Source organism: Vulpes vulpes, chromosome 15, assembly GCF_048418805.1.
Source record: "Vulpes vulpes isolate BD-2025 chromosome 15, VulVul3, whole genome shotgun sequence".
NCBI lineage: Eukaryota > Metazoa > Chordata > Mammalia > Carnivora > Canidae > Vulpes > Vulpes vulpes.
In genome coordinates this window covers 4,230,223-4,346,602 of record NC_132794.1, presented here as the reverse complement: position 1 = coordinate 4,346,602, position 116,380 = coordinate 4,230,223, and the positions used below count along the sequence as shown (strand labels likewise).

At 52.4% G+C, this 116,380-nt stretch overlaps 2 protein-coding genes across 3 annotated transcripts; both read left to right on the top strand.

Moving 5' to 3' along the window:
• The first annotated feature begins 31,538 nt into the window (after positions 1–31,538).
• On the top strand, positions 31,539–64,150 carry FAM3B (FAM3 metabolism regulating signaling molecule B). 2 transcript variants are annotated; one of them, XM_025983362.2, is made up of 8 exons: positions 31,539–31,706; positions 37,757–37,900; positions 46,146–46,269; positions 54,598–54,656; positions 55,798–55,848; positions 56,705–56,792; positions 58,363–58,495; positions 64,027–64,150. In XM_025983362.2, the coding sequence occupies exons 1-8, from the start codon at positions 31,688–31,690 to the stop codon at positions 64,114–64,116; spliced, it is 708 nt and encodes a 235-aa protein (XP_025839147.1). In that variant the 5' UTR covers positions 31,539–31,687; the 3' UTR covers positions 64,117–64,150. The 2 variants fall into 2 exon arrangements, with proteins under 2 accessions (XP_025839147.1, XP_025839149.1); XM_025983364.2 differs by lacking the exon at positions 37,757–37,900.
• A 3,934-nt stretch (positions 64,151–68,084) lies between these two features.
• On the top strand, positions 68,085–102,324 carry MX2 (MX dynamin like GTPase 2). Its single transcript, XM_072740033.1, has 15 exons — positions 68,085–68,452; positions 69,735–69,812; positions 79,192–79,512; positions 80,113–80,305; positions 81,979–82,113; positions 84,222–84,376; positions 84,548–84,686; positions 88,866–89,064; positions 92,227–92,305; positions 96,466–96,588; positions 96,871–97,012; positions 97,881–98,039; positions 98,491–98,567; positions 99,821–100,075; positions 101,271–102,324. The coding sequence occupies exons 3-15, from the start codon at positions 79,264–79,266 to the stop codon at positions 101,499–101,501; spliced, it is 2,136 nt and encodes a 711-aa protein (XP_072596134.1). The 5' UTR covers positions 68,085–68,452; positions 69,735–69,812; positions 79,192–79,263; the 3' UTR covers positions 101,502–102,324.
• The last annotated feature ends 14,056 nt before the right edge of the window (positions 102,325–116,380 follow it).

Sequence of the window (116,380 nt, the reverse complement as noted above, 5' to 3'; positions counted from 1 at the left end):
ATTCTAAAAACTATAACTATTTCAGTTTGTTTCCTCTTTCACCAGAGAGAGATTTTTTTGTAAGATTTTATTTATTTGTTCGTGAGAGAGGCAGAGACATGGGCAGAGGGAGAAGCAGGCTCCCTGCGGGGAGCCCGATGCGGGACTCGATCCCAGGACCCCGGGGTCACGACCTGAGCCGAAGGCAGATGCTCAGCCGCTGAGCCACCCGGGCATCCCATCATCTGTGTGTTTCTGTAGAGCTCATCACATGTCCGCTTTAGAACCAGCGCTGTTCTATGGCTTTGTCCGTACGTGTTGTATTATCGATTACACATTCGTGAGGAATCACCCACTAACAAATAAGGAGAAGTAGGCCTCTTCATAGCATGTAAAAAGCCTTTTGGCTTAGGTGTTATCTAAGTTCTATCTAATGTCTCCTTGACTACTTCTAAGACCCCAGAGCTTATTTCCTGGCTGCGGCGGCCTGCTGGGATATGTCCATCCCCTGTATTTTCGCCCTTTCCAGATCACCCAGAGTGGAGTTTTTCTGATGACGCATTCAACAAATCTTTTATTTATTTATTTTTTTCTTTTCTAAGTAAAGGACTTGAACCAGTTGCATTCATTCCCACGACAAGATGACCTTGTTTCCACCCTGTGTGTCCTGTGGGCTCATGCCCACGTTTGTACAGGTTGTTTCTTTCACTGTGTGACGTTTGCTTTACCTTTTTTGTGTGCACTTCTTCTTTTTTTTTTTTTTTTAGATTTATTTATTTATTTATTGGGGCAGGGGCAGGTGCAGAGGGGGAGAGAGAAAATCTCAAATAGACTCGCAGCTGAGTGCTGAGCTCCATCCCACAACCACAACCCTGAGATCATGACCTGAGCCGAAACCAAGAGTCGGATGCTCACCCCACTGAGCCACCCAGGTTCCCCTTGTTGTATTTCTTTTTTTCCAGGGAGCCTCTTCCTTTTTGTTGCCCTTATAATTACAGCTTTATAGAATGGCAGAGGGGAAGTCCCTTGGTCTTACATTTGTCCCAGCCTATGGGAGCCTCCCCAAGGTGAGCATTTCCTCCCCGCCCTCCCTCTCAGCCATCACCTCACTTAGTGACCTCAGTGCCTCGATGAATACGTGTGCCTCTCTTGCTTGGTTTGCAGCCCCATTTGATTTCTTTTGGCTCTCAACCACTACAGACGAGAATCACTGGATTCATTCTACCTCGTATTTGCCTTCCTGCTTCCCTCTGTGGTTCTGGTGTGTTGTATTGTTCCAACATCACCCAGGATATAGAAACACTGTATTCCCTTCCAGCTCGCTGGCACCTGCACTCTGCGTGTCACCATCTTGTTTGCCAGCCTCCCCACCTACCTCTGGATTGGGGAAAAAGCTACTTTCTGGTAATTTCCTCAAAAAGGGCTTACGGGAACAGTATCTCTTGAGTCCTTGCTTCTTAAAAACCATTTTGTGGCCTTTAAACTTAAAATTTGCTTGTATAAAAGCTTCATTTTGCTTTCTCTCTCTTTCTCTCGCACCTTATGGCATGGCATCCTGCCTTCTGGCTTTGAACGTTGCTTTGGGGGAAACTGACACCAGCGCTCTATCCCCTTCCTATCTGATATGACTTGACCTTTTTTTTCCCTAGCTGTCCTGAAGACTCTTTGTAATTTTTTTAAAGATTTTACTATTTTCATTTATTTATTCTGGAGAGATCGAGACAGAGAGCCCATGTGAGACAGTAACGCAAGCAGGGGACAGGGAGGGTAGAGGAAGAGAGAGAAGCAGGCTCCCCACTGAGCAGGGAGCTTGATGCAGGGCTGGATCCCAGGACCCCAAGATCATGCCCTGAGCCAAAGGCAGACGCTTCACTGACAAGCCACCCAGGTGCCCCAAAGACTCTTATCTCTAAAGCCTTATAACTAGGACATGTCTCATGCTGACCATTTGGGGTCAAGAAACGTTAAATGGTTCTCTGATCCACTGCATTAGCCCCTCCCTGCTCTTAATGTGAACTTCAATTATGCCTGTGTTAACTCCACCTGGCTTGTCTTCTATAGCCATCATTTTACAATACTTTAAAAGTATTGCTTTATTTCCATAAATTCTTTACTGACCTCATTTTTACCTGTCTTGTTATTTACTATATTTTCGTGAGCATCTCTTTTCCCTGGTGCATCGTCTGGTGGCTTTGTGTTTTTCTTCTGTGTCTTTCATGAGTTCAGTCAGTTAGAATTTTATCTCCTCTTATTTTGCCATCCTTCCCACCTCTATGCATTTCTCCGTTATGGGCCTCCTTCACTAGACGAATTGCTTCAATGAATTGTCTTTTTTTTTTTTTTTTTTTCCATTTGCAATGAAATGCACACTCAAGTTTGTGCATCTGCTCTCTGAATACCTTTTTCTGGAGAGTGTTCTTCATTAGATGGTAAGCTCGGCCACGCTATTCCACATGTTATTTCTTATAACATCTGCTCATCAGTTCTGCTTGATTTCTTTTTTAAGCCACTCACTCACTCACCAGGAAGCTGGGGACCAGCCGCCTGCAGGACGTTCCAAGGGAAAGAGCACACAGGTTTCACATAACCCCCTGGCTTTCGTGGTTCTGATATTTCCTCTTTCTCTGCTGCCAGAGAGGCAGACTGTTCTCTGGAAATATGGAGCATATGTGTGCTAACTCTTCTGATTCTCTGAGGAAGGCCACCTGCCTCATTTACGCTTCTCTTCTTTTCCAGGAAAAGAAGAAACAGGACTTTTACACTTCAGGGTGAGTGCCTCATCAGTGGACACGGACTTCCTTCTGGTGCCTTCTAAGGCTGGATGCTGCTGGAACCAAGGACCTTGAGCTGTCCTTCATCCCTGCATTTCTTCCCAGGACCTCTGCCCTCACTCAGCTGCTTTTGGCAGCTCCTGTGCATTCTTTGAAGTCTGCGGCTTATCTCTCCCTCCTAGTTTCCCTAAAAATGTGGAGTTCAGAGCTTTGTGGTTCATTTTGTTTTTCTTTGTTTTGCTTTGTTTGTTTGTTTTCACTTTTCTTATTTCACTTCCGTGATTCTAGGACAGGATTACATGCCCCACTCATACTGGGAGTCTGCCTTCAGCTTTTATTGTGTATATGTTTATATAATTTCAAGGTTTTTGGGTTTTGGGGGTTTTTTTGTTGCTTTTGTTTTTCTTTTGTTGCTACGGAAATATTGTAGTTTGGTTATATTTGGTTTTTTTCTCTCTAAAGATTTTATTTGGCAGAGAGAGAGAGAGAGAGAGAGAGAGAGAGAGCGCACAGGCAGGAGGAGCAGAAGGGGGAAGGAGAAGCAGACTCCCTGCCAAGCAGGGAGCCTATGTGGAGCTCCATTCTGGGACTCTGGGATCATGACCTGAGAGCCAAGGCAGATGCTTAATTGACTGAGCCACCCATGTGTCCCTGTTAGTTTGGTTATTTAAATATTTTTAAACTCTTTTATTGAAACTTGGATAGAGACTTACTACAAACATATACATTGTTGTGTTTTTCAAGGTGGAAAAAAGTGGAGATGGTCCAAGTGTCCAGAAGTAAAGGAATAAACTAACTGCCACATATCTATAGGGTGGAATACAAGGTAACTTTTAAAAACCTGTTTTAGGGGCTCCTGGATGGATCAGTCAGTGAACTATCTATCTCTTGATTTCCACTCAGGTCGTGATCCTGGAATCGAGCCCTGAGTCATGGCTCAGAGTCTGCTTGAGACTCCCTCCCTCTGCCCCTCCTCTACTCGCATGCACCCTCTCTAAAAATAAATAAATATATATTTTTTAATAATTTTAAGGTCAGAAAGTGATTAAGAGAAAAAGGATACGAATTGTCTATGTAGTAAGATCACCATTTTAAATGTACACACACACACACCCCAAACACTCGAAAGAAATGCACTAAAAAGTTGAAGTTATCTGTGAAAGAATTCTAGGTGATTTAAACTGTCCTTTTGCAAATTATGTATTTCCTAAATATATTTTTATAACCTGAAGATACCATTAAAAAACAAATTTGGAAACCTTGCCCATTATTTTCTTGCTGTGCCTCTCCCTTGATCCTGCTCTTACTTCCTTCTCTGTCTTGGTGGATGGCAGCGCCACACATCCACACCCTGGGCGGGAAACCAAGTCATTCTCACCTCTTCCCACTCCCTGGTTCCCCATCCTCAATGGGTCATCAATCATTTTAGTTCTATCTTCTAGGGACCTCATGTTGTACCCCCTTCACAAGAGTTGTTCTCATGATCTGTCTTCTAGGCTCTTGAGTTGCCTCCCTTATTCATCTCCTGGCTGTCTGCCTCTCCCACCTTGAAACCACCTTCTCTCTGGGTTGAATCAGTCCCAGCCTAAACATTTCCCCTGGCCTGCTGTAGCTACAGGAAGAAAATCCAAATTCAAGCACTCAAGGCCAGCCTCAGTCTGATCCAAATCTACCTCTCCCATGACACACCAGTCACGCTCCAGTCTCTAGGTACCCTGCAAGCTGGCACCATACCTGGAGTCAAGAATGATCATCAGATTATGTAATAACAGACTCCAGACAACCAGGACCAATGCTGGCTGGACCGGCTGCTATGGGCTGGCTGGAGTGCACGAAGCAGGGAGCACCCAGTTGCGGACAGAACCAGTTCTAATCCGTGCTAGGCTACGGTGACTTGTCCTAGCCTCGTAAGCGTGGAATAGAAACCCCAGGTTCCTGCGTGGCAACCATTAAAATACCCAATTCCTGTTTTGATTGTTTGAGTAGGGTTAGGGTCAGGAAATCCTCCTTGGAGCCCTCTGACAGCTTCGTGACATAGTTGGCACAGACAGCGTCCCTGTGTTCTAGGAAACGGCCTGTCCGCTCCATCAGCGTTTGGATACTTTTCCATGAGGATTTCCAAATTCATACTCCTCTCAGCAGCGGGATGAGACAGGTTTCCTGACTTACATTAATATTATTTTTTAAACCCTGGCTAGTTTTAGAGCCATCTGCCTGTTTGTAAGATTAATTATTTTTCTTCTGTGTCTCATGTATTTTGCAAACAGTTGCTTCATTTCCTGGGTCCGTTTTTTATTTGTTCTGCTGGAAGAGCCCTGCTGCTTTCGTGGGTCGGCTGAACTCTGCATATGTGAGGAAGAAACGTGCAAGGAGTTCACACCCACGGCCCCACAGGCCAGCCACTGAAAGAGCAGAGCTCTCTGCAGAGCGTCTGCGAGTCAGTATCTTGTTTATTGACTGCGCTCCACGTGTAGAGACGTAAGCAGACTGCAGCAGAGGAGAAAGAGGGTAAAAGTCCCAGCTGGGTGAGGGAGCCAGGACACTCCAGTCCTGGGCTGCTGGCCCCTTGGGACAAGAAATGGAACCAGAGCAGTCGTTTTCTTCTTCTTCTGTTTTTTTTTTTTTTAAGATTTTATTTATTCATGAGAGATTCAGAGACATACATAGGCAGAGACACAGGTAGAGGGAGAAGCAGGTTCCCTGTGGGAAGCCTGATGCAGGACTCGATCCCAGGACCCTGGGGTCACGCCCTGAGCCGAAGGCAGCCTCAACCGCTGAGCCACCCGGGCATCCTCAGAGCAGTCATTTTCAAGCCTGTCGGCACTCACTCACCTGCCCCATGCACATTCCCATAATGCCCCAGACTCTGTTACCCCCAAGACTGTAAATATTCTTTGCACAGAATTGTCTGGGTCAGGGCTTCTCTGAGTTTAAGGTAACATGAATCACACTGGAACCTTGTGAAAATGCACATTTAGATTCTTGGAGGGTTGGGTGGGCGAGGCCTTTCCAACAAGCTCACAGTGATCCAGGGCTGCTCCATGGGTCTCACCCCGTAAGTAGCAAGGTCTGGGTTACATCCTCACCCCCAACGGCACCTTCAGGAAACACACTACTGCCTCTCATCCTCAGACCCCAACCAGGCTGCACCCTTGGGTGGAAGGCCGTCTCAGCAGGACCTGAGATTGGGTGAAGACCAAACGCTGTCCCCCTGAGGATGTTGGTTAGCTTGGCCGGTGTCCTAGCCTGACTGTTACCTAGTGGGAAACAGGCCATGGGAACCTACCATCAAGCCAGGCTTGGGGAAGATAAGGACTCTGTTCCAGACCAGTGAATGCATGCTTGTCCGTATTTCTCTATGGTTTTTACAAGCTCATTAAAACGTTTTGAATTCCCAGACGGTATAAATCTTCAGTGTATGAGGGGTGTGTGTTGAGATCCATTCCAGTACCACGCACTTGGCAAAAACACCTCAGTTTCACTCTTGGAGAGCTGCTGTGACCCTCCCCATGAATCCACTTACTACTCCAGCCCCTTCCATGCCTCCAATGCTCACCCACGCACCCATCTGTGGGCCTAGTAGGGAGCAACTTTTGAACTCACCTAACCCTCCAGAAGGCCGAAGGCCACAAGCCTGGGCTACCTGCCATGGGTGGGGCAGCCTGTCTCACAATTCCTGACATGGTCAGCCATGCCTCACCTGTCCATAAGGCCTTCATTTCCCTCACCCTTTAAAACTGGCTCCCATGCCAGGCCTCAGGCCGGCTCTTCTAGGCTTCCACGGAGCAGCTGTATGAGTGGAAGAGGACAGGGCCCCTCTGACAACGCCTCCCTATAAAACGGGGATACAACACCCAAGTCACATGGCAGCTCAGGTTTATAAGACTTGGCTTTTTTGCTCACCTCTGTCTTGGCACGTAGCTTGCTGCCCCATGGATGGCAGTTCCTTGGGAGATATCCTTTCACTGAATAGATGGATGGATGGATGGATGGATGGACAGATGGAGATATCCTTTCACTGAATGGATGGATGGATGGATGGATGGATGGATGGATGGATGGGTGGATGGACGGACAGACAGATGGAGGGATGGAGGGATGGATGAATTAAAGCATTCGCTAAGCAAAACTTGTAGAAGAAGTAGGAAATGTTAATACAGGCAGTTTCTAATGTCTGTGAAAGAGAAGAGAGTGTATCCAAGAGACAAAACTGCCCCCTGGCATTGTGGCATGAGGAAAATGAAGACACCCCTCTTGGTCCTTTGCTGGGGAACCTCCAAATAATTTTTCCAGAAGCAGGTAAATATAAAATGTATCAAGTCATCAGAGGAAGAGGAAGAAGGAAGAGGTCACTCTTGCAGTTATGAAAATAAACCTGCTGCGTCTCTACCTTATTTGCTTATTCATTTATTCGGTCCTTAAACAAATATTTAGGAAGTGGGGGCTCTGATCCCGGTCCTGTCCGAGGCCCTGGTGACTCAGCTGTGAATGGGTCAAAGACCTTATCCTCATGGAGCTTGCAGTGGCGGGCAAGGGTTACACTCCAGGTAATAAGCAAGTTCACAATGAAGTGCCTAAAACACCACCAGGAAGTGCTCAGCTCTGTGGGGGATGGGAGAGGGTCAGCAGAGGGGAGAGGGTCAAAGGGCTATCCATCCATCTGTCCATCCATCCATCCATCCATCCATCCATCAGTCTGTCCGTCCATGCATCCATCCATATATTCAGTGGAAGGATATCTCCCAAGGAACTGCCATCCGTGGGGCATCAAGCTACATGCTGGGGCAGAGGTGAACAAAAAAGCCAAGTCTCATAAACCTGAGCTGCCACATGACATGGGGGCAGGAAGGGTGCCAGTTGGATATTGGATTGACATCACGGGGCCACCATCCTGTTTGTGCAAATCCCCACAGGCTGCCCTTCTGTGGCTCCCCCTGCCTTTCAAAGCTAACCTTGACATCTATGCTCCTGCCAGCTCTCACCTGTGGGGATGTCTGGGGATGGAGTGGGAGGCCGGCTGCAGGCCTGCCCCCTGCTCCCCAGCAGCTCTGCAGTGGCTCTTGCCGCCACTGCCACGTTGTGCCCTGATGGCCCTGGCAAGGCGGGGTCAGCCCCTCCCATGCTCCCTGACCCACCAGGGGGCAGCCCCCTTCACACACCTGGAAGAAGTGGCCTCACCTGCCTGTCATTTGCAAGGTGTCTGGGAGGGAGATGTGAGAGGAACAGGTAGTCTGTGATAGCAACAGGCTTGCTCACCCAGTTCACTGATTGTGACGGTCATTAAGGCTCCTCTCCCTTGGCTGTCCCCACCCACGGCCCTCCCATCCAGGAAGGCCCACCTTAGGTACACCCTAGGTACACCCTCTCATCCAGCCTCCCACTGTCTCTCTCACCTGGTGGAGCTCTGCTGCAAAGAACCCAGCCACCTTGGGTCCTTGTCTGGGAGGTTCCAACACCGCCCACCATCACATCCCTTCCACACTGACCTCTGGTTCTGATCTCATGTTGTCTGGATGCAGATGGTGAATTGCTGTTTTCAATAAATCTGCTTTCAGGGGACACCACACCGGTGCCCTGGCCATATCCTCAAACATTCACACAGCGATCTTGTGAAAACCAGCATCCCACTTCAGGTGGGGTGAGGGGTCTGCAAGTCTGATGAGCTCCCAGGTGGTGCAGGACCTGGGATGACCCAGAGTATCAAATGCTGTCTCTCCTCCCATCCTCATTGTCAAATTCAGTGGCTCTCAACCACTGAAGTTGGGGAGCTGTTTTGCCTCCCAGGAGACATCTGTGGTGGTCACAATGGGGGTGTTGCCACTGGCCTGCCAGTAGATGGAGATCAGCGGTGCTGCTAACTGTCCCACCCTGTCCAGGACAGCCCCACGGCAGAGGATTATCTGGCCCCAAACATCAATAATGCCCAGATTGAAAAACCCTACAAAAAAAAAAAAAAGGAAAGGAAAGGAAAGGAAAACCCTACATACCAACTCAGTAAGATCTAATTTTGCTCATACAGCGGAGTTACCTACATGTTCTTCTAAAAACCTCACTTCCGGGGATCCCTGGGTGGCGCAGTGGTTTGGCGCCTGCCTTTGGCCCAGGGCGTGATCCTGGAGACCCTGGATCGAGTCCCACGTCGGGCTCCCAGTGCATGGAGCCTGCTTCTCCCTCTGCCTGTGTCTCTGCCTCTCTCTCTCTCTCTCTGTGTGGCTATCATAAAAAAAAAAAAAAAAAATTTAAAAACCTCACTTCCTGGAGTCTCTCCCGGGCAATGACTTGGGCACCTCGGGGATGAGACCTTGGTTCTGTACTTTCCAGATGTGCTTGGGGTTCATCGTGCAGCCCCAGCTGAGAAGCAGGCCTCCCCCCAGCACTATGTTGGTGTAAGTCGCAGGCTGGGGAGAGGGTTGGTATTGGGGAACATTTCGCACCCCCTGCAGTTGCACGGCATATGCTTTAACCCACAGCAGCTGCCAGGGTGCGGAGCAGCCTGCAGACAGCCCGCTTTTTGTGCTCTGCTCCACCAGGACCTGGGAAAATCCCAGGCCTCCATGTGCGCATTTGGGGGTTCAGCTTCCGCCTGAGGTTGGGGGAGCCGACGGTGCTCCGCTGCTCCCTCCCCCTTAGACGGGTCAGCATTTCACTTGTCTGCGTTGGCTTCCCCCCCTACAGGGGGCTTTCACTTCATTTTTGTGAAAACTGGGGAGGTGGGGTGGCGGTGAATGGTTAATAACGGTAACCGTCCTGTGATTGCGCAGGTGACAAAATGAAGGGCTGGCTAGAGAAAAAGCGGAGCCAGGATTGGGACCTAGAATTTATGCATTTGAATCATGTGACGTCTCTGCTCTAGCCCATTTTCCATAGAATTCGTTTGTTCATCATTCATGCTTTCGTTCATTCAAGTGCATTAAGAATTGCAACGCGCCAAGGATCGTTTTAGCAGGCGGATACACGAGTCTGGGAGAGTTCTTGCCCACGGGCCACTCACGGACCTGGACTGGTGGGTGGCGAGCTGAGGGGACCACGTCATTATAATGCTGTGTGACAGATGCCCAAACGATAGGCCGAGTCCCACCAGCTGTGGGACATGGAGCAGCCCACGCACTTCTCAGATCCTCGGCGGCCCCATCTGTGACATGGGAGCAGCTCTACTCTGTGCACCGCTGTGCTCATAAAATGAAGTCATCGAAGTAACAGGCGCATCAATAATGAAACATTTAATCATCCACTCACCACCTTGTTAAGACACTGGACAGAGAGGCTAGCAGTGACCAAAAGATCATGAGTCAGTGAAAAAGTGAAAACTACTTTTGTTTTTCCCTTTAGAAAGAAAGCAGATGGGACACCCGGGTGGCTCAGTGGTGGAGCGTCTGCCTTCCGCTCAGGGAGTGACCCCGGGGTCCTGGGATAGAGTCCCACATCGGGCTCCCCGCAGGGAGCCTGCTTCTCCTCTGTCTGTGTCTCTGCCTCTCTCTCTCTCTGCATCTCTCAGGAATAAATAAATAAAATCTTAAAAAAAAAAAAAGTGGCAGAGATTTTTATTTAAGGGATTTTGAAAATTCTCCTGTAACCTCTAAAAAAGGTGTGTGTGGATTTAACTACTTGCCACCGTGCTGATCGCTGCTTCACTTTATAAAGGAAAAGCAGCTTTTTGCTCATGTCTAAAAGGAGGTTTCCAATGTCAGGTTCCTTGGCGTGATGGCTACGAGGCAACGTGACCAAGGGAGTCTTTGCTTTGCATTCATCAGCCATTCTGACTTTTGTTCTGTGTGATGAGTCAAGAACAAATGAATGGTCTTGTTTCTCCCACAAAACTGCTTTCCTCCAGCCACACCCCGTGCTGATCAAACACACCTTATGCGTCAACACTCATGACTAGCTAGGGTGACTGAAGGTGTGACATCAACCCTCCTCTTGATCCCTGTGGCCTGAACTCAAATCGCAATTTCCTGGTAGGAGCCAAAAGCTTCCCGCAACAAATGTTCCAAAAATACTAGCTTAGTGTATCTCCCAGTTGAACCCAAGGTGGGACCCTTGAAAGTCAGGCCTTCGCAGAGAGAAGATTTATACCTAACACGTGGGTGTGACAACATCACCTCTGACAAGTCGCATGACGCGGCTCTCAATGTCTTCCTTCATCTGAAACCTAAAGGGTTCGGAGAGCGGACTCCCCCAACTCCCTCCTGGAAGGTGCGTGGCCCTGGGTATGGATATCGTGGGCTGAAGGCTTGGGTCTTCTCAACAGCCCTGTTGGAGCCCTAACCCCAGGGCGAGGGCATCTGGAGGTGGGGCCTTTGGGAGATAACTAGGTGTAGCTGAGGTCATGAGGGTTGGAGCCCTTCTGGGAAGAGGAAGACAGAGCAGTGTTCCCTCTCTCCCTCTCCCTCTCCCTCTCCCTCACACACACACACACACACACACACACACACACACACACAGAAAGGTCAGGTGAGCCCACAGCAAGGGCAGCTGTCTGCAAACCTGGAAGAGAGAGACCTCCCCAAGCACCTAATCCGCAGGCACTTTGATCTTGGACCTCTAAGCCTCGAGGACTGTGAAGATGAACTGGGACCGTTTACCCCACCCAGTCTGTGGCATTTTGTATTTTGTTACAGCCTGAGCTGGCTGATACAACCTCTTTGAGGGAGAAAATGCTCTGAGGGAGCTGAATAACGTGAAGCCTGGACTTTTCTCCAGTTCCTCACTGTAACAGGCCTTCATTCAGCGCACATGCCAGGGCTGAGTGCTTGCTGGGTCCCCCCACCCCCACCCCAGGGCTGGGCCCGCGGGACAGAGAAAACACAGGCCCCGCTTACCAGGGCCCCGCAGGACCGCAGGTGCATCTGCAGGCAAAGATGTCATTAACCCGCTTCATTCATTAACCCGCTTCAGGCCAACTCTTCAGAAGTCCTGCGGGGCAGGGCAGGAGAACGGACTCAGCATTTCCACAGGAATATTTTAATATGGGGATTCATTCTAAAGGCCTTCCTGGGGGGTCCTCACACTTTCAAAAAATGAATCACGATTACAAGGGGCCGAGGGGGGCAGAGAGGAAGCCAGACGCTGGCTTGCAGGAGCGGGAGCAGGTGTGCCCCAGGGGAGAGGGGAGAGCTGGAGCCTGGGCAGGAGAGTTGACACCTGACCCCACAGGGGGCCCTCCCCTAAGGCCTGTCCTTTCCTGCAAGCCCCGGTCCGCCTCCGGAACCGCCCTGTGGGGCCTCCTGCAGGGGCAGCTCGCGGAGCAGGGTCAGCACCCGCCTCCGGAAAGCCTAAGGCAGTTTGCGGGGTGCCCTGTGGCAGGGCCTCCTCGGGAAGGCGGCTGAGGCCTCCTGGTGCCTAGCCCGGGAGGTGGTGATGTGATGGGGCCCCGGGACTCGGGACTCGGGGCAGAGGGGCGGGGAGATGGTGGGGTCCCCGGGGCACGGTGGGAGGGGCGGGGAGATGGTGGGGTCCCCGGGGCACGGTGGGAGGGGCGGGGAGATGGTGGGGTCCCGGGGGCACGGTGGGAGGGGCGGGGAGATGGTGGGGTCCCCGGGGCACGGTGGGAGGGGCGGGGAGATGGTGGGGTCCCGGGGGCACGGTGGGAGGGGGGGGGAGATGGTGGGGTCCCCGGGGCACGGTGGGAGGGGCGGGGGATGGTGGGGTCCCGGGGGCACCGTGGGAGGGGCGGGGAGATGGTGGGGTCCCCGGGGCACGGTGGGAGGGGCGGGGAGATGGTGGGGTCCCGGGGGCACCGTGGGAGGGGCGGGGAGATGGTGGGGTCCCCGGGGCACGGTGGGAGGGGGGGGGAGATGGTGGGGTCCCCGGGGCACGGTGGGAGGGGCGGGGGATGGTGGGGTCCCGGGGGCACCGTGGGAGGGGCGGGGAGATGGTGGGGTCCCCGGGGCACGGTGGGAGGGGCGGGGAGATGGTGGGGTCCCGGGGGCACCGTGGGAGGGGCGGGGAGATGGTGGGGTCCCCGGGGCACGGTGGGAGGGGGGGGGAGATGGTGGGGTCCCCGGGGCACGGTGGGAGGGGCGGGGAGATGGTGGGGTCCCCGGGGCACGGTGGGAGGGGCGGGGGATGGTGGGGTCCCGGGGGCACCGTGGGAGGGGCGGGGAGATGGTGGGGTCCCCGGGGCACGGTGGGAGGGGCGGGGAGATGGTGGGGTCCCCGGGGCACGGTGGGAGGGGCGGGGAGATGGTGGGGTCCCGGGGGCACCGTGGGAGGGGCGGGGAGATGGTGGGGTCCCGGGGGCACCGTGGGAGGGGCGGGGAGATGGTGGGGTCCCCGGGGCACGGTGGGAGGGGCGGGGGATGGTGGGGTCCCGGGGGCACCGTGGGAGGGGCGGGGAGATGGTGGGGTCCCCGGGGCACGGTGGGAGGGGCGGGGAGATGGTGGGGTCCCCGGGGCACGGTGGGAGGGGCGGGGAGATGGTGGGGTCCCGGGGGCACCGTGGGAGGGGCGGGGAGATGGTGGGGTCCCGGGGGCACCGTGGGAGGGGCGGGGAGATGGTGGGGTCCCCGGGGCACGGTGGGAGGGGCGGGGAGATGGTGGGGTCCCGGGGGCACCGTGGGAGGGGCGGGGAGATGGTGGGGTCCCCGGGGCACGGTGGGAGGGGCGGGGAGATGGTGGGGTCCCCGGGGCACGGTGGGAGGGGCGGGGAGATGGTGGGGTCCCGGGGGCACGGTGGGAGGGGGGGGGAGATGGTGGGGTCCCCGGGGCACGGTGGGAGGGGCGGGGAGATGGTGGGGTCCCCGGGGCACGGTGGGAGGGGCGGGGAGATGGTGGGGTCCCGGGGGCACCGTGGGAGGGGCGGGGAGATGGTGGGGTCCCCGGGGCACGGTGGGAGGGGCGGGGAGATGGTGGGGTCCCGGGGGCACCGTGGGAGGGGCGGGGAGATGGTGGGGTCCCCGGGGCACGGTGGGAGGGGCGGGGAGATGGTGGGGTCCCCGGGGCACGGTGGGAGGGGCGGGGAGATGGTGGGGTCCCGGGGCACGGTGGGAGGGGGGGGGAGATGGTGGGGTCCCCGGGGCACGGTGGGAGGGGCGGGGGATGGTGGGGTCCCGGGGGCACCGTGGGAGGGGCGGGGAGATGGTGGGGTCCCCGGGGCACGGTGGGAGGGGCGGGGAGATGGTGGGGTCCCGGGGGCACGGTGGGAGGGGCGGGGAGATGGTGGGGTCCCCGGGGCACGGTGGGAGGGGCGGGGAGATGGTGGGGTCCCCGGGGCACGGTGGGAGGGGCGGGGAGATGGTGGGGTCCCGGGGCACGGTGGGAGGGGGGGGGAGATGGTGGGGTCCCCGGGGCACGGTGGGAGGGGCGGGGGATGGTGGGGTCCCGGGGGCACCGTGGGAGGGGCGGGGAGATGGTGGGGTCCCCGGGGCACGGTGGGAGGGGCGGGGAGATGGTGGGGTCCCCGGGGCACGGTGGGAGGGGCGGGGAGATGGTGGGGTCCCGGGGGCACCGTGGGAGGGGCGGGGAGATGGTGGGGTCCCGGGGGCACCGTGGGAGGGGCGGGGAGATGGTGGGGTCCCCGGGGCACGGTGGGAGGGGCGGGGAGATGGTGGGGTCCCGGGGGCACCGTGGGAGGGGCGGGGAGATGGTGGGGTCCCCGGGGCACGGTGGGAGGGGCGGGGAGATGGTGGGGTCCCCGGGGCACGGTGGGAGGGGCGGGGAGATGGTGGGGTCCCGGGGCACGGTGGGAGGGGGGGGGAGATGGTGGGGTCCCCGGGGCACGGTGGGAGGGGCGGGGGATGGTGGGGTCCCGGGGGCACCGTGGGAGGGGCGGGGAGATGGTGGGGTCCCCGGGGCACGGTGGGAGGGGCGGGGAGATGGTGGGGTCCCCGGGGCACGGTGGGAGGGGCGGGGAGATGGTGGGGTCCCGGGGGCACCGTGGGAGGGGCGGGGAGATGGTGGGGTCCCGGGGGCACCGTGGGAGGGGCGGGGAGATGGTGGGGTCCCCGGGGCACGGTGGGAGGGGCGGGGAGATGGTGGGGTCCCCGGGGCACGGTGGGAGGGGCGGGGAGATGGTGGGGTCCCGGGGCACGGTGGGAGGGGGGGGGAGATGGTGGGGTCCCCGGGGCACGGTGGGAGGGGCGGGGGATGGTGGGGTCCCGGGGGCACCGTGGGAGGGGCGGGGAGATGGTGGGGTCCCCGGGGCACGGTGGGAGGGGCGGGGAGATGGTGGGGTCCCGGGGGCACCGTGGGAGGGGCGGGGAGATGGTGGGGTCCCCGGGGCACGGTGGGAGGGGCGGGGGATGGTGGGGTCCCCGGGGCACGGTGGGAGGGGGGGGGAGATGGTGGGGTCCCCGGGGCACGGTGGGAGGGGCGGGGGATGGTGGGGTCCCGGGGGCACCGTGGGAGGGGCGGGGAGATGGTGGGGTCCCCGGGGCACGGTGGGAGGGGCGGGGAGATGGTGGGGTCCCGGGGGCACCGTGGGAGGGGCGGGGAGATGGTGGGGTCCCCGGGGCACGGTGGGAGGGGCGGGGAGATGGTGGGGTCCCGGGGGCACGGTGGGAGGGGCGGGGAGATGGTGGGGTCCCCGGGGCACGGTGGGAGGGGCGGGGAGATGGTGGGGTCCCCGGGGCACGGTGGGAGGGGCGGGGAGATGGTGGGGTCCCGGGGCACGGTGGGAGGGGGGGGGAGATGGTGGGGTCCCCGGGGCACGGTGGGAGGGGCGGGGGATGGTGTGGTCCCGGGGGCACCGTGGGAGGGGCGGGGAGATGGTGGGGTCCCCGGGGCACGGTGGGAGGGGCGGGGAGATGGTGGGGTCCCGGGGGCACCGTGGGAGGGGCGGGGAGATGGTGGGGTCCCCGGGGCACGGTGGGAGGGGGGGGAGATGGTGGGGTCCCCGGGGCACGGTGGGAGGGGCGGGGGATGGTGGGGTCCCGGGGGCACCGTGGGAGGGGCGGGGAGATGGTGGGGTCCCCGGGGCACGGTGGGAGGGGCGGGGAGATGGTGGGGTCCCGGGGGCACCGTGGGAGGGGCGGGGAGATGGTGGGGTCCCGGGGGCACCGTGGGAGGGGCGGGGAGATGGTGGGGTCCCCGGGGCACGGTGGGAGGGGCGGGGAGATGGTGGGGTCCCGGGGGCACCGTGGGAGGGGCGGGGAGATGGTGGGGTCCCCGGGGCACGGGGTGCAGAGGGGCGGGAGATGGTGGGGTCCCGGGTGCACAGTGGGAGGGTGCCTGGGCGGGGCAGGAGCGCGGTGGTGGGGTCCCCGGGTGGGGCGGGGAGGGGACGGGGGTGGGGGACGGAGAGGGCGCCCCCAGCGGCGGGCGGGGGTCGGCGCGTGCGCAGTGGGCGGGATGGCGCGGGCAGGACGGCGCGCACGGAGCCCCGCGGGCGGAGAGGAGCGGCGGCGGCTGGGTGAGGGGGGCCGGGCCGGGGCGGGGCGGGGCGGGGCGGGGCGGGGGCCCCGGGATGGGGGGGGACCCGGGATGGGGGACCCGCCCGATGTCGCGGGGACCCGCACCTCACGTCGGGGACGGGCGACCCGGGCCGGCCTGTTCTCAGCCGCCTGGGGGCGCTGGCCCTGACCCGGGCCCGGGCTGCCCCCCACGTGCCCCGACCCCACGCGGGCAGCAGGGACAAGCCCGGGGGGGGGGGCGGGGGGTCAGGCCCGGCCACCTCGGCTTCCCCCTGACAGCGGGCACCGTCGTGGGGACTGGACGCTCGGTCCGGGGGGGGGGGGGGCGGGGGTGACGTCATCGGGGCCGCGGGGCGGGCGGGGGTCCTGTTGGGGGGTCGTGTTGGGCAGGACCCCGTGTTGGGCAGGACCCCTATGTTGGGGGGTGGTCGTGTTGGGGGAGGTCTGTTGGGCAGGACCCCCGTGTTGGGCAGGACCCCTGTGTTGGGCGGACCCCCGTGTCGGGCAGGACCCCCGTGTCGGGCAGGCCCCGTGTCGGGCAGGCAGGTCCTGCTGGGCGGGTGGTGCAGCGCCCCGAGGGCAGTGACTTCCTTTCACTCCTTTCAGCACAAGGGCCTGCACTGCTCCGAGGACCCCCAAAAGGAAGTGCTTGAAATGACCCGCGTTTCAAGGCCCGGGAACCCGCCCCAGGCAGGGTGGTCGTCAGGAGGCCCAGCGAGCGACCGGGAGGTGCGGGAGAGAGCGAGGTGCTGCGGGTGCCAGTGGGGTCCCGGCCAGGGCAGCCCTGCACAGCTCGGAGCCGCCTTCATGCGGCAGCAGGTCCAACTTGGAAATCACTGAGTTTCACAAATAGTCTGTTTTCTTGCATTTAGCATTTGGGGACAGTTAATGCGTGTGTGGTTGAGATGGTTTGTTTTGTTTTCTTTCCCAAGGGACTTGCCTTTAAGAAACATCCTTTCTCGGGGAGCCTGGGTGGCTCGGTCAGCTAAGCATCTGGTTCTTGATTTTTGCTCAGGTCATGATCTCCTGGCGGTGAGATAGGGCCCTGGGTCATCCAGTCTGTGAGTGGAGCCCCCTGCTTAGGGTTCTCTCCCCGTCTCTCTCTGACTCCCTGCCCCTTCTTCCCCTGCTCAGGCACTCTCTCACTCTCAAAAAAAAAAAAAAAAGAAAAAAAAGAAAGAAAGAAAGAAAGAAAGAAAGAAAGAAAGAAAGAAAGAAAGAAAGAAAGAAAGAAAGAAAATAAAGAAAAAGAAAGATCTTTTCTCGTTGGAATATCCGAGGACAGGTATCATACAGTGTCTGTGATAGTCCCTTACTTAACTTTTTTCTAAATCAAAGCTGAAATTCAGCTAGTTTTTCTCGTGATTGCTTATGACAGTGAGAGACCAAATGACCCATTAAAATAATAGTAGTGACTGTGGATAGGGTGCTTTTTTTTTTTTTTTTACATCCAGCAGTGTTCTGGTACCTTGTCTGTATCTTCTCACCTCTGACGTGGGTGTTGTGGGCCCCCCTCCCCCCTCATTAGCTCACACCCAGCTGCGGAGAGACAGAACCCGGGGATCAGAGTCCATCTGATCCAATCTCCATGCTCTTCGTCTTGAGAGTTTTAGCCACCGCAGCCAGCAAAAGTTGTTTCATAAAAAGTGAAAAGCAGCAGCAAAGGGATTGAGTTTGGGTGTTGGTTTGCTCGTTTTTATTTCTCAGAGATCTTGTATTCCGGGTGAGGTGCAAGTAAACAGATCACACAGGGGATAAAGGTGAGGAGGAAGAGACACGCGGGGGTCACACAGAGTCTAGGAGGTCATTGGGAGTGTGTGCGCACTCTCCCCTGGGCCCTCAAAGACCCTGGTGACCTCTCAGTTTGTATGCACCTTCAGGAAAGGACGCATGGCCCTCCAGGAAGGTGGGACGCCTGACTACAGGGCCGGGGTGCTGAGACCCGGGTTCTAGCTTGGTGCTGTGGGCTACTAAGTTATCCTATTTGTACTTTGGCTGTCACGCCGAGCAAGTGGGGCGACCATGGATCCGGGATTGAGCTCAAGGGAGCGTGCGGCATCATCCATCTCCCGCACCAACTACTTAATATTGGTTTATGTTACTGGTTTATATTGCACTTGTGGCCAAAACCTCTTTCCCAGTCTCCACATGGACCCTCTCTTCTGACAAATATGCTCCAACCTACCCTTGGAGCTGTTCTCACACTTTTGTGTCACTTGAGTGCATGAAAATCGGGTGTCTTTTCTCCCCACAAATGATTCATTCCCTGCATGAGGGCCTCTTCCAGGAGATGCGTGAATTCTGCTACAGTTCTTCCCTGTCCCAGGATGCTGACCATGACCAACATGATGATGCACAAAACGTGTAAGAAGCATTTTGTACGATGGGATATAAAACTCTGCAGTCACAAGTAGGAGAAACACACTTCAAAAAGTTGGACTCTTCCTCACACCGTAAGTGTCCATTTCAGGGTGGATTTGTGTAGTGAAGCGTGTGACTCAACTCTTGGTTTCTGCGGGAAACACCTTTTCAAATGAAAACCCCAAAGTCAACATGGATTATCTGCACAAAAGGATCTGGCGCCTTTGAGATACTTGCAGAGAAACAGTCTGCAAGTAACAACTTGACAAGCAGAAAAGATGAAACCAGTTCAGAAGCTTAGACGTACTGCCCTGGACCCTCACCCACCAGTCCTACCCAAGAGCAATGACTGGTCATGAACAAGTGGCTGTATGGTCAGCATGAGACCTTCATGTGTGCGTTACATCTGGCCCACCCGGGTCGCTCCCAGAATAAAAGGGGCACAACCCAGAATGGCAGCTGAAAGAAGGGCAGACGGCCCCTCAATCTATATGCTCCTTTCACCTCTCCCAGCTGCTTCTGACCCCATTCAGATTCAGAGATTTCTAAACTGAAATCTGCCAACCCAGAGTTCACAGTCCCTGGATTTCTCCTCTCAACCTCTTGGAGACAAGGAAGCTTCTGACAAAGTTATGGCTTAGAAAAGGGTTGAAAGTTTTCACCCAAGAGTTGCCCTCTCCAACCTCAGGCTTCCTTTCCCTCCAGGAAAGCCTCATGTCCTGCTTGTCATCACCTCCAGCATCCCTGACCCCCCCCAGCATCACCAGTGCCTTTCCGTATGACCCCTGGCACAAGAGCCTTTGGGGCCTTGCTGCGCACGCTCTGCTCCTCTTGGTTGCGGAGGGTTTTCCACTGGCATGCTCCTGAGTGCAGGTCAGTCCTCCCTAGGGATCTGTGTTGTTATGAAAAGCTGCTTTGCTTTTCATAAATTTGCACTGGAAGGTGAGCTGCCTAAGTCCTGGGTCTTTGTCAGTTTTGTTCTCTGATGTATCTCTGGGGTTTAAATAGTGCCTGGTATCTAGGAGGTGCTTAATAAATGTTTTGTGAATTGAATTGAATTGAACTTAGACTTGCATCTTCCCTGGAGCTCCTCTGTCTGGGTTTCTGGCCCTGTGAAAGATGATGAACACTTCCTCCCCCAAGGTTGGAAGAGCTTGGCAGGGTAAGCCCTTCCACTATCCTGTGGCCTTCCTAGGGGGCCTCCCAGGATGTGGAGAGCCTTTACTTTTCTTGTAGTTGGTCAGCTGGCCACGATTCTGAACAACTTCACCACCAACTCAGCAGAGTCTCTGGCTGCCTCAGAGCCTTATAGGACAAAGTGCAGAGTCCATAAGTAATGCAGTGTCTCAGCTTCAGGCTGTCTGTGCTAGAACACTCCAGATATTAGTTCATTTAATCTTAGCAGTCCTAAAAATGTTGTAATACCATTTAATTAGCACTCCCCCCAAATGAAATACATAGGTGGAAATCTAACAAAATATGTACAAGATCTATATGAGGAAAACTACAAAGTGCTGTTGAACAAAATCAAAGAAACACTAAATAAATGGGAGAGATATTCCACGTTCATGGATAGGAAGATTCAATGTTGTCAAGATGCTAGTTCTTCCCAACTTGGTCTGTAGTTTCAGTGCCATCCCGGATCAAAATCCCAACAAGTTATTTTGTGGATCTTGACAAACTGATTCTAAAGTTTATATGGAGAGGAGGAAGACCCAGAATCGCCAGCACAGTATTGGAGGAGAACAAAGTTACCAGACGAGGATTACCCAACTTGAAAACTTAAATATAAAATTATAGTGATTAAGACAGCATGGTATTGGTGTCAGAATAGACAAACAGGGGCAGCCTGGGTGGTTCAGTGGTTTAGTGCTGCCTTCAGCCCAGGGCGTGATCCTGGAGACCCGGGATGGAGTCCCATGTCGGGCTCCCTGCATGGAGCCTGCTTCTCTCTCTGCCCGTGTCTCTGCCTCTCTCTCTCTCTGTCTCTCATGAATAAATAAATAAAATCTTAAAAAAAAAAGAATAGACAAACAGATCAATGGAACAGAATAAAAAGCTCAGTAATAGACCCACATAGCTCTAGTTAACTGATCTTTGACAGGGGAGCAAAGGCAGTACAATGGAACAAAGACAGCCTTTTCAACAGATGGTCTTGGAAGACTAGAACATCCACATGCGAAAAACGAATCTAGAAACAGACCTTATACCTTTTACCAAAATTGAGTCAGAACTGATCCCAGACATAAGTGTAAAATGCAAAACTATAAAACCCCTAGAAGATAACCTACATGACGTTGGGTATGGTGATGACTTTTTAAATACAACATGAAAGGCGTGGTCCTGAAAGAAATCATTGATGAGCTGGGCTTCATTTAAAGTTAAAAATGGAAAAAAATTTAAAAAATAAATAAAAATAAAGTTAAAAATGTCTGCTCTTCAAAGTGTCAAGAGAATGAGAAGACAAGCCACAGTCCAGGAGAAAATACTTGCAAAAGATACATCTGGTAGGGATCTGTTAGCCAAAATGCACAAAGAACTCTTAAAACTCAACAAGAAGAAAACAAACAACTAATTTAAAAATGGACCAACGGCTTTAACAGACACTTCACCAACGAAGATATACAGATGTCAGATAAGCGGATGAAAAGATATTCCACATCATATGTCACAAGAGAAATGGGAGTTAAAAACAATGACACCACTGCACATCTATTAGAATAGGCAAGATCCAGAACACTGACAACCCCGGATGCTGGTGAGGTTGTGGAGCGAGAAGAACTCTCAGTCACTGTTGGTTGGGAATGCAAAAATGGTACAGCCACTTTGGCTGGTTTGGGGCATTTCTCACAAAACTAACTCATTCTAACTGTTGTTACATATGATCCAGCAAGCACGCTCCTTGGTATTACCCAAAGTTGTTAAAAGCTTACGTCCACATGAACACCTGCACATAGATGTTTATGAGGCTTTAAAGATAATAGTCAAAGCTTGGAAGAAACCAAGCTGTTCCTCTGTAGGTGAAGAGACGAATGGGTGCATCCAAACCATGGGTTACTCAGTACTGAAGGAAATGAGCCATCAAGTTGTAAAAAATGTGGAGGAGAGTTAAATGCATATTGTTAAGGGCTATTAACTGTATGATTACAGCTGTATGACATTCTGGAAAAGCCCAAACCATGGAGACACTACAGAGATCAGTGGTTGCCAGGGGCTCGGGTGAGGGAGGGATGAAGAAGCAGAGCACAGAGGATTTTTAGGGCAGTGAAATTACTCTGTAGGACACTATAATGGTGGAAACCTGTGGTTGCACATCTATCTAAAGGCATAGAATTTACAACCTCATGAATAAATTCTAGTGTAAACTGTGGACTCTGGGTGATTATGACATGTCAGTGAAGATTTATGCATTTGTAAAAAATGTGCCCTCTGGTGGGTGATGTTGATGGAGAGGCTCTGCGTGGGGTAGGGCAGGGGGTCAATGGCTATCCTCTGCTCCCCCTTCATTTTTTTGCTATGAATCTAAAACTACTCTAAAAAAAAAAGTGGTTAATTAAAATAAAAAGACACCTAGTATCTACTCTGGCTCTAAGACATTGAGGTGTGGTTGCAATCATCATCTGCTGTGAATGTCCATTCATGGCCCGAGTGTTGTAAGAAGAAAACCAAGGTGTGCCTTTATCACCTTTAGTTGGATGGCTCCTTTCCTGTTTCTGACCCTCCTTCCTTCCCTCCCGTTGATGGGCTGTGTCCCTTGGGCAACACTCAGTGTGTAAACCAGACTCCTGACACTTCCCCTTGCAGTCTGCCTCCCCTCCCAACCTGTGTCTCCTTCAGTGGAATCATCGGTTCTCACATTAGTTCATGTACGCACGTGTTCACCAGAGATGTGTTGAGAAAGCCTTTGGCGTCGGGCTCCGTGCAAAGGCACTGGGGCCCGGCAGTGTGCAGGGTGACGCCCTGCCTTGGTAGAGCCTATATTCTCCTGAAGGAGGCAGACATAAACAGCTCCTTAGACGCGGAGGGGGGCCTGATTGGTGCTAAGGGCATGAAGAAGAGTAATAGGGGGAGAGGGGTGAGGCTCTAGGTTTATTCTCCTAGTGTCCAGGGAAGGCCTCTCTGGAGAGTCCCCTTCGTGTGCAGGCGTAGATGTCGTGAAGGAGGCCTCATTATCCTCAGCTACCAGTCAGAGGGGTAAAATCATCTTCCCCTTATCTTTTGTATCCCCTGCTTGCTGTGCATTACAGTCGACAGACTCCTGTTGAAAATGCATTACTCCCTGGTTACCATAATACGCCTCTCACATCCCAGCCGCCTTTTGCCCCCTACTCCCAACTGAGCTCACCATCTGCCTTTGCTCCCCAAAGAGGCACCTCTGGGGTGGGAGTATACCAGGAAACCGCATTTTATCCAAGGGCAATTGTTACCCCCAAATGAGCTCTGAAGAGTAGGACAGTAGACCCTCCATGCAAAAAAATTGGGAGCTCAACTCCATCAGGGTAGACACTAACTTCACATGAACAGCTCATGTTGAATTATAGCCTGTTTTTAATTGGCTGGGTCATCCATGAGTTTTCAAACCTTGACTGTATATATATTTTTATAGATGGCCCCAGAGTGGTAATGACTCAGGCCCTGGCGAAGGCAAACACAGATATTTTCAGGACTAAATTACTTTCACTGGCCTCAAGACATTTCTATATATATATATATAATATATATATTTATATATATATTATATATATATATATATAATTTTTCCCCCAAATGCAATGCCCCGTGCATAGCCAGTCGAGAAGAAAAAAAAAAAAAAAAACCTCCATGATCTAGAGTCAGGAAAATAACTTGCAAAGATTTCAGACAAATTGTAATTGGCAGATTCAACTGTCAACAGACTAATTATGGTTAGCAAAATAAAAGCAGGCTTTAGGATATCCTTAGGAAACAGAAAATTGTGAAAAACAATATAGCAGCTTTGTAAAAGAACCAAATTGAATTTCTAGAAATAAAAACGTGTACAGTAACAACAACAAATTCAAATGAACAGGTTCAACATCAAATCAGATAGCGCTGAATATGTAATTAGTGAACTGGAGGGTAAAGTCAGAAAAGGCTCAATACGGTGCAGCACAGAGGAACACAAAGTTGGAAAATAAAGGGTAAGTGGCACTGAGACAGAATGATAGAGGTCTGACACCTGCGGAAGGAGAAGAAGGGAAGTTGGTTTCCAGAGATTTCCAGGCATTTCAACACATTTAGTCTCTAGCTGTGCGATAAATAGGAAAAACACTCGGCTTAGTTGTGAAGAAGCCAAATCTAGTTCTATAAAAGAACATTTTAAAAGTCTTAGCATTTTATGTGCTATGGATTTTTGAGACGGAGAATTAAAGTTAGCAGCCAGGTCATTCTGCAGATCCGAGTAGAGAGAACTTGGGGGTCGTGACTATAGAATATGGCCTTTGGGAGGCCTCAGTTGTCCTGTTGCTGTGATTTCAGCGAGCAGAACATCTGCTTGGACTCACGTGGACCCCTAGCTCGCTGACTGATGGCCTTTGTGACAGTTTGGTGCTTCACCTCACCATCTGTAAGAGGGTTAAGGTGCCTTCCCTTGGGGCACCTGGGTGCTCAGTCGGTGAGGCATCTGCCTTCTGCTCAGGTCATGATCCTGGGGTCCTGGGATCGAGCTCTGTGCCAGGCTCCAGCTCACCAGGGAGCCCATTTCTCCCTCTGTCCCTCCCCCTGCTCATGTTCTCGCTCTCTCTCTCTCTCGCTGTCTCTCTCTCAAGTAAAATTTAATATATATGGCTTCCCTTTAGGCTGTTGTGAGAGCAGGAAAAGATCTCTCTGTAGGGCCTCCAGAACAGTGTGTCCCATGCTGAGGCTCTGGGGCCGTGAGCCGTGACGGCGGAACCCCAAGTTAGCGTGTAAGGTGAAGACGCAAAGATCCCTAAGAAATACCTGAGCAGGAGATGAGGCAGAGAAAACAGAATTTAAAGTCCAGACATCAAAACAAGTACACACGGGCCTTTGTATGATGAGGGGGCAGTTGAGTCAATGCTGGGAAACGATCCTTCCACAAATAGCGAGCCACTGGCTAGCCAGCTGGAAGAAAACAAGTTTGGATCACCATGGAAATCTAGTATCAAGGGACCCAGGGTTTTAATCAAGAACTGAGAAACTAGGAGGAAGGGAACTGAGGCCTTTCCGAGCAAGATGAAACTCAAAAGCTGCAAAAAGAAAAATCACATAATTTTTTTAATCGTGCAAGGGGGAAACAGCCACGCTCAAAAATGGGGAGAATTTTTATTACCTATGATAAGGGACTAATTAATACAGAATTGTAAGAGCTGTCATATGCAATTTAGAACTGTGTAGCGATGTGTATAGTAGCAGGTGTCCATTAGTGTGAAAGGGGGGGTCTTACACCACATGTAGGTATGTAAGAGCGCCCCCTCCATCCTCCACTCCTTGTTATTCTGGTTGCTTTGCATTTGAGTGTATCTTTTTTTATTATTAATTTATTTATTTATTCATGAGTGATAGAGAGAGAGAGGCAGAGACACAGGCAGAGGGAGAAGCAGGTTCCATGCAGGGAGCCTGACATGGGACTCGATCCTGGGTCTCCAGGATCACACCCTGAGCTGCAGGCGGTGCTAAACCGCTGCACCACCGGGGCTGCCCATTTGAGTGATCTTAAGGGGAGATCCATTTTAAATGGCAGTGCTTTCCCAAGTAAACAAGTAAGGTGAAAATCAATAAGAATAAAAATTATCTTAGGGAAGCCTGGGTGGCTCAGTGGTTGAGCACCTGCCTTTGGCTCAGGGCGTGATCCCAGGGTCCTGGGATCAAGTCCCACATCCAGCTCTCCACCCAGAAAGCCCTTAAGATGAAACAAGCATGTGCAAGTGTTGCTGGAGGCACATCACTGAGTGCCACAGCCATTCAGGTCTGTTTTGGCAAACTGTTTTTTTTTTTTTTTTTTAAGATTTTATTTATTTGAGAGAAAGAGAGAGACCATAGAGGAAGTGAGGGAGAAGCAGACTCCCCACTGAGGAGAGCCTGACTCAGGGCTAGGTCCCAGGACCCTGAGATCATGACCCGAGCCGAAGGCAGACAACACTCCACCAACTGAGCCACCCAGGTGCCCTTGTTTTGGCAAATTGTTATCAAAATTATAGATAATACAAGCTCAGCAGTTCTACTTCTAGGAATTTGTTTTATTTATTTATTTTTTTTTTAGGGTCAGCGTGGCTTGAACTGACAACCCCAAGACCATGTGCTCCACCGACTGAGCCAGCCAGGCGCCCCCACACTGACGAGTAGTAGTAGTAGTAGTAGTAGTGGTAGTAGTAGTAGTAGTAGTGTTATTCATTTCACATAAGTGAAACATTCTATGTGAAAGATTTTTGTCACAGTGTTAGTCCTAACAAGAAGTGGAAAAAGAATCAAGTGTCTATAGTAAGGAGCCAGCTTGAAAGAATATGGAAGAGCTCTGGCTACACAAATGACAGACTCTCCGAGATATCTTGACGAGCCAGATGTGGGGCAGGGTGAGAGTATGCACTGGTTTGTTAAACGTGTGTGTGTGACAGGGGGATAGATTCTTATTCGGTTGGGTATTGTACAAAGAAGTTCTGGAAGGACATCCAAGAAATGAATAATTCTGGTTTTCTAACAGGTAAAGAGGATATGGGGATAGGAGGTGATTATGACCATTTACTTTTTAATACATTTTTTAAAAAATTGGACTATATATATATATAAACCTACAAAAATATGCCCAAGCCATCACTTTAATGAAAGAGGCCTGCTTTGCCCTCTGCCTGTGTCTCTGCCTCTCTCTCTCTGTATGTCTGTCATGAATAAATAAAATCTTTCAAAAATAAACAAATAAAAAACAATAAAAAAATAAAAGTGTTGAATTTAAGCAGATGTTCACTCTGCTTAACCATAACCAATCCCCTCTTCATTAAAAAAAAAAAAAAAGAGGCAATTAAAATAACACTAGGACTTTCTCCCCCATGCTACAGATTAGCACAGATCAAGGAGTTGGATGATGTGGTGCGTTAGGAAGGGTGTGGACACATGGGCATTCTCCGGTGCTGCTGGCGGGCATGTAAACTGCTGTCACTTCTCTGGAGATACCCATTAAATCCAGAATTCACACACTCTCTGATTCACTTCCAGGCGTCTATTTTAAATCCGCCTCAGTATTTATTGCCCAGGTGGATGCATGAAGGTGTGTATTCGTTGCAGCATCGTTAATAGTGCAAAAGGCTCAAAATGACCCAAGCTGCCCTCCACACCTATTTTAAAGATATGTTCAAACCAAAAAAAAAAAAAAAAAAAAGAAAGAAAAGAAAAGAAATCCTGGGTGTGTTTATGTACGAAGCTTTCTAAGATGTTACAGCACAAAAGGTAGATTGTGAAACACCACGCACAATCTGTCTTTTGTGTAAAAGGGCTGAGGGAAATACATTCAGGTCTGCACACGCAGAGGCTGGCTCTGAGGGCTGGGAACTGCTAGTAGTGACAGTGGCTGTCCCTGGGGAGGGGACCCTCGGTGCCGGGTGAGGGGAAGAGCTGGGAAGATGAGCTGGTGGCCCAGGGACCCACGAGGGAATTGAGGGGGGACTACGTAGTGTCAGTTTCACGTGTGCGCCCTAGAGATTCAGCGGTTCCACGCATTGCTGGGAGTTAGACGGCGCTGCCCACCGCCAGGTACCGGCCGCCGCCCTGCAGAGGTAGCAAACTGTACCTTTCATCCCGGTGACTTACTTATTTTACACGTAGACGTTTGTGCCTCTTCATCCCCTCCACCTATTTCCCCCCTCCTCCACCCCCCCACCCCTCTGGCGCCCAGCAGTTTGTTCTCTGTATTTATGAGTGCTTCTGTTTTTGTTTGTTTTGTTGTTGTTGTTGTTGTTGTTTTTAGATTCCACATAGACGTGAAATCATATGGGATTTGTTTTTCTCTAACTTAACTTCACTGAGCATAAATATTCTCTAGGTCCATGTTGTCCCAGATGGCAAGATTTCAATCTTTTTTTATAGCTGAGGGTATTCCATTGTACACACACACACACACACACACACACACACACACACACACACATCTTCTTTATCCGCTCCTCTACCCATCAACACTATGTAGCCTCCATATCTCGTAGTGCTTGTTTATTTAAAAGATTTGTTAAACTAATGTGACTTTATAGTTTGCTCAGGTAAATGCAGCCTTTTTTTTTTTTTTTTGCTTTCTATGTTTCCTTCTAGCCTTCGTATATGCATAAATGTGCACTTCTATTCCCACTTCTTCACTTAATGTGCATTTCATATATGTTTCCCATGTATATTACGAGTAATATATAATTTTTTAAAGATTTATTTCTTTTGGAGGGGGAGACAGTGCATGAGAGCACAAGCGGAGGGACAGGGCAGAAGGGGGGAGAGAGAGAATCTTTAAGCAGACTCCCCGCCCAGCAGGAAGCCCAACGCAGGGCTCAGTCCCAGGACCCTGAGATCATGACCTGAGCCACAGTCCAGATCGGCCGCTCAATCAACTAAGCCACCCAGGCGTCCCTGTGATATGTAATCTCAATAACAATAATTTTAAGTTCCTGAGTAGAGTTCCAAGAGTTTAAATAGTAATTTATTTAAATAATCATTCTGCCTTTTATTAACTTTGTGATTACTTTACATTTTTCAGTTAATATACATGGCACTTCCTCTTTAAAAAAGAAAAAATATTCCTTAGTATAGATCAGAAATGGAAAGTTTGTCTTTTTTTTTTTTTTTTAATGGAGCTGCTAGGGAGAATTCGAGTAGCCATGTTTGTTATAAACCTGCTGAGAATGGGGAATAGAGTCGGGATGCAGGTGATAAGAGCAAGATCAAAACAAACCCTAACTTAACCAAGAAAGTGAAAGCCTTATACACTAAAAACTGTAAAACATTGCTGAAAGAAATTAAGGAAATAACCAATAAATGCAAAGACATTTGGTGCTTGCAGATTGGGAGGTTTAGTGTCATTACAGCTATTATTAATACCATCCAAAACAATCTACAGATTCAATGCAAGCCCTATCGAACTCTTGATGATTTTTCTTTTTTTTTTGCAAAAATAGAAAAACCCAACCTAAAATTCCTGTGGAATCTTAAGGGACTCTGAATAGCCAAAACAATCTTGAAAAAGAAAAAAATTAAAAGGTTCACCCTTTCTGATTTTGAAACTTATAAAGCTACAGTAATCAAGTGGTACTGGCATAAAGACAGATTCTGTATAGATCAATGGAATATACTAGAGAGCCCAAAAAGAAATCCTTGGATATATGGTCAAATGACCTTTAACATGGGTGCTAAGCCCATTCAATGGGGAAAGGGCAGTCTCTTCAACAAATGGTGTTGGGAGGACGGGACATTCACATTGAAAGACTGTAGTTAGGTCCTTCCTAATACCATCTACAAAAAGTAATTCAAAATGGGTTAAGGACCTTAATATAGGTCCTAAAACTGTAAGATTTCTACAGGAAACATAGGAGAAAAACTTCATAACATTGGATTTGGTAATGATTTCTTGGATAGGACACCAAAAGCACTAGCAACAACAACAAAAATAGATCAATGAGACTATGTCAGACTCAAAAACTGTGCTTCGTAGGACACAATCAACAGAGTGAAAAGGCAACCTATGGAATCAAGAAATATATTTGCAAACAATACTGATATTTCAGTATTGTTTAATCTGATAAGAAATTAACATCCAGAATATTTAAAGAACCCATACAACTCAGCAAGAACAATGAAACCAGACTACAAAAAATGCAAAGAACTTGCACAGACATTTCTCCAAAGACGATACACGGATGGCCAACAAGCGCAAGCGATGCTCAACATCACTACGCATTAGAGAAATGCAAATCAAACTACAGTGAGATTAGGGTGACTCTATTTGAAAATTTAAAAAGCAAAACAAAACGTGTTGGTGGTGAGGATGTGGGGAAATTGGAATACTTGTACGTTGTTATTGGGGCAGCCAATACTCGTACTGTAATGGAGCAGCCACTGTGGGGAAACTGCATGGTGTTTCCTTAACAACTTAAAAATAGAATCACCAAATGACCCAGCAATCTCATTTCTGTGTATGTACCCAACATAATTGAAAATGGAGTCCGGAAGAGATGCACATCCATGTTCACAGCAGCATTATTCACAGTAGTCAAGAGGTGGAAATAACCAAGTGTTCCTCAACAAATTAATGGAGAAACAAAATGTGGAATACGCATATAATGGAATATTATTCATCCTTTAAAAAGGATGAAACCCTGTCACATACTACAACATGGATGCACCCTGAGGGCTTTATACTGAGTGAAATAAGCTAGTCATAAAAAGACAAATGGTATATGTTCTACTTGGGTGAAGTTCTTACCTTTTCTTTTTTTGAATATTTTATTTATTTATTAGAGAGAGAGCAAATGAGCAAGCGAGAGAGCACAAACAGGGGCAGAGGGAGAGGAAGACTCGATCCCAGGCCTCTGGGATCATGACCTCAGTCGAAGGCAGACGCTTCACCAACTGAGCCACCGCAGGTGCCCCTTGGCTGAAGTTTCTAAAGTAGTTGAACTGATAGGAGCAAAGTAGGATGGTGGTTTCCAAGAGCTGAGGGTGGGGGAAGGTGAGTTGATATTAATGTGGACAGAGTTTCAGTTTTGTAAGACAAGGCCTTAAGACCTGTTGCACCACAATGTGAACGTACTTGACACTACTGAACTCTGCACTTGAATGTACATTTTTAAATTTCGAAATGACAGTAAATTTTATGTTATGCATTTTTTTGGGACCACAATTAAAAAGAAAATGAAACAGAACAGGACATAAAAAAGCTCAGTCTCCAAAATCAGGTGAGCCAGACACAAGTGAGACTCTTGGTCAATGAGACCAAGACCTACTTTAATGGACTGATGCACTTGCTGTGATGGAAGTGTTAAGAACAGCTGGAGAATGGCTCTGAGTGTTGCTGTGGAGCAGCCCAGAGGTGGCATCCAAACTGAAATGTGCCATGCTCAGGCACATGTCTTGGGGACTGTGGGGACCTTGTCTTCTGAGCCCCCTGACTGGGGAGACAGTCGGGGGAGGACTGACCTGGGAGGGTAAAGCCAAGCCATCCACAGGACATGTGTCCCCAGGCTCCCTGGATGGGGCCACACAGGAGCTCCTTAGGAGGCAAAGACAGTGGTGAACCAGGGTCATGGTCAAGTCCTTTGTGCCACCCCGCAGGGTGGTGAGCATCCTGAGATGAGGTAAGACCTCTGGGCTTTTCAGGGAAGGAGAAACAGGAACAGAGCAGAACTGCGGAGCCCGCGGGCTCTGGGAGTGGGGGTGGGTCTTTTGCAGAGCCCTGCCCACCTGGAACACTCTTCTGCAGAAGTGACCAACTGCCCTTGGAGCCTTAACTCGCCCTTGGCCGACGGAGGCCACTATGACTACAGTGTGTTCCAAAGAGCACCTGGTGGGTGTCTGGAAAGTAGGTCTGCAGGGAGAGCAGCTGGGGCAGCTTCCGGGAAGTGGTCTTCAAACACCTGCCAGACTCCCACCCTGGTACCTCGGCCTCTGTGTGGACCAAAGGACCTGCAGGTCTGCGACCCTGACCGTGGGGCTGCAGGCACTGTCCTTGGTTTCCCTCAAATGGGCCCCCGAAGTAAAGGAGGAAGCAAGAGGTGGAGGACCGTGTGGAGCTGTGCAACCCACAGCGGGCAGCAGGACTGCTCTGGAGGAAGCAGGAGCCTTCTGACGCTGGCCCCGGGGCCGGCCGCCAACTCGGAACCTGCGAGGACTGGGCTCAGGGCCTGCTTCTCTTCGTAGCCATTTCCCCTCGGGAGGCATTGCACTGGCGGCTGGGGCTGCGAACCGTTAAGGGACACGGGGTCCTCCCCCCGGGGGACAGACCCTGTCCCTACTCCGGGCCCCCTGTCGGCGGAGCGGAGGCAGCATCCCTCCTGGGCCGCAGGCTGGTGGAGCTCCTGGGCGCCGCCCCGCGCACCTGCCGGCCCGCACCTGCCGGATCTGCAGGCGCCTGCCCGGCCAGCCCCCGCCCGGCCCCAGCCGGCCTGCGCTTCCGTGAGGCCCCTCTGCCCGCCCTCTGCACCTCTTGTGCGCTTCGAGGGCGCGTCCCGGTCGCCCGCGGCCCCTGCGAGGCCCTGTGCGGTCGCCGGCGAGCTGCGCCCGAAGATGCGCCCCTGGACTGCAGGTGAGTGCGACCTCCGCGGCGGGAGCGGTGCAGAGCCGGCGCCCTGGCCCTCCCCGGGACCCCCCCGCCGCGACCCCCGCGGGTCTCCCCGCAGCCCCGGGAGCAGAATCGCGGGCTCCAGTCCTGCAGGGCCGGTTCGCTGGGTCCCCCGCGTGCAGGGTCCGGAGCCGGAGGCTTTGCCTGCAGAGTAGGTGTGGGGAGGGCAGGTGCGGCTGGAGCAGGTGCACGGGGAGCAGGGGGGCTGTGCCTGCCGGGATGCCCGGGCCCGGCACCCCTCCACGGGGCTGCTTCGTGGGCTCCACCTGGCGCTGCACTGGCCAGACCAGCCTAGGAAGTTAGGAAAAGCCAGGGACACTGAGGCAGCCTTTTTAAGTGGCCCGGGGATGTGAGTGGCTGGCAAGTGGGGACGGATTCATGTGGACTGCTCCATTGACACCCACTGTAAAAGATGTGCCTGCATCCCTTTCGTGAGGCCGCTTTTAAGTTTTTTTTCCCCCAAGTATCAAATTACTTGAGCCTGCACAAGGCTTGGGGGGAAAAAAAAGGAAAAAGGGAAGAAAAAACAAAATGCTCATCCCACCAGCCATGTGGTCTCTCCAAGCCGCTGGTCCTGACCTCCGCGTCTGCCGGCCTTGCTTTACAGGGTGCTCTGGGGTTCCCCGGTGGACCTGCCCACCTTTGCCTTCCTGGTTCGGTTTGCTGTTTGCTTCCTATAATCTGAGGAATCCGGATTCCTTCTGGAGCAAGGGAGCATATCTTGTGCAAAAATGGGAAGTTCAGAAATGGTGAATTCTCTGTGGTGGCCACCTCCCCCTCCCAGGAGGGCAGCTGGTCTGCCGGGTAGGTGGTGGACTAAACCGCCTTTCGTTGGGGCACACTCCAGAAAGCTCTAAGCGCCACCCTCGCGGCTCCGTTCCCAAAGTTTGGGAAGACAAGAGTTTAAGGTTTTTCTTTATCGTGTGAAATAGTCATGTTCTCTGCAAAACTTTATGAATGGCACTGTTTTTGGTAACTCGTGTGGATTGTAGGATAAATGGGTGGAAATAGGTCTTTTTGGCAGGGGAGAAAACATCTCTCTTGGGGCACTGACTTTCATAGCTATTTTGGAAGATTTTTTTTCATTCTTCCTTTTAAAACAAAAAAAGAATTATTCAAGAAAGATACACAGAGAGAGGTAGAGGCACAGGCAGAGGGAGAAGCAGGTTCCCTGCAGGGGAGCCCAATGTGGGACTCAATCCCCAGACCTGGGATCATGCCCTGAGCCTAAAGCAGATGCTCAACCACTGAGCCATCCAGGTGCCCCTCATTATTTCCATATTACATTCTTTTTTTTTTTTTAAGATTTTATTTGTTTATTTATTTGACAGAACACAAGCAGCGGGAGCAGGAGAGGCAGGCTCCTCGCTGAGCAGGGACCCCAAGATCATGGCCCATGCCAAAGGCAGATGCTTAACCAATGGGGCCACCCTGGCACCCCTCTATTTTATATTCTTTTTTTACATATAATTTTATTTATTCATGAGAGACACACAGAGGGAGAGGCAGAGACACAGGGAGAGAGAGAAGCAGGCTCCATGCAGGGGGCCCGATGCGGGACTCGATCCTGAGACTCCAGGATCTGGGCCGAAGGCAAATGCCCAACCGCTGAGCCACCCAGGCGTCCCTCTATTTTATATTCTTTTTTTTTTTTAATTTTTATTTATTTATGATAGTCACAGAGAGAGAGAGAGAGAGGCAGAGATACAGGCAGAGGGAGAAGCAGGCTCCAAGCACCGGGAGCCCGACGTGGGATTTGATCCGGGGTCTCCAGGATCGCGCCCTGGGCCAAAGGCAAGCGCCAAACCGCTGCGCCACCCAGGGATCCCTCTATTTTATATTCTTGAAAACGTTTTGCTGGTTACTTCCTACCCACACCTCTTTCTCACATAGCCCTTGTGAGTCGTTCATGGGCCATGTGGTCCTTTCACATAAAGCTTTGACCTAACACCAGATTTGTGTTCATCTGGACGTGTGTGGTTAGGGGAGAGTCACCTGCAGAAACTCGGAACCATGTTCCTTTGGATTTTGTGAGCTCGGGATTCGGCAACATTCTTAGAAGCAGCATTTTCCTGGGTCAGTCAGGCCCTGGGTCTGTCCCAGGTAGAAAGTCCACAGGAGGGACGTTCCGACCGAATGGGTGGAGTAAGTTAAGCCACCGCCACCTGTGGGGCAGCTGCCTGGTAGCGGTCATCCTGACCCCTCCAAAGTAGGGCGTTGGTGTGTGAAACTTCCCAGGCAGGCCACCTTCCAAACCTGTGGCGTTCAGGCGTGACGTTTCCCTTTCCCAGCCTTTCTGCCGTGAAGCCTCAGCCAGCAGGAGGACAGTGACAGCAGTGCCTACTGAGGCCAAAGCAGCCGAGTCTCGAGGAGGACGAGTAGGGCTCATCCACCCTCAGCCCTCTCGTACCCCTGCCGCCCCCCCAGGATAAGAGGTGCAGGAGGTCCAGGGCAAGGGGATTTGGGTTCATGTTGGCGAGGCCGCTGGTGACGGCTTCCTCACCCTGCTTCATGCTGAAGGAGATCCCACCAAAGAAAATGTGTTCTTGAGGGGTTCGGAGTTACCTTCTTCAGGGTCCCCGGGGCTGGAGGGGTAGATAGTGCCCTGGGATCCCCCTACCTGTAGCCTGGCTTAGCGCAAGTTGGTCTTAGGACTGCTGTCTCCTCCAGCATAAGTTCCCCTGGCACCTGGGCTACTTCTGCGACCGTAAGGCCTGCGCACTGGCTGCCGGTCTAGCTGGCCGCTGGCATGGGCCCCCAAACTCTCCTGGTGGACTGGTCCCAGTCCATGCCGCCTGGCCTCTCCTTCCGCCTCGAGGTGGCTCTAGTTCTAGGTCTTGGCTTTTCTGGGCCAACGGCAGAAACCAGCTCTCCCCAGGCCTAACGTCACCTGCTCACCCCTCACCTAAAGCACCGATGCTTTCCGCTTTCCCGGGAGGCGTCCGGGATTGGGAGCTTATTGCTTGCAAGGCAGGCCAGCTGTGGTTTATAGCTGTGCCCGTGAGGGCGCGTTCATCGTGACCCTCCGTCACTTCCATTCGTGTGTCCTTGTTCAGCTGGGGACAGAGTCACGTCTCCCTTCCGTGTAGCTGTCTCTACACATTTGGAAGGTAGCATCATGTTCTGTTTCAGTGTCCTCCGAGCTAAACAGCACCTCTGCTCAGAGACCTCACCCGAGACGTGGCGACCAGAAGATCCTGCAAATGCGTCTCTGGTTTGCCCATTGTCTTCCTTAAATATGACACTTGGTTAAAAGAGTCCAGCTGCGATCTGACACACACAGGACACAAAGGCCTATTGTTGCCCTTGAACCAATCGATACTGACTCCGTTTCCAGCAGGCACACCGCACTGCTTGCTCCGTGTGCCTCTGAAAGAATTTTCTGGAACCTCTGTGACCCATGCACTGTCTTGGTGTGCGGGCACAGCCCCGGAGGGGGAAGACCCTTGGTGTGCAGTGCCAACAAGACATGGGAAGGGCTGATGAGGGGCTGTGTGGCAGGCTGCGCCGAGGCTGGGGGAGCCCTGGAGGGACAGAGAGAAGGCCGGAGGCCACGGAGGAGCACGCCCTGCAGGCGGAGGGACAGACTCACACCAAGGTCCCTGGCAGGACAGGGCCGAGGCTCGCGGATCAGTGTGACCAGCGCAGAGCCAACAGGAGTTGTGGGGACGGAGTCAGCCAAGCCCGTGGCTCTCAGTTTGTTTCCTGTGGCTCGTTTCCCCAGCGTGGAGGTGTCCCTTCAGCCCCGCAAACTGCAGCGGCCACCCTGTCCTTACAGAAGCCACCCCTGCGTGACCTTCTAACAGGCTCGGGGGCCGCACGGTTTGGAATAATGGAGGAACCTAACGGACGTTGGCGTGCACGCTTGGAAAAGACCAGCTCGTCCCATGAAACTGAAATGTGCCATCCGAGGGGACATCCCCTGTGGACGGTCCACGGATCCGGAGCGCCGGCCATACGAGGAAGCCTCTGGGTGGAAGACTGGGAGGGCCCCAGCCTCGGAGACACACACACACACACACACAAACACACACACGTGCATTTGCTATCAGGAGGAGGCCCAGCATCGGGCTTCGGGAGTCCAGAGTTCTTCGGTGATTGCATAGCCACCTCAGGCTCCCCGTCGTCTCCTTCCTGGAGGTCAGAGGCCGGGTGGAGCCCTCAAGCCCTCCAATCCTCTCCCTTAAAGCCACCTGGGGACACTCCTTGACCTCTGTCCTGTGAGCGTCAGCTCAGGTGTGGCCGAAAGGGGCCTCTGGAGAATAACAGCAGATAGTCCTACCAGGAGATACCAAGGGCTGTAGGCGGTCTGTGCCAGGAGATGGGACAAAGTCCAGATACGACCTTTATCACATCCCCTGTGGCGAGTCCACACACTGTAGAACGCAGCAGGGTGTGGGGTTGTTACTCCCCCCCCCCCCCCGCCCAACCCCCCCCCCTCAAGAGGGAAGTAGTGATGGTGGTGGCCTGGGAAGGGGAGCAGTAGAGATGAAGAAAAGCCTGTGGAGGTGAGATTTATGGTGGAGGTGACCCCGACGAGACTGGCCGGCGGGTCCCATCAGCGCCGGGAGGGCAAGTGTGAAATGAAGGAAGGTTTCCAGGTGTCTGGCACCTGACCCCGACCATCCACTGAGATGGTCCAGATGTGGGCCACGGGCAGATCTGGTGGGGCGGGGGGGAGGGGAGAATGAAGGGTTTTCCTCTGGGACGGGCGAAGTGTGAGGCCCCAACCTCCCGGGGCGCAGACGGCAGGTTGGCAGTTGGGCAGCCCTGTTGGGAGCTCAGAGGATTGTCTGGGTGGACTAATCCTGGGGTCCAGAGGAGAGGCCCAGGCTGTGCCCTGGGAGGGAATGCCAGCAGAGAGGGCCGGGGGTGCCCGCAAAGTGGGAGCGCCTTCAGGAGCGTGGGTGTCATCCAGGGGGGACACACACGGGGGGTGCCTGTCATCCGGGGACTGAGGACTTTGGAGGCCTTGACCAGCACAGCGGCCCTGAGCCAGGGGGTGCGAGGTGAGCCCCGGGGGCCGTGGGAGGGGATGGCTATTTCCAGGCACTTAGCCTGAGCCTGTGCAGAAGTGAGGCAGCCGCAGGTGCAGGTGGTTGTGGGGTCAGGTGGGAGGTCCCTCCCCAGCCCTCCCTTCTCTTTCCTACCCCTGTCCTTTGCTAGGCCTCCTGTGACCTAGGAGCGGGTAATGTCTTTTCCTTAAATATTGGGAAGAAGAAAGGCACCTGGCGACTCACTCGGCAAAGTGTCTGCCTTCGGCTTAGGTCATGATCCCAGAGTCCTGGAATCGAGCCCCACGCCAGGCTCTTCCTCTCTCTCTGCCGCTCCCCCTGCTTATGCTTCCTGTCTCTCTCTGTCAAATAAATAAATAAAATCTTTAAAAAAAAAAAAAAAATTGGGAGGAACATACCAGAGCCAATCAACCAGAAAGATTGCCTCCAGGCATCTTCTGCTGCAAAACTTAGGTTTCCCTGTATGCTTGTCTGTGATGATAATGACAGGTTTGGTGCTTTTCCCAAAGTTACAGCGACCCTTTGCATATTCACAGGACGCCAGGTGCTGTTCTCAGCATACACAGAACAATCCCTGCCCTCTGGAATTGTCGGTCTGCCTCCAAAAGCCTCCTCCAATCTGATTGTCTCACAAAGGAATGAGCCACTTTTGTCTTTTTAGGCCCCCGTCAGGCTTGTTGGGTCATGAGGCCACTAACGAGTCACTGGTGTTAGCACTGGAGGAAGCTCTGAAACCCAGACCAGCAGCACGAATAAAAACTTGGTGCAGAAAACATTCAAACCTCGTTTCTATTATCTGTTGCCGTGACCTCAAGAGTCTCAGCACCGCCAGCCAAGTCTCAGGGCCTCGTTGCCCACCCCCCCCCAGGCCCCTACCCACCTGCCACTTCCCAGGGAGGACCTGGTCCCCACAGCGCCCTGCAGGCGCTGACGCAGGAAGTGGGGTCAGGGTGGCCCCCGTGCCCTGGGCCTCCACAGTTGCCCCGTGTCTGTCCCCAGGTACTTTGAAGGCCGCGTTCTTCTTCTTTGCCTCCATAAGCGCCTGGTATTCCGGGTACCTGCTGGCAGAGCTCATTCCAGAGGTGTCCCTGACCAGAGCTGTCTACGGCTTCCGGAGCATCGCTGAGAAGCCCCTCCTCAAGGGTGAGTACCAGTCCCAGGGGTGGGGTGGGGTGGGGGGTGCCGACTAACACTTCTGCGGCTCAGCTGCAGTGCGAGGAGGGGGTCCTGGCCTCAGCTCTGCCCCAGCTGGCCACGTGGTGGTGGTGGTGGTGGTGGTGCTGGTGATGATCAGGGCAGTGAGGAGGAGCTGGGAGGGAGGGGGAGGAGAAAGGGGAAGGGGAGGAGGAGGGGAGGGGAAGGAGGGGTGGGGAAGGAGGGGGAGGACAAACGGGGAGGGGAGAGGAGGAGGGGAGGGGGAGAGGGAAGGGAGGAGAAAGGGGAGGAGGAAGGAGGGGGTAGTGAAAGGGGGAGAGGAGGAGGGTGGGGAAGGGGAGGAGGAAGGGGGAGAGGAGGAGGGTGGGGAAGGGGAGGAGGAAGGGGGAGAGGAGGAGGGTGGGGAAGGGGAGGAGGAAGGGGGAGAGGAGGAGGGTGGGGAAGGGGAGGAGGAAGGGGGAAAGGAAGAGGAAGGGGGAGGGGAAGAGGGTGGGGAAGGGGAGGAGGATGGGGAAGGGGAGGGGAAGGAGAAGAAGGGAAGGAGGAGGAGAAGAGAGGGGAGGTAATACCTGCCCCTTCCGTTCCCACACCCTTCCAAGGTAAATACCCCTGCTCATCCCTCTGTGAGACCCCAAGGCAAATTATGATGTTAGGAAGACAAATTTAGGGCAACCCGGGTGGCTCAGCAGTTTAGCGCCACCTTCAGCCCAGGGCCTGATCCTGGAGACCAAGGATCGAGTCCCATGTCGGGCTCCCTGCATGGAGCCTGCTTCTCCCTCTGCCTGTGTCTCTGCCTCTCTCTGTGTCTCTCATGAATAAATAAATAAAATCTTTTTTTAAAAAAAAAAAAAAAGGAAAACAAATGTCGATGTATTAAATAAAAATAGGCATTCAGAATAATGCAACTGAAATTGGAAATAAAATGAAATCTCAAAATCTCCATTAGAATCTCCTTTGCAAAAGCAGGCCTGACACTCAAGTAGTAATGTGTACCCTCTTATGAAATCTCATTGTGAATACGTAAGCTGGCAAATTTTTTAATACAGAGATAAATTATAGAAAAATAACTTGCACGGGGATCCCTGGGTGGCGCAGCGGTTTGGTGCCTGCCTTTGGCCCAGGGCACGATCCTGGAGACCCGGGATCGAATCCCACGTCGGGCTCCCGGTGCATGGAGCCTGCTTCTCCCTCTGCCTGTGTCTCTGCCTCTCTCTCTCTCTCTCTCTCTCTCTGTGTGACTATCATAAATAAATAAAAATTTTAAAAAAAAGAAAAATAACTTGCACAGATATAAAGAACTGAGTGATGACCTAAAAAATTTATAAAAGCTGGGGACACTCGGCTGGTGCAGTCGGTGGAGCGTGTGACTCTTGATCTTGTGGTTGTGAGCCTGAGCCCCACGTTGGGTGTAGAGATCACCTAAAGAGAAAAATCTTAAAAGAAAATAATAATAACATAAAATATTTTTTTTTAATTTTGTAGAAACAATTTCTTTTCAGGTTAATTACCTTTTAGGACACCCCCCCCCCCAAACCCAACAAGTTTCCAGGAATCGACTATGACTGCCTGGATTTTTAAAATTAACTGTTTATTTACAGAGAGCTCACATGAGGGGGGCTGGGCAGAGGCAGAGAGAATCTCAAGCAGACTCTCTGCTGCGCAGGAAGCCCGAAGAAGGGCTCAATCTCATGACCCAGCCACCATGACCTGGGTGGAAACCAAGAGTCTGACACTGAACCTGCTGTTCCACCCAGGGGCCTGTTGGTGTTTGTATTTTTCATGGTTTCCATGGTGAATATGCTTGCGTTTGGGGAGTTGGGTGGACCGGGAGGAGGCCCAGTGCCAAGGCGGAGCTGTGCATGGGACGGGTGTGGGGGACAAGGCTTTCTTGCTTTCTCTATTGTCCCATGAAATGCACAGTCTGCCCAGGACTCCTAGGAGCTGCCTCTGTCGTCTGAGAAGGGGCTCATTCGTCCCCCCCAGGGTGGGCCAGGGAGGCCCGGTCACCTTCCCCTGGGACTGGAGCGCTGTATGGTTACCGGAAACCCAAAGGTGGCAGGAGCGGGGTGGAGGGGTGGCTGCGGCTGGCATGAGGGCTGTGTCCTGGCTCCACTTTGGAGGGAGCCAGGGTTTCCTGGGCGTCTGGTGGGCTCGGAGTTTGGGGGTTGAGCCTAGTGAGTGATTGGTGGTCCTGCGCTTATGTCGAGAAGAGTAAAGGGGGCTGCGTCGCCCTTGGCACTCTGTGGGCTCTGGGGAGGGCTCATTTCATGCCGTTGTCAGCACCCCCAGAGAGTGGCCCCCATGCAAGCACAAGGCCTCTTTGGCCAGACGCTGCCTGCACAGCCCTTAGCGGGTGCCTGGCCCCCCATAGACACCTGCATTCCTCTGCCCATGGAGCACAGGGTACACCTGGCCTTGGACAGGGCTCGAGAAAGAGCGTAGGTCATACTGTTGGCTCAGCAGCGTGACCCTGACGCCTCCCTGGGAGTGTTTGTCCTAAATGTCCTCAGTGACCCCTGGCGTCTGGTCCGATCTGAAGCAAGGGAAGGAGCATGTTGACATGTGAGATTAGTGTTGGGCACAAAAGAAAGGGGCCGAGGAGCCAGAGGCCAGCACGGAGCACTCCCCCACCCCTCCCGTGGCCGAGGCCACCTGGACTGAGCCCACCTGCGCTTTGCCCTGACACCTGCCCCCTACCCCTTGGACTTTCGCCTTAATCCTTGGGTTGCTTTTCTGCTTCATAAACTATTCTCTTAAAGTGACTCAACCCGCTGTGCGGCTGCAGAGGCCCTGTGACGCTGGCTTTGGGCTTTCCCAAGGTAATTCTTACCCCGCGGGTCCGTGCCCTCCTGGGTTCATACCGCTGCTGGCCTGTGGAGCTGGGGACGTGTGGGGCGTTCGGCAAGTACTTCTGCAGTGCGTGTCTATGAGATGGGAAGTGTGCACCTGCGAGGGGTGAGTCTGGTTGGAAGCCACGTACGCCCCCACCCGCAGCTCGCGACCCTAGACCTCGAAGGTCGGTTTCAGGGGAGAGTACGTGAAGCAGAATCCTGTTGAAATGTTCGCCCGTGGGCCTCGGCAGTGCGGTCATCGAGTCATTCTCTTAGAAGCCCTCGTGCGATGGAGCCAAGCCAACCCGATCTGCCTTCCTAGACTCTCAGCCAAGACCGAAGGAGCTAACAACCACTAAGTGGCTGCTGTTGCGGCAAAAAGCTGGAAAAACGACTTTCAATTCTAATTCTGCCACTAGCTAGTTGTCATGGCCTCCGACAATGACCCAGAAGGGACACGGCACACGTCTCTATGTCAGAGGCTCTTTCTAGTTCCAGATTGGCCCCTGCCTTGCACGGTGCGAGGTCCTCCAAAACCACGGTGGCCGGTAGGGCCTGAGCTCCCCACCTGGCTCCCGTGTCCGTGCCCCCACAGTGAGGGCCCAGAAGCAGGAATCGGGGGGGAACGTGGGGACGGGCCCACGAGGGTGACAGTGCTGCGCCCGCCCCGTCTCTCCGCGGGGTTTGGCATCCTTCCGCGTTGGTACCGCCGAGCCTGATGGAGCGGAGCGCTGGCAATCTGTGCCACCTCACAGCCCTCGGGGCACCCAAGAGATCATTGTCGCTCCTCATCAGGGAGACCAGCACTCTTTGGGTGCCTTCTGGGCTTTTATTTCTGTGGACTGGACTTTAATCTCATTGGGAACAATGAGGCGAGTTGACATGGCTGAAATGTGGTCAGACGCACACCCAGGGAGCACCTTTCCTGTTTGCCTGGCAGAAACGGCAGGATCACATTTCGGGAGTCACCTTCCTCGTCTAAAGGGGTGAGCGTTGTCATGGTTCCCAAATCAGGAAGTATTTCAAAGAGACAGATTCCTGGACCCCGCTCCAGGAAATTAAAAAATCTATGGGTTCGAGCTGGCGCCTAAGAACCTATATTTGTTTTAGCGAATGCAAGGATAAGAAATAAGGCAAGACTTCCCTCAGCAAGAAAATGGTTTCTAAGACCGAAATCCGCAGCACGAGGCCGCTCTGTTGGAGCCACGGTGCCGATCGGGGCTCAGGGTCTTACTTACACCAACAGGCAGGTGTCTCAGGAGACGGGTAAGCAGGACCCTGAGGAGCAGGCCTCTTCCTCCTGCCTGGGCATCAGCTCCCGCATCATCACGTGGGCTTTCCCATTCGGTCTTTGGGGAAAGAATTTCAAAAAAAATGCAGAGGACCTAGAGGCAACGCAGTATCTGGTATTTAACAGATGTTTTTTGAGTAAATATCTGTGTAATAAGAATCCCGTGGGGGATCCCTGGGTGGCGCAGCGGTTTGGCGCCTGCCTTTGGCCCAGGGCGCGATCCTGGAGACCCGGGATCGAATCCCACGTCGGGCTCACGGTGCATGGAGCCTGCTTCTCCCTCTGCCTGTGTCTCTGCCTCTCTCTCTCTCTCTCTCTCCCTCTCTCTCTGTGACTATCATAAATAAATAAAAATTAAAAAAAAAAAAAGAATCCCGTGGAATTAGGGAGTGAATCTACTGGGGTATATGATGGGCAAGAGGCAGGGTTTGGAAAGAGCTCTGTCTCGTGAGATGTGTCTACCCCGCCACGGCCCCATCCTAAAGAAGGAAAGACAGAGAGAGGCAGAGACACAGAGGGAGAAGCAGGCTCCTTGCAGGGAGCCCGATGCGGGACTCGATCCCAGGACCCCGGGGTCATGCCCTGGGCTGAAGGCAGACGCTCATCCACTGAGCCACCCAGGTGCCCCCGATCTTCTTTCTTTGATCCCATAATAACATTTTGTGCTTCCAGGGAATGGTTAGAAGGTTAAAAAAGCCTTTTTGAGATGCCACGCAGACTCCCCAACCATTCTCAGGCACTTCAAGAAAATACCTCCTCCGTGTCATCCCTGGTCACGAGAGCCACCTTCTCCTTGGAGAATCTGATGAGAATCAAGCACCTCCCTTCTAGAAAGTGCACCTGTGCCTGTGCCTATCCACAGGAAGGGCACCCACATTTCCCCAGGACCTCTGAGCGGCAGGGCCACAGGTTCGGAAGACCTGCCCTCGGCACTCCTGGGAAGGCACAGGGTCCTGCTTCCAGCCCACCACAAGCACCCAGGGGAGCCGGCTGCTGTGTGGACAGCAAGGCCCTTGCCTGGTTGTGCCACTGACCATCCCCCCTGCCCGGGATGAGGGGTGATGGGAGATCATCCATAGGGACCCCCAGGGATAGGCACCCTGGGAAACTCCAGCGTCAGGCCTTGGGGTGAACATCCTGGGCAAGAAGGCCAAAAGGGCAGCAGAGATGGGCAGGTCAAGTCTTGTCCATCCAGTACTGTGCTTGCTCCGCTGGACCGGCCGCCTGGCTCCTGTCCCTGAGCCCCAGGTGCACGGGAGGGATCGCCAGCAGGAGGAAGAATTAAGGAAGAGCTCAGGTCGGGACCCAGCCTGCGCTGCCCCAGTCCCTTCGTTTCCTCCTGACCTGCTTCACCCAGGTCCCACCCCCATGTGGACTCCTGCCTCCTGGCTTTCAAACAAAGCAAAACACTTCTTCCTGTCACCCCGGCCACCTTTGTACCTATGTGCTGTCATTCCGTCTCTGAATCACCCTACCATGTGGGGGTCAGGAGGCACGATGTGCCCTCCCGGCCTTGTCTCGGAAGATCCGTGGGGTACGTGGGAGACCGTCCCCCTCTGCCAGTCAGCACGGCACACCTGTCAGCCCGCCCAGCGCTCGCCATACAGATTAACGTCCTTTCAGTTGAGAGCGTCACGCAGCCAGTGCAGCCCTACGGTCTGTGGCAATGGCAAGAGGACCTGGAAACGATGTTTTCCCAGAGCAGAGGGCAGGTTCCAGGTCCCCGTGACTCTCATTCCATCTGTGCCGGGACGACAGCAGGGTCCCCACAGAAGTGAGGAGTCTGTGTGCTTGTAAAGGGGACAGCGTCACCTGCACTCAGGCAATGCAGGTAACAGGTAGGATGAAGGTGGATCCCACTTCAAGAGTATTCCCTCTGGGGGCGCCCGGGGGGCCCAGTCGCTTACGCAGCCACAACCGACAATTGATTTCAGCTCAGCTCATGATCCCAGGGTCGTGGGATCGAGCCCCGTGTCGGGCTCACCGCTCAACGGGGCATCCGCTTCTCTTCCTCTTCCTCTACCCCTCCCCCGTCTGTGCTCACGTGCTCTCTCTCTCTGTCGCTCTCTCAAATGATAAGTCAATCTTCATGATAAATAAATCAATCTTTAAAGAAAAAAGAGTGTTCACTCTAGAAAGGCCATATATATATACAGGATGTCTGCAAGTCAGGAAACAGGACACGTGCTTTTCATCAATACGTTACATTTTCAGATATTACGCTCGCTGTGTTTTCAGGTAAATTACCTCTACATTTAACATAATGGATATTATTAAATTAAAAAGAAAAAAAGCTAAAATCCAAGACACTGAGAAGATGCTGTATTTGTAGCACTTTTTCATGTTGATGGTTGGGCCCTTGGCTTTAAGTTTAGGTGTCTGGAGATTGAGAAAAAACATAGTGAATGTCTTACGTGAACATTTACGTAAGTACCGTACGGCCTGAGTATGTTTAATCTGTGCCTACCAACCTCTGTTATGCACAGAAGAATCTGGAAGAAAATATGCCAAAAGGTAAAACAGTAAAGATCCTTCAGGGTGACAATACATGGGATTTTTTTCCCCTTTAGTTTGCTTTCCTGTTATGTTTAATTTCCTTCTGCAGAAATTAAATAAGGAAAGGGGAAATCTCATGGGCTTTCCTTGTTTAAAACAAAACAAAACAAAAAAAAATAGACTACTAGGAAGAAAAATCGGTCAAGGTGGACCAGAGCTGCGGGCACAAGTGTTCAGAAAGTCTCGCTGTCCCTCTTGGCTTTGGTGTGGGGCTCGGGGCCGGGGCAGGGTTCAGCATCTGTGACATTGGGAGAGGAAGTTACAGGATATTAGAGCACTGAGCGCCAAGACAAAGGAAAGAAGGGGGATCCCTGGGTGGTGCAGTGGTTTAGCGCCTGCCTTTGGCGCAGGGCGCGATCCTGGAGACCCGGGATCGAATCCCACGTCGGGCTCCTGGTGCACGGAGCCTGCTTCTCCCTCTGCCTGTGTCTCTGCGTCTCTCTCTCTCTCTCTCTCTGTGGCTATCATAAATAAACAAAAATTAAAAAAAAAAAAAAAACAAAGGAAAGAAAACCGGGCAGCTGAGCCCTGGCCGGGCAGGTGATGGGGGGGGGGGGGTGAAGGGTGTGAAGGGGTGTGTGGTCCCTGGGGAGCTCCAGGCCCTGAGGCCAGGCAGCACGCTGGGCCTTCGCAGGGAACATGTACACCCCGATTCCCCCCAGCAGGGCCTGCCAGGGCTGGTGTGCATGTCCTCGCCTCCCGACCAGCTGTCCCTCATAGCCGTGCGTCCTGGATCAGAGAAGCACAGCTCGTCTCTGGTCAAACCAGACGACTGAGAGCACCTCCTGAGCTCTTGTCCTGGGGACTTGGGACTTAGAGCTGACCTGAGCCCAGCGTAGCGGGTCCTGTGGACAGTGACGTGAGCTGGGGGTGCACGTGGTGGCGATGGCCACGTCGCACCCGGTGGATGTGAGGGAGGACCGTGGGCCTGCTGGTGCCAGCTGGGGTCCTCAGGCAGGCCCCCATCCTCCCCTGATGGAAAGCCCTGTAAAGCGGGGATGTTGGGGAGACATCTCCCCAGCCTGCTGACCTCATGGCACCCCCAGTAGAAAAGCCCAATGCCTCAGGCTCAAGTGAAAGGAAAGGGATCAGTGGTGGCCAGAGTGGGCGTCCCGGGTGTGTGTGTGTACGTGTGTGTGTTTCAAGTTGCATAAACGCAGCCTGGAATGATGCCCCATACGTGGCTGTTCCTTCGTTCGCCAGCACTCTGAGATCCGAGGGGACTTTCTTTAGTCCCGATACAAAACCCACGGTGCGTGCCCAGAACGTCAGTGAGCTGACCAGCCCTGGGCAGGGGCTCCCACCCCTCCTGGAATCGTTATGCCCACTCAGCACCCCCGTCCCTTCGGCATAGTTGTTACTTTAAGACAAACGCAGGCAAAATCAACTGTGTCTTCAGGGGAATTTCTGACGCTGCTGATGACAAGTTGTGACCCTCTCGGGACTCTCCAGTGTGAAGTCCCAGGACGGGATGGCTGCCAATCACGGCCGGGCAGCGGGGTTCGGCGGGCAGATACCTGCGTGATGCTGACTGTTGTATTCTTGTTTGTTGCAGCCCCAACCCCTAAAAGGCAGAAATGCGACCACTGGACCCCGTGCCCCTTGAACACCTATGCGTACCGCTTGCTCAGCGGGGGCGGCCAGGACAAGTATGCCAAAATCTGCTTTGAGGACGAGCTGTGAGTACCGTGTGGAAGAAGAAAACAGCCACCCCACCCGATTGCCTCCCTTCCCAGGGAGGAACCCCCGTTTGACGGCAGGTGGATAAGTATCTTGTGCTTTTTATTGCACGTGTGCCATAACCCTTCCAAGTGATGGCAACACCAAGAGTCCGCAGACACAGTTGTGCTTCCGTCTTCCTGTGTGACCCTCCGGGCAGGGATGAAAGCAGGTGCTGTTCCTCTCTGCAGCCCACACCTCCCGGGTCTGTGTGTCCGCGTGACCCACGATAGCCTAAGTCAATCCTGGCGCCTGGAACTGCCCCCAGCCTAGTGTTTGCAGCGGCGCAGGCGGCCCTGCCAAAGCTCCGCAGACCGGATGCTGAAACAACAGCCGCTTATTCCCCCGCGGTCTGGAGGGAGGCGGCCAAGGTCAAGATGTGGGTGGGGCTCGTCCCCTCTGAGGGCTGCGAGACGCGTCCCCACGGGGTCCCCCCTCTGTGTGTCTGCGTCCTGACTCCCCCGTAGAGGATGCCAGTCTTAGGGATTAGGGCCAACCCTAAGGAGCTCGTTTTTAAAGGCCCTGCCTCCAGATATGGTCACGTTCTGGGGCATCTAGGGTTTAGGACATGAGCCTTTGATTTTGAGACACTACAGTTCAGCCCGTACCACCTGGCCTAAGGATGTGTGGGCCACACAGCAATTCCTACACGGGAGAGAGAGCGCCGGCTGGTCCCAGCACTGGGAGGAAGCCTTTCCCAGTTACGTACCCCTTTCTCCCAACTGGGTGCCCCTTTCTTCCACGTAGTCGGCTGGGTCACCGCGGTAGCCCTCAGCCCTCGCCGCCCGTCCCTCTCCGCCACTGTTAGTTCGTATGTCTCTGCGCTTGCCTTACCCCCCCCCCCCCGCCCCCCACCAGGAGTGCAAGGCACACCCAGACACGAGCCACCCTGGGCTCAGCGTCCCCTCCTGGCGTGGCCTCGGCACATCCCCATTCCGTATAGGGAGGTGAACAGAAACCATACCCCCTGTGCAGGTCCATCGCTTACTAAAGGCCTACTTCACTCCGCCCGGATGCTTATCGGTAGACATTCCTTCAGGTGAACCCCCAGGTGGCTCGGGGGGCCAATAACAGTAATAAATGTGGCTCTTGTGATCAAGGAGCTTATATCACAGCTCAGGGTTCTCCACTTCAACACGGCTGACCCTGCAGACCAGTGACTGTGCTGTACAAGGTGTGCTTTGCAGCATCCTGGGCGCCTCCTTGCTGGATGCCGTGGGCCACCCCGTCCAGGCATGACAACCACACATGTCTCTAGACACTACCACGTGTCACCTGGGTGGCCAGATCACTCCCTTCCCCTCCAAGAACCATTACACTTGGAGAAACATATTTTCCGGACGTCCATGGTGAATGCTATATGGTAATTTTGGGTGGGGCTGTGGAGCTTCAGAGATGAGTGTCCCGTTGAATGCGATGGTCAACGAGGTCTGTGGATGAGACCAGTGTTCAGCCTGAAAACTGAGGATCCCATTGTAAGGATGGGGGGAGATCTGGGAGCCAGTGGGACAGTGGAATGGGGATGCTCATCAGAATCATGTGGCCAGAAGGGGCTTGTTCTGAGTCAGACCCCAGAGCCCGGGATTTCCACTGTTGCACAGTGCCCAGAGCCTGTTGCACAGTCCCCTGACCATGGTGTCACAGCGACAGCATCATGCTTACTCGGTACAGACTAACGCGCCCACGTATCAGCCTCGTGTGACTTGCTGTGAGGTATACCATTTGTCACCCCCACGATGCAGACAAGGAAACTGGTTCATGGGCAGATCCAGTCACTCGCCCCTCGTCACGCAGCTAGGTGGTGGCAGAGCCAGGATTCCGTCCTGGCATCCTTGGACGTGCTGGGTAGACGGACTTGAATCCGGTTGTCTAACGGAACACCTAACGATATGGCTATGTGGGACCCAAACGTAGCTCGCCTGCCTTCAAACAGCATTCCACATGTTTTTCGGAATACAGTGCGATGGAAAGCAGGGTAGACCCGAATAAAAGCAGGTTAAAACCAACAGAGGAGTGAACATGAGCAGAGACCTAAGGAGGGTCACTCACTTGGGTTAGCCTCGCGTGCTGCTGTGGTCAGCTCATGGAGCAGAAGGTGCTGGGCTGTGGCCGTCTCACCATCCTATAGAGAAAATAGACATTCATGTAGAAAGACAAACAACAGTTTCCCGCCGCTCATTTCCTTTGTGCCACCAGCCCTCCGTGGGGACAGCCACCTCTGCCTTCAGCCTCTCTCCTTCCTTCCCTATCTCCAGATGGCAGGCCCGTGCTCGCACTTCTCGGCTTCCCCCGAGTTGGGCATTATCTGTGGACTGGCCACTCGGTGGTTTCACCACCAACGCTCCCGTCCTCTTCCTCACCCGGTCCTGATTCGGTCATTGCACTGACTGTGCCATTTCAGTTTGATCAAGGTCCAGCACTTGGGTTATGAAGACCACCTAAAGAAAATCCAATGGGCTTTACTTGGTTTGAATGTTTTACTGAGTGAGGAACAGTTGGAGAACAGGAGCCGTCCCAACAGACAGGGGTCAGAAAGCCCAGAGCCCAGTGGTCACGGTGTTGGAAGCAGGCATGAGTCAGTGCAGTGTTTCCTGGTGTGACTTGTTATCGAGATTGGCGATATTCGTTACCTGTTCATGACTGAAAAGTCATACTGACACGGGGGAAGCTTATGTTTTAAGGTCAGAGTCAGCATGTCGGTTACGTGACTGAGTGCGTGGCCCGGTCACATAAACAAATGGTGGCCTCCAGGTTTGTTTGCTTTTTTTAACATGGTGAAATTATTTTTAATTTGTTTTAAAGATTTTATTTATTTATTCATGGGCAGAGGGAGAAGCAGGCTCCAGGACCCTGGAGTCACGACCTGAGCCTAAGGCAGATGCTCAACTGCTGAGCCACCCAGGTGCCCCCAAAACATAATTTCTTCAGTTTTCTTTTTCTTTTTTTTCAAAATTATTTTGAATATTTTAGATTCTTTCCATATCCGTATGAATTTTAGGATCAGCATATAAATTCCTACACAAAAGCCTGTTGGCTTTTGAACAGGATTGCATTGGATTTCCAGATCAGTTTGCTGAGAATTGACATCTTAGCAATATTGCATCTTTTACACAACAAGCATTGTTAGCTCTCCATTGACTTAAATTTTCTTTAACTGGTGTCAAAGATGTTTTGACGATATTCAGTGTACACATTTTGGAGCTCTTTTACTGTATTAATCTCTAAGTATTTCACTTTTGATGCTGTAGTATATTATATTTTTAAAAATTTTAATTTCTAACTCTTCATTGCTAGTACATAGAAATACAATTGGTTTTTCTATAATTATTTTATATCCCACAACCTTGCTAAGCTCACTTTTTAGTTCTAGTAGTTTTGTTTTTAGATTGGCTTTTCTATGTGGATGATAATGTCAGCTAACGGCCCCCCACCCCAATAAAAGGCAGTTTTCCACTTTTTCATCTGCATGCCTTTGCTTTTGCTTTTTCTTGCCTGATTGCATTGGATCGAACCTCCATTATAATAGTGAATCGAAATGAGAGTAGACATCATTGCCTTTTTCCTTGTCTTAGAGAGAAAGCATTCTATCATTCATCATTAAGTATGATGTTTACTACGGATTTTTCATAGAAGCCCTTTATCAGGTTGAGGAAATGCCTTCTATTTCATGGTTTCTGAGAATTTTTAATCAGTGATGGATATTGGATTTTGTCAGATGTTTTTTTCTGCATCTCTTGAGGTGATTCTATGATTTGTCTTTTTTAGCCTGCTCATGTGGTGAATTACATTTCTGAATGTTAAACCAACCTTGCTTTTTTTTTTTTTTAAAGGTAAAAGCTTTCCTTTTTTTTTTTTTTTTTTAAAGACTATTTATTTATTCATGAGAGACAGAGAGAGAGAGGCAGAGACACAGGCAGAGGGAGAAGCAGGCTCCATGCAGAGAGCCCAATGCGGGACTCAATCCCAGGTCTCCAGGATCATGCCCTGGGCCGAAGGCAGGCGCTAAACCACTGAGCCACCCAGGCTGCCCCAACCTTGCATTTTTTAGATAAATCCTGCTTGCTTGTGATATATTATCCTTTTTATATACTGGATTCAATTTGCTAAAATTTTGTTAAGAAGTTTAGTATCTACGTTCATGAGGGATATTAGTCTGTGGTTTTCCTGTTATTTTTTTCTCTGGCTTTGGTATCGGGGTCGAATATGTTGGTGAGTATTCTCTCCTCGTCAATATTCTGGGAGAGGTTAATACAGAATTGGTATTATTTCTTTAAAGGTTTGATGCAATTCTCCAGTGAAGCCTTCTGGCCTGGAGTTTTCTTTGTGAGAAGATTTTTAACTACAAATTTCACCTTCTTTAATAAATACAGAGCTACTCAAGTTATCTGTTTCTTCTTGGTGAGCTTCATTATTTTGGGGTGCGTTAAAAAAAAAAAAACTATTGTTTTCCTTTATGCTACACACAGTATTCTGAGTGCATTGAGTGCATTTGTACTCTGGTTATCAAATGTGTGTGGTAGTTATTCCCCCCCATCAAGCAATTATCTTCAATGCCAACTGGCGCGGGGGGTGGGGCATCTACAATTCAATTCAATTCTGATACTGTCTACTTGAAGATGGCCTCAGACCCCACAGGTTAAGGGCTTTGTCTCACAAGACACTCTCCCTCCAGGTGGCTTCAGATGCCAATCACAAGTCCCAGATTGTCACTATCCTTCTGAATGCCTATAAATCAGAGTTCCCATGTCCCCCTCCTTGGGCTTGGTTATTTGCTAGAATGGCTCACAGAACTCAGAGCAACACATTTGCCAGATTGTTATAAAAGAATAAGGTAAGGGATACAGACGTATGCATAAATATAGTCATATATAAATGTACTCATCCAGGTATATATCCGTATCCCTGAATGTGTATTAATTATACACACACAATTTGCTCATTTTTTGACATAAAAATAAACACTGGGAGGACAAATCAGAAACTAAAACTATAGATTTTTGTATAATTATCTTATATCCCACAACCTTGCTAAGCCCACTTTTTAGTTCTAGTAGTTTTGTTTTTAGATTGGCTTTTCTGTGTGGAGAACAGAAAAGCCATTGATGGAGATGGGAACAGGGGTTGAAGAGAACAAAGTGGAGGGTGTAGGGAAGATTTCTTTGGGTCTGATTTTATTTCATACACATAATGGTGACTTTTGAACCATGTGAATGAATTGCATATTTACATTTTTTAAAAAAAAACCCAAAGAAAAACAAGAGAAACTCTAGAATTGAAAACAAGCTGTGGGGAATCCCTGGGTGGCTCAGTGGTTTAGCGCCTGCCTTCGGTCCAGGGTGTGATCCTGGAGTCCTGGGACCAAGTCCCAGATCAGGCTCCCTGCATGGAGCCTGCATCTCCCTCTGCCTATGTCTCTGCCTCTCTCCCTCTGTGTCTCTCATGAATAAATAAATAAAATCTTTAAAAAAAAAAACTGAAATAAGTTCACCTGTACATCAAAGGTGTCATATAATTACATGTTTGTTGGCGCACATGTGCATCTATTTCAGTTAGATATTGTTTTGGGGGATTGTACAACTACTCTCAACTTTGATCTTCTGGAGGGACTTTCTGAGACTCAGTAACAGCTAACACTTGCAGATAAGTAAGGTTTATTACAGCAAAGGATATAGAACAAAAGCTTCTGTATGGTCTGCTGGTGGTGAATTGTCTCAGTTTATGTTTCTCTGAAATATCTTTATTCCTTCTTTGGTACTAAAAGATATTTTTCCAGGTTGTGTTTCAACCCATTTGGATATCATTCCATGGTCTTCTGGCTTCCATTGTTTCCCGCAAGAGTCAGCCAACAATCGAATTGCAGATACAATGAAAGTAGCTGCCTTTTTCCCCCCTCCTGCATTGTCTTTAAGATTTTCCCCCCTTGTCTTTGGTTTTCAGCACTTGCACCCTGCTGTGTCTGCTGTTATTGCTTTATCTTCTTCGGAGGTTCATTGTGTTTTTTAAATATGTACAGATTGAAGTCCTTCATCACATTTAGCAAATTCTCTGTCACTGCATCTCCTGCCCCATTTGCCTTCTTCTGATCATCTGAGGCTCCTAACAAACATACGTTAGATCCTATTATTATATTCCCTATAGCCCTCCGTTTATTTTGTATTTTCCATCTTTGTATCTTTCTGTCTTCCATCGTAGACAGAGCTGTCTTCCTCTGAACTGTTGCTCAGTTCAGCAGATCTTCTACTGGGCCTCATCTGCTGCTAAGCCCTCTGTTAACTACTGATTGCATTTGTTACATTTAGATTTAGAGCTTCATTTTGTACTTCTTCTAAATCTTCATATCACTTTTTTTGGTAGTTTCCAGTTTGAAATGTTTTGCTTTTATTAATTATTTTCATAAGCATATTAAGTATAGTTATTTTAAAATATTTTGGATAATCTATTTAGAGCCCTTATGAGTCTGTCACTGTTATCTATTATTTTCGGCTGGTTTCATTGACACTTTTTTATGTTGACATCTCTCGTTACGTCCTAGGTGACATTTGATAGTGTGACAGACTGTGCATTTGAGAAATTGTGGGTTTTTTAAAGATTTTATTTATTCATTTATTTGAAAGAGAGCACAAGTTGGGGGTGGGGTGGGGAATGGCAGGCAGAGGGAGAAGCAGGCTGTCTGCTGAGCAGGGAGCCCCATGCAGGGCCCGATCCCAGGATCCCAGGATCCCAGGATCATGACCTGAGCCAAAGGCAGATACTGAACCAACTGAGCTACCCAGATGCCCCGTGGGTTTTCTTTCTTTTTTTTTTTTTTTCAATTTAAGGTATTTAAGGTATTAGATGGTATCTTCTTTTTCTGAGGGTCTTTGTTTTTAACAGGGACTTAGAATCATTAGCAGAATAGAATGATCTGAATAAATATTAAGGACTGAGATTTGGGGGGACCCACCCAGTTGACTTAAAACTTGGCTGTGGTTATTCAAGTTCTGACCTATTTCTGGTTCATTCTTATTTTCAAGATTCAATCATTTTTTACCCCAACCCCTATAAGATTGGAGGATTTAACATGGCCTTCCTGTTGGTGGGCCTGGCTTCCAATTTTGTCCCTAGCCTCACCTCACAAGGTGCCAGAAGCGCTACTCATCGTCATTGGCACTTTTTCTGGAATTAGCCAATGTTCCTGAAGCAAAGTAGCTGTGCTTGCTGGGCTCCCCGACCTGAAACTCCGTGTTTTCCCACATCCTGGCTTCAAAACTCTTTATTTCCTTGTTGTGTCTCCAATATGGTCAAGTGGATATATTCTTTAAATCCCATTTTAAAATTTTTCTCTATGAGAGGTTAGATTCAGATCACTCCCCACTTTCCACTGTCATAAATGGAAGTTTCTTTTTCTCTTTCAATATAGTACAGAATATTCTCTAAAATTGTCAAAAACCTACTGTTCCAAAAAGGACTTAGCCTGGGAATCCCCCAGGGGAGTTTAGATAAATGTGTCCAGAGGAGAATGTTACAGAGCTATATTCACTATTCCCAAGCATGTGAAAAGGAGGAAAACTTACAAATTCTTTTTGTGACACTAGCATATCACTGATTCTAAAACTTGACAGAGAATGCTTGCACATGCACACACGCACGCACACACACAATTCCAGGATCCTCAGTAATAAATACCATCTCCAGGAAAGTCAGTCTTCTTACTGGTTTTAGGGCACAGTGCATTTGAAGTTGAGATTTATTCTCCAATTAAAAGTGAAAATTAAGTGAAGTAATAAAAGGTATTTATTTGAGGAGGTAAGCTGGCATACACCTTGTGGCGAGATAAAAAAATCGCCAGGAGTCCAGCAAAGCCTCCGTTAGTATGAGAAGAGAGGGTGTGTACGTGGATACCAGACTTGGGTCAGATCCATCCCAACTGATCCACTTCTTACGACTTCTTATCTGTAAGGTGGAAAAATGAATGCTTGGGAGCGGTTGAGTGTTCAGTGAGAAAATGTGCATAAAGAGCCTGTGGTAAACAAATCCTAGACTTTCCTCTCCCTCGCCGTTTGTCCAGATGATAAGATTAAATTCAGTTTCCAGGTTCCCGGAGGGACTGAGTCTATAGAACCTTGGGGGTGGGTATATGTCGAGTGACTTTGGAGGGAGCTGGGTCAAGGCCTTTGCGTAACTTCGAGGAAATGGTAAGTGCCAATGGTTGGAGGAGTGATTCTCCCAAGAGAAGAGCTCATGGAACAGGGAGCCCTACTCATTGCTTAGTTACAGGATTCTTTGACTAACTCTTATTTACATTTCAGGCTCATCGGAGAAAAGACTGGAAATGTTGGAAGAGGAATAAATATTGCCATTGTCGACTGTGAGTCATTAAATATTGTCTTTCAAACTTCTCTGAAAGTTCCACAAGTGGATTTTCAAGTGACTTTGAGTTTTTGATGATTTTTGCAAATGATCTAGTCTAGGCTTGTATTTTAATGCACTTTAAAATTATTTGATTATTTTTATAATGCTTCACTTTACGGATTATTGTTACGGATTATGGTTCCTGCAAAAAACAAAAACAGTCCAGGGTTCCTGGCTGGCTCAGTCAGAGGAACCTGCGACTCTTGATCTCAGGGTCGTGAGTCGAGCCCCGTGTTGGGTGTAGAGATTACTAAAAATAAATAAACTTTAAAAAAAAAAGTCAAATTAAATAGGCTTTTGTATGGGATCCCTGGGTGGCGCAGCGGTTTGGTGCCTGCCTTTGGCCCAGGGCGCGATCCTGGAGACCCGGGATCGAATCCCACGTCAGGCTCCCGGTGCATGGAGCCTGCTTCTCCCTCTGCCTGTGTCTCTGCCTCTCTCTCTCTCTCTCTCTCTGTGACTATCATAAATAAATAAAATTAAAAAAAAAAAATTTAAAAAAAAAAAATAGGCTTTTGTAAAAACAAAAAAGGGGCCAGCAGAAGGCAGGGGTAAAATCAGATAAGCAGGCTGTGGGAGCACAGACCATCCTGGGGCTGCTCTTGGATTCCCGGCGGCCCCATGGAGGGAGAGCCAGCAGCCAGGTCCCCCTCTGTGAGCAAAGGCCACGAGGGACAAAGCCTGGGGAGGACATCCCGGCATGATTGCCACTGGGGGCCCGTGACCAGGAGAGCTGTCAGAGCTAGGGAAGGTGCCGTGTCTGAGAGCACACGGAGCGTCCAGCCCCCTGACCACGGGGCTGTGGGGACCAGGGACAATATGTGCCCACTCTGAGAATCCCGCTGGAAAACCCAAAGTATGAAGTGGGGAGGGCCGAGGCGGGCGCTCTGGTGTTCCTGTGGGAGCAGAGGGGTGGCGGGAAAGAGCGTGGGCTCCAACTAACTGGAAGCAGACGGGAGGAAAGCTCTAGAGCAGCCCACCAGCCGCCTTCCCGGCCTGCCCACGGGGACAGCTGAGTGTGCTGTTCTGAGCACGCGTGCCACACGTGCCCCAAGTCCAGTGAACTTTCTTTTAAAACCGATTTCTTTTCTTTTCAGATCTGACTGGAAAAGTGAGAGCAACACAATATTTTAATATGGTCGAAGGTGGTAAGAAAAGGAATTTTCCTATGAAAATTAAAATGAATTAGGAGCATTAAGATAAAAAGACCCAAACAAAAGTGTCCAACACTCTCATTTTGTCTACTAAAAAAGTTGCCAGAAGCTCAGAGGAATGTTCTAGAACAATCTTCCACAAGCCCTTCCGGTCTCTAAGTGAGTTCACATGATCGAGCTGGAAAGTGTTATCTAGAAAATGTCTTCTCTGGTCACACTTGCCCTTTTGTTCCTTCCTCAGATAATGAGAAAGAGAACTTTTTTTTTTTTTTAATCAAATATATGTAAAAAATGTGATCATTTTTTCGAGCCCTGAGCGTCATCATTGCCCCTGTCCTGCTCATGGTGTCCTGCTGGGCTCAGAACACACATCCTGGGACACACGGCGCCCCTTCTCCTTCCGGGGTCTCTGTGCTCTGGGCACTGGGCTTGAGCCCACTGGGCAGTCAGGGTATAGCAGCCCCTTTTGTCTTTATTGAACAGTGAGAATTATTTAAAAATCTGATTTCTCGCCCCCGTTCTGCACGTTAGTGTCCTGGGGCCGCTCTGCTGTCGGGCCTGGTTAGTCGTTGCAGAAGATGCCCCGCCTGTGCCGGCCAGCGTGTTGCTGGTCTCGGGTTCGAGTCACAGAATCTGCACTATCTGCTCGTGCCCCTCACCCCCGCTGTTCCCACCGTGGAGCCCAGCGGCCACTCGCTCGTGGAGCTAGAGCACCCTGTGTGTGGTCACGGGACGAACTCCAGGAATCGAAGGTTTCAGAGAGGACATGGCCCCTAAGAGCAGAGGAGGCACAGCGTCCAGGGCAAGTGAACAGAGAAGACCCTAAAATTGATTTGCTTTGACCCTCTAGATAACTCTGGACTGATGGCAAGCTTCATTCAGAGCGCACCTCCGAAGTCCCTGCTCTTCATGGTGACCCAGGATGACGGTGCCAGCGGGTGAGGTGTCTGGGTTTGTCACGGTGGAGTGCGTAGGGGAGGGGGGCTGGGGAAGCTGGCTGGTGGAGAGACCAGGCCTGCTGGGTGGGGGGGGGGGGGGGTGCTCAGGAGCGTGCTCTAGGAAAGAAAGCAAATCCAAGGAGCAAGGTTTTGTTTTGTTTAAAGATTTTACTTATTTATTCATGAGAGACACACAGAGAGAGGCAGAGACACAGGCAGAGGGAGAAGCAGGCTCCATGCGGGGAGCCCGATGCGGGACTCGATCTCAGGACCCCCGGGTTACACCCTGAGCCGAAGGCAGATGCTCCACCGCTGAGCCGCCCGGTTGTCCCACGGGATGGTTTCTTAAGGAGAAGGAACAGGAGCCCCATGACAAAGCAGATGGGGTTTCCAAAAAAAAAAAAAAAAACCCCACAAGTAGCCATCAGGGTTCGTGAGGACTAGAAGCTGAGGAACATTCCCAGGTAGCAAGACGGAACCACCACTGACCATAATTAGGACAGAAGAATTAACACTTGGTGCAAAAAAGCCAGACCCAGGGTGGGACTTCGAGAAACAGGAAAGGCCACTGAGAAGAATTCTCTAGATGAGTAGCGATAGGATGAAAAGGAAGCGCGCACACGCAGCTTTCTGTAGGGAGCAGTGGGCCTGGCTCCGAGTCTCTCGGAAGTTTGCTCTCCTGAGTAAACGTGTGTCCGCTGCCAAACTTCCAGGAACCAAAGAGTCTTTGTGTGGCCTGTACGCTTTCCAGGGTGGCCCCGAACACGGCCTTCTCCCAAATAATTTGACCTCAGATCCTGTTTTCAACAGAGCGCCTCGCCAGACAGAAGTTATTTGATAACACGCTTGGGAAAATTCTGATTTGACTCCGGAAAATTGGAAGCTCTTTTTTTTTTTTTTTTTTTTTTTTACTTTTCCCTTCTCCTCTTTGCTCTCCTTACCCTAAGCTGCGTGCTTTTAGCATTGTTTCAGAAGTTTGTTTTCTTTCTTTTTTTTTTTTAAATTTACTTATTTATTCATGAGAGACCCAGAGAGAGAGAGGCAGAGACCCAGGCAGAGGGAGAAGCAGGCTCCACGCAGGGACCCTGATGCGGGACTCGATCCCGGGACCCCGGGATCACGCCCTGGGCCGAAGGCAGATGCTCCACCCCTGAGCTGCCCAGGCGCCCCCATAATTTCTTCTTTTTTGATACTGACCTCTCTGAAAATGAAAAGGACCATTTTGACCTTTCCTTTCATCTTTCAGCAACTTCTGTCCGCCACCTTTTGTGGCCAGTGAACAGGAGAGACAGCAAAGACCAAACGTAATGTTGGCCGAACATGAGGAGGCAGTTGAACCCCAACACAGGGCTTTTGAGAATTGAGAATTAAAACCCTGTGCCCAAATCTGAGGCTGAAAGAGGCCCTGATGCCCGTTACATGCTTAACTAGAAATCTGACCTCCTCCCGCTGTCCGCCCCAGGAGGAGGTGGGTTGCTGGGGAAGCCTCTTGCCTCGGACATGCGCCGCGCGACACACCGGAGTCCCCACAGGCCACGCTCACACGCCCTCCCCCCCCCCCCCCCCCCAGGCTGAAGGAGGACGCCAAGAAGGTCATAGAAGCACTTGGAAGTAAACAAATCAGGAACATACAGTTCAGGTCCAGCTGGGTATTTCTTACAGCAAAAGGCTTCGAACTTCCTGCAGACATTCAGAGAGAAAATGTGAGTGTTTTTTTTTTTTAATCAATGTCACTTCCCACGAGTGGTTAGTAGTAGAAGATGCCCCGTGATGTGAAAAGCTGTGGGCTGGTGACGGCTTCCTGCCTCCACGACACTCCTGCGCTAAGCGCGGGCCACACAGGGCCACACGGAGCCGGCTTCCCCGGCTTTGAGCCCTCGCTTCTCCCGTGGGAGAAGTCCCTGTGCCTGGGACCCTGCATTCCCGCGTCCGGGGTGAATCTCGCCTTCCACGCAGTGGGTGCTTGGTACGTCACTGTTAGTAAAACAGTCCATCACGGGTGCTTGTGACCTTGCCCATTCCATCAGGAAAAGGCACTCGATGGAAGGTCGAGTCGATTCTTTATGGGCCGTTGGTCCCACTTTTCCGTCGTGCTGCTGCCAACACAATTCGTGGCAAGCCTCCTGTGACCCGCCTCTGTTCGGAGGCTGGTGACAGTGCTGGCACTGTGCGTGCGGGGGCCAAACACAGCATAAGCGTGCACCGTTGCCGTAGCTCGATGCATGATGGATTGTTAAGTCCCCCCCCCCCCCACCACCACCGTGTCCTCTTTATGGAAGAATAGTAAAGAGCAAGAGAACAAATCTAACGGATTAACTTGGTCACCTGTGAAGATTCCAGCTGAGCACTGGCACACGATGTGGGAGTCACAAGCTGGCACCTCTTTTGGAGACGCTGCCTTTTAGGAGATGGGACAGTTTCCAGAGAGGAAGGGTTGCCAGCACTGCCGTGGGGTGGTCACCGACTCTTCCCAGGAGAAGGGCTTCCTTTCCAGGAGCCAGAAACTCAAAGGAGGCAGGGAATGGACGTGTCCTGGCCGTGTGAGAGGCTGCTCCCGACCTGAGGCTGGGACACCTGGTCCAGGTCCCCTCCCGGCACCGTCTGCTGTGGTTCTGGGTCTGGGAAGGGAGACAGAAACAGCAGCGGGACCTCTCCTTGTTGGCAGGACCACCCTCGCTGGGAAGGGGGGTGCGTGAGGTGGGATTTCAGTGTGGCCCCGCCCCAGATAACTCATGACCAGCTCCCAGGGAAGGCCCACGGCTTCTGTGATGCCCCTACTCTGGGGGTTCAGAAATCAGGGTTATTTTAGCACGCATCTAGAAAAGCATGTTTCCCCTTGTACCTCTCACGTTCTGCAGACAGGAAGCCAATCATACAGAACACGTTAGAAGCATGTACCCGGTGCCCTAGCATAGACTTCTCGGTACTAATGAGCCATGTGGACACCCGGTGTACAGTTGAGACCTCAGGGACTTGTCCTAGTCAGAGAGGCATTCCCCGGGCTCTGCGTGGTACCACTGTCACGGGCCTTCACCGCCTGGACACGCACCTCGTGGTGAGGTAGGCCAGGCACAGCGGGGCAGGGGGGCTTGGCTTCCAGTGTCAGGTTTGCCAGGGGCCACTTGTGATCCCACATGCCCAGCCACTTTACCTCTGCGGGCCTCGCTCTGGTGCCCCGGGCAGTGAGGTGAAAGCTAGGTAGCTCCTCGGGGCCCAGCGGCTGTGATGCGGGGATGCGCCCCACGGACCCGTGGCCTTCGTCAGGCTGACCCCGTGTAGTAATGCAGCGTCTCCTCTCTCGCCCCCGTGCATGATCGGTAGCAGTCTGGCATGTTTGGGATCTCCAGGCTTTACCCACTCAGCTGTGTGGTCCTGGGAAAGTTACTTGACCTCCCTGTGCCGGAGAATCATCTCTAGCAAGGAAGGAATGAAAACTGTACCTGTCACATAAGGGTCCCTGAGGGTTACATGAGACTAGCATGCAGGGCCCAGCAGGGAAACTGAGCAGAGCCCTGGAACCCAGGGCAGATTCCTGGAGCTTCCCCTGCCCCTTCCCACCAGTCCACCCCCAGCCTGCCATTCCCAACCCTACACAGGCCACCTGAACCAGAGCCTCAGGGTGGGGCCTGACTGGTGATCCTGATGCAAACAAAGGGTTGGACCCATTGCTCTGATTTTCACGACAGGACGACAGGACGGAGGCCTCAATTCCTTGAGCACATCCCAGCTTCCCCCTAACATCACCTCCTGGCCTCTCTGTCCCCCCTCCCCCCCTTCCCAGCCTCCCCCAGCTCCCTCGGCCTCTCCCACCTGCCCCAGGTCAGGGACCCAGCAGAGCACAGGCCAGACCCCGCAGGAAGTGCGGCCCCCATCCCTGTGCCCTCTGGCACCCGAGCATCCACAGGATCAGAGAAGCCTGGCGTGAGGCTTGAATCCCTTTTTAACTCAGGGTTAACATCTCAACAGACAGGTTCCCTATTAATGTTCAGCTGAGACACTTAAAATAAAACCTCATTTGAATTGCAAAGTAGCAGTAGTCCTTTCTCTCCTGTCTCCTTTAGAAGAGAGTTTCTAGAAGGAGAGGAATCAAGGTGAGAGTGGGTATCCAAGCGCTGCCCTGAGTTTAGAGGACCAGAGTGTTTTGGAACGGGGGCTCTACGGGAACGTCGGGAAAATGCTTGTCTTGCCTACATGTGTGGGCTGAAGGTTCTTGTCCCAGTTGTTACAAGAGCATGAAGATGAGACCTGAATGCGGTGAGCAGCTTTCGTGGGAGCTGTTAGAGCTGTGGCTTGGGGCACGAAAGGCGGTTTGCCTGGATGTTGGTGAGGCCTGAGCTGGGGCACCAGGGCCTCAAGCCAGCCTCACCCAGAGCTCAGGTCAAGTGCTATTGGAGGAATCAGTGTGTCTTCCTGTTTGGGAAATGCAGACTCACTGCGTGGACTTCCCCGAGGGTGCTGTGTGGCTGTGTGGGGTGGGCCTCCCAAGCCCTGGCCCCAGCCACTGTCACATGCATCCCCCCGCTGTTCCCAGAGCCGGCTTGCCAGGCACAGCCCACATGTTCACCAGCCCCACTAACCCACTGAACTGAATTTTAACATGTAAGGGACTTGCTTTTTTGTCCACACTGTGGACCCTCTGAAGGGTCCACACAGCCTTGTTCTGCCTTCCTGTCCTGCCTTAAAGGGAAACTGTCACAGCGTCCAGAGCCCTTAAGGAAGAGGATGTCCTAGAATTGCTTGCAGCAGGAAACCACGTGGGGTGGCATCAACTTTGACTTCTGAACGCACAGTACGTCCAGGGAAGGAAAAGCGACCACATCTACATCATGGATCTGAGGAGAACCTGGGAGAAGCTTCTGTTGGCAGCTCATGCCATTGTTGTCATCGAAAACCCGGCTCCTGTCAGACTTTAAGGCAGATTCCGGTTTTATAAAGGAGGAGGAATCTGAGACCCACAACTAAGAAATGAAGGAGGAGAGGAGTCGGAAGCAGTGTAGCCTGGGTTTGGACCTAGACTCTGTCCCGCCGAGCTGTGTGACCCAAGGACTCTGATGTCATGTGTCTGAGCCTCCTTGTCTTCACAAGAACCGTGGGTGGTCAGCCTGCCCCGCGTGGTGCACTCAGCACGGGGCCATCATCAGCATCCCCTCTGGCATGGTCTCCATCTTGGTCCCTGGTGATCTGGAACCAGAGCAAAGACCCCTGCAGCCCAGCCAGTCCCTCCCTACTGGTATTTCCATGCTGCATATGCTCCACACGCCAGGGAAGCCACTGCCGCTCCACTCTGCTCTCCTCTACGCGTCACACAGCTCTCCCATGCTGGGCCCTGGGGAATGAGTCATGTTTGCAATAAGTGGCACTGAAACAACTGGATATCCTCATGCTGAACAATAAATTTTGGCCCCTACGTCACACCCTAGACAAAAATTCAGTCAAAATGGGTCAAATATCCAGATGTAAGAGCTAGAACTACTAAACTCTCAGAAGAAAAGAGGCGTAAGTCTTTGTGACCTTGGGTTTCTTTGATATGACACCAAAAGCACAAACAACAGAAGAGAGCACAGGTACCATCCAGAAATTGCAAAGGTAACTCACAGAATGGGAGAAAACATGTGCAAATGAAGGACTTGTATCCAGAATATATAAAGAACTGTTACAACTCAATAATAGAAGGACAACCCAATTATAAAATGGGCAAAGGATCTGAATAGACTGTTCTTCAAAGACATGTAGATGGGCAACAAGCGCGTGAAAAGATGCTCCTCCTTGGCCATTAGGAAAAAGCACATAAAAACCCCAGTGAGACACCACCTCCCACTCACTAGGATGGCTGTAACACACAAAACAGTAAGAAATGTGGATGAGGATGTGGAGAAATTAGAACCCTTGTTCTAATTTCTGGAGGAAATGCGATATCCAGCCGCCTTGGGAAACATGCTGGCAGTTCCTCAAAAAGTTAGACATACAGTTACCAGATAACCCAGCAATCCTACTCATAAACATCTACCTGAGAGAATGAAAACATATGCTCACCCAAACTTGTACAAGAATTCACACATCAGTATTACCCATAATAGCCAAAAAAATGGAAAACAGCCAAATGTATTTAAATTCAATAGAATTTAAAATTCAAATAGAATTTAGAAGTCCATGCAGTGAGTCTGCATTTCCCAAATGTCTGATTAATGGGTAAAAACATGTATAATAAGATACGGTATAGCCAGTCACTGGAATATTCCACAGCCGCTTAAAGAGATGACTTGCCAATCCATGCTACAACATGGATGATGAACCTTCAGACATGCTAAGTGAAGAAAATCAAACACACAAAAAAACAACATATTAGTATTAGCCCATTTATATGAAATTTCCAGAATAGGCAAAATCCATAGAGATGGAAAGTAGATGAGTGACCACCCAGGGCTGTGGACAATGGGGAGTGACTACGGACAGGTATGTGCTTGCTTGTTCAGATGATGGAAATGCTCTTAATTGATTGTGGTGGTGGTGGTGGCATACCTCTGTGGACTATTGAGTCCACAATACTAAAATTATTGAATTATACACTTTAAATGGGAAAATTTTATAGTATGTGAATGACATCTTCATAAAGCTGTTATATAAAAAGGAATGTAAAACTGGAATTCCATCGTCCTATAACAATGCAGATTATCAGATTATTCTTCTTCCACATGAGGTCAAGGTGCTCCATTATGGGTGAAAGAATCAAAGATATGAAGGACAAAAGCCCAGTCAGTATGAACACACAGTTGCTGAGCAAGGGACTCTATAGTTTCCCTGAAAAAAATACAGCCCTCCACACAGGGAATTGAAAATTAAACATTCGAGCTTTGCTGTCCAATATGGCAGCCCCTAGCCAAATTTGCATTGACATTTAAATGTATTTAAATTAAATAGAATTTAAAATTCAGTCCATCAGTCACACTAGCCACGTTTTAAGTACTCACGAATCCAACATGGCTGGTGGCTACTCTACTGGACGGCGTAGATTATACAACATCTGTATCCTTGCAGAAGGTTCTAGAGCCTTATTAACACCTGGTTCAAATATTAAGAAACACGTCGTGGAAAAAAAATCAATTACCCAGAGTAGGTTAGAGCAAATCCCACTCTAGGAAGTGATGCTCTCTCTGAGTTTGCTCGTAGCTGACATGTTAAATATTTGTTGAATAAAATAGTGGATAAATCAAATTCTTTTCTCTTCTTTCCACAGATCAACCACTCTGATAATGCAAGAAACAGATACTCGGGCTGGCCCGCAGAGATCCAGATAGAAGGCTGCATACCGAAAATGCCAAGCTAACGTTGCACGGCCTTAATAAATGTGTTAATGTGTAGACCAGTGTGGTGTGGACTGGCCCAAGAATCTTAACCAACAGTCAATATTTGATGAGTATTTGAGGTTTGTCTTCAGGCAAGCAGTATTTGCTAGTTGTGTGCAACCTCAGCCCACAGTCTGTTTATGCCAGAATTTCTGTAGCGAAGGCGTTAGCAAGCAGGAAGAGTAGAAGGGATGGGAACTGCGAGGGAAGGAGTGGATGGGGTCTGGAGAGGACAGGCTGGGGGAGGCAAGGCCTGCTTGTCCGGCTGTGGACCTGCGGTGGGATGGGACCTGAGCGTGAGCCACGTGTGGCCCAGGCGGCTGTACAGATAAGGCCTCCTCCGTTGCATTACCACCAAGCCCACCGTCCTTTAGGACTGCCCTCTCCTGGGGATCCCTGGGTGGCGCAGCAGTTTAGCGCCTGCCTTTGGCCCAGGGCGCGATCCTGGAGACCCGGGATCGAATCCCACGTTGGGCTCCCGGTGCATGGAGCCTGCTTCTCCCTCTGCCTGTGTCTCTGCCTCTCTCTCTCTCTCTTTGTGTGTGACTGTCATAAAAATAAAATTAAAAAAAAAAAAAAAGGACTGCCCTCTCCTGCGGGCTTGGCAAAGCTGCCTTGGTCAACTCCCACCGAGCCCTTGAACGCTCCCGGGGCTCGAGAACTTACTACTCCTTCACCCCACAAATCTGGGCATGCCTGGCCCCTGGCACCGGCATCATGATGGTGGAGGAGACCCAGGCAGATGCAAAGGTGGCACTCCAGGTGTGGCCTGTGTGTCATGGGGTGGGCCGGCAGGCTCTGCTCTCAGGAGGACAACTGGATACCCCACGCTTCCCAGGAGACACATCATAAGATCCGAGTGTCCAAGATATCCACGCTTGGTGACGGGTGGTGAAGGGTGAAGGCTGTCCCACAGTGCATCTGATTTGGGGTTGGGGAAGTCATGCCATTGCCAAGCACCCTTTTTTTTAAAAAAAAAAAGAAGATTTTATTTATTTGAGAGAGAGCGTGAACATAAGCAGGCAGAGGAGCAAAGAGAGAGGGAGAAACAGACTCCCTGCTGAGCCGGGAGCCCGACGTGGGACTCGATCCCAGGACCCCGGGATCATGACCTGAGCCGAAGGCAGACGCTCAATTGACTGAGCCCCCCAGGCACCCCATCAAGCGCCCATTCCAACACCCTTCCCGAGCCTGGCTCTGAGGTCGGATCGGTGATGCCTCCCGAGCCTGTTTCATGTGGGAGAGGGATGGGTGAATGCGTTCAAGCATCTTTATCAACAGGACTCCTGTCAAAAACCCAGCAGCACCAGGCACCTTGAGTTTCAGCGCCATCGAATCTGGTGCTGAAGTCATCAAACACCCCAGTCTGGGTGGCTTACGACGGCACGGATTTCTCCTTCGTATGACAAGTGAGTCGCAGGTCGGCCAGGGCTTGGCCGCTGGGTGCTGGGAGCCAGAGGAGGGTCCCTGTCAGCAGGGAAGCCAGGAGGAGCAGAAATCCCAGGTGCCCTCAGAGCTCCGGTCAGGACATGTGTGAGCCCAGGAGGTATCAAGCACGTAGGGGAACGTGGCTGTCCTCCCTCAGGCAAGGGGTGAGTCTTTGTGAGCAGGATACGCTGACCCTGAAAGCCAAGCATGCTCTGGCCCAGGGAGGAGCTGGCACCTGCAGGCCCGCCGCCCTGAGCAGCAGCCCCTCGGGGAGCCAGGGCCTCTCTCTGCAGAGAAGTCTGCAAACCACAGGGTAAGACTGTGGCTCAGACCCTGTTAGGGACTAAATTAGGTCCCCACAAAACTCCTAAGTTGAAATCCTAACCCCTGGTGCCTCAGAATGTGACCTTATTTGAAAGTAGGGTCCTCATGGTGTAGTATGTCGGAGGGAAGTGGGTGGACCGCAAGCCAGTGTGACCGTGTCCTTATGAAAAAGGGGGACGTGGACACAGAGCATAGAGGCAGAGGTCCAGGTGATGCTTCTACAAGCCAAGAAACCCCATCAGCAAAGCCCTAGAAGCCTGGGAGGGGCCTGGAACAGATGTCCTCTGGAGCCCGTGGAGGGTGCACGGCCCGGCCAACGCCTTGCACTTGGGTCTCCAGACTGAGGGAGAATAAATGTCTGCTGTTTAAGCCGCCCGGTCTGTGGGGTTTGCTATGGCAGCGCAGGGACATGGATACTATTTTTACTCTGGCGGGAATTACTACATTTTCATAGTCCCATTGATTTTATTTTTAAAATTTTATTTATTTGTTCATGAGAGACACACAGAGAGGCAGAGACGCAGGCAAAGGGAGAAGCAGGCTCCGTGCAGGAAGCCCAAAGTGGGACTCGATCCCAGGACCCCGGGATCACACCCTGAGCTGAAGGAAGATGCTCAACTGCTGAGCCACCCAGGCATCCCAGCCCCATTGATCTTAGTTCACTGTCAGCGATGAGGTCCCAGGGCCTCCCGGCTGGGAGCCCTCGGCCTCTGCTGGCGCCCGCAGTGGCCCTCACTGGCATGTCCCTACCTGGCGCACAGGGACCGTGAACGGTCCGTGTCCTGTTTCCTGCCCACGAGGGTGCTGAGTGTGGACACGTCCCAGCCTCCTGGGCGCCAGCACCTGGGAGGGCCCCACGCCTGTTCTCACTGTGCCACCTGCTGACGCTCGCCTGCCAAGCTCACCGCCTGCCAAACACGCAGCTTCCTGAAAGCGTCCTCCTCAGCGGCGACTTTGGCCATTTTCCCTTCATCAGGCTTATGTTTTCACCCTAAACTTTCATTTTTTTTTAAGTTTTTATTTATGATAGTCACACAGAGAGAGAGAGAGAGGCAGAGACACAGGCAGAGGGAGAAGCAGGCTCCATGCACCGGGAGCCCGACGTGGGACTCGATCCCGGGTCTCCAGGATCGTGCCCTGGGCCAAAGGCAGGCGCCAAACCGCTGCGCCACCCAGGGATCCCCCTAAACTTTCATTTTATTCCATTAGGTAGTACGGCCTTCAGTGGACTGGCTTCCGCAACAGCACATTGGAGGGGTCAGGCCCGGGTCACCGCTGCGGGTTACAGCCCGGCCACAGCGTGTTCTTTCTGCAGGTCTTGTGGAATGTTCCTGAAAGCCATTCACGGGGGAGTTCACAGCCCGAGAGCAGTCCAGCAGCAGGGCGGCTGTGCTGACACTGTCCTCGGCCCTGAGCTGGGGACTGTTCCCTCCCCAAAGGGCCCGGTGCCCCCACCGGGCACCTCGCTGTGTCCTGCCCTTACTGGGAAGCTCCTTTGGCCCCTGCTTTTGGGTTCTGGGTTCTGGACCAGGCAGCTGGGGAGTGTGAGTGTGGTCAGTGAGGAGGCAGCAGGGGCCAAGGGGCTGGGGGGGTCAGTTGGAGCTCAGAGGACCTGGACCTACCAGAAGGTGGATGCGTGTCATCGTGCACTTGCCCAGACCCTCAGAACGCCCATCCCGGGGAGCGAACTCGATGTTAACCATGGACCCTGAGTGATGACGTGTCGGCGCAGGTGTGTCGACTGTGACAAAGGTACTACTCCGGTGGGGATGTCCATGGTGGGGGAAGCTGTGCATGTGTTGGGGGACGGTGGGAATGGGAAAGCTCTGTAACTTCTGCTCAATTTTGCTTTGCACCTACAACTGCTGTAAAAAAATAGTCTAGTTAAAAAAAAAATCTGCCAATGACACAGAAACGGGCAACAAGCCCTGAGCGTCCTACTGGCCCAGCCCCCATTGGGGTGAGCCTAAGCCCCCCTCCCCAGGGCACAGCAGAGGTGAGCTCTGCAGGGAGGGGTGCAGACCCTGCCCCTCCCTATGGCAGGTGCAAGGACAGTTGCAAGGGAGTCCGGAAGTAGCTGCCCCTTGCGTGCAGGGGACCAGGGTCTCAAGCCCCTGCCCATGGTGCCATCCACCAGCTGCAAGGACCCCACGGCACCATCCTCCAGCAGCAAGGACCCCACGGCACCGTCCACCAGCTGCAAGGACCTCACGGCACCGTCATCCAGCTGCAAGGACCCCATGGCACCGTCATCCAGCAGCAAGGACCCCACAGCACCGTCCACCGGCTGCAAGGACCTCACGGCACTGTCATCCAGCTGCAAGGACCCCACGGTGCCATCCTCCAGCTACAAGGGCCCCACGGCACCATCCACTGGCTGCAAGGACTCCACAGCACCATCCTCTGGCTGCAAGGACCCCATGGTTTCATCCACCAGCTGCAAGGACCCCACGGCACCATCCACCAGCTGCAAGGACCTCACGGTGTCGTTCCCCGGCTGCACGGACCCTGTCCCTGCAGTTTGAGTGTCTAGGTGTCCCTTCTCCTTCCTGGAGAGGCCACCAGGTGAGGAGCAGGCAGGAGGGGCAGACGGAGGTCCCCAGGTGCTCTTGCAGCTCCCCCTGCCCCCCAGGATAGAGCCACCCTGCCCGGCTGCCCTGGGGCCTGGAGCTGCAGATGCATATGACGCCAGTGGTGAAACAGAAGAGCCTCGCCTGCATGCAGGCGGCTGCCCCGCTCCCCGCGGGGGGCTCCGGGGTGACACCACTCAGCTTCCGACCCCCCAGCACATAGATCTTGAAGACCATCACCCGAGACCTCCCAAGGCCAGGGTTCTAACAAACATTCAGCCTTTAAATGCCTTCTTTAAAGGAAAACTTGCTCACAAGGGCAGGAAGTAAAATGAAGGAACAAAGAAGTGTTTGGTTTGGTTTGCTTTGGTTTTGTTTTTTTATGATTTTTATCTAGTGTTAGTTTCGATTTGGGGGAGCGTCAGATGGAGGCCTGCTTCTGCCTTCCTGCGCAGCCCTGGCCTCCTGAGGGCTCCCGGGGCTCCCCACCCTTGCGCTCTGGGGCTGGGCAGGCCTGGCTCACTTCCACTCACAGAGCGGGGGACCTCCGGGACCCCTTGGGCATGCGCCTGCACTTTTGCAGGTGACCTGACCTAGGACCAGCGGGTCAGCTGGGCCCGGCCTGGGCCCCCAGCTGGGAGCTGCCTTCAGCGTGGCCCCTGCCCTCTCGTGGTCCCAGCGGAGGGCTCTCCCCGGGCAGGGACCCCACACCAGAGCGAGGGTGTGCACCCAAAGAATGGGGCGTTGCGGGAAGCTGTGGACGTCCCTCCTCCGGGCTTGCAGCGCTTAACGTTAGCCCCGTGTGGCACCGGCGCGCTGCCCCGGGCTGTCCCAGGACATTCAGATCAAGACCTGCGGACACCCCGGGATGGGAGGCACATGTGAGGGGCTAAGTCAGTTAGGATGGAGCCGAGTAAGATGGCAGGCCCTCAGGCTCCCTAGCCTCCTTCTAGATGCCCCTCCGTATTGCACAGCAACGGGTAGAGCACCCCGACGCTCCCCGACGTCCTCAGGACCGCGCTGCTCTAAGGCGCTGGGTCTCCGAGTGTGGCCTGACACCAGCCTCCCGCTGAGGACTCCTCGGCGATGCAGATTCCCGGGCCGCAGGCCCCAGGGCTCGGAGCAGCACCCTCCCCCCCAGTGCGCCCTGGCCCCCCAGGACCCCCCAAATGCCGCTGGAGGCTGAGGACCACAGCGTGAGTCTTGGAGGGGTGTGTGCTGCTGCTTCGGTTTCATTTCTGTGGCCGGGATGTTTGGTTTCATTTCTCTCCCTGCAGCTCAGGAGTGATCCACTCAGCATATATAAGCAGGAAGCCAAGGAGGGCAGGATGACTCTGCTCGCATCGGTTGCAGAGGTAAGAGCGGGTCCCCCCGGGCACGCGGGGTGGGCTGCTTCGCGACGTCTTCCCACAGCAGGGGCACCTCCTCAGAGGGCTTTCCAGGAAACGTGGCTTGTGCCACAGGGCAGGAGGCTAACGGGCACGTTTCTGAAGCTGCCCCATGTGAGATTTGGGAAAGCCTGTGCTGGCGCTGGGCCCCAAGTGCCTTCCAGAGAGGGGGTGGCTGGCCTCGCAGCACCGGGCAGGCCCCCACCCTGAATCTGACCAAAAGCCCTGTGGCCACAAAGGGGCAGCTTCTGGGCACGCTTGGCTGGGCACGCGCGGTGCACACACACATCCGGGGGTGGGCTGGGAGCTTTGCGCCCCCGTGACGTTGTCAATTATGATAACTCGTTAACTCTGGTCACCTGCTATATATCACATCCCCGTAGTCAGTGACAACGTAGTTAACAATGCTGTGTTGCATGTTTGAAAGCTGCTTGGGAAGTAGGTATTGAAAGTCCTTATCAGGAGAAAACTGTATGTCCGGAAACGGATGTTAAACCAGATTTACTGCAGGGATCATTTTGCAGTCTGTGCAAATATCAGAGAAAAATATATGACATGTAAAATGTGATTTTTGAAAAATATTTTATTTATTTATTCATGAGAGACCCAGCCAGAGAGAGAGGCAGAGACACAGGCAGAGGGAGAAGCAGGCTCCATGCAGGGGAACCCGATGTGGGACTGGATCCCGGGACTCCGGCGTCACGCCCTGGGCCAAAGGCAGACCCAAATGTGATTTTCATCCAGTTCCCGGCACAGAGCTCCGGAAATGCTTGGGATTTCCTAAGGGGGCGGGGAGGGGAGCACGCATTGTCTTCTGTGATGTTAATGAGGTGACTTTGGAAAGCATCTCAGGAGAGGGCTGGCCCAGCATTAGGGTTAGAACTTTGAGCCCCACCCCCTTGGAGCTGTGGGGAGGGTGGGCCCGGCGGCACGGAAGCTCCACCCCTGCCCCCAGACCTCGCCCTGGGCATCCCTTCCCTCTCCACCTGTTGACTCTGTCCCTTACTGCTAACCCAGTAACCTCGTAAGTGACCTGTTTCTCTGAGTTCTGTGAGCCGCCCTGGCTAATTATTCCATCCCAAGGTGGGGGTGGTTGGAACCTCTGATGCGTAGCCAGTGGGTCAGGGCACAGGTGACACCGTGGGCTTGCGCGTGGCGTCTGCAGTGGGCCGGATGGGGGTGCGGTGTGTGCAGGAGCCGGCTGCCAGGCCTGAGCATGCAGCCTGTGGCGTCGGGTGCTAGTTTGGGGGTACATGCGAGAGAATTGATTTAATTGCCCAGTGTTGTGGAAGAAAATACACGTTGGGACTAGTCTCGGGGCCTCAGGTGCCTTCTTGCTTGTGGCATGGGTGGCACCGGGCCACCTTAGCGGCATGCTGGAAAACGGGCTCACCTGAAAGGACGGGGCACCTGGCTTCTGGCATTCGCCACCCCCCCCCCACCCCACCCCCCCACCCCACCCCCCGTCGTGGCTCGCAGTGCAGGATGGTGTCTTCGAAGGGTCACTTACAGTTGCTGATGCCAGGTCTGCCCAGCAAGGGGTGGCGTTTGCAGGGAACAGAATAGCTATAAACCACGGAGTGTTAGTGTCTCAGGGCCCCCGAAATCAAGTGTCCCGCACTCTCGGCGCCTTAGACCGCAGAGGCTTCTCGGCTCCAAGCCCTGGAGGCTGGAAGTCGGAGACCCAGGGTGTCGGCAGGGCTGGGGCCTTCCCAGACTGTGGAGGAGAGTCCTTCCTCGCCTCTTCCAGCATCAGGTCCCCGCCCGCAAACGTGGCATTATTTGGGGAACATACCTCAGGGCACTGTGATGGCTCTCAGGTTGCACAGGACCTGAATCCTGGCCGCAGGGTCACCTGCGACACGGGAGCAATTCCTGCAGGTTCTACAGGACAGTTCAGTTCGACCACCGACTCCTCCCCGCGGCTCAGAGTCCCTGGGCTTCAGCCAGGGACTGAGGGGAGGTCTAGACTCCCATCTGGGAGTGGTCACACCTTCCTTTCTCTTTCCTGGAAACTGACAAAATCTCAGTGAACCAGATTTTTGACACTGTGTTGTGCTTTCAGGAGAAACACATTTCTTAATTAGTGTGGAAGGAAGCAGACTGTCCGCCCCTGGCCTGAGTGGTCCTAGGGTTCAGGCCCAATCTTTGCACTTCTAGGCCAATAACCTTGAAGACCCAGCAGCAGGACGCCAGGTCAAGGGAGGACAAGTTGCAAACTGGTTGCAACTCCTCTGCAGAACCAGGCCCCGGGCAGGTCCCGGAGGCGAGGCCCCCAGGGCGGGGTAGGGGCGCTGACGCTGAGGTTCAGGCCCTCCCACCTGCAGAGCCACCTCTGGGGATTGGCAGGGCTCCGGGGAAGTTCCAAGCACGTGAAAAGCAGGAGGAACAAGCCCTGGGGGCGTGGGGGCCATCTTCAAGATCCAGATCCAAAGTCTACCCTCCTTGATGGTAGCCCTCAGCGATGCGTTTTCTTTTCCTTCTTCTTTTTTTTTTAAAGATTAATTTAATTAATTTATTTCAGAAAGAGAAACTTTAAATACCCCACAAAGCCCCTGCATGTTTGCTCAGGTTCCCCAGGGTGCCCGGGCGCACAGTTTGGGAACCATCGCCTTAGGATCCTGGGTCATTCCTTCTCTTCACCTGCATGTCATCCGGGGGGCTTACCTGTGACATAGGTCACCTTGTCACGACTTGGGGGTGCCTTCGGCAGAGGGGACACTGTCTCCGCGGACCCAGCGGCAGGTTACTCCCTCGGGTCCCCCTGTCCCAGCTGCATCAGGACTGGGTGGATGGTGGACAGAGACACCAGGAGAGTCCAGATTGAGGGTGAGGGGGGAGACTGAGCTCAGGCGAGCCTCCTGAGCTTGTGCTGTCTGTGGCCTGGGTGGACAGACAGCCTGGGTTTTGTGACACATCCTGGGGTCCAGCCGCACCCCTGCTCTGTCTCCTGCAGGAAAGGATGAGACCATACAAAGACAAGGCCCTGTAGTGACCAAGGATGCAGGCAGAGTCTCAGGGATGATGTAAAGCAATTCCCTTGTCCCCCAACTGCTGTCCCTCGGGCCAGACTGCACGTCCTCAGGGGCCAGGGAGCCCTGCCCTCCGGTCGGCCTCCTCCTATCCTCGGCCTGGGTCCTCCTAGCGTCCCACCCTTTACCTACCCTGAGGACCCCTTCTTCGTCTGGCTGCTGGCTCAACCCCTGTAAGCAGATTCCAGCCCGTTCCCCCTGCAGGGTCTGGTTGGGAGTGGGGGCACGCAGGGTCCCCCTTGGGTGCTTTCCCACCCGACGAGAGGGAAGGAGGGAAGGAAATCCGCTCTCTGAGGGCGGCCTCTGTGATCCCCGTGTCAGACGGGCCATCTTTCTCCTGCCCGTGCGCCTCCTCCCTGGCACGCTGTGCCGTGCGTGCCCCCCTTTATCTTGTCCATCTCACCAGAGACAACTCCGTGCTGCTCGCTTGATGGGATCGTGCTGCCTCCATCCCACCGCACACACGAATCCCGGGAGCGGTGTTTCTGCACTGCCCGGGCCTCTCTCTGCACACCCGTGTCTTCAGCTGAGACCTCTCCTCCCGCGCCCGCCAGCTCCCACCAGGAAAGGGAGAGAACGCAGATTCCTAAAGACCATCGCTCGCCTGCCCTGCTGTAAATTGCTCATAAAACTGTTACCGAAAATGGGTTCGCCCCTTGTTGGCCTCCGGGAGCCAAAGGGCACAACCAACCAAGCCAAAGAATAGGACAAGGAGGGGTGTCCTTGGAGGAAGTAAAGGGGAACACGGGAGCTATTTCCCCAAGCAGCGCCTCCTCAAACAACACAACTGGGCAAGGTTTAAGCTGGGGCGCTTGCATGTTCACGAGGGGCTCGTGCAGTGGGGAGCGCAGCGTGCAATTGGGGCAAAAGCCATCTTTTTTTTTTTTTCTCTTTTTTTTGGCTCCACAACCCAGCGTGGAGCCCAACGCAGGGCTCAAACTCAAGACCCTGAGATCAAGAGCCGGTGCTTAGCTGACTGAGCCACCCAGGCGCCCCAGGGGCAAAAGCCATGTTAAGCGCCAGAGTCGGGGTGCTGGGCGACGGAAGCCACGGGGCCGGCCAGAGGCGACGCCGTCAGTTCTGCGCCCCAGTTGGTCTGGCACCTGAGCGCTCAGGGGGTTCGGATCCTGCAGTGACAGCTCAGGAGCGTGTTGGCCAATCTTTGTTTTGAGCCGACGCCGGGACGGATTGACTGTCTCTGATCCCACGAGGCTCTCTCCTGGCTTCGTAGTGGCTGCTGCTTCTTTCGTTCTTTTCTTGCCTTAAAATCCTAAACTACTGGGGTCTATTCTTGTGCAATTTCGACATATCCCAGGACCTTCCGGAAGAAACATGCTTTGGGGAAGTAGTGCTGGTCAGGCCTAGATCCCGGGGTGGCCGGGGCCTAACATGACCTTTCTGAAGTCAAGAAAGTTGTAGCTCAACTTCCTTTTCCTGGGGACCCCTAAATTCTCACTTCTTGCAAAATCGTAAAGCGAGGATAAGACCTGATGAGACACTAGGGACCAGAGCCAAGGAGCACGGCAATGCCCACGACCCTAGACCGCCCATGATTTGCTTGTGAGCCTCCTTGCTGCTAAGGGGGGTGCCCAGATGTATCGCATCCTTCACTCTTGGATGAAGGGGAGCACTCGATTCACCCGGAGAGCCAACACATCCAGCTTGACCCTCTGCAAAGTCGTTTACTGTGTATTTATATCACGGAGGTTAATAGAACTTAAATGATTTCCTTATGTAAACCGATGGATTTGTCCTTGAGGTCGGTTTTACCTAAAAAAAAAAAAAAAAAAAGTGGAGACGTTTTACATGGTACAATATTGTGATTTGTAAGAAACACTATTTGACCATCCAGATGACCAAAATATATTTCTCATATATATCTGGTCTCCGTCCACAGGTCTTGGCTCACAGCTCCAAAGACCATTAGAATTTCCTAAGTGTTGAGAGTCCTAGAGGTATCTTCTGTTATATTGATGAAGGTGACCTCTGGCCCCTGGCTGGTGCCCGGAGGGCTGGCCACGTGGATGCAGGATTGGAGCTTCCGGTCCCGCCTTCACCCCAACCTCCAGGGTGGGAGAGGGGCTGGAGGCTGGGTCACCCAGTGGCCCATGACTCAGTCAGTCCTGCCTGTGTAATGAAGGCTCCATGAAACCCAGAAGGACTGGGTAGGGAGCTTCTAGGTCGGTGAGCTTGTAGGGGCGGGGGGTGGGTGCAGGGGAGGGCAGGGGGGCAGGGGAGCTCCCCGTCCTTTCCTGGGACCCCCACCCCCTTCACGTCTCTCCATCCGGCTGTTCGTTCATATACATCATCGATCACATCCTTTAGCAGGCTGGTTACTAAGCGCTGCCCAGGGTTCTGTGAGCCGCTCCAGCAACGTGGAAGCAGGAGGCCGAGGAGCTCCAATCTGTGGCGTGGGGCAGAGGCTCATGTGGGAGCCGGGGGCGTGCGGCTGCCGTCGGGAGGGGGGTGCGGGGCAGGCTCGGGGGACTGGGCCCTGCACGTGGGGTCCGATGCCGTCTCCAGGCAGACAGGGTCGGAGCTGAGCCCTGCTGGTGTCTGAGAACTGCCTGGGCTTGCAGGGGGAGCCCCCACGTCGGAACCGGACCCGGGGAACCCGAAAAGAGCTGGTGTCAGTGGGCCCAGGGTCGCAGGGTCTCTGAACCTGCTGAGGGGCAGGCGGAAGCGGCCGTCAGGTGAAACCAGGATTCTGCGGGGCAGCAGGATAAGGCGGGGACATGGTCGAGTGGAAAAGCATCGGATGCTGAAAACATCAAAGGCTCAAACTCAGAGAGATGAAGGGAACCTGGAAGAAGCAAACTCCCCGTAGATACCCAGGAAATCATGTTGGTCCCCAGTCACAGGGAAGGACGCTCTGAGAGCCTCTTTCTGGAAAGCCAGCGCCAGGCGATGTGGCTCTCCCGACAGGTGCACGACAGTGTGTTTAGAAGGGGCCGTCCACGCAGGACACCCACCACCGGGACGGGCCGGCTGCGGGGGGGCACCTGGGCATCCTCAGCTCCTGAGTTTCTGCTCCATCTGGTGCTCAACATTCACCCACAGGGGGGACCGGAGGTGCTGGCACAGGATGCGAACAGCGCGGGGTAGAACACGCGCAGGAAACCAGGGTGCTGGCGGTATAGACGAAGTGTCTCCTCCAGGGGAGCCTGTCATTGCCTGTAAGCAGAGGGCACGACCGAGCTCTGGCTCAGGGCACCAGCTGGCACAGGTGTGGACGGCCCTGGGAGTTCGCACACCTACCTGAGCCCTCGTGAGTGCGCCGCAAGTGGGACTGGCAGAGAGGGATGGCCCAGCGGGCGCTGCTGGGGTCCCCAGGAGCAGGGCCCGTCCAGGGTGCTGGTGCCAGCGAATCCTGCCCTAGGACAGTGGCCTTTCCAGTCACTGCAGGGAAGGTAGCGGTCCCTTCCCTCGTTTGTTCATGCGGCCCGAGTCCAGGAGCACCTGCCGCCTGCCGCGTGCCTTGGAGCAGGGGGCTCGGCGTGCAGAAGACAATCCCTGCCGTCACGAGGTGACAGGTGACAATCAAGTAGAGAGCAAGTGACTTTGCAGGTGCACAGATGAAGGTAGAGGACGTCTTCTACCCGAAGGCCTCCCGGGGCTTCCTCCCGCGGGGCTGGCTCCTCCCAACAGCGCCTTCCCTGCCTCCCTCGAGCCCGAACCCAAGTGTCAGGTCCAGTCCCAGCAATGCCAGGAAGGCCAGGGCCCCCTCCCCCCACAGACGAGCTGCCCCTGGACCCGGCTCTCCGAGCACCCCTCCATGAGAAACGGGGAGCTTCGAAGACAGAGAGACAAAGCCTGGCATGGAGCTTCCAGTGGCTCCTTTGTTGAACTCCTAAAGCTTAAAAAAAATTTTTTTTAAAGAACATAAAACAAGACAGAAATGGGCAGGCCTCCTCCCAGGGGCTCCCACGCAGCTGGGGTGGGAGCGGCCCCGAGACGCCCCAGTCCCATGAGCCCGCACTGGGCCTGTCCTCCTGGGCCGGCGGGGCCTGGCGAGCCCGTAGCACTCCACCGCTCTCGGCCCGCTGGCACCGCCACGGTGTCACGGTGAAGACTGCGCAGGGCCGCCCCCACGGCGACTCTGGCCCCCAGGCCCCCGTCCAGCGCCGACGGGTGTCAAAACCAACCCTGGTTTCCGAGGATCCGATTTCCTGAAATCAGATCGTGAAGTTCATCTTCGAGAGACGGTGCCGCCACTTGGTGTGCGAACCACGGAGTCTCCTTGCTTTTGCTCCGTCTCCCGCCCCCAGAAGCAGAGCCTAAGGCAGGAGCCCGTGCGCAGGGGTGTGGGGAGCAGGGTCTGGGCAAGTGCAGCCGACCCCAGGAGGGCGATGGGCCCCTTCGGGAGTGGGCCTCCAGGACCCGGGTAGGAACATGCCCGGCTGTGGGGTGGGACAGAAGTGGTCACAGCCCCCAAGGGTCAGAGCTGGCCTCAGAGGGTTTACTCGGCTCCCCCGCAGGGTCGTGCATGCTGGGGAGCCGGGCAGGTGAGGGCAGGTGCAGGCAGGTGGCCCACTGCGGCTTCAGGGAAGCCCCCAGCGCAGCTGCAGGGCGGGGCGGACCGAGGCAGGTGCCCGAGGGCCGCTCTGCAGGTGGTAGGTGACCACTTCTGTGTCACACAGACACACACACACACACACACACACACACACACACTCACTCACTCGCCCTCCCCACCTGGGGGCGGGTGTCAGCCCCCACGGCTTAGTGGCCGGCCACCCCGCCCTTCCGTGACCTCACCTGTGAATGCGAGATCCCGGGGAGCACAGGGCGGTGGTGAGAATTCAGCGGGTCAGCACGTAGGGTGCAGGGAAGAACTCCAGGACGGAGAGAGTTCTGGGTCCCCGGGCCTGGTGGCAGTCGGCCCCAAACCTGGGACACTGGCTTTGTGTGATCGCTGTGCCTCGCCGTGCCCTTGCCCCTTATCCACGCCACCTGCCCTCCTTACCTAGGCTCCGCTATGTGAGTAGTCATCATGTCCCTCAACAGCTCACAGTGTCACCTGGCCCTCCGCCACACCTTCTGGTGATGACCCTCCCAATGCCCAGAGTCACGCCAACCCTTTCCTATTCCCTGAGCTTATCCTGACCACAGGACCTTTGCACCTGCATTTCCTCTGCCTCCCAGCCAGCCCCCTCCAAGGTTCGCTCCTCTGCTCAGCCTATTTCCTGTTCCAGGCACATCTTCAAAGAGAGCCTCCCCCCGCCCCCGCCCGCCCCCCGCTGCCCGGCCGGCAGTCGGTCAGGAACAATTATTTCTAGTCTCGGGCCTGCCTTTCTTCCACACACGCCATCATCACCGGGAGTTGTACTGTTGAAGCGTTCTTGGTTGGAAGGCTTGTTTGTCTGGGGGGGCGGGGGCGTCTCCCTGCCCGAATGTAGGGGCCAGAGGCGGACACCTTATCTGCATCCCCGTGGCTGAAAGCACACGACACATACCAGGTCCTCCTGTCACTCTGCTCAGGCCGCCATAAACGAAGTGCCGCCGTCCGGGTGGTTTAAACAACAGTTTTATTTTCTCAAGGTCTTGGAGGACGGCAGTCCAAGCTCAAGGTGTGGAGGTGCCCCGGAGGCTTGTCTCCTCGGCGTGGAGACGGCCACCTTTCCACACGGCCGTCCCTCTGGTCCCGCTGTGCGCGTCCGTGTCCTAATCCCTCCCTCCAACGACACCAGTCAGACGGGATCAGGGCCATCACCCCCTAGGACCTCGTTTTGCCTTAACCACCTCTTTATTATTTTTAAAGATTTTATTTACTTATTCATGAGAGACCCAGAGAGGGGCAGAGGCACAGGCAGAGGGAGAAGCAGGCTCCATGCAGGGAGCCCGATGTGGGACTCGATCCCAGGACCCCAGGATCATGACTTGGGCTGAAGGCGGCGCTAAACCTCTGAGCCACCCGGGTGCCCCGCTCTTCTCTGTTCTTATCATTAAGTCCCCAGTGGTGCCCATCAGCAGCCACTGTTTAGGGACAACAGGTGTCCGTGGTGACACCGCTTCCTCCATGAAAGCAGATTCACCCCCCAGATCTAAACAACATCACATAACTCACAAACAAGTGGTTTGAAAGTATAACAAACCGATACACAGCAGGTGTCCCCTGCCCCTTTCCTCCCGCCCCACCCCCCACTGCCCCAGCCCCAGAGGCCTCAGAGGCCTGTCCCCCCACCCAATCTGGCCTGTGTCTCCATGCAGGGGTGGGTTGTATGGGGCTGGGCCAGGCAGGGGCCGGCAAAGGTCCAGCCTGGGAGGGGACTGCTTGGGGACATTGAGCCACTCTGCACCCCGTGTCTTTGCAGAGCTCGCCGAGAAGACTTGGAGGTGCTGAGCAACGGGGAGCGCTCCCGCCGGCTCGGACTACGTGACCACTCATGTCTAAGGCCCACAGTCCTTGGCCATATCGGAGGCACAATGTGGTTATTCCCCGACAGCAACCAGAAAAAGAAATGAATTTTGTCCAGCAGCAGCCGCTGCCATCTGGTGCGGCAGCGAGACAAATGATGTATCCCCCAAACTGTCAGGTGGGAGTGCAGGATCCGGTTTATCTCACCAAGGAGTTCAATTTGCTGACACTGAACCCCCAGCAACCAGGAGGAAGCAGGCACCAACAGACGGCAAAGGTAGGTCATGCAGAGGGGCTTCAGGAAGGGTGCGTTCCAGCCGCTGGCTGGAGGTGAGAACCCCAGCCACGACCGTAAACCCGCCGAGTCTGGTCCAATCCCACCAGAAAAGCTGGTGCCCTGCCGTCTCCCAGGCACCTCCAACGAGCACCAGGGACATACCCAGACTCTGGGGCAACAAGCCTGGGGCTTCTGTTCCAGACGCTGGGGTCTCCCTCCCTGCAGGGGGAGCTTCTCCTGCAGTGTCTGTGGTCACAGGGCTATACGAGGCCATGTGGGGCCCCCATTGCTAACCCATGCCCCCCCAGCCCGCCCCCACGCGGCTGCCCAGGGTCTGCTGCTGGTCCTCCCTCTGGCCAGGAGCTCCCGCCCTGGGTAGGGCCCTGCTCAGCGGGGCACCTCCAGCCCGGCCATCCCTGCATCAGCAGGAGCAAAGCCCCTGCAGGAAGAGGAGCGGGAGGGGGTACTCCCTGAAGGAGGGACGGCCACCTCCTGTCTGCGTCCCGACGTCAGGACAGGTACCCATCCTGCCACAACGTCCCGACGACGAGGACGCTCCCCTCCGCGGCCAGGCTGCCCACTGTGCTGTGCCTCTTCCAGAGCCCCGAGAAGAGCCTGTACAGCCAGTACGAGCAGAAGGTGCGCCCCTGCATCGACCTCATCGACTCCCTGCGGGCGCTGGGCGTGGAGCAGGACCTGGCCCTGCCGGCCATCGCCGTCATCGGGGACCAGAGCTCGGGCAAGAGCTCCGTGCTGGAGGCGCTGTCGGGGGTCGCCCTCCCCAGGGGCAGCGGTAAGCTCGCGGGCCACGGAGCACCCCTGGGGCACGAGCGGCTGCAGACAGGCCCGGGCAGGCTGAGGTCCCCAGCGCGTGGCCCAGGCTGGCGGGGCCGGGGGGGGTCCCCGCTGCCCCTGGGTTTCAGACTCCCCCTTTGGCACCAAGTAGCTCTCGCTGGGCCTGTGTCAGTGGAGGCGTTTTCCCAGTGGTCTCCGTGCGAGCGTGGAGACGTTTCTTGGATCACGTGGAGTTTGTAGAGTCTCGGGTGACATGTGAAGAATGTTCTAGATGTTTGGAAAAGTGATTAGCCTGGATCGTAGTGTGCTACAACACACTGTTTTCCCTTATTATTTTTTTTTTTAAGATTTTATATATTTATTCATGAGAGACACAGAGAGAGGTGGGGGGGCAGAGACACAGCCAGAGGGAGAAGCAGGCCCCATGCAGGGAGCCCGATGTGGGACTCCATCCCACGTCTCCAGGATCATGCCCTGAGCTGAGGGCAGATGCTCAACCGCGGAGCCACCCAGGTGTCCCCACTGTTTTCCTTTAAGAAAAAAATTAAGTGTGTGGAGTTAAGAGGCTGTCGTACATTTACAATTTAATGAAATAAAGAGAAAAGGCAGGGAGGAGACGGTACCCTCCAAGTGGGTTGGGGGGAGGCTCCATCCTGGTCCCTTCCCTTGGTCCCAGACCTGACCCGAACCCAGGGGTTGGGGGCCACCGATGCCGTCTCGCCTGGGCCGCCCCCAGGCACAGAGGAGGGCGTGGGGACCCCGGAGGGCTGCCCGCCGGGCACCCCGGCCTGCACCCTCTCCCGGCCACTGGCAGCGCGGTCCTTGACGTCAGGGTGTCCTGTGAGGTCCTGCTCAGCCCTGCAGGCACCTGATGCATGAGAGAGGGAAGGTTTGGAGCAGTCGCTCCTCTGCTCTGCCCTGGGGTCAGCATCCTGGGCAGAGGTGCAGCTTGGTGGAGGGACTGGAGGCCAGTGACACGCGTGTGGCTCTGGGCCTGTCCCCAGGCTGGAGGAGGAGATGATGCAGCCCTTAAAGGGCCAGCACATGGAGGACGCACGCAGTGCCCAGGGCTTCGCCCAAGAAGCTCTGGGCGGTTCCAGCCTTTCTGAGCTCGGGCTGCACATGGCGCCCTGAGAACACCCTTGACCCACCTCCTTTGGATGTCCAGACTCTTGCCCTGGCTCTTGCTGCCTTCTCCCCGCACCCTCCGACCCCCAGGGTGAGGGGGCTTCGAGGTGGGGGTACAGATCCCACTGCTCCCACGTTTCCACCTGTCCTCCGCCCACAGCAGCCAGCTGGACAGGTGCAGGCCCCACGGCCAAAGCCGGAGGTGCGACTCCAGCCCAAGAGTCCTGGGGGGCCTCAGACATGCAGAGCCTCAGCTCACAGCATCGTGGCAGGGACCGTGGCCGTGGTGGCCTGCAGGCTCTGGGTGGCCACAGAGAACAGACCCCGGGGGCAGCTCCAGACGCCTCTGTCCTCGGACCTGTGACCCTCTGTGCCCGTCCAGTCCAGGCCCCCCATCGCTACCCAGTCCTGGCGAGGGACCGAGATTTCAGACGGGGACCCTGGGGCAGGTCCTTTGGGGTGGTGGGGGAAGGGGGTGAGAGGAGGGGGCCCCGCGAACCCTCCTATTAAAGGGAACTTAGAATGTTCGGGACGCTGTCTCAGGAATTGTGACCCGGTGCCCGCTGGTGCTGAAGCTGAAGAGGCAGCCGCACGAGGCGTGGAGGGGGAGGATCAGCTACCGCAAGACGGAGCTGCAGCTCCAGGACCCCTCCCAGGTGGAGAAGGAGATCCGCCAAGGTAGGAGGCCCGGGTTTCTGCAGGTGCGGCTCCGGGGCCGCTCCCTCGCCGTCCTGGCCTCTTCTCTGCCTCCTGGTCCTCGGGCTTCTTGGTCCCCACCAGCGAGCCCACTGCCTTTCCTTCCAGGCTCTTCCACGGGCTGCTCCTCCTGCCTCGCACGCTGCCCCCTCCTGTGGGAAGTGCCCCCCCGCAGGACTCCCTGCTGTCCTGGTCACCGCTGTCCCGAGGCCCTGCTCTGGAGAGCATAAAAGCGCATTATTAAATGGGGAGCAGGCCTTTCGGAATGCGGGGTGGGGTGGGGGGTCCTGTGACTGGTAACAAACAGCTTGCGAGGGCGACACTTTCCCGTCACTCCCCGGGCTCAGCTCTCCGAGAATCCCATGTCCAGGGCCTCAGATGGCTCAGCAGAGGGATCTCCTCCAGAGGGGAGACGTCCTGCCCCCAATTCCTGTGCTCACCCCTGAATGTAGATGATCACCCCCAGGGCTCTTGCAGCCCTGATACTCCAGGCCTCACTGCCTGTTCCATGGGGGATCCGGGGCTCACTCCAAGAAGTGGAAGAGGCAGGGAGGTGGTGAGGACAGAGGCCACCCTCAGGGACAAGGCCAGGGGACTGGGGAGCTTTGTCCTTATGTCTCCATGCTCCCCCCCAGTGGGTGACCAGCAACCCCTATGTCCTTGGCATGTGTGTCCCACATATCCTGATATTCACCATCGAAACCTCCCCTCCCCTAGACCATCCATCTCAGTTCTGATTTCCCCAAGCCGTCCAGCCCCCGGCCCCTCGGTGTGGCCCCCGATCTGCAGCAGCAACACTGCCTGGGGGCTCGTTGGCCCTGCAGAGTCTCCGGGAGACACCCCAGACCTGCCAGGTCAGGACCTGGACTTTAACCAGGCTCCCAGATGGGCCACACGCACGCGGAGTGTGAGAACCCGTGCCCAGAGCACGGCCACCTGCGTGACTGGGGGGCCCAGCGCAGTCACCTTGCAAGACCCCTTGGTTTAGAATCACTAAGAATTTCAAGACCGGGAAAGCAGATTAGTAAACCAGGAGGGGACCCTTCCGAACTCGGGGCTACCCCGTGACCGCTCGGGCCCCATGTGCAGGAAGCAGGGGCTGGCTCTGAGGTGTGTGCCCAAGACATCTTGGCTGGTCCCTTAGCTGTGAAGTTGACAGCCTGTGGGAAGACTCCAGCGTCCCTACAGGGGGCTGCTCCCGGCAAGGGGCGAGATACCCTTGGTGTGTCTGGTGGCCGCTGCCTGCCCGAGGGACATCACTGTGAGTGACAGGCAAGCCAGGTGCATGCACAGCAGGGCAGCTGGGGTGTGATGGGGGGAGTGGGGCGGGGGAGACATGCTCAGCTCTGCCTCCATGTCCTCCTTCCGGCCTTGGGATGTGCTCTGCGAAGCCCTGGGGTGGAGATCCCCAGGATCCCCATCTGTGTGTCACTTCTTGGCACGCTGAGCCTCGGCTTGCAGGGGTGCTGCAAGCTCCCTGTCGATGGCACTGAGGGGCCCTGACACTTGGGTTTTCGTTACAACTGTGCGTGCCTTTGGACATCGGACCCGGGGACCCTGTCCACCCATTGGCCACGCTCTGGGAGGGCGGAAACCGTCCTCTTGCACCAGCAGAGCTCGAGGCCAGCTCAAAAAGAAAACTTTGTTCTGTCTTTGAACCCTATTACCTCTACGGGGGTGCTTGGTGTCCTCAGGACAGGCGAGCTTCCCCCAGGGTGAGCCACGCCAGAGAAAGCAGGCGGCGGTCACGATGTACTTATTGCTGGTCACACGCCATCATTTCCACCCTATCTTTAGGCAGAGGTCCCTATGTCCAGCCCCCATGCAGGGCTTCACCTTTTGGAGGGAAGAGTGGGGAAGAATTTGTGGAAATTATTAACACTCACAGGAAAATATTAAAAAGCATAAAGAGAGAGACTAGAACCCATCCGTATCCCGTTGTGAACATATTGGTATGTTTTCCTCCAGACTTTGAGGGAGGCTGATGTGTTCAATAGCCCCCGAAGTGGCCCCAGAGACCCCTACAACTGCTATTCCTCCGACGGGTCATTAACCTGGACTCTGGGTTTCCCCTCTCTCGCCCTCCACAGCTCAGAACATCATAGCTGGGCAGGGAGTTGGCATCAGCCATGAGCTCATCAGTCTTGAGATCACCTCCCCTGAGGTCCCCGATCTGACCCTCATTGACCTCCCCGGCATCACCAGGGTGGCTGTGGGAAATCAGCCCCAGGACATCGGAGTGCAGGTAGGCCTTCTGGAACTTGGGAATGGGCCAAGCTGAAGATGGGGAGACTTCTGGGTCTTCGTGGGGAGCCCCGGGGGCGTTGGACTGCCTCCCTTGTGGTGTTGGTTGACCGGAGACGTACGTACTCTTCCTTTGTGTCTTTTGGTTTTTGTTGTTGTTTTTTGGTATCAGATCAAGGCACTCATCAAGAAGTACATCCAGAAGCAAGAGACGATCAACCTGGTGGTGGTCCCCTGCAACGTGGACATCGCCACCACGGAGGCGCTGAGCATGGCTCAGGAGGTGGACCCCAATGGAGACAGGACCATAGGTAAGAAGACAGAACCAAGCTTCCAGAGGACGGGAGGGAGGGGGAACCTTCTTATATATTTAGAAGGTCCTAGAACGTAGCACTATTAGAGGCAAGTGCTGTTCCCAGCAGGAGCTCCGTGGGCTCAGGGTGCATTCACACACCGCGGGTGGCTATCTCCACCCACAGCCAGGGTTAGATGCGTGGCCAGAATTTGGAGGTTCTCCACCCTCCTTCCTCTCATCCCCCGTTTGCATTCACGAACCATTCCGGATGTGGGGCAAGAACTGCCTTATCTGTTTCCCACAACGGTCGGGAAAGGAGAAAGGGCCTGGCCCACCAGCTCCACCGTTCCGCAGGTAAGGTTGTTGCCACCTGACGTGGAAAAGACCTTCCTACGGACCTCAGTGGACATTCTACTGGGCTGATGTTGGGGTGCCGGAGTCTGCAGGATTTGTATTCAAGCGGAACTCTTTGCGGGGAGCTAGGTTCTCTTAAATTTCTTAAAAAAAAAAAAAAAAGTCACCCTAGAAGGCATTACAGGGAACTCGGTTTAAGAGTGCGCACTGTCTGGGGTTCCAATCCTTAATCTAGCACCTACTGGCTGCGTATCCTTGGGTAATGTATTTAACCTCTCCTGGCCTCACTGTCTTCATCCATGAAATGGGACTAACAGTCCTACCTATGTGCTGGGTGGTTGGGAGGACTCCATGAAGATGGTACTCAGGTCTGGGCACGTAGTGTTTTCTCAGCAACTGATAGCTGCTATTTCTTTATTAGTGATATTATCACTCAGCATCACTTCTTCACCGATCATCCCGCCTCCCCAGAGAGCTGACCCTCCCGCAGATTTGCAGGTCATTCCCCTAAATGCATACTCGGCATATAATTGCCTTTCCCGCGCCTTCCCAAATAAAGGCCTGGTTTTCCAGTAAGGTTGGAAATGAATATGAGGGGCACACACCTCATGAATAATGTTTCGCTCTACGCTAGACCACGCTTGTGCCCCGTTCTCTGTCAACTTCTCCAAGCATCACCAACACACCGCACCAGAGAGAACACTCAGGCTTTGGGTCACCCCGGTCATTGTAGGGCCCACGCTCTTTGTCCTCTCTCAATCCTAGGTCAGGAGGGATGGCTCACCGATGGCCACGGTAGGGAACATCATCGGTTTAGTAGGGTCAGCTACCCGGATATTAGTATCTTTACAGGAGGGTGGCGACTGGGAGTTAGTGGATGAATGCGGAGTTTCAGTTCTGCAAGAAGAAAACCAATCCTGGCGGGGGGGGGGGGGGGGGTTGCACAACAATGAGTAACTGGACGCCACTGAACTGTTCCCTTTCAAATGGCCCAAACGGTCGCTTTGATGTTACGCGGACTTTGCCACAATTTTTAAAGACACACAGTGTTTAAAAACAGGATAACTGAAGGTGGAGTGAAGGAGGACGCATCCTCTTCTCATTAGTTGAGTTATTCTCCTGCCCCCACGCGTTAGGTGTATTTTGCCACAATTTTTAAAAAAGAGAGCCGAGTGACTACCTATACCGTACTTCCAAGGGGTGAAAACAGAACAAGTGTGACGACCACCGTGGCGGTGGTTTACATGATGCCAAGTCCCGGGAAGGACTGTGAGCCAGGATGTTCGCAGGCCGTCCGCGAGGCGGGTCCTCCACCGTCCACCGCTAAGTGCACACTGTCTACTCGGCCCACTCCGGCGGGACTCCTGTGGCCACCATGGCACACAGGTGGCATTTGTTAAGGTCGCCGATGCCCTCCGTGCCAACAAACCTGCCGTCGCTCCTCGGTCCCCCATCTTTCTCCACCTCAGACACGGTCACACGGCTCACCACTGCTTCCTTCTTGCCATCTCTCCATCCTTCGCCTGAACGCGCAGCCTCTTGGCTTCAGGGTCACCACGCGTGCTCCGTCTCCTCCTTCACCGGCCACTGGAGGTCACATTCTTAGCCTTGTCCAGGTGTCTCTTCATTTCTCTGACCTCGAAATATCGGAAACCCAAAACTTGCTTCTGAGGTCTCCCCTCTATCACACGTGCTCCTTAGGCGAGCTGATCCGGCCACGGCTTTGAGTCCGTCTGTATGCTGGCAACTCCCAGATCTAAATTTGTGACCCTTACCTTTCCCTAGGCTTGATGTCTCCACTTGGATGTCTAATAAATGTCTCCAGGGTTATGTGACCACAACGCAACCCCCGATACCCCGCGCTACCTCAATTCATCTCTCTCCCATGGCTTCTCCACCTCTCACAGCACCACACCTGCCAGTTCTAGAGCCAAATCTGACTCACACGTGACTCCTCCTTCCCCTACTTCCATGGCTAATTCAGCTGGAGTCCTGGTGACTCTGTCTCCAAAACTAATACCAAGTCTGTCCACTGCTCTCCATCTGCATAGTCACCACTAGACCAGGCCCCCATCATCTCTTGCCTGGGCGACTCTCACCTCTTCCTACAGTCTCCAGGCACTCACCTTGCCCACAGTGCACCCTCCACTGGTTTTTAAATAGGTAAACAAAGTCAGGCCCCTCCTCTGCTTCTACACTAATGTTACCACCTCACATCCATAAACCATAAACCCAAAGCCTTCCGTGACCTGGCTCCCTATGCCTCTCTGGTCGTGGTTGTCATCGCTTCTGCTTTGCCCACTGGTCTGCCGTGTAGCTGTCATCTCCAGGGCCTGGAGTGCTCTGTCTGCATCCTCGCAGGGCTGGCTCCTTCCTCTCCTGCAGATCTCAGCTTGCCTTGTCCATCCAACCCAACACTGCACCATGCCCCCGCTGCCTGCGCTCGTTGACCAACGCATGACTGGATTTTAACTCTCTGCCTAGCACTTCTCAATATCAGATACTTTCTCTTTGTTTCTTGTATATTACTGGACTAATTTATGTGGCTTTTACCCACTAGAAAGTGAGAGGATAGCCACGAAATTAGAGACTTGCAGTCTTGTTCACTGCCACTTTCTCAATACCTAAAGCAGTGTGCTTAATAAGCATTTTTAAAATTCAATATGAATATGTGATCTACTCAGGAAAGGGTTTAAAAAGAAGAAAACTAAGGCATCTAAATGTTATTGACAGTGCCTTTCTCCCTGGCCCAGTAGTTGGGACCCTAGGTGATGCTCATGTGTGGAGGCTGTCGATGGAGGCGTGAGATGTTCCCTGCTTGAGTTCTTGGCTTCAAACTGAGGCATTGGGTGAGAAGACCCCCTGACTCCAGAGAGGGGGAGAACTCATTGCAAGCCTCACTCTTTATTATCTGCCTACTTTATCTCAGAATATAGTTCAGCGATCTAGGCTTTCCTGAGTGACCGCTGGCTCCAAGGAGGGGTCCTCTCCTCTACTGATGGAAGGTTGCAGGTGCAGGTTCAGAGACCTGTCGGCTTCTTTGGGAACACGAAGGTCTGTGTGCACACAAATCTTTTAATGAACGTAAGGTATGCTCTTAATGACAACCTTTGGTAATAGGAAGGCAAAAACGGAGAGAGAGAGAGAGAAGTTCAACTGCTTGGGTGCCAGGAAGGTTTCAGGAAATGGGATACCAGATGGCCAGACTTAACCACAAATCAAAAACAAGGACAAAGATAGTAGAAGATGACATTAGATTTCCACCCTAAACAGACCAAAAAAAAAAAAAAAAAAAACCAACGTAGTGGCAATCTGACACCTCCAGAACACAAATAGAAATAGATACTCAGAATTCAAAGCTTTCAATCCAATTTAAGTGGGAGGGTGTGGGGACAGATGGGGGAGACGGAGGCAGAGAAGACGATGTCCGAGGAGGCACCCACCCACACGAAGAGGGCAGAGTGAGTCTGTGACAGGACGTGCTAGAGGGGGACACAGACACCCCCCACCCCGTACAGCAGGGGATGAGCTGCTGCCGGGAATAGGGGGGAGCCACTAAGTTCTGAGGTCGCATGCTGCCCAGGTGTCTGGCACCCAGACACGTTTGTTCAATAGGTTATATGAGGAAATGGCTGGGCTGAGCGAGTGGGAGAGCAAATAAAGACGCAGATCCGAGGGATGGCCGTGGAACGCACGAATGGGGTTTCAGGCACGGGGCCTTCAGAGCTCCAGAGGGCTCCACGGGTCTTGGCCGAAGAAGGATCCCAGAGCCTGGCAGCGTTCAAGCACATCTGAGGACCAGACTGACCTTTGCCACTGTCTTTGGCTTCTCACGTCACAGGAGTCCTGACCAAACCAGATCTAGTGGACAGGGGCACCGAAAAGACCGTGGTGAACGTGGCGCAGAACCTCACGTACCGTCTCCAGAAGGGCTACATGATAGTGAGGTGCCGGGGCCAGGAGGAGATCACAAACCAGCTGAGTCTGGCCGAGGCAACCGAGAAGGAAATGATGTTCTTCCGAACACATCCGTATTTCAGGTGAGCTTCTTTAGGACAATCCCAGGACGGCCGTCCCGAACCGGCCAAGTGGCTGCCAAGTTACAGAGAAGCGTATGCAATTTCTGTGTCCACCTCGACTCCGGGGCGGGGACCAAGAATTTGTGTCTCTGTCAGGTCCCTAGTCGAGCCCAGTGTTCCTGGGGCAGGGACCACACTCGGAGCAGCCCCCTCCCCCCAAAGTCCCTGGGAAAGCAAAGTCCTGGACGAGAAAGTGCATCGACGTGCTTTTATGCTCGTGCTTCGAATGTAAATCCTTGAGTTCCCACGTGTCGGGACTCAGCCCTCGCGTGACAAGCCCTGCGAGCAGCGCTCCTGTGGCATCCTCGCTGACTCGTGTACGTAAACACCCTGCAGCCAGACCTCCTGGTGTATGGGCGGCCCTGGGCAAGCTCCTGAACCTCCTGCGCCCTTAAAATCGGTTGTTCACGGATTCGGGACATGACTCTTTGTAAAGCCCTTAGCACAGTGCCCGCTGCTTACTAAGCACCATGTGCATTTTTTAAAATTTGATTTTAAAATGTTCTTGTGGCAAGAACGCTTAACCTCTCAACATATTTTTTAAGTGCACAGTTGCATCTCGTTGGCTACGGGCACCATGTTGGCCAGCAACCTCTAGAACTTATTCATCCTGCACAACTGAAATATTGCCCCTGGGGATGAGCATGTCCCTATTTCCCCTCCCCCAACCCCTGGCCACCACCATCCCACTCTCTGGTTCTAGGAGTTTGGCTAGTGTAGACAGATCACGTAAGCGCCGTCAGACAGTATTTGCCTTTCTGTGACTGGCGTATTTTACTCCACGTAATATTTTCAAGATTCTTGCCTGTTGTCAGGCAAGACAACAGATGTCAGAATGTCCTTCTTGTGTGTATTTTCTTTATCCTTTCATCCACCCGTGGACACTTAGGTGGTTTCCACATCTTGTGAATGGTGCTGTAACACACGTCGGGGTGCTAATATCTCTTTGAGATCTTGATTTCAGATATTTTGGATAAATACCCAGAAGTGGGATTGCTAGATCATATGGAAGTTCCATATTTCAATTTTTTGAGAAGTGTCTACACTGCTTTCCACAGTGGCTCCACCATTTTTGCCTTCCCGTCAGCAGTGAACAAGGGTTCAAATTTTTCCACGTCCTTGCTGACACTTGTGGGGGTTTTTTTGATAACATTCATCCTAAGAGATGTGAAGTGGTGCTTTTGATTTGCATTCTCCAGATGACGAGTGGTGTTGGGCATTTTTTCGTGTCCCTGTTGACCTTCTGGGTGTCTTTGAAGAAACCTCTGTTCAAGTATTGAGTCATTTTTAATTGGGTTTTTAGGGTTTTATTGTTGTTGTCATTGTTGAATTGTGGGAGTTCTTTGTATATTTTGGAACCTGGCACCTTATCAATTATACAGTTCACATGTACCTTCTCCCATTTTGGAGGTTGCTTTTCCCTTTGTTGGATGTCTCCATTGATCTGGAGAAGCTTTTTAGTTGATGTAACCCACTTCTCTGTTTTTGCTTTCGTTGCTTGTATTTTTGGTGCCATATCCATGAAATCATTTCCAAGATCAGTATCATGAAGATTTTCCCCTGATGTTTTCTTCTAAGAGTTTTTTTTCCCCAAGACTTTATTTGAGAGAGAGAGAGAGAGCATGAGAAGGGGGGAGAGGCAGAGAGAGAGGGATAAGCAGACTCCCCACTGAGTGTGGAGCCCAATGTGGGGCTCAATACCACAATCCCGAGATCATGATCTGAGCTGAAGTTAGGAGTCAGACACTCAACTGACTGGGCCAGCAAGGCACCGATCTTCTGAAAGTTTTACAATCTCAGTCTTAAATTCAAGTCTTTTTTTTTTTTTTTTTTTTTTAGAGCACATGTGTAAGTGCAAGCAGGGGAGGGGCAGAGGGAGAGGGAGAGAGAATCTTAAGCAGGCTCCATGCTCAGCACAGGGCTCAGTCCCACAACCCTGAGATCATGGCTTGAGCTGAAATCAAGAAAGAGCCTGACGACGCTCAACTGACTGAGCCACCCAGGCACCTCCTACATTCAAGCCTTCAGTCACACTTTTGTGTAATAGTGTAACATATGGATCCAGTTACATTCTTTTGCACGTGGCTGTCCGGTTATCCCATCATCATACAGCAAAGAGAGAGGTTTTCCCACCATCAAAGACCAGTTAACTGCATGTGCGAGGGTTTATTTCTGGGCTCACCGTCCTCTTCCATTGTTGGCCTGTATGTCTGTATGCGAGCACCATATGGTTTTAATTACGGTAGCTTTGTAATATATATATTTGAAGTATAATGGCTCCAGCTTTTTTCTTCTTCATCAAGATTGATTTGGCTATTCAGAAATAATTACTTGTTACAAGAAAGAAAATACTAGTTTGGGCAAGTCACTTTCCTCTATGAAGTGAAGTTTGTTTTGTTTTCCTGTAGGTAAAAAGACGACTGACCCTGTGAGTTTATCGAGATGATAAAAAAGAAAAGAAATGTAACTGTCTAGCACCATGCTTGCTTAGGTTTGGGCTAAGCCATCATTAGCACTTGTATTTCTTTCTTTCTTTTTTTTTTTTTTTTTAGCACTTGTATTTCTAATGCACTACGTGGCTTTTCTGATGGCATGTGTCACTGCAGGGAGCTGATAAAGCCCAGAATAGGAAAAATGAGCATATAGGTTGTGAACCTTAGAAATAAAACAGTGAATTCTTTTTTCAGCAAAAGCGAATTTATTTGGGAGTAACAGAGAGTTGCAATTGGGGGGGGAACAAACTCTGGCAAAACCATAGGCAAGTCCAACAGACAAAGGAGAGGAATGTTATTTTATGGAGAAGATGGAGGAAATCGGGCTGTTTTGAACTCGGTCCACGGGAGAAACGCAAGTGTTTATAGTGCTGATGGCTTTTCCTTGGCTGAATTGCAAGGGCAGTCGATTGCTTGCAGGAGAGGAAGTGCACCACACCCTTTCCTGCTGGGGTCTGCAGTTGATGCTTGTCCCCTGTTGAGTCTTCTGCTGGGTCCGGCAGGGACACTTCTTGGACAGTCGTGTGGCATCGTCCCGCTCTGGCCTCCCGACTCTGTGTCAGCGAGGTCTCCCTGACAGTATCAAGACCAGCATCTTTCCTGAACGCCTGTGTCTCCTGTCTTGTCTCAGAGCTCTCCTGGAGGAAGGAAAGGCCACGGTGCCCTGTCTGGCGGAAAGACTTACCAAGGAGCTCATCTTGCACATCAACGTGAGTCAGCGGGTTGGATCGTGAGTCGTAAAAATGACAGCCTAGCCAAGTCCCTCCATCATGAGATGGCTGAGACACCCACTGAGCTGCCCACACACGCCACCAGACCAGCACGTTCTGAAAACCAAATCACTCATGGGCAGAGGTTCCCAGTAGAGCTTCCAAAACCTGGAAGCAACCGCTGCGTGATGTTGAAGCCAATTGCCGAATCAGTCCATTTGGAGAAGTAGCAAGGGAAGGAGGGAAACTGTAAGCCGGTTTAGAAGGGTTAGAGGAATGAACACCGACTTAGCAAAGGCATCCTTTTGCAATATATTGGTTAACACTTTGTTGACCTTGAAAATGAAAGAGCCAGTTATTTTACCAGCAGGTCAAACAAAAGCAAGGAATTCTTCTGAGCCAGGAAACACATACTCCCAACAATGTTTGGTTGGAAGGGACCAGTGGTTCTCAAACTGCACACAAGAGTCACCTGGAAAGCTTATTTAAATTCAGATTTCTGGGCCCCCATCCAAGTTTCTGGACCAGTGAATCTAGGGGGTGGGGGTGGGGGCAATGATTTTGCATTTCTGACTTCCCAGGTGATCCAGGGAACATACTCTGAGGAGCCCCAATTCCAGTGGAACCCTCTTAGTTTGCAGAAGAGGGCTTCAAAAGACATGCCCCTGTCCAAAAGACACAGCCTCATCTAATTGATAGAAACTTTGCTTTTACGAAGACACTGCATTTTGCTTTTTGTTTTACATATTTTTTTAATTGGTGTTCAATTTGCCAACATATAGCATAACCCCCAGTGCTCATCCCGTCAAGTGCCCCCCTCAGTGCCCGTCACCCAGTCCCCCCCACCCCCTGCTCACCTCCCTTTCCACCACCCCTAGTTCGTTTCCCAGAGTTAGGAGTCTCTCATGTTCTGTCTCCCTTCCTGATATTTCCCACTCATTTTCTCTCCTCCCCCCCCCCATTCCCTTTCACTATTTTTTATATTCCCCAAATGAATGAGATCACATAATGTTTGTCCTTCACCGATTGACTTACTTCACTCAGCATAATACCCTCCAGTTCCATCCACGTTGAAGCAAATGGTGGGTATTTGTCATTTCTAATGGCTGAGGAATATTCCATTGTATACATAGACCACATCTTCTTTATCCATCATCTTTCGATGGACACCGAGGCTCCTTCCACAGTTTGGCTATTGTGGCCATTGCTGCTATAAACGTTGGGGTGCAGGTGTCCCAGCATTTCACTGCATCTGAATCTTTGGGGTAAACCCCAGCAGTGCAATTGCTGGGTCGTAGGGCAGGTCTATTTTTAACTCTTTGAGGAACCTCCACACAGTTTTCCAGAGTGGCTGCCCCAGTTCACATTCCCACCAACAGTGCAGGAGGGTTCCCCTTTCTCCACATCCTCTCCAACATTTGTGGTTTCCTGCCTTGTTAATTTTCCCCATTCTCACTGGTGTGAGGTGGGATCTCATTGTGGTTTTGATTTGTATTTCCCTGATGGCAAGTGATGCGGAGCATTTTCTCATGTGCCTGTTGGCCATGTCTATGCCTTCCTCTGTGAGATTTCAAGACACTGCATTTTGATAACTATTTTTGGCAATATATTTATCAGCATTTAAATATTTTACAGTAAAACTTTAATTTTACATCTGTAATATTTTTAAAGTGAACTTTTAAAATCCATAACTAGACCATTACAATAATGATCATTTGAAATATCAGGGAAACATTTAACATGTTAAAGGTTAAATGTTAAATCTGAAACTGTAGGTTCAAACTGCCTGAAAACAAACAGACAAAAGCACCCGTGAGACCTTATTACCTCCTGGTGTCATCCATCTTCATCAGCATTTTACCCGGCCTTGGAATGCTAATCCACAAACTGCCCCTAAACCCCAAGGCACTTGATGGGATGAGCACTGGGTGTTATACTATATGTTGGCAAATTGAGTTTAAATTTTTAAAAATGTAAAAAACTAAAGTTTCTTGCAGGCTTTAAGAAAAACAAAACAAAATAAAAAACCCCAAGGCACTCCTCCTCCTGCCCAGCTGGCTGCAGTGACCTCATTCACCGAAGTGGAAGCTGGGGTCGCTGGTCACCAAGGCCTGTGTCACCTGCATGGGCTGTGGGCAGGGTGTGCATCGGAGCGAACGCCACCACTCACTCCGTCGGTGACAGCATCAGGCACTAAACCTCTCCAAGCCTCAGGCTCCTCTCTTGTAAAACAAAGAGGCACTAAAGCCACGTGCTCCGTCCTGCAGTGCGGGGCTTAGCTGAGATGTGGAGGGTGCAGGATACTGCTTGGCCCAAGGACCTCTCTGCCCTTCCTCCTCCTCCTCTTCCTTAGCATTGGCATCATTGATTTGTTAGGACTGATGATGTTTTGGAATTAGGTGAGGTTGGATGAGGTGAGGCCTGGAGCCGACAACCAAGAAAGAATTCTGGACGCATCTTTGGTGCAGAATGGGGGTTTTATGGAAGCCCGTGGGCCAGAAGAGCGGCTGCCTCAGGCAGGCCTGTGAGGGGAGGCTGGTTACACACCTGGGAGTCGGGAGGGGTTTCAGGATGGCGTCCTCGAACGAAGCTTGGAAGCAAGATTTCCAGGACCCTGAGGGGCAGCTATTGTTGGGCAAAGGTCACTTATTACCCTCTAATAAATCCGAGGCATGAGACCCTTCAGATGTGTATCGGTGGGCCGTGTGCTTGGGGATGATCGTCAACACGTATCTTCGGGGTTTAGAGATAAAGGACATTTCTAAAGGAATTTTTTTTTAATTTTTTAAAAATTTTTATTTATTTATGATAGTCACAGAGAGAGAAAGAGAGAGAGGCAGAGACACAGGCAGAGGGAGAAGCAGGCTCCATGCACCGTGAGCCCGACGTGGGATTCGATCCCGGGTCTCCAGGATCGCGCCCTGGGCCAAAGGCAGGCGCCAAACCGCTGCGCCACCCAGGGATCCCTCTAAAGGAATTTTTACATGTTAAAGTAGATCTACAGGCTCCTGGCAGTCGGGCTGAGGTTGCCTTCTGCCCTTAGCGAGGTATGAACATCCAGGCAGCTGAGTCCGTAGAGTAAGGTCCCTCTGCCTGTTTCAAGGACTTGTCGATGTGCCTTGTCCTCAGCTAGTCCTCTGTCCCCCATCAAGGACAATAGCCAGCCTGGCACCACATCCATGACATATCCTCTACCATAGCATCGTGTATCAGTTTATTTTTTTTAAGATTTTATTTATTTATTCATGAGAGACACAGAGAGAGGCAGAGACACAGGCAGAGGGAGAAGCAGGCTCCCTGTGGGGAGCCCAATGTGCGACTGGATCCCAGGACCCCGGGGTCACGCCCTGAGCTGAAGGCAGACACTCAACCGCTGAGCCACTGAGGTGCCCCTGTTTATCAGTTTTTTTATTTTATTTTATTTTTTAATGTTTATCAGTTTATACTCAAATTATCACCAAAAGAACATTTTACCAAGGAAAGCTTGCATTATATTCAAGTGTACTTGTTCCCCAAAAACTTTTTAAACTTTTTTTTTAAGATTTTATTTATTTATTCATGAGAGACACAGAGACACAGGCAGAGGGAGAAGCAGGCTCCATGCAGGAAGTCCAACGTGGGACTCGATCCCAGGACCCCAGGATCATGCCCTGAGCCAAAGGCTCAACCACTGAGCCACCCAGGCATCCCCCCAAAATTTTTTTTAAGATTTTATTCATTTATTGTAGAGAGAGGGCACCAGGTGGGGAGGGGACAGAGAACCCCAGGCAGACGCTCCACTGAGCACAGAGCCCTGAGATCACGACCTGAGCCCAAACCAAGAGTCAGAGGCAAGACCGACTGCACCACCCAGGCGCCCCTGCTTGGTCTCTAAATACAGGGCACCCCGCCAACCCAAAACCTGCCCCGCCCCGAGTCCTCCCCACTCCAGTGGCCAACAGAGGCCGACACTGGATGGCTCAAGCCAAAGTGCACACCCGTTGCGTGCAAAGCCATCCTCGGGCTCTTTAACAGGAGCCCGTCTCAACAAGCTTCACACGATAATAGAAACTCGGGATCCCCGTGAATCCTTCCCCATGGGATGCTACCCATGTCCCTAAGAAACCTGTGGGCCATTTGATCAAGCTGCAGAGTTTCAGTGTTTGCTCTCATTATTTCAGAAATCACTCCCGCTGTTAGAAAAGCAAATAAGGGAGAGCCACCAGAGGGCGACAGACGAGCTGCACCAGTGTGGAGACAGCATCCCCAGCAATGAAGCCGATAAAATGTTCTTTTTGATCGAGGTGAGGATGTCCGGGGACCCCTCGTGATCCCCTTGGTGGCCCCGCACCTCTGGAGATGGCCCTCTGTGGGTCCCTGCCTGTGGCGCGCCGGGAGCCCTCTTTTGCAGGGAGCTGCCCTCCACTTGTCCTGCCTGGATGATGGGGTGGCTGGGTGGCTGGGTGGCTGACCGGACATTCTTGTAGCACACCGCCCCCCCCCAACTCCACAGGCTGCTGCCCCAGGCAGGTCCCAGCTCTTTAATGCGATTCCAGCACAGGTTGATGACTTTATCTCATTTTCAGAAAATCAAGTTGTTTAATCAGGACATTGAAAAGCTAATAGAGGGAGAAGAAGTCGTAAAGGAGAATGAGACTCGCTTATACAACAAAATCCGGGAGGAGTTTGAACACTGGGTGCTCGTGCTCGCGGCCAATACCCAAAAAGGTACGTCCTGGGACAAGGCTCCCCCACAAATGTCTCCCCGAAACACGGTGTCACGTTTACCAAGACCAGAGGCCACTTCTGGCACATAGGAGGTGTGCAAACAGCTGAGTGTGCCCACCCACGCGGGACACCGTGGGCCCCTCAGCAACCGAGAACTGCTTCCCAGCCTTGCCCTCATCAAAAGACAAGTCCACCACCTGCAACCCCCTTCTTGCCTCCTTGTTTTGAGGCTAGACAGTTCCACTCACGCCATCTGCCTTCCTCTGTCTGTCTTCACCCCTGATGCAAGACCGAAGAGCTCTGTGGTTTGAGAAGATCTCCTTGCCTTGCCTAGTGAAGTTGCATCTGCTACAGCCTGGATGCCTGGAGGGTGTGTGTGTGTGTGTGTGTGTGTGTGTGTGTGTGTGTGTGTGTTGTATCCTTGCTTAGGCACCTGATAAAGACACTGTTCACATCCATGAACTCAGGCTCCAACTGTAGCCTGGACGTGTCCTTGGGAGCTCTGCAGGAGCCATCGTAATATTTAAATTTCTCTTTTCATTGAACTCATCCGGTGCTTCCCACCAGTTACAAACTCGAAACTCATCTCTCAGTGTGATGACCCTCAACTGCAACCCGTTTTCATAGGATAACAATTTTGTTTCTTAAACTAGCATTATCAGACCTTACCTTTTTTTTTCATTATGAAAAAAACAAAACAAAACTCCACCTAGAAATATTGCCTTAGGGTTTAGTGGGTAAGCAAGACTCAAATTTAAAAAAAAAAAAAAGTTTCTGTTTTTGAAATGTCTGTGGAGTTATTGGAATTCACTTTGGTAAAAAAAAAAAAAAAAAGGAATTCACCTTGGTGGTTTGTTTTACGTTGCAGTTAAAAATATCGTTTCTGAAGAAGTCTCAGTATACGAAAAGCAGTATCGCGGCAAAGAACTTCTTGGATTTGTCAACTACAAGACATTTGAGACCATAGTGCACCAATACATCGAACAGCTGGTGGAGCCCGCGCTCACCATGCTCCAGAAGACTATCGGTGAGGAGCGCTCATGCGTGCCCTTCACGTGTCAGCCCAGTACCTTCTGTAGGGCTCAAGGCCTTGGAGGGAGGATCAGGATGCAATGATCAAACAGACCATGAAGATCTTCTTTGTCCATTTTGGGGGGAAGACAAGAGTGCACAGGAGCGTAGTCGAGTTATTCCTCGCCCTCTAGGCAGCCATGTGAGGTATAGTCAGATGCTAGACCTGGAGAGAACACACACTCCAGGAAAGATCAGGAAATTGCCAGGACCTGGTCGGGGTGGGTGGTGGTGGATTTTGGGTCTCCCTGGGACAATGTACCGTCCCCTCCTCCTCTCTCGGTCTGTAGATCTGGGGAGCTCAGTGTTGGAATGGGGTCCACGTACCATGACTTACCCTCCCTGCGTCTCTAGCCCATTTTATTCCTGCCTGCAGCCTACTGATGCTTTGTTCTTCCTCTGGTCAGAAATCGTCTGGCAAGCTTTCACCGACACAGCCAAGAAACATTTTAGCGAATTTTCCAACCTCAGTCAAACAACCCAGGTAAGCACCCACGGTTTTCGCGCTCGTCCCCCATACTGCTGGCTGTTTTATCCGGGTCTGGCCTTTGAAAGAAGTGGGATACTGACCGCCGCCGTTAAGAAACGCGAGGCCGAGGTTGTGGCTGCAGGCTTCGCCCGCTCTCCCTGGGAGAGCCGAACAAAGCACACGGCTGAGCTGTGTTTCCGCAGGACCCGCTGCAGTACAGCAGGATGTAGGCTCGGGGTCGTGCTCTGAGCATCCGACTGTACCCGGGGACTGACCGGTTCTTTGCCTCTCTTTCTACTACAAAGGACAGAATTGTCCACTAGTCCTACTCCTAAATCTTTATAAGCTGGACTTAACAATATTGCCACAGCTGGGTGGGTTTCCACTTAAATAACTCAGATTCCCCTCTCAGTAATGGGAAGCCAGGGGCGTCCAGCTTCCCCCCTGAGCTCTAGATAAAGACCCTCTTCTGCCCAAGGTGAGTCTGAATCTCACTCCACAGCCCAGGTGAGCAGGAAAAAGAATTTCTCCCATTTTCCGATTATAGCTTGAATGTGTCCTTTTATACATCTTTGGCCAGTTGGCGAAAACTCAGTCTGACTTCTGACTTCTCTGCCTCTCCCAGGGGCTGCATCTGAGCCCTTGGGTGCCCCACCGAGGGATGGGTGACAGGCCTGGTCCTGGACCACCGTTTCTCCAGGCCAGCAGCCCACTCTTCCCGGGCCTCAGCAACTAGCTCCTGGGCGATCCCCACAATGCTCCTGACTGCAAGAAGGGTCTCTTCTCCACCACGTCATCCCTTCCTTTCCCAGAATGCCTCTGACTGTGGGGGTGACGCGGGAGTCACGGGGTTTCTGGAAAGCACAGATGTCAATCGAGTCGCAGGACGACTGAGGACACCAGCGCGGGGTGCCGGGGCCCCCTCAAAGTCACCATATAACATCGCAGGCCTTCGGTGACCTTAAATTATATTCAGTTCTGTCTCAACATGATAGTGCGTCCTCCGAGGTTTAAAACAACCAGAGGGAAGGTATCCCTGGGTGGCTCAGCGATTTAGCGCCTGCCTTCAGCCCAGGGCATGATCCTGGAGACCCGGGATCGAGTCCCACATCGGGCTCCCTGCATGGAGCCTGCTTCTCCCTCTGCCTGGGTCTCTGCCCCTCTCTCTGTGTCTCTCATGAATAAATAAATAAAATCTTAAAAAAAAAAAAAAAAACCAACCAGAGGGAGAAAAGAAGTAACACGTCTTCTCTTTCTTATCCAATCAGAACAAGATTGAAGACATAAAAACGAGGCAGGCAGAAACCGCAGAAAATCTGATCCGACTTCAGTTCAGAATGGAGCAGCTGGTTTACTGCCAAGACCAGATTTACAGCGTGGTTCTGAAGAAGGTCCGGGAGGAGGTTTTCAACCCAGTGGGAAAGCCTGCGCAGGATCTTCAGTTGAAATTTCCTTTCTCGAAAGATCTGCCTTCGGTGTCATCCAACTCTGAGATCGGGGTGCACCTGAATGCGTATTTCTTGGTAAGCGTGTAGGTCAGTGGCCTGGGCATTTGCCCCATGGACCGGGCGTCCCGATTGACAGCTGTCTCACTGGGCGAGGGAGGGAAGGGCTGCCACCGGCTATGAAGCCCCTTCTGCGTTGACAGGTGCTCACACATGGTCTCTTTTAGAGTTTTACAGGAACCTTGTCTGGGAACTTTTCATTCATTTGGGAATCTGGGGGTCACGTTTTGTATGTGGCAAAGCACGCACTCAACACGAATTCCAACCACAGAGATCTTTTTATTTTATCTTATGCACAAATTACGAAATTGCTATGAGCGGAACGCAGCCAGATACAAGAAGCACTGGCTTTGCTAGTTGTGACATAGCTTTCCTTGCTGTCCAGAAGGCACCCGGGGCCTCAGACTCGCCAGCTCCACGAAACAGGAACGAAACTTCCTTTCCCTGGATCCCGGGACCTGCTCGCCTCCAGGGTTTCCAAACCTCTGTCCACAGACAGAAATGTGGGCTGCATGGGAAGGAAGATAGCTTTTAGCCTGCAAAGGAGCCCAACTCCCGACCTTTCTTTCTTTTCTTTTAAGATTCATGTATTTGTTTCAGAGAGAGAAAGAGAGAGAAGCAGACTCCTCGCTGAGCGTGGAGCTCCATGTGGAGCTCGATCTCACCACCCTGAGGTCATGACCTGAGCCAAAATCAATAGTCAGACACTGACCCAACTGAGCCCCCCGGGCGCCCATCCTGAAGCCTTCTCTTAATCAGAATAGAACATAGTTACCCCAATGTGAGGTCCAGCTGCCAGGCAAACCGGACCTACTTATGCAGACAGGGAAGGAGGTGGGCACTAAAGTCGGTCCCGATCGGCTCCCAGAAGGGGCTAGGGGCTCGCAGGGCCTGGAGGTCTCCCTGGGGAGGTGGAGTGGAGGTGGAGGGGGGAGACGGGCAGGGCTCCCAGGAAGGCTGGGATGTTCAGAAGTGTGCTGTGCATTTGCTAGCCTGCCAGGTGGGTTCCTGAGGGCCCGAGAGGATACCCGGTGGTAGATCTACGGCTGCCCAGATAGAACCTTCCTGTGGTTTGACGCTGACCCCTGGAGTGGGGTGCACGGGACCACCAGGACCTATCGAAGCAATTACCCAGGCATCCAAGAATCCCAAGGCCTCCCTGCGGACACAGACCAAGACCCCACCAGCTAACCCTTCCCACCCTTTCTTCCAGGAAACCAGCAAACGTCTCGCCAACCAGATCCCATTCATAATTCAGTATTTTGTGCTCCAAGAGAACGGCAGTTGCTTGCAGAAAGCCATGATGCAGATTCTACAGGAGAGAGAGCAGTACTCCTGGCTGCTTCAGGAGCACAGCGGCACCTCTGCCAAGAGGACATTCCTCAAGGAGAAAATTTACCGGCTGGCTCAGGCACGGCGCACACTCTACATGTTCTTCAGTTAAAGGGGGCAGGTCCATGGAGGGGCAGCAATGCTTGGGGGGGGGAGTTCTTATGTGCCTTCCCTGTGAGGGGGACAAGAAGTGGCTTTTCATGTGGAACCAGGCTTTCCTGCTCTCGCCAGTGTCCATTTTCATTGTACTGTGCTCAGCACCAGAGTTTGTATCTGAAGTCCCCACTCACCTGGGGCTGTCACCTCCGACCTCCCCAAAGAGGTGGCTCTCCAGTCATTTAGCCTTCTCAAATACTGCTCTCGTTCTTTGTTAGATCGTAGGACCCCAGAGGGGTGGGGAGTCAGGATCCTACTGTTCTTTGGCATTTCCAGGATCTTGCATGGCACCTGGTACACAGGAGCCCCTTCATAAATGGTGTCTCGCTGAACAAATGAATGATGGAGACGGGCGCTATGGCTTAAATCCAGACTTTGGTGGTTTGAGGCAGCGTCACCTGCTTCCCACTGTTGACCGTCATCATGTTTCCAGCCCCCAGGAGAAATGAGCCTGAGTGATACCGGTTTTAATGTGTACCGTTCCCCTGGCTGCGGGGAGCTCCCATTGCTATGTTAAGTCTTGAAGAGACGTTTAATAAGGAAGAACATTTTTTTTTAATGGGCACCTGGCTGCAGTTGGTGAAGCATCTGTCTTTGGCTCAGGTCATGATCCTGGGGTCCTGGGATCGAGTCCTGCATCAAGCTCCCTGCTCAGTGGGGAGTCTGCTTCTCCTTCTGTCTGCTGCTCCCCCTACTTGTGCTCTCTCTCTCTCTCTCTCTCTCTCAAATAAATAAAATGCTTAAAAAAAAAAACAAATAAAATGATGAGCTTCACACCAGTGGCCATCTCGAGATTGGAGGATGTGCTTTGTCATGCTAAGCAGTACCTAGTTCAGAGGAATTTTAGGAGGGGTAAGTGGAACCATTTCTGCAAAACACCTGTAACAAAGCAGGTGTTCCAAAATGCCAGCAATTTTTCCCTCTCCATCAAACGCGTCTTTCTTCCGTACTTCCTAGGTCCACAGAGCAGCCCTCACCTCAAACGCCCTTGCAGCCAGCTCTAACACCTCGTCCTTTGATACTTGGGGAGGCAGGGGTCGTATGGTGTTAGACAAGTCCAACTTCATCCCTTTGCACATGCATGTCTGGCTTTCCCAGCACCTTTTGTTGAAGAGACTGTCCTTCCCCCATTGGCCTTGGCACCCCCGTCAAAGATCATTTGGCCATATATATGGGGGTTTATTTCTGGGCTCTCCATTCTAGCCCACTGCCCTGGGTCTGTCTTTAGGCCAGAACCACACCGTTTTGATAACGGTAGCTTTGTACTATGTTTCGGACTCAGGGCGTACGAGTCCTTAGCTTTGTTCCCCTTTTTCAAGATCGTTTTGCCTGTTTCAGGGTAGCTTGAGAGTCCACGTGAACCCTCGAGTGGGTTTTTCTCTCTCTACAAAAGATGTCATGGGGATTTTGATAGGGATTGTATTGACTCTGGAGGTCACTTTGGGTAAGATTTGCAACTGAATGATATTAAATCTTGCTATCTGGGGTTGGAGAAGATGGCAGGGGAGTAGGGTCCCCAAGTCACCTGCCCCCCTCACCCCAGCTTACCTAGGCTACTCTCAAACCATCCTGAAAACCTATGAATTTGACCTGAGATTTAAAGAGAGGACATCCGGAACGCTACAGAGAGAAGGGTTTGCGCTTCATACAAGGTAGGAAAGTGGGGGGGAAAAATCCAGTGGGAGAGGGGCCCCTGGGAGAAGCCGGGCTAAGAGGGCCTTTGGGAGCCTCCTGGGACGGAGAGACCCGCCCCGGGGAAGCAGGAACTTTAACAATCCACCCGGATTCTTCCTGAGGGAAAGGCGCTCAGCAGGGAACTCGGGCAGGATCGCAGGGAGGTGGCAGTGGAGCCCCCAGGCTCCCGGGGTCACTAGGAGAGGAGGGGCGCGCGGGGGAGAGCGCACCCACACCGCGGCTGATCTCGGGAAAGGGCTGGAGCGCGCACCCCACGGGGCCTTGGGGAGAAGCCGGTGGGTCAGGGGGGCTCTGGGGGAGGGAGCTGCACCTGCTGCCTTCTGGAGCGCGAGTCCAGGAGCACAGGCCCCAGATCCCAGACACCGCCGGAGACACGGCCCCCCATCCTGCGGTCCCCCCAGGACGGGCAGAGGCGGGGAGGGCACAGGACAGCGAGGACGCTCCTGCCGCCAGGTGCCCCCAAGCTGTGCAGGTCAGCGCCCCCGCCCCGGAGCATCCAGGCCAGTGCAGACTGGGAGCTGCGGGTGGTTACTGGGGGAGCTGGCTCCAGGCCTGGGGACCTGGCTCCAGGCCTGGGGACCTGGCCGCGGCCAGTGCTGTTGTCCCTCCTGGTGTCACCCTGTGCCTGGGAGGGGCGGGGCTGCCAGGGGACAGAGGCCTCCTGGGGTCAACAGCTCCCACTGAGCCCGGCACCCGGCGGGGGGGTGGGGGCAGCTCCCCCAGGTGCACACACCTGGGAGTCAGCACAGGACCCCCTCCCCCCAGAGACCAGCTGGAAGGACAGGGGAAGAGCAAGTTCTCGGGGGAGCAGCGCTGGAAAGCTCCAGGGAAGTCGAGGGACTTACAGTGCATAGAACCAGAGGGCACCCCTCCTATTTTTTTTTCCTTTTTCCAGTACAACTCCTTTTTATATCAGACTAAATTTCCAATTTTTTTTCTCTTTTCCCAACTTAAATACAATATTTTACCACCTCTTCATTTTTAAGTTTCTTCCTTTTTGACTTTCATATTTCTACAGTTACAGGTCTTAGGTATATTTTCCACTTCTAGATTCCCTTCAACATACTCAGTTTGGGGAGATATACAAGATATGATTTTTTGTTTTGTGTTTTTTGTTTTCTCTGAGTCATTTTGTTCTACAACGGTGGACGTTCATACCTTCTAAAGCATGACCAGCATGCACCCAGAACCAAGTGGTATGCCGTGCTGGTTCATTCTGTTAGATTCTATTCTCTCTTCATTCCCATTCTGCCCCCCTCTTTTATCTCATTTATGTTTGGTGGTCAATCGTGGGGTCTTCTACAAGTATTTCTGATTTATATAAATTTGGGACTGAGCATCTTTTTTTTTTAGCATCTTCTAACATACAGATATTAATATATTCAGAACCAAGAGGATCACCCTCTAGAACCCCTCAGGTAGACTACATTCTCTCTCCACTAAAAGTTCATCATCACCACCATCTCCCAGTCCCCCCGCCTTTTTTTCTTCTCTTTTTTTCTTCTTTCTTTTCTTTCTTTCTTTCTTTCTTTCTTTCTTTCTTTCTTTCTTTCTTCTTTCTTTCTTTTCTTTCTTCTTTTTTCCTTCTTCTTTGGAAGTCTTGGCCTTTTATTTTTTACTACTTTGTTTTAAAATTTGCTTTTCACTTTAGTGGTCCTTTTATTTTGGTCTGATCTTTGTTTTCAATTTCTGCTCTCTGACCTAATCAGTATCATCCAGGGTGAAATTTACTTAGGTCGTGGTTGATATTCTTGACTCAGCCGGCTCATACAGCCACTCTGCACTGAGAAAAATGACTAGAAAGAAGAACTCACCACAAAAGAAAAAATCAGAAACAGTACTCTCTGCCACAGAGTTACAGAATTTGGATTACAATTCGATGTCAGAAAGCCAATTCAGAAGCACAATTATAAACCTACTAGTAAAAAAAAAAAAAAAAAAAAAAAAAAAAAAAAAAAAAAAACCTACTAGTAGCTCTGGAAAAAAGCATAAAGGAATCAAGAGACTTCATGACTGCAGAATTTAGATCTAATCAGGCTGAAATTAAAAATCAATTAAATGAGATGCAATCCAAACTGGAGGTCCTAACGACCAGGGTTAATGAAGTGGAAGAAAGAGTGAGCAACATAGAAGACAAGTTGATGGCAAGGAAGGAAGCTGAGGAAAAGAACGGCTAAGGGAAATAAATGACAACCTCAGAAGGAAAAATCTATGTATAACTGGAGTTTCAGAGGGTGCCAAAAGGAACAGAGGACCAGAAAGTGTATTTGAACAAATCATAGCTGAGAATTTCCCTAACTTGGGGAGGGAAACAGGCATTCAGATCGAGGAGATAGAGAGATCCCCCCCTAAAATCAATAAAAACTGTTCAACACCTCGACATTTAATAGTGAAACTTGCAAATTCCAAAGATAAAGAGAAAATCCTTAAAGCAGCAAGAGACAAGAGATCCCTAACTTATATGGAGAGAAGAATTAGATTAACAGCAGACCTCACCACAGAGACCTGGCAGGTTATATTCAGGGTCCTAAATGAGAAGAACATACAGCGAAGAATACCCTATCCAGCAAGGCTCTCATTCAGAATAGAAGGAAAGACAAAGAGCTTCCAAGATAGGCAGAAACTGAAAAAATATGTGACCACCAAACCAGCTCTGAAAGAAATATTAAGGGGGACTCTGTAAAAGAAAGAGGAAGTCCAAAGAAACAATCCACAAAAACAGGGACTGAATAGGTATTATGTATTATGGTGACACTAAATTCATATCTTTCAATAGTAACTCTGAAGGTGAATGGGTTTAATGATCCCATCAAAAGATGCAGGATTTCAGACTGGATAAAAAAGCAAGACCCATCTATTTGCTGTCTACAAGAGACTCATTTAGACCTAAGGACACCTACGGCCTGAAAATGAAAGGTTGGAGAACCATTTACCATTCAAATGGTCCTCAAAAGAAAGCAGGGGTAGCAATCCTCATATCAGATAAATTAAAGTTTATCCCAAAGACTGTAGTAAGAGATGAAGAGGGACACTATATCATACTTAAAGGATCTATCCAACAAGGGGACCTAACAATCATGAATATTTATGCCCCTAATGTGGGACCTGCCATGTATATCAATCAGTTAATAACCAAAGTAAAGACATACTTAGATAATAATACACAAATACTGGGAGACTTCAACATGGTGCTTTCTGCAAATGACAGATTTTCTAAGCACACCATCTCCAAAGAAACAAGAGCTTTAAATGATACACTGGACCAGATGGATTTCACAGATATTTACAGAACTTTACATCCAAAAGCAACTGAATACACATTTTTCTCAAGTGCACATGGAACTTTCTCCAGAATAGACCACATACTGGATCACAAATCAGGTCTTAACTGATCTCAAAAGATTGGGATTGTCGGGACGCCTGGGTGGCTCAGTGGTTGAGCGCCTGCCTTTGACTCAGGGTGTGATCCTGGAGTCCCGGGATCGAGTCCCACATCGGGTACCCTGCGTGGAGCCTGCTTCTCCCTCTGCCGGTGTCTCTGCTTCTCTCTCTCTCTCTCTCTCTCTCTTTGTGTATCTTTCATGAATAAATAAATAAAATCTTTTTAAAAAAGACTGGGATTGTCCCCTGCATATTTTCAGACCATAATGCTTTGAAACGAGAACTAAATCACAAGAAGAAATTTGGGAGAAACTCAAACACGTGGAGGTTAAAGAGCATCCTGCTAAAAGATGAATGGGTCAACCAGGAAATTAGAGAAGAATTAAAAATATTCATGGAAACTAATGAAAATGAAGATACAACCATTCAAAGTCTTTGGGATACAGCAAAAGCAGTCCTGAGAGGTAAATACATCACAAACAAGCATCCCTCAAAAAATTAGAAAAACTCAAATATACAATCTAACCTCGCACCTAAAGGAACTGGAGAAAAACCAGTAAATAAAACCTACACCAAGCAGAAGAAGAGAGTTAATAAACATTCGAGCATAACTCAATGAAATAGAGACCAGAAGAACTGTGGAACAGATCAACAAAACCAGAAATTGGTTCTTTGAAAGAATTAATAAGACAGATAAGCCATTAGCCAGCCTTATTAAAAAGAAATGAGAAAAGACTCAAATTAACAAAATCATGAATGAAAAAGGAGAGATCACAACCAATACCAAGGAAATACAAATGATTTTAAAAACATATTATGAGCAGCTATACACCAATAAATTAGGCAATCCAGAAGAAATGGATGCATTTCTGGAAAACCACAAACTACCAAAACTGGAACAGGAAGAAATAGAAAACCTGAACAGGCGAATAACCAGGGAGGAAATTGAAGCAGTCATCAAAAGCCTCCCAAGACACAGAAGTCCAGGGCCAGATGGCTTCCCAGGGGAATTCTATCACAAGTTTAAAGAAGAAACAATACCTATTCTACTAAAGCTATTCCAAAAGATAGAAAGGGATGGAATACTTCCAAACTTGTTTTATGATGCTACCATCTCCTTAATTCCAAAACCAGACAAAGACCCCACCAAAAAGAAGTAGAGACCAATATCCCTGATGAATACAGATGCAAAAATTCTCAAGAAGATACTAGCCAATAGGATACAACACTACATTAAGAAGATTATTCACCATGACCAAGTGGGATTTATCCCCAGGATGCAAGGCTGGTTCAATCCTCATTAAACAATCAATGTGATAGATCATATCAAAAAGAGAAAAAACAAGAACCATATGATCCTCTCAATAGATGCAGAGAAATAATTTGACAAAATACAGCATCCATTCCTGATCAAAACTCTTCAGAGTGTAAGGATAGAAGGAACATTCCTTGGCATCTTAAAAGCCATCTATTAAAAACCCACAGTAAATATCATTCTCAATGGAGGAACACTGGAAGCCTTTCCCCTAAGATCTGGAACATGACAGGGATGTCCACGCTCACCACTGCTATTCAACATAGTACTAGAAGTCCTAGCCTCAGCAATCAGGCAACAAAAAGAAATAAAAGGCATTCAAATTGGCAAAGAAGTCAAACTCTCCCTCTTCGCAGATGTCATGATACTGTACATAGAAAACCCAAAAGACCCCCACCCCAAGATTGCTAGAACTCATACAGCAATTTGGCAGTGTGGCAGGATACAAAAATCAATGCCCAGAAATCAGTGGCATTTCTATACACTAACAATGAGACTGAAGAAAGAGAAATTAAGGAGTCAATCCCATTTACAATTGCACCCAAAATCGTAAGATACCTAGGAATAAACCTAACCAAAGAGGTAAAGGATCTATACCCTAAAAACTACAGAACACTTCTGAAAGAAACTGAGGAAGACACAAAGAGTTGGAAAAATATTCCATGCTCACTGATTGGAAGAATTAATATTGTGAAAATGTCAATGTTACCCAGGGTAATTTACACATTCAATGCAATCCCTATCAAAATACCATGGAATTTCTTCAGAGAGTTGAAACAAATCATCTTAAAATTTGTGTGGAATCAGAAAAGACCCCGAATAGCCAGGGGAATATTGAAAAAGAAAACCAGAGCCAGGGGCATCACAATGCCGGATTTCAAGCTGTACTTTGTAGTATGGTACTGGCACAAATGCAGACACATAGATCAGTGGAACAGAATAGAGAACCCAGAAATGGACCCTTAACTCTATGGTCAACTAATATCCGACAAAGCAGGAAAGACTATCCACTGGAAAAAGGACAGTCTCTTCAATAAATGGTGCTGGGAAAATTGGACAGCCACGTGCAGAGGAATGAAACTGGACCATTCTCTTACACTATGCACAAAGATAAACTCAAAATGAATGAAAGATCTAAATGTGAGACAAGAATCCATCAAAATCCTAGAGGAGAACACAGGCAACACCCTTTTTGAACTTCGCACAGCAACTTCTTGCAAGACACATCTATGAAGGTGAGGGAAACAAAAGCAAAAATGAACTATTGGGACTTAAGATAAAAAGCTTCTGCACAGCAAAAGAAACAGTCAACAAAACTCAAAGACAACCTACAGAATGAGAGAAGATATTTGCAAATGACGTATCAGATAAAGGGCTAGTTTCCAAGATCTATAAAGAACCTATTAAACTCAACAACAAAGAAACAAACAATCCAGTCACGAAATGGGCAAAAGACATGAAGAGAAATCTCACAGAGGAAGACATGGACATGGCCAACATGCACATGAGAAAATGCTCTGCATCACTTGCCATCAGGGAAATACAATCAGAACCACAGTGAGATCCCACCTCACACCAGTGAGAATGGGGGAAATTAACAAGGCAGGAAACCACAAATGTTGGAGAGGATGTGGAGAAAAGGGAACCCTCTTACACTGTTGGTGGGAATGTGAACTGGTGCAGCCACTCTGGAAAACTGTGTTGAGGTTCCTCAAAGAGTTAAAACTAGAACTACCCTATGACCCAGCGATTGCACTACTGGGGATTTACCCCAAAGATACTGATGCAGCGTAACACCGGGACACCTGCACCCCTTTGTTTATAGCAGCAATGTCCACAGTAGCCAAACTGTGGAAGGAGCCTCGGTGCCCATCGACAGATTAATGGATAAAGGAGATGTGGTCTATGTATACAATGGAATATTCCTCAGCCATCAGAAATGACGGAGACCCATCATTTGCTTCGACATGGATAGAACTGGGGGGTATTATGCTAAGTCAAGTAAGTCAATCGGAGAAGGACAAACATTATATTGTCTCATTCATTCAGGGAATATAAAAAATAGTGAAAGGGATTATAGGGGAAAGGAGAGAAAATGAGTGGGAAATATCAGAGAGGGAGACAGAACATGAGCGACTCCTAACTCTGGGAAACGAACAAGGGGTAGTGGAAGGGGAGGTGGGCATGGGGACAGGGTGACTGAGTAAAGGTCAGTGAGGGGGGCACTAGACAGGATGAGCACTGGGGGTTATGCTATATGTTGGCAAATCAAACTCCAATAAAAAAATACAAAAAAAAATCTTGCTATCCATGAACATTGGGTGCCTTTCCATTTATTTGTGTCTCCTTTAATGTCTTTGAGCAACGTTGTGTAGTTTTCAGTCTGTATGTCTTTCACTTCTGTGATTAAGCTAAACCCCAAGTAATTTATTCTTTTTGACGCTGTCATAAGTGGAACTGTTTTTCTTCATTCCCTTTCCAGATCATTCATTGTTAGCACAAAGAAATGCATCTGACTTTCATGTGTCAGTTTTGTATTTTGACACTCTCCAATTTGTTCATTAATCCTAACAAGTTTGCGTGTGTATGTGTGTGTGTGTGTGTGTGTGTGCGCGCGTAGTGGGTTTATTTGTGGGTTTCCACATATAAAGTCATAATCTTTGAGCAGAGATTATTGTGCTTCTTCCTTTCTGATTTGGATGTCTTTCATTTCGTCATCTTGCCAAATTCCTCTTCTGATACTGTCTTGAACTGAAGTAGCAAAATTGGAGAACCTTGTCTTGTAAAATGTCCTAGGTTTTAGAGAATGTTTGCAATATCATATCGAAGCTGAGAGTTATAAAAAGAGTGTATGAAAGAGAAAATACGAGTCTCAGTTCAGGTGTCCTTTAATTTTTTTTTTTTTTTTTTGGTAATTTGGACTCATTGTACATAATTTCCCCTTGGTTTATGAATAGGGTCACATACACAAATAGTTGGTAGCATTGCTGAGAAGACCCACTGTCTTTGATTCCTTGTTTGTTTGTTTCTGAGACTTCAAATTATAAATGCTGTTGTGAAAATAAAGTCTGAGAAAAAGAAAGTCTCATATTTAATATTTATTCCATTAATCGCATATTCAGAGCCTCCTCACTTCACATATATGCACACACATGCACACACACACACACACACACGCATGGCCTCAACCAGAGCTTCTCATCCGCCACCTGGGGATGGACCCCCAAGCCCACGTGTGAGCACACAGGGAGGTTGCTCAGGCCTGGGGTCCCAGCATCATAGGGGGACCATGAACTGGATGGCTTCACACTGCAGAAATCTGCTCTCTCACAGCCTGGAGCCTGGAGGTCTGAAGCCAAGGTGTTGGCAGAGTTGGCTCCTCCTGGAGCAGAGAACCTGTCCAGGTAGCTCCCCTGGCTGCCGGTGGCCACCGCGTCCTTGGCCTTCTGTGCCTGGCCCCTGTGTCAGCCCCATCTCCACCCCTTCTTCCATGGCCTCCTCTGGGTCTCTCAGGCCAAGTGTCTCTCTCCTTTCTCTTTTATAGACACCGGTAATCAGGCTGAGTCAGGATGACCTCATCCTGAGATCTGTAACTTGATGACATCTGCAAAGATGCTACTTCCAAATGAGGTCACATTCCTAGGCTCTGGGGGTTAGCGCTGGAACACAGTTTCTGGGGCCACAGGGCAAGGTGCACCACCCAGGGCCTCCCAGCAGGGTGGGAGCAAGGGGCTGAATGCAGGGCCCACCTTCTCTCAGGATAAGCTGGCTGCTGCAACAGCACCTCGAGATCTCCTCAGCTTAACTCAACCCAAGGGTGCTCCCCACTCACATCACGGACATCCACGCCGACTAGCAGGGTTCTGAGCCACACGGTCCCTGGGGCCCCACCATCACCGGGCCTTCAAGCCCCCTCCAGATCCTCTGCGCCCACCCAGCAGGTGAGGAAAGACAGAGTACAGAGGATTTGCAGGGAGGCTACCGGGAGCCCTGCTCAGTTGCTGGGTAGCCCACTTCCCCCAGATCGGCGGTGGGGGGCAGGTGAGGCCCAGGGCCCCCCACCTCACTGTGGTCCAGTAGAGCAGATGAAAGGCAAGGGAGGCAGGATTTGGATGTTGCCACACCCGTCCCTACATCCACCGGGATCACACTCCTTTTTTTTTTCCCCAAGACTTTTTATTTATTTATTCATGAGAGACACAGAGAGAGAGATGCATAGACACAGGCAGAGGGAGAAGCAGGCTCCATGCAGAGAGCCTGACGTGGGACTCGATCCCGGGACTCCAGGATCACACTCCGGGCTGCAGGCGGCACTAAACCGCTGCGCCACTGGGGCTGCCCGCGAGTGTTCCCTGCTTTCCCTGCTTTATCCCAGGGTGGCTCCCTCACACACACGCACATGCACACATGCAGGCACACGCATGCCCATGACAGTTTCCTCCTCCAGGGTTACTGTGGGGCTGTGCTTTCGCTCCTAACAAGTGCGGAAGGAAGGCCACCCACACGGGACAAGCAGACTATGGCACAGAGGGGAGCCACCATCGCTTAGGTTTTGGCAGAGCCCCCCCCCCCCCCCCCCCCCGGCAGGGAGAGCAGTGCCAAAGCTTCACAGTGGAAACCTCGGACGGTCCCCGGCTGTGCCCAGAAGGGGCTGTGGCCCTGGGAAGCTGTGGGCCGCTAATGAGAAGCAGACATCCCATGTGGTCAGGGGTACACATTCGGCTTTCTCTGGTTGGCCCGTTACGGAATTAGGGAATCTGTGCGTTATTAGGCAAACACTGGTCATCTGGGGCTAACGATTGTAGGGATGATTGTTTAACTTTCCGGATTGTTGGTGGCTAGCAGGGGGGACGTCCCGTTGTCTGGCTTACGAGGGGCTGGCTCACCTGGGCTGGTTACTGCAGAGAACAGGTTGGTTTCCCAGGCAGGTTGCCGTGACAGCCCTGGGTTTACAGCCCGTCTGGCTGCTGTGTGGGCATATTCAGTCTGCCACGGCTTCCCTTACCCTGTGGGACCCTCCCTTCTCCTCTGGCCGGGGTGCTGCACAACAGCCCCTGCTGGTGAGACCTGCTTCCATCGCGGTCTGGTGGCCGCTGTGCATGAATCCACGCCCCTGTGTGTCCACCTCCTGCTATTCCTCTGGGTGGCAGTTGCTCCTGCAGGGCTGCAGCGGGGTGGGGGTGGGGGTGTCCAGTCAACGGTACAGTGATGAGACCCAAGGGTATTCATGTAAAGGTATCAATAGGCGATTTCCCATTTAGTTTCTACTCCTTGAGGCCCTACATGCCTCTTTTGTCACACGCAGGGACATGCTGTGTTGGTTATCTATTGTTACCTAACAAATTATCCCCTGGGGCGCCTGGGTGGCTTCAGCTTGCAGGGGGTGATCCCCGGGTCCAGGGTCAGGTCCCGCATTGAGCTCCATGGGCAGAGCCTGCTTCTCCTCTGCCTGGGTCTCTGCCTCTCTCTCTCACGAATAGATAAAAACTTAAAAAAAAAAAACTATCCCAAGTTTAAACCCCAAAATTTCCTATCTCAGTTTCTCTGGATCAGGAATTACCGTGTTCCTCAGCAGGTGCCTCTAGGTCCCAGGGCGGGGCGGAAGGGGGTGGTGGTGGAGGCAGGTGTCTCATGGAGCCTGTACAGCTGTGGGCCAGGCACCTGCACTCAGCTTGAGGCTCAGCTGGAGGAGGATTCGCTTCTGTGGTGGGCTGAAGAACGGCCTCCCAGACAGCCAGGCCCCAATCCCTGGCGCCTGCGAATGTGAGCAGAACTGGATACAGTCTCTGCACAGAGAGATTCTATGTTGAGGCTGCATTTTGCTTTCTAACTAATGAGCTGGAACTGGGTCAGATTCCAGCAAGCAGTTGTTCATAAAATCCACCAGAACGACTAGCATTCGACCACAAAACTGCTGATATGAACCCTATGATGAGCAAAGAGTTAACTAATGCATACCAGGAATAGTTTTGACAGCACCAATAAAAGAATTGATTAGCTGGTCATGAAAAGCAGCTCAGCTGGCTAGCACTGAATTCACAGGTTTCTTTTCTTCCTTATCTAAATCACGTGATTACTTTCTTCTTCTTTCTTATAAAACCCCCTTGCTTTCCCTACCTAAATGGGACACTTTTCTGGTTACTCTGGAATCTGTGCTCCCAAAGATAGGGAGATGCCCCCCAATTACCCCAGTGGGCCTCTAGATGCCATCACAGGTGTCCTCATGAGAGGGAAGTGGAGCAAGAGCTGGCTACAGAGAAGTCAACGTAAAGGAGCACATCGGAAGATGCTACCCTGCTGGCTTTGGAGAAGGAGGAAGCAGCCATGAGCCAAGCAAGCAAGGATGCAGCTCTCGAAGTGGGACAGGGCAAGGAGAAGTATTGTGGCCAGTCTCTAAAGGGAATATGGCCCCGTCAACACCGTGACTTCAGCCCCATGGGAAACTGACCTTGGACTTCTGGCCTCAGAACCGTAGGAGAGTAAGTGTCTGTTGTGTAAGTGGCAATTTGTTACAGCAGCTGCGGGAAGCTGATACAGGCTCCCAGCTCACTCATCTGTTGTAGACAGGCCTCAGGCCCTCGGTAGCCGTGGCCAAAGACATCAGTTCTGTGCCAGGTCACATGTTGGGGCGTGACCACAACATGGCAGCCCAAATGAAAGGTCTATAGGATTATCAGGATCAGGATGGCATTTTGTAAATAGGATTGATTGAATTTTCCTTAAAGCTGCCCAAGAGTGATGACAGGCAGCGTGAAGACAACTTTTCAACACAGAAGCCTGTTCCTATCATGGTACCTCGCACACCGCATACATTTTAGACATGTTTTTCGGAGCAATGAGTAATGGCTGGCAGGCAGGTGCTTGGAATGGCAACCCAGAAAGCAGGCTGGCCTGTGAAAGCATGGAAAGGAGTCTCAGTTTCTCACTAGCGGTCGAGTTCAGGCAAAGGAGTCCCCCTCTCTGAGTCTCCACCTCCTATATGACTGATTCTCCGTATATTGGAGATCGCAGAAATTGGCCCAGAATCCGACAGGGTTAATATTGCATGAATGCTCCACAGCCAAGGGATGGCATTTTTAATAGAGGTATTTGTGCGGGTCTCTCCACTTCCTACACTATATACAGGCTGCCCGAGCAAGCATCCCACTTCCTATAGTACGAAATACTGAGCCCCGTTGCAGGTAGAGGAGGAATGCCACTGACTGGCTTGGTATTTGAGAATTGGTGAAAAGAACGGATTGCACCAATTCCCAGAAGCCCTTGGGGAAAGGTCCTGGGAAGGCAGGTCACCGGGCAACAGCCTCCCTTATCTGAACAACAAGCTTTCACAAAGCAACCACCACCAGGCCCTATCGCAGAAAAAAGACCTTGTGATGGCCACCGGCCTTCCCGTCACTGCAGGTCGGGTGGGCCCCGCGACACCAGCCCAGGGCCCAGGGCCACCAGCTCAGCTTCACCATTCTGGTACCTCATCTGCTCTGGCACCGGCGCTCTGTCTGGCCTGGGGCTTTGAAGGCAACCCCGAGCCCTACACTTCAGCACCAAATAAATAGCAGTCTTGCAGGCACCAGGTTCTCACGCTTGAATTGCAAACGAACCACTTGGAGAACCTCCTTAAAATGCAGACTGATTCAGTGGTCTTGGGGTGGCCCCAGACCCTGCAGTTCCTGCAAGCTTCCGGGTGACGCCGATGCTGCTGGTCCCTCCTTTGGGAAGCACGAATCTGCGGCCGCATCTATGGAGGAGAAAGCAAAACCGGGCAAGGGACACGGTACTCTGGCCTCGCGCCCCGGGCGGCACAGAGGGGACGCTGCGGGGGCGCACTGCTCTGGCCCTCGGCCCAGGCGGCGTCAGGCGCCCCGCGCGCCCCCTCGAGCTCCCACCCCTTCCCGGCACCGGGGAACCGAGTCCAGGCTGCTCTGCGCGGCGCCTCCGGGAGGCACCCGGGCTGGAGAGCCTCCCCCGGTCCCGCCCCCGGCCCTCCCAGGGCCGCCCCTCCTCCCCTGGCCCCGCCCCCGCCCCGCGGCCCCTCCCCTCCTCCTCTGGCCCCGCCCCCACCTGCAGCCCCGCCCCATGCCCTCAACCCCGCCCCCTCTCCTCCAGGCCCCGCCCCTCTCCTGCGGCCCCGCCCCATGCCCTCAACTCAGCCCCCTCCTCCAGGACCCGCCCCTCCTCCTCTGGCCCCGCCCCTCTCCTGCGGCCCCGCCCCCGGCCCTCCCAGGGCCGCCCCTCCTCCTCCCAGGGCCGCCCCTCCTCCTCTGGCCCCGCCCCCTCTGCGGCTTCGCCCCTTCTGCGGCCCCGCCCCCTCCCCTCCAGGCCTCTCCCCTCCTCCTCCCAGGGCCGCCCCATCCATCTCTGGCTCCACCTCTCTGATCCAGGCCCGCCCCATGCCCCTGCACCCGCCCCCTCTCCTCCAGGCCTCTCCCCTCCTCCTCCCAGGGCCG

Coding starts and splice junctions, on each gene's coding strand:
- MX2 (XM_072740033.1), top strand. CDS start 79,264: ATGTCTAAGGCCCACAGTCCTTGGCCATATCGGAGGCACAATGTGGTT. Junction 82,114..84,221: donor GGAGAAGGAGATCCGCCAAG/GTAGGAGGCCCG, acceptor CGCCCTCCACAG/CTCAGAACATCATAGCTGGG. Junction 97,013..97,880: donor CGCGGCCAATACCCAAAAAG/GTACGTCCTGGG, acceptor TTTACGTTGCAG/TTAAAAATATCGTTTCTGAA.
- FAM3B (XM_025983362.2), top strand. Junction 55,849..56,704: donor TTTTAATATGGTCGAAGGTG/GTAAGAAAAGGA, acceptor TTGACCCTCTAG/ATAACTCTGGACTGATGGCA. Junction 58,496..64,026: donor CAGACATTCAGAGAGAAAAT/GTGAGTGTTTTT, acceptor TTCTTTCCACAG/ATCAACCACTCTGATAATGC.